Source organism: Thamnophis elegans, chromosome 4, assembly GCF_009769535.1.
Source record: "Thamnophis elegans isolate rThaEle1 chromosome 4, rThaEle1.pri, whole genome shotgun sequence".
In the NCBI taxonomy this organism is placed as follows: domain Eukaryota; kingdom Metazoa; phylum Chordata; class Lepidosauria; order Squamata; family Colubridae; genus Thamnophis; species Thamnophis elegans.
Window position 1 is genome coordinate 135,556,964 of NC_045544.1, and position 142,844 is coordinate 135,699,807.

Below are 142,844 nucleotides of genomic sequence, written 5' to 3' on the forward strand. Positions count from 1 at the left end.
GCAGGATCCAATCTGGGTCAGTCACCGGAACCAGGGGCAGGTTGGATCCTGCAACATTATCCTGGAACTTATATATTCGCCTTCATCTATTAACTTATTTTCATTTTTACAAATAAATTTTACAAAATAAAATGAAGAATCAAATCTATTTATTCATTAATTCGGGTCAATTGTAACAAGGCTGTTAGCGTTACCCCAACGGAGAAAGCATTTATTTTTTCCAGATTTTGTTTTTTAATTGTAGCATGAAGAGAAAACCTAGGAAGTTGTATTGACCCTGAGCAAAATGGTTTATTAGAAATAATTAACAACACCTCCTTCAATTTAAGATAATTTATCCATTATTGTAGACCTTGAGCTGGCTTAATAAAAGCATTATCCTAACACCAAATTTTGAACCTCATTTTAAAAATAATCTTAAAATCAATCCATCAGCTAAATTAGAACACCTACAAAAATTACTCCTTTTGCATGACATTGCATGAAACAAGAAAATCAGAAATGATTAGTAGTAACTTGCAACTAAATTTGCAAGCTATCCAGAGTCATCGAGAGTGGGTTGGGTGGCTGTATACATTTTCTTAAATAAATGAAGAAATGTAGATTTAATTTAAATAAAAGGAAATAAAAGGGGGGGGATCCCTAGTGAAAGATTTACACAACAGTGGAATAGTTTACCTACCCACAGTTGTGAATTCTCCATTCTTAGATCTCAGGTTTTTAAAAAGGGGCTTCGTAACCCTCATTCAGTGATGATTTTCCCATCCATAGCAGAGAATTAGATAAAATTAGATAGGGAATTACGGTGTCTTCCATCCTTCTCAGTTCTGGTAGACCTTCTGTCTCCTGGGCTCTTCCTTGCTTCATGTTTTTTGTTGTTAGTTGCAAAGTTGTGTCCAACAAATCACAACCCCATGAACAACATTCCTCCAGGTCTTCCTGTCCTCTACCATCCTCTGAAGCCCATTTAAGCTCATGCCAACTGCTTCAGTGACTCCATCCAGCCACCTCCCTCTCTGCCGTCCCCTTCTTCTTTCGCCCTCCATCTTTCCCAGCATGAGGCTCTTTTCCAGGGAGTCCTTCCTTCTCATTAGGTGGCCAAAATATTTGAATTTCATCTTCAGGATCTGGTCTTCTAAAGAACAGTCAGGGTTGATCTCCTCTAGGACTGAACGGTTGGATGGCCTTGCAGTCCAAGGGACTCGCAGGAGTCTTCTCCAGCACCAGAGTTCAAAGGCCTCCATTCTTTGGAACTCAGCCTTCCTTATGGTCCAACTTCTTCATGTGGGAAGACCCAAAAACATATCTAGATGTTACTGATTTTCACACAGGCAGCAAGATCTTGCTCCTGTGTCAAATTTTGGTTAAGATGTCTTGGGAAGCAGCTGAAGGTATCCAGCTAAAAGAAGAAACAGTCATTTTGAGGTTGTATTATGCCAAAGTAGACTTTTGTCTGGTTCCAGAACGCGGACTTCTCCAGCCTCACCTGGAGAAGCTGAGGTGTGAACCACAGCTCTTGCGGGTGAAGTTATGTGCCATCTACCCATGGATCTGTCTACCATTTTCTTACCTGGAAATGCTGCAGCCTGGACCTTAGAGTTTCTTCTATAATGGAAAGAAAATCCCAAATTTTTTTCGGTGTACGCTTATGACAGCACTCGCTTCTCCAGAAGTATGCCCGAATGCCGGAGAGGAAGCTGAGATTAGAGACATTCTTTTTGTCTACGTTTAGAATTGATTTACGGTTCCCAGACTGCAAGGAAGAGATCCTATATGTACCCTGCGGGCTTTCGGGGAAAATGGTTTTTCCAGATTTGGGATTTTCGCTTTCATTGCCTTTCCAGATGTTAGGATTAGGCAAGCTGCATTTGCAAACGCAAACATACAAATCCCTCCATGTATTTTATTTCCTTGGCCAGACATAAAAATGTACTTTGCTGCGCTCCCCTGCCACTGTTTTCTTTTGAAATACAAATTTGAGCGTTTTCAGCACCATTGAAAATTAAACATCACCACATTGCAGATTTGAATACACTTCAGCTGCCCCCTCCTCCACCCCAAACCTTGATTAAATCAAAACTTTTACAAACTTAACTTTAACTTCACAAAATTTTACTTGAATGGCATGATTTTTTTATTCAATTTTTCAAAAAGCTAAGCTGATATAATCAAGAATGCCTTGATTATATCATCTTGGCTTTCAATTATACAGAATGGTGCGGTGGTTTGTTTTTAAAGTCAAGATATAATCAACAAATACTTCTTTCTTTGACATTTTTTTATTTTTTTTTCCAAGGCAAGGTTAAAATACAAAACTTTCCCCCTCCCCCTCAAAATCCCAAAAACACAAAACAATCAAAAGCATTAAAAAGGTACATAAAAAACACATTGCACAAATGTTATCCCCTCTAGTTGAGTATTGATTAACATTTTAGTTCATAGATAGAAGATTTAAAACGGTAGAGCGTTAACTGGATTTGTCTTACTTACTCACTCAGCTAGTATAACAAAAAAATATCCTTTAAAATATTTGACAGTGTGGTTCCCAAGCCTTTTCCTCTCTTAGTCAGTCAACCATCTCTTCCCACAGAGTAAATCAGAGACCAGTGGAATTATATGTTTTTGAGTCTTGTGCCTGGAAAGGTAATTCAGCAAGTGGAAAGAGAAAGTTTGATTTTTTTTAAAAAGAAAAGAGAGATAGAGAAGAAACATAAATGTGAAAGACGCTCTAATGAACTGTTTTTTTAAGCAGACCACAACTGCATAATAATGAGGGACTTTGGGGGATGAGGTCAAAGAGAGAAATTTCACCCACAAGGATTTGAACCAACTTTTGAATTGTCAACTACCAAGCACATGTGGGCACTGGGAAGCAGGAAAGCAAAAACCTTCTTTATAACCAAGTTAAAAGAGACCGGCAAATTTTATTGTGGGGGCCTTGGTGCTCTCTGAGCTTGGTGGTTTCCTTCCAGACGTTTCATTACCAAACTAGGTAACATCATCAGTGCAGACCAGCCAATTTTTTTTTTTTTTTTTTGCAATAAATTATTTTTATTTTTGTGACAAAAACCTTTGTGTTTTTGGAATGGTTTATCTCAAGTGAGAGGTAACTAACAGAATAACAGAGTTGGAAGGGACCTTGGAGGTCTTCTAGTCCAACCCCTGCTCAAGGCAGAAACCTTTTTAGACAAATGGTTGTCCAAATCTCTTCTTAAAAACCTCCAGTGATGGAGCACCCACAACTTCTGGAGGCAAGTTGTTCCACTGATTAATTTTTCTACCGTCTTTCCCCAAAAATAAGATATATTTCTTTTGACCCCCAAAATAAGTGCTTGGCCTTGTTTCAGGGAGGTCTTATTATTTTTGAGGCGCAGGAGGAGGCGAGCGTGGTCACCTCATGGCGGCTGCTGCTGTGTCGCAATATTTTCAGGGAGGGTTTATTTTAGCGCATGCACTCAAAAGCCCGATTGAGCTTATTATCCGGGGAGGGCTTATTTTCAGGGGAAAAGGGTAACTGTCAGGAAATTTTTTCCTTGTTTCTAGGTTGCTTCTCTCCTTGATTAGTTTCCATCTGTTGCTTCTTGTCCTGCCTTCAGGAGCTTTGGAAAATAGCTTGACTCCCCCTTCTTTGTGGCAGCCCCTCAAATATTGAAAAACTGCTATCGTCAAGGACCAACCTTGGCTGGGAATGAGATGGGCAAATACAGGAAGCGCCAAAAATGTTAATTCCTTCTATTTTGAAAAGCGAGAACGGAAAGCGCTTTTTCTTTGATTCGGAAAATCAGCCTCTTGGGTTTTGTAGTTGTTTTTTCTGCATTATTCAGAATTTGGGTCCCACCAAAAACCTATTCCAGCTGATTCTGGATTTGTTCCGAATCACCTTGTAGATGTTATTTTTGTTGTTGTTGTTCTCACCTGTAATTGATTGCAAGTTGAGAAAGGGTGATTTTTCTTCAATAGTGGGAGAATTGTGGTGTGTTTTTTTTTTTTATCACTACAGGAAGCGACAGCTCATTCCAAGAAACACACCGGCCGTTATTGCTGCCCGCGTGACAGCCTGGAGGGTGTGTGAAAAAAACAGGGGGTGGGGGAAGGCACAGTTTCAAGGTTGGGCTGAGCCAGGTGGAAGGGTGTGTCACCGGATATGTGGGTGATAAGGAGAAAGCAAGAGGAGGATGTTTGAGGAAGAACAGTGATGCTTTTAATTCAGTGTTTCTCAACCTTGGGGATGTTAAGGTGGATGGACTTCAACTCCCAGAATTCTCCAGCCAGTGCTGCTGGCTGGAGAATTCTGGGAATTGAAGTCCACCCATCTTAAAGTTCCTACAGGTGAGAATCATTGAGTTAAGTATTTCTGCTTTTCCCTGCTTCCTTGAGAAGTCTTTTTCTTAGGCCAGGGGTTGGCAACCCTAAACACCGAAAGAGCCACAAAGGTCCTAACCGGAAGCCCCCCCCCATTCAATTCTGAAGCCGACCAGAAGTCTGGTTCCCCTACCATAGAGTCTCCTCCTAGCATGGCGTTCTTTTTCCTCTTCCTGTCCTAACCAAAAGCCAAATTGTGGAGCCAACCGGTGACAGGGAGCTGCAGCAGAGAGATGAAAGAGCCACATGCGGCTCCAGAGCCACAGTTTGCTGACCCCTGAGTGTCCCTCAGGCCTAGCAATGTTCTGGTCTTCTAGTTGTGTTCAGTCTTGTTTAAATTGAGATTATCCCAGAGCCCATTCATGTCCATTGTCATTCTTACATGCCATTCCATACATGACATGGCTTGGTACCAAGTTATTTGAAGACCTGTCTTTTCCCAGTACATCTACCCACCCACCCGAGTGGAGACACAGGGATGTTACGGGTCCTCTTTCCTAAGGGAGTACATTTACTGGGACCAAGAAGAAGAGCCTTTTCTGTGGTGGCTCCCTCCCTGTGGAACATCATCCCTGCAGAGATAAGGTGGGTCTCCATTTTGAACTTTTTGTCAAGGCCCTGACAAAGGCCCTGACCCCAGGGTGATAAGAATCCCATCAAATTGTTGGTCTTATCGTTGTCACCAGGGGGGTGGAGGTTTATTGATTTTGGTACTGAGAGAGACAGAGGTAGAGGGGTGGATGGATGATTGGATAGATGATTTGATGGATGTATAAGAGAGAGATGAGAGGGATGGATGGATGATTGGACGGATGGATGATTGGATGGATGGATGGATGGATATGTATAAGAGAGAGATGAGAGAGGGATGGATGATTGGATGGATGATTGTATAAGAGAGAGATGGATGATTGGATGGACGGATGGATGGATGATTGGATGTATAAGAGAGAGATGAGAGAGGGATGGATGATTGGATGGATGTGTAAGAGAGAGATGAGAGGGATGGAGGGATGATTGGATGGAGGGATAGATGAGATGGATAGATATATAAGAGAGAGATGAGAGAGGGGTGGATGATTGGATGGTTGGATGATTGTATTGATGGATGTATCAGAGAGAGTTGAGAGAGAGGGAATGGATGGATGGATATATAAGAGAGAGGTGAAAGAGGGATGGATGAATGAGAGAGGGAGGGATAGATACATGGATGGATGGATGATGTATAAGAGAGAGAGAGATGAGAGAGGGATTGATAGATTGATAGATTGATAGATTCATTCCTTGTAAGAGTCTAGTTTGGTGAAACGATTGTTTGATTTGTCAACCACCAAAATGTTAGGAAGTCCAAGGACGGTCTCTTTGCAAGAATGATCTCTCTGCTATTCCCCACACCACCCTCTTCTAAAATAGGGCTCCCCCCCCCATACCTGAGCTGCAAAGGCCGACCGGATTGCCTCCAGGAGACCCCAATATCTTTATTTTATTTTATATTTTTAGACAACCGTGCCCGTTCTCCTCTTCTGTGCGTTTTCTTCTGGTCTAAACTCGAGGCCGAGGCTCTAGGATCGTACGGGTGCATTGAGAGAGGGTGAAAGCTGTGACTCAGCCTGAAATCACCCATAAAGACATGCCTTTTTGGAAAGCCCGATTGTAAACTTTGCATAACATCCTCTGAGCCGAGGGCTCGGCGGCAATTCTCCTCCGCTACGTTTCTTCCTTCGAGGCAACCTGTTTCAATGAAGTGCTTGTCTGAATCTCCGGGGAGGTGGATGAGTGGAGACTTGACTCATGTAGTTATCAAAGAACACAGCTTCAGGGTTGTGAGGTCAGCTCTCATGTGCTCCTACACCCCCACATCCCCCCCCAAAAAAACCCCAGAAAACCCCCTAGCCCTGAGGGTGGGCAACGTGCAACCGGCTCAATGGCTTGCCAGAGTCAAGCTGAAAACTGTGGGCGAAAAAAAAGGATGGGCGGAGTTGGCTAGCAAAGGCGAACGCACAACTGAGTCGTCTTGTTGGGTCCGATGGGCACTTCCGACCCAACAGCAATTCTTGGTCTGCTTCCAGGATGCTCAATGCAAGACATGATGGCCCCTTCGCTTGAGAATAAGTCAGAAAATCATTTTTTGTGTGCACTTTTGGAGTATTTTTTTTGGGGGGGGAAATGATTAGACCCAGTCCTTCCTTTCTTTTATTCTTTTTCTTTTTCCCTTCCTATAATTCCTTTCTCCCTCCCACCCTTCCCTTTCTTTCTTTTCTTCCTTTTCTTTCCTCTCTCCCTTCTTCCTTCCCTCCCTTTTTTAATTCCTTTCTCTCTCCTTCCCTTTCTTTCCTGTCCCCTTCCTTTTTTCCTTCCTTCCTTGCCTGCCTTTCAATTCTCCCTCCTTTCCTTCCTTCCCTCTCTTTCCTTTCCTGTCTCATTTCTTCCAGTTCCTTCCTGTCTCCTTCCTTCCCTTTAATTCCTTTTTCTCTTTCTCTCCCACCCTTCTCTTTTCTTTCCTTTCTTTCCTTCCTTTCTTTCCTGTCTTCCTCCTTTTTTCCTTCTTCCTTTACTTTTTAAAATTCCTTTCTCCCTCCTTCCCTTTTTCCCTTTCTTTCCTGGCCCATTCCTTCCCTTTCTTTCCTTCCTTTCTTTCCTGTCTTCTTCCTTTTTTCCTTCCTTCCTTGCCTGCCTTTCAATTCTCCTTTCCTCCTTTCTTTCCTTCCTTTCCCTTTTTCCTGTCCCCTCCCTCCCTCCCTCCCTCCCTCCCTCCCTTCCTTCCTAATTTTTATCCCATCTTTATTACTTCATAAATAACACAAGGAAAGAAACATACCAGATATTCCCCACTACTCCTATTTTCCACAGAGCAACCACCCTGTGAGGTAAATTTGGACCAAGAGAGTGTCGCCCCAAAGTCACCCAGCAGGATTTCATGCCCTTAGATGGGACTAGAATTCACCGTCTCCTAGTGATTGGCCCAAAATCATCCAGCTGGCTTTCATGCCTTAGGCCAGTGATGCCTTACCCTTTTTGGAGCACGTGCCAAAAGTGGGGGGAGCACGGGGGGGGCGTGTGTGGGCTTGCCCATACCCATAATGCAACACCCCCACACACGTGCGTGCACAACCAGCGCCTTCCCCCCCTTTTTTGGCGTGCATTTTTTTCCTTCCCCGGGCGCCAGAGGATTTCTAGGAGCCAGGTGGGGGTGAAAACAGCCTCCCCCCGCCAGAGACCCTCTGGCAAAAAACAGTCCTACGGGCAAACCACAAGTCACCATTCCCGAGCTTCCGGGTTGCCCATAGACCCGAAAAAGAAGGCGTAAGTCAGCTGGCCAGCAGCCGTATGCGCGCTGGAGCTGACATGGCAACGCCTGGCGTGCCCTAACAAATGGCTCCGTGTGCCACCTGTAGCACGCGTGCCACAGGTTCGCCATCACGGCCTTCGGAAGTACTAGAATTCACTGTCTCCTGGTTTCTAGGCCTACACCAATTAACTCCCTGAGGAGAAATTTCTGTGTGATCACATTTGCCTGCTTTCTCTATCGCAATACTTTCATTTCTTTTTGCCTTGACAAAAAACTCCCTATAGGTGGGGAAACCCCCACCCCCAAATTGCAATAAGATAGGGGCTGTTTCAAATCAGTCACGCTGGGTCACAACATCGGCCTTCTGGTGCCTCTATGGCTCAGCTCTTGCCAGGGATCCTTATAGGCACATTTAAAATTCTTTGGAAAGAGAGCTAAATGCATTCAGTCTCTCTTCCGGTTCCTGAGGGGGGATAAAAATGCCCCATAGCAAACCGTGGATGCGCTTAACAACTCCAGCATTCACTTAATGGCGACTGCAAAAAAAAAAATAAGTTTGTAAAATCAGGGGCGGCCACATGGGGATCTGCTTGTGACCTTCAGAACTTACAACCAAAAGTGTGGGCTTAATTACTACTGTAAGTCTGAGGACTATATCTGTGCCTCTTATTTCTTCTGTCCAGAATATGGAGATAATGTATTCCTTCAATGTTTTTCTTTAAATGCTTCCATATTTATAGGTAAGGGGGGCTCCTCAGCCCTGACTTGAAATGGGGAGATGGAACAGCGGAAAGGTGGAGGAAGTTTAAAAAGAAAGGCTGGGGGGGCGGGGAGATGTTCAAAAGGAAGGAAGATAGACAGACAGACAGACATAGAGGTAGGTTGCTAATTTTTTTATAATGGTTCGGGCACGCTCTCCGCTTCTGCGCATGCGCAGAAGCATCTGGGCGGGTGAGCAGAGCTTCCCGCCACCACTACTACCGGTTCGGCTGAACTGGCAGCAACCCACCGATGGATGGATGGATGGATGGATAGATGGATAGATGATAGATAGATAGATAGATAGATAGATAGATAGATAGATAGATAGATAGATAGATGATAGATAGATAGATAGATGATAGATAGATAGATAGATAGATAGATAGATAGATAGATAGATGATAGATAGATAGATAGATAGATAGATAGATAGATAGATAGATAGATAGATAGATAGATAGATAGATAGATAGATAGATAGAAAGATGATAGATAGATATTCCAAAGGTGTTTTTTCAGGAGGCAACTGGACTTTCTTTTTTTTCATTTTGAAGATGTTTCACTTCCTATCCAAGAAGCTTCTTCAGCTCTGACGGGATAGTGGGGAATGAGAAAGAGAGAGAGAGAGAGAAGAGAATGTATGGATGGAGAGAGAGATTGGTACATGATAGATAGATTAGAAAAATAAATAGATTAGATTAATGGTAGATAGGTAGGTAACATGTGAATGGAAAGAGATGCTAAAAGAGGAAGGAAAAGTGACGTGACCTGAGAGAAGAAATACCTGGATAGGGCATCCCCACTCTGTCCTTATGTTTGGCATCCTCATGAGGACTAGTAATACCCTCTTTTAAATTTGGCACCTCGAATCTGTAGATTAAGCTAGACTTCATGACTGCACCCCAGACCTCCTGCTTGAGCGAGTTGATCAAGCCTCCCAGCACATCATGCATTGCAAGGGAAGCAGAATAAGACGAGAATTTGTCAGCCGATCAGGGTGCGTTCCCGAGAGGGCAGAGAGCCGCCCGCTTGCAAATAGGCTTAACTGTTCTCGGGGGTTTTAAAGCTGTGCTGTTAAACAACTTGGAGTTCACCTCTGACTAAGACAAGGAGATCGGCCGATCGTTAACCCTGTGTGGTGTTATCCTCAAAACCAATCCAGATGCTTAATAGAGAAGCATTCAGGGTTGGGAGTCTTAGCCCAAACACTGCAAATCACACATTGGCACAAACTTAGATTCGGGATGGCGAACCCAAGGCACGCATCCTACAAGTGGCACACAGAGCCCTCTTTGCAGGCAGGCAAGCTGTCTATCCCAGGTCAGTTTTACCACATATGCACGCGGGCCTCCCGCCAGCTGATTTTCGGGGTGCACGCGGGAGACACGCAGGCATGCGCAGAGGCGGCAGGGGGTCGCACAGGCTTGCAGAGGGAATGGGGGGAGTGCGGGGTGGGGTGCCCCCCCCAGCAGCCCATTTTCGGTCCCAGGAGGCTGCAGGGAGTCCTACTAGGCGCAAAATGGGCCATTGGGGGGGGATGTCGCATGCGCATTTGCGGGGGGAGTTGGTGCATGCATGCACAGGGCGGCCTGCGCATTGCATTATGGGTGCAGGCAGGCGCTTTTGGCACGCGACATCGCAAAAAGGTTAGCCATCGCTGTCCTAGACCAAACCTCACGTGGAATTATGGAATTTTTTTTTAATTTGAGTTCTGTGGAGGTTCTTACCTGGTGTTTTTTTTTTGGTGGCGTGAAAATTTGAGGGCTCCTGAGACAACTGGCGCTGGGATCACCGAAAGGCAGTGGACGTAGTGCAAACATCATTTAGCATGCCTTTGTGTCCCAATGTTTAATAACCTTTTAAATAACCATCCAAGCAAAGAATACATGGAAGACAATGGCTTGTTGGTGGAAGGTGGAGTAAAAAGGAAGGTTGTATTCTTGTTCGCGGAGATGAATAACAATTCAAACAGGGGCCACACCATGAAATTGGTTTTTTTCTCCGTAGCTACCTCGCTGGTATGTTGTCGTGGGAAAAATAAGACGAGAAAGGAGTATGTTTTCCACCTTGAATTATATATATATATATAAGCAGGATTTATTTTTATTTTTGAGAAAAAAGTTGGATAGGAAATGCAGAGCCTTGAGCTTGAATGAATAACAGCAACTAATCGATATGGACACGGTGGCTCAGCAGCTAAGACACTGAGCTTGTCAATCAGAAAGGTTGGCAGTTCGGCGGTTTGAATCCCTAGCGCCGATAATGGAGTGCACTCCCGTTACTTGTCCCAGCTTCTGCCAGCCTAGCAGTTCGAAAGCACATAAAAAATGCAAGTAGAAAAGTAGGAACCACCTTTGGTGGGAAGGTAACAGCTTTCTGTGCGCCCTCAGCACTGAGTCATGCCGGCCACATGACCACGGAGACGCCTTCTGACAGCGCTGGCTCTCCGGCTTTACCTTTTTAACTGACACGATAATGATTTATAACATTTGCTTTCTGTAGTGAAATGTGTACATACAACAGTCAGTATAGAACAGGTTGGCTGTTGGCTTGAGCACAGTTTTCCTTTTGAAAGGGTTGTGTCCTTGGTGAAAGTGAAACGGGCGTTTCTTTCCAAAGGTTAGAAAGTGTCCCTCGCAACTTTTCAACTGTAGATTCTTAAAAGCCTTTTTTGCGTGCAAAGTTAGAACGAGGTGTGGAGAGTCAAAAAATGCAGAGTGAAAAAGTATGTGGCAACATTCTGCGTTCATCCCAGTGACGAAGCTTTGTGATGGAAAACAAAGCATTTAGGAGAGTGTCGAAGTCATTTTTTTATTATGATTTGCGTTTTTGAAAACCGGTTTTTAATTGGAGCGTCGATTTAATCGCCATTTGAACTCTTAAGAGTTCAAAAGTACAATTTTAAAAGAACGTTCCTTTGCCCCGTGTTCATTTTTAAACTAGAATTTTACTAGTCCTTAAAGCACAAATGTTCTAGAAGTACAAAAAAGGGGGGGGACAAACGCACTTTTATTTATATGCCCGTCCATACAATTAGAGTCATCGTCAAAGAATGTTTTAAAATTATTACATTTCTAAAAAATTACAATCCAAAGGATTTAAGTGGGCTGTTTTGATTTTAGTGACTTGTGCATCTGAAACCTGGGGTTGCATTTATAGCCCCTAAGTTATACATCAAGAAAGGATCAGAAAATAAAATCCAGTGTTGTATCTGCAATACGGGTGCTAAGGATTGTGATTTGGTATAATTATACCTCCCTTCTATAGAATTAAATCCCATTTCTTGCTATTAAGAATATTATAGAGAGCTGAAAGTGTAAAAAAATTTCCCCTGAACTGTTGAATCACAGTCGTGCTTTTTCTTAGAACTGCAGATTTGAGGACACAATTTTATCTATGCTTTTGCTTTGTCTAAGAATAAGTCCTTGAATAAATAAAACTTATTGTTCAGTTGAGTACAGGTATTGTTTCCTTCAATTCCCCTGAACTGCTTATCCTCAACAGCAAAGAGATATCCTAATACCTGAACTTTATTTTCTATGTACAAATATTTTAATCAAAAATATCTGTGGGAATATTTATGCCACCAATGCCAATTTTCTTCTCTTATTTATATTTCATACTTCTTAATTGCTTTCTTTTGAAATTGGAAAGAAATTTGGAAGACTGTTAAGAAATCACATAATTTTTGCCTCTTCAGCTATGTCTAAACGATAGATATGCATTTAATTCTTTAACTGGGCTCTGCATAATTAAAGGAAGTGTATAAGTTCAGAAAAAAAAAAGGGGGGGGGACTTACTAGCACTTCTAAGGTTTTTAACAAAAATGCCCCAAGGACCAAAAGCCAAGATATAAGATTGCAAAAACGAATAATTTCAATAAGATGCAGAAAAGAATTCTCAAGTAGCTTTTTTTTGACCGTGTATCTGTAAAATCAGATTACAAAGGATTTGTAATTCACATCCCCTGAATCCTCATTTCTAGAAAAGCATCTTAAAAGGGAAAATTAGCAAAAGTTGAGAATCATTTGCCCCGGGTAGGTGGCTGATCGCTTCAGAAATGAAGTCAAAAACCATATTGCCGTTTGGTTAAAACTACATTCCAAAAATTGGTCCCCCCCACCCATGTTTTTATATATCTAATTTTGAAAAGCCACTAGAAAACTGGAACTTCCTTTTTAAATAAGAACACACATCAGCACAAGTTGATGTTCAGTTCTTGGTGGTTAAAAATGGTTAATTAAAATTAATTAAGCATTTGTTTAAAAATGGTTAATTAATAGAGAATCATGACTGAAGGACTGCTACTTTTAGACAATCTCCTATGATCTACAAAAAATATTGTCTTTCCCAGCTGTAGCACTATATAAATTAAATTAATGCACAGTCCTTTTAAAATATTATTTTTCCTCTTCGGTAGCTATCCTTTCAAGGGAACCCAGCATTAATAAATTCCGTTTTCTGCCTTTGTAAAACTTTCATTTTCAAGATCAGAAATGTGTGGGTTTTTTTTTTAATTTTCCTTTCACTGCATAAGAGAAACACATTTATCTATCATACATGTTTTCTTGTTCTGAAACATCATTCCAGATCTGAGAAGCAGGTATCTAAAGCTTTTCCCCTTAATTAATCATCCACAATTAGCGCCAGAGGCCGGAGATCAAAACCACGCAATTGAGAAGAAAAGAGAAAATGACAACGATTTTAACATTATTTAAAGCTGCTTTTATTTTTCCCCTCTGGGTGTTAAAAATAGCAAACTTTCAGTAGTTAGCAGTGTTGTATAAATACATAAACTTCCTCCAAGGTCTACAGCATAACCTATTAAAAACCTGTACCGTTCGGCTGATTTCAAAGAAGATTATTTTATGGCATGTTTGATTACCGGAAAGAGAGTTATAAAAGAGAAAAAATAAATTTTAAAAAAGTGAATGGTTGATGCATAAGAAACAAGCCTTACCCCGATCTTGAATGTTGGTTGGACTTTATTCTGCAGTTAAATTTCAATAATAAGCAAGTGGGTTTAAGCCTTTACAGAGATGAATAGTATTCAGCTACTCATTTAATACTCATAGTCTGGGCATTTCTTATCTAAGATCTGCTGACTCTCTTTGAAAGTTTTGAAGAGTTTTCTCTGGTCCGGCTTCTGTGTCATCTTTACTGAAATGCAGATTGGTCGGTAAAAGGTGACTCAGTTTGCCAGGCAAAGCATGGGGAAGACTCATACCAGAAGGATGATGAGTTCTTAATTTTTAGGGAAGGAAGGATGTCTGTAAGGTGAGAGATTTTCTTAATAAGATTATCCAGCCGGTTCGCACCGGTTTGGGCAAACAATTAGTGGAGACCTGCGGGTGGGTCCACCTACCCGCCCCGGCGCTATGCCATCCTATTTAACGTGCAAGCTATGCCCGCAAGCAAAGTGCATTCATGGAGGACTGCACTCACACGCTCACAGTTTCAGTGCGCGGCGAAGTGGTGGTAAAATTATGTGAAACCCACCATGTTTGAAATGGTTGTGTTGGAGAAAACCTTGCTGTAAAATATTTGGGGACGGGTCTCTAATTTTTTCACTGAGGATCACTTTTAAAAAATAAACTGTATGCTACATTATCACATTTTATTTTTCCAGGGATAGGGATTTTCAAGGATTGAGGAAGTGTTTCCAGGATAAATTGGAGATTTCCAGGATAAATTGGAGATTTCCAGGATAAATTGGAGATTTCCAGGATAAATTGGAGATTTCCAGGATAAATTGGAGATACATACCATGTTAGGACACGCTCGTGGTCTTAAAACTGTAAAAGAACTGAATTTATGGAAGCCACAGAGGTCCTTTTTAACCTGCGTACCTTGTTAAAAGAGTGAGGATATCATATATATTGAAAAGAACAAAACCAATTTCTTCCCCATCCCCAAATCTAAATCTCAAAGAAAGCATAACCTTGTTTATTAAAAAAAAAAAACAGTAGTCCTTAACTTACAAGCACAGTTCAATCCAAAATTTCTGCTGTTAAAGCGAGATATTTGTTAAGTGAATTCTGTCCATTTTTCTTGCCAATGTTGTTAAGTGAATCACTGCAATTGTTATGTTAGTAACACGGACGTTAAGTGAATCCGGCGTTGACTTTGCTTGTCAGAAGGTCACAAAAGGGGATCGGGCGACACAGGGACATTGTAACAGCCGTGTGAAAAACAGTTCAAAAGTCACTTTTCTCAGTGCCGTTGTAACTTTGAACAGTCTCTAAATGAACTGTTGTAAATTGAGGACTACTTGTAGAAGAAATAATTGCAATGTTGTTCAGGCTTGTTGAGGCTTTGTTTTTCTGTTGATTTTGTGATTGCATGCACATGCGCTGTTCAGACCTCGACGTGCATTGGACAAGAGAACGTTGTGAATATATTTATTTATTGAATTGATATGCTGCAGATCTTAGTGTCCAGAGCGAATCACAAAGGAAGCCATAATCTAATTTTATTGAGAACGTTTTTTTTTTATTCTTTGTCCACTTGTGAGAAGACGAGTGGTTGGAAATTGTTTCCCTGCCCCCAAAATCCCCCTTTTAGGCTTCTGGCAATTTCCCCCCCCCCCCCAAAAAAAAAAGAATAAAGCTTTGTTTGGGGGAAAGGGATCCAGTCGGGGACCCCTGTGAGATTCAGGAGATCGGGTTGGAGTCAGCCATGCCTTCCAGAGTACAATTGTTGTGTCTAAGCAAGGAATCAGATTTCCGAGATTCCAATTTTGGGTTTTACTGGTGTTATTGCCTCTTCCAAATGTGTTGGATGACATTCTTTCTTTCTTTCCTTCCTTCTTTCCTTCCTTTTTTCCTTCCTTTGTTTGCCTCTTTTTCTTTCTTTTTTTCTTCCTTCCTTTGTTTCTTTCCTTCCTTCCTTCCTTCCTTATTTCCTTTGTTTCTGTCTTTATCTCTCATCTCTCTTTCTTTTTCTCCTTCTTTCTTCCTTTCTATCTCTTACATTCTTTCTTTTTCTCCCCATTTCTCTTTCTTTCTCTTATGTTCTTTCTCTTTCTTTCTTTCTCTCTCTCTCTTTTCTCACTTTTTCCCTTTCTTCATCCCCAGCCAGTCCACAAAAGACCATCATTGGTGGCTTCCTCTATCCCTGACGCGCACACCCATTTTTCTCCAGCACCTTAAAGGGCACATTGTCCATGCTGCTGGAGAGACCCCCTTCTTTGCTTTACGGGAGGGGGGAACAGACCCAGAATGAAACCTGCTTTGGCCTGATCCTGGCTTGGGTGTGGCAGGCAGCTGAATACGCTAGTAGAGAAAAACACTCCCCAGCCTCTACCCCACACACAATCCTTCCAGAGGGTGTCAGGGATCACTTTTGGGGGTGGGGGTGGGGGGCTTCCAGTTTGGATCCAAGCTTTTCCTTAGTGCCAGAAAGAAGGCAGCTCTCAGCCTGACTTCTCCCCCAAGCCCACCCCTCTCATTTGTGCCAAACCAGCATTTCTTTCTATCTTAAGGAAATGTGGTCATAGCACCCAGTTTCGCTGCAGCATTAGCCTTCCAGGAACACTGCAGCACAATTCAGAAGCCAAGATTCTTTGTTAATCAATCACCTTTCTTTCTTCCTTCCTTCCTTCCCTTTTCTTTCTCTTTCTATGTCTCTTTCTCTCTTTCCCTTTCTTTCTCTCTCTTTCTTTTATTCTTCCTTCATTTCTCCATCTCTGTCTCTTTCTCTTTTTCTTTTATTCTTCCTCTCTATCACTGTCTCTTGCTTATTCGCTCTTTTATTCTTCCTTCCTTCCTTTCTTTCTATCTCTCTGTGTCTTTCTTTCTCTCTTTTTATTCTTCCTTTCTTTCTCTCTTTTTCTCTTTCTCCCTTTCTTTCTATCTCTGGCTCTTTCTTTCTTTCTTTTTCCTTTCTCTTTTTTTCTCACTTTCTCTCTCTGCCTCTTTTTCTTTCTCTTTCTCTTATTCTTTCTCTTTCTCTCTTTTCCTTTCTCATTTTTTTTTCTCGCTTTCTTCCTCCTCCTCCTCTTCTTTTTTTTTTTCCCATTGCCTGACTTTTGATGGGAGGGTACCTTTCTTGCAGCTGGGGAATGCATTCTTTTCGGGATAAGGCCCTGGGGGTGTCGGAGGTGGGGGTGGGGGCGCTGGGGAAGGATGACGCAGGAGTTGTCCTAATAAGGACTTGGTTCGGGCCGGGCCCGCCTCTTTTGAACAGGTCACCCGAGGGAGGCGGGCAGTTCCTTTTTTAAACGGGGCGACTGACACCAGCCAAGTCATTTCCTTGCTGATCGGTTCAAACCAGTTCATTCAGGAACCCTGGGTGATAAACGGTGGGGGACTTTCCTGAAGTCACCCCATGCCAACCAGCACCAGCCTGACCCAGGGGGCTGCCCCACATCAGGAAGCTCCAGTCTACAGCTTCAAGCTTTTGCTTCTTGAGCCCGGCTGGGTTTTTTTTAGCTGAACTTGCCAAAGTCATTTTTTTTTCCTCCCATCTTTTTGACTTTCTTTTCTTTTCTTGGCTGGTTTAACTTTAGCCCCCTTAATTTTTTTATTTTTTTTTACACCCGCCGGAGGAGCCCCCCCGTGCTCTTTTCTGGTTTTTTAGCTTTCATTGGGTAAGTTTCCCCGCCAATCATGTTTCTTGTGCTCTCTCTTTTTCCCTCCTCCCCCTTCTCTTCCCCCGTCTCCCCCTTCCCCAAATGCCTGGCCTCGCTCGCAAATTGCCCCCCCCTTCCCTAACTCACCCATAGCTCCGTGCCCAGCATCGGGGCATCACTACAAAAGCCTTTTCAAGAACACTTGGAAGCTCAGAGGATCAAGCTGCACAGCAGAGCCAACAATACCCCCCAGGTAAGAAATCTCATCTTTTCTCCTTTCCTTAAATGTCTTTTGGGTGCCACTTTTCTCCCATCCCCCCCTTTTTTTGCTAGCATTAAGGAAAATAGCAAAACTCCCTGAATCGGAGTTAAGGCAGGTTACGAAATTGAGAATAATAAGAACCTTGAGAATATCGTGACTAGGCAGTAAATAAAAATTGAGACACCTCTAGATAAAATATCCATATTTTCAATCTCGGAAAGATTCTTTTTTTGTTGCAGAGTCTTTCCATATGTCTTCCTTCCTGGCCCGTCCCACCTTAATTCATCTCCGAAAGTTGGGCCTTTTAAGAGGAAAAGTGAGCCAGTCTTAAGAGAACTATAGAAAAGTGGGGTTTTCATTCTTACTTTTCAGTTCGCTGCTCACCGCTGCCCTCCCGCGTCTCGAAGGAAAAAGCTCGGAGTTGATAAAGACTTCCTCCCAAATCTGTCCCATTATTATTCCCCCTTTTGGACGACTGATGCTAACTTTTTAATTGGAGTCCAATTTTATTAAGTTGATGCCCGAGGGGAGGGAGCGCAACGGCAGGCTGTCCGCAGACGGGTACTTTCACCCAAGAGCGAGTAAGAAAACGATGTCAGTTTTCAGCCGGAATAGCATAACAGAGTTGGGAGGGAGTTAATTTTCTTAGATGCAGAGAAAAATCTTTAACTGGGATTTCCTGTTCAAGGTTTTGGATAATGAGAATTCTGTGGAGACTTTATAAAATGGGTAGAATATAGAATAAAAGAGTTGGAAGGGACCTTGGAGGTCTTCTAATCCAACCCCAGCTCAAACAGGAAACCCTACACCACTTCAGACAAAGGGTTATCCAACATCATCTTAAAAACTTCCCAGTGTTGGAGCATTCACAGCTTCTGGAGGCAACTTCTGTTCCACTGATTAATTGTTCTGACTTTCAGGAAATTCCTCCTCAGTTCTAAGTTGCTTCTCTCCTGGATTAGTTTCCACCCATTGCTTCTTGTCCTGCCTTCAGGTGCTTTGGAGAATAGTTTGACTCCCTCTTCTTTGTGGCAACCCCTGAGATATTGAAAGACTGCTATCATGTAGTCCTTCTTATGCAGACTTTCTCATTGATCAATTCTAGAAGCAGGTTTACAGACTCTTTCTCCGCTTAAAAGCCTGTCAGCTGCCAGCTTAAACTGTCGGGACAAATTATTCAGCCTTGGGTGTGAGAGACGCTTTCTGATAACTCCCACGTTATTCTTGAGAAACGGAGTAGGCCAAAGCAACTTCCTGGAAGGATGCTGACCCGCATATTACTCATCTTCCCACGAAGGGCCACTTCATTCTTTCCAGTAATAGAATCGGTCACCGGTCAGCTGCCTCCCGCGTTGCCTGTTGTTGCTAAAAAGTTCTTCCACCCGACCAGGCCTGGAAACGGGAGTTTCCATTGAACCCGGGACCTTCTCCGTGGCTCCGGGAGGAATCATGGACTCAGCCGTCCCAAAGGGCTTAGCAACCTCGCTTTGCTTGCCCAACAAACTTAGGTTAGGAAGCGGTAGAAGCCGTCTACCTCCCGTCAGCCTACATCTCAGATGGTCCTTGATTTATAACAGCTCATTTAGTGGCCATTCAAAGCTGTCACGGCACTGAAAGGAGTGACTTAGGACTATTTCTCACCCTTACGCCCGCTGATGCACACACCCCGCGTGTGCAAAATTCAGACGCTGGGCAACTGACTCATATTTATGACGGTTGCAGTGTCCCCGGGTCACGCGATCCCCTTGGGCGACCTTCTGACAAGCAAAGTCAAATGGGGGAGCCGGATTCGCTTAACGACCGTGCCACTTGTTTCACCACTGCAGCGACTCACTTAACAGCCGTGGCAAGAAAGTTGGCGGGGAAGCCAAATTCACTTAACAGCCGTGCCACTTATTTCACCACTGCAGTGATTCACTTAATAGCCGTGGCAAGACAGTTCATAAAATGGGGCAAAATTTAGTCCATAACCATCTCGCATAGCGACAGAAGTTTGGGGCTCCATTGTGGTCATAAGTCAAGGACGACTCATATTTTTATAGCACGCATGACCCTAATATTCTTTTCTTTCTCTCTCTCTCTCCTTCCCTCCCTCCCTCTCTCTCTCTCTCTTCCTTCCTCTTGTCCTCTTTTTCTGCAGGGTGAAAACTGGCTCTCCTGGACGTTTGAGAAATTGGTTATAATTATGGTGTGCTATTTTGTCTTGTCCATTATTAACTCCATGGCCCAAAGTTACGACAAGCGTCTCCAGCAACGCACAAACTCCGAGAGGAAAGCTCAGTGAGCTGGATCAGCAAAGGGAGGGATGGATCCTCCAACTTCCACTGGAATAACCAGCCTTGCATTTAATCATCATCATCATCATTTGCAAAAGGGAGGGACGGGGTTATGAAGGGGAGCGGGGTGGGGGGGGCGGGTAAGGGTGGACTCTCTGGTTTAAGTAACTCTGCCATTCGTCACGGTTCCCGTGGGCCACCGTCTCCACGTTAAAGGTAACAGATGCACCCTTGTTTCAATGTAAATTAATTTGTTTTAACATATGTGCTTTCTCCCCCCCCCCTTCCTAAATTCACTACATAGCTGGAGCTAGGGTTTGGGGTGGAGTTTTTTCCACCTCCCCCCTTCCCCCCCCTCATTTTTAAAGAAAAGTTTCCCGGCCTTCCAGAACGTTTAGGGCGCCTGTCCATCCATGACGTTTAAAAGTTCAGCCTCTTCCCCGATGGGGTGCAAACCACCTTCCTCTTAACCTGACTGATCTTAAGATTTACCAGCAGCGGGCGGGGCCCTTCTGACACAACATCTGGAAATTCCCCCATGTCGTGTTCACTGGAAGGGTGGGGAAACCACTTCTTCGTTGTTTTTTTTTCCTTTTCCTTGGGCCTGTTTCGAAGGGCATTAAATCAACACCCTCTCAGAATCATTCCAGACTTCCCTGTTTGGGTTCTTTTAATTTTAAAACTATCCCCAGTTCTTCCCCTTTGTGTGTGTGTGTGTATGTGCCGGTTAAATCCTCCCCTCCCCATTTTTTTTTTCTTTTTAGTTCCTTTCCCCAATCTTTCAACACCCCACCCCCGTTGTGGACGAATGCTTGGCTTTTCCCAAAAACTCTTTGCTCAGATCAGGGTGGGGTTATTATTTTTTGACACTATTCAGTTATCTTTATTTATTTAACTGACCCGGGAAGCCCCGATAACCTGGAGTATCCTTTGCCTTCGGATCTTATCAAAATGGTTAAACTCTCGCACTGTTTCCAGAGCGACTGTTTAGGAAATGCAACAGGAAGTTGGTTTGTAAGGTTGCAGGGAAGGTGAACTGGAAATAAACAACATTCAAAGATGCCTCTTCACGGTGCTTCTTTTTGTTTAAAAGTGGGGGGGGAGGAAAGACTGTGGTTATACTGCATCCAGTTTTGGTCGCCACGATGTAAAAAGGAGGTTGAGACTCAGAGAAGAGCAACCAAGATGATTAGGGGACTGGAAGCTAAAAGATATGAAGAACGGTTGCAGGAACTGAGCATGTCTAGTTTAATGAAAAGAAGGACTAGGGTAGCAGTCTTCCGATATCTCAGGGGCTGTCACAAGGAAGAGGGAGTCTCCAAAGTTCCCGAGGGCAGGACAAGAAGCAATGAAAGGAAATTAATCAAGGAGAGAAGCAACCTAGAACTGAGGAGAAATTTCCTGACAGTGAGAACAATTAATCAGTGGAACAGAAGTTGCCTCCAGAAGTTGTGAATGCTCCAACACTGGAAGTCTTTTAAGAAGATGTTGGATATTTTTAAGAAGATGTTGTCTGAAGTGATGTAGGGTTTCCTGCCTAAGCAGGGAGTTGGACTAGAAGACCTTCAAGGTCCCTTCCAATTCTGTTGTTCTATATTCTATAAAACAGTTCCTTTGCTTCATTTTGAGCTCTTACATCTCAGAACACTTTGGAAGGTTGACCTGCATCTAAAGCACCACCAATAGGCAGATTCAAGGGAGGACAATTCCTATCTTCCTGGAAAGAAGATGGTCCTCATTTCCACAGCATGGATTGGAGGTCGTAGCTTGTAGCTCATAGATGGCTGGTGCCTGTTTGGGCATCTGATGCACGGAGAAAGCTTCTCCTTCCTGGCCCGGTGACATGGGGCGACGTCTCCTTTTTGTCGGCGTCGTAACTTTCCCGTCCGGTCTTTAAGACAAGTCACCTGCTCTGTCCCAACGTGTAGAAGAACATCTGAAGAACTTCTTAATAGCTGAAGAACATCTTCAGAAGTTTGGCGGGACAGAATTGGACCTGACAGTAGTGCCTGGTAGAAATTCCATTTTTCTTTCCAAAGGTGTTCTTAGCTTTGGCTAATCAAAAAGTCAGTTGATTTTAGCGGATGCTTGGTCTCGCCCAATTCTATTTTATGTTGCCTTTCGCGTGATCATGCGTGACCAGTTGGGTTTCTGCCAGATTGTCCTCTGTTTTGGTCAAGCAAGTGGTACGTCTCCCATCTTCCCCCACTTGTGTGCCCCTCTCTTCCCCCCCCCCACCTGCCTTCCTGTCCAGCATTGTGACACCTCCTTGGCGTGTACCTTTCTGTCGGATAGCTTATCAGACTGATGTTGACTGTTCGATGTCATGGCAACAACAGTCGGTAGGCTGTCTGACATTTTGGTATGTTTCATCTTGACTGTGTCCATCCATCCATCCATCCATCCGTCGTCTCCAACCTGTTTGTTCAACCTGCAAGGGGGCTGCTGCCTTGACATTTGAATTTTTTTAAAAAAAGAAGTGGACATCCTTGGACATCCCAAACCCTCGTGCCCTTCGCGTTGGCCATCTTGAGATACATTGGGAGCCGTGTCACTCGAGGTCTTTCGGCAGGTATGTTTCCAGAGGGTGAGAAGACGGTGGGTGGAATGAGATGTCCTCCAGACATGGTTGAGCAGGGAGGAAAAAGGACGCCCATTAGTATTTAGTAAATGAAATCCATATTCCTCCAAACTTCTCTCAGCTATGCAAAATGGTGCTTCGGACCTACTCATGTCCTCTACGCTTTGCAGGATCTTCTGAGTCATGTAGGGGAGTGATGGTGAACCTTTTCGGCACCGTGAACAAAGTGGAACACGCGTGCATGGTCTGGCTTTTTTTGGCCGTTTTGGGAGCTGGTTTTGGGGTGTTTTCCGGTGCTCCGGCACCCACAAAGACCAGCTGAGCAACCAGAAGATCAGCTGGCAACGGCGTGCGTGCCCACAGAGAGAGCTCTTCGTGCCACGTATGACATGCGTGCTATAGATTCGCCATCCCGGATGTAGGGTCTTCCAGATGAAACAATAGAAAAGATATGGCATTTCGTGGTCGTCCATGACAGTATAAGTACATGCCATAGTCCCCAAATTTAAAACTTCTTCCATTCTCAAGTTTGCTCACTTTTTCTTTATTCTGCCTGGATTGCCTTGAACTGTCAGTTCCTGACATGTAAGATATTTTCATTTTTGTTAAATGCTGAAGTATCTGTAGCCCATAAAAGATTTTTCATTAACGGCCTCTAAGACGCTGAGCTTGTCGATCAGAAAGTTCGGCAGTTCGAATCCCTAGCGCCGCGTAACGGAGTGAGCTCCCGTGACTTGTCCCAGCTTCTGCCAACTTAGCAGTTCGAAAGCACGTAAAAAATGCAAGTAGAAAAATAGGAACCACCTTTGGTGGGAAGGGAACAGCCTTCCGTGCGCCTTCGGTGTTGAATCATGCCGGCCACATGACCACGGAGACGTCTTCGGACAGCGCTGGGTCTTCGGCTTTGAAACAGAAATGAGCACCGCCCCCTAGAGTCGGGAACGACTAGCACATATGTGCGAAGGGAACCTTATCTTTACTTTTAACAGAATACTTAGCAGAATAGATACTGGGACTTCTGAATGGTTTGCATTTTCTTCCAGACTGCTGGAAGTCAGTGTTTAGCACCTTGGCTTATGGTCCTACAAATGCCTTGCTGGCTGTGGATGATGGATGGGAGAAAAGGAAGAGGACTAGCTAATAATTTTTATTATTAGCTATCAATCTTCATTTTTCCAATTTTATCAACGCCCCCCCCCCCCCTTATACTTTAAAAAGTACAGAAGTGATGATTTAGAGTATAGCCACCTTTAGAAAATGATTCACTTAATCAACCTTGGAACAATTAGAAGTTTGTGGATAGCTAAAATTTGTATGTATAGAGATAGTTTTCCCTGTGAGTGTTGTGTTTTACTGCTTTTCTATGCCGGTCGATGTGCCTCTTTCCAATGAAATGCCAGAATACATGGGAAGAAGAAGAAGGAGGAGGAGGCTTCTGGGTTACTCTGCAAAAATGTAAGAGGATATGTACAACTTTATAATCATGCAAATAAAAATGCCTTTGCTGGTGGATCAAATAAAACAAAATAAATTGCACATTTGTTGTAACGAAGTACTTATTTCCAAAGTATTCTGATTCTGTCTTAAGGCAAGAGACCTTCGACCAACCCAGTCCGAAGGTTGTCCCGTCTTACGTTTCAAAAAGCTCCAGTGATGGAGCACCCACAACTTCTGGAGGGAAACTTTTCCACTGATTAATCGTCCCCACTATTGCAAAATTGTTTTCACTGTCAGGAATTTTCTTCTTCGTTCTGGGTTGGTTCTCACTTTGATAAGCTTCCAGCCGTTGCTTCTTCCTTGTCCTGCCCTCTGATGCTTTGGGGAATAAGAGCCGAGGTGGCGCAGTGGTTAGAGTGCAGTACTGCAGGCTACTTCAGCTGACTGCTAGCTGCAGTTCGGCAGTTCAAATCTCATCAGGCTCAAGGTTGACTCGGCCTTCCCTCCTTCCAAGGTGGGTAAAATGAGGACCCAGATTGTTGGGGGCAATATGCTGACTCTAAACCATTTAGGGAGGGCTGTAAAGCACTGTAAAATGATATATATGTCTAAGTGCTATTGCTATTGCAGTCTAACTCTGCCCACTGCCAGGAGTTCGATCCTGACCGGCTCAAGGTTTCCATCTTCCGAGGTGGCTAAATGAGGACCCAGATTGCTGGGGACCATATGCTGACTCTGTAAACCGCTTAGAGAGGGCTGTGAAGCGGCATATAAGTTTGTTCTAAGTGCTATAAGTCAACCTCCCACTCTTCTCTGTGGCAGCCCCTCAAATACCAGTAGAACCAGGGACCCTAAAAAGGGCTAAATTATACTTCTCTGGAAGTCTCCCAGCAGAGAGCGAGTGGACCCTGCATTTGGCGTTTGTGCACTGAACAGGGTTAGTCTTGAGGACCTCAAGGCCTCTTCCAACTTGAGAACTCGGTTACTCGAGTTAGAAACGAACCGGTTCTCGGTGTACAAAGCGCCTTTTGCAATCTCAGTCCCGACTCAGTCCAGGGAGCCAAGGAAAAGAAATAGCGATGCGAAACTGGAGAAAGGCAGTTGCTTACGAAGAGACCCAAAAAGGTTTCATTTTAACGTGTTTTGAAACTCTCCCAGCGCACATCAGCAGCCTCTTCTTCCATTTTCAGATTTTCCCTTTACGCAACCAACCAACTTTCATACTCGGACCAGAGGTAGCTGACCCCTGGGCTCAATGGTTAGAGACTTGTGGGAAACCTGAATTTATTTCTCTGCTGACTTGAGAATGAAATTTTAAAAGCTGCCTAAGGGGGGAACGGAGAGACGTTTCGGTCCATTGACGGGGGCACCATGCTAGAAACTAGGAGACCATGAGTTTTAGTCCTGGATTAGGATTGAAAGCAGGTTGGGTGACCTTGGGCCAATCATCAAGAGATTCTGAGTTCTAATCCCACTTTAGGATGAATGTTGATTGGGTAACCTTGGGCCAATCACCAGGAGATTCCGAGTTATAATCCCACTTTAGAAATGAAAGCTGATTGGGTGACCTTGGGCCAATCACCAGGAGATTCCAAGTTATAATCCCACTTTAGGAATGAAAGCTGATTGGGTGACCTTGGGCCAATCATCAGGAGATTCTGAGTTCTAATCCCACTTTAGGAATGAAAGCTGAGTGGGTATTGTATTAGTATTAGGTATGTTCACCACCTTAAGTTTTTAATAAAAATAGTAAAAGGGGGAAGGAGTTAAAAAAAACCCTGAATATTGATGCCGACTCGGCAAACATTCAGAGCTTCCTGCTTGGCATTGCGCCCCATGGTTTCCACAGAAAGGTGATTAGCACCTTGCGATAACACCCGCTTGTCAGGTTGGTGGGAGCAGAAGAAAGGAAAGGAGGAAATTGCTGCAAATAATCCTCAAGAACAATAAAGGCAGGACTGGGAAAACCATCGAAGGAGGTAAAGTCCAACCTGGCTGAGTTTTATTACTTCCTTGCACGTAGGCAGGAATCTTCCATCCTTCCCAATTTTTCCAGATTGTCAAATCGCACTTCGTTGTGAGCCCCGTTCTGGGTGCTCCCTTCAAAAATAAGATCCTTGTTACAACAATTTGTTCAGGGGGCGAAGTTACCACGGCACCGGGGGGAAAAAGGGATGGATGACCATTGTTCACACTTACGACCGATGCAGCCTCCCCATGGTCATGTGTTCAAAATTCAGACTCACGTCAACTCCTATTTATGACAGTTGCAGTGTCCCAAGTTCATGTGATCCCCTTTTGCTGGACCTTCTGACCAGAAATGGGGAAGTCAATCACTTAACCACCGAAGTAACCGTGCTGCTAACTTCACAACTGCGCTGATTCATTTAGCAACTCTGGGAAGAAAAGCTGTAACGTGGGGCCAACTGGTAACGGTGTCGGCGGGTGGACGGAGACGCTTCTGCGCATGCAAGAGCGCGCCCGAACTGGTGGTAAAAAAAAACAAAAATTGGAAACCCACCACTGCTCGCAACCTTTCACAAATGGCTTAAGTGCCAGAGGACTTAAACCCTAAAGCAGAAGGTGTCCAAACTTGGGAACTTTTAAGACTTGTGAACTTTGACTCCCCGAATTCCTGGCTGGGGAATTCTGGGAGTTGAAGTCCACAAGTCTTAAAAGTTCCCAAGTTTGGACAGCCCTGCCTTAAAGGAACAAGGAGAGGGAGAAAGGGAGTTTAGAAAAGAGAAAGGCTCAGCGCAATCTAAACAAATGTGTAAGCCTTGAGTTGACACATGGTTAGGCCGGCTTTTGTGTTCTCGCTTATCTTACACGCAACTGAAGGACCTTTGCCCTGTTAGATGACTTGCTTTCAAAGTGCCTTTCGGTGGTGTTAGCTCTGAAAGATCAACAGCTTCCTGAGCATGTCTCTGCACGGATGTCCTCCCGAAGTTTTCCCTCCTCGGTTTCTCCCCGTCATGCCTTGCCTGGTGCTTAAAGTGATCTCAAAGACGAAGCTGTCCAGCAACTAAAAGTCCATTGAGATTCTCAGTCATCCAGGTTGTGGTTCTCCCAAAGGGGCTTTTTCAGGAGGCAACTGGATTTTCTTGTGTTTTTTTTTTCTTTGAAGACGTTTCCCTTCTCCTCCAAGAAGCTTCTTCAGCTCTGACTGGAGGGTGGAGAATGGAAGGACTTATGCTTATAGCTTGTCATTTGCATCCTTTTAAAGCAGGAGCATGAAACTCAAGGCCCACGGTCCGGATCCGGCCCACGGGGTACTTACCATATTTTTCAGAGTATAAGACGCACCAGAGTATAAGACGCACCAGAGTATAAGACGCACCAGAGTATAAGACGCACCAAGGTTTTGAAGAGGCAGTTTTTGCACTCTGCAAACCTCCCGAAAATGGGCCCGTTTTTCCCCCCCCAAAAAAGGCATGAATAGCCTTTAGGGGACTTGCAGAGTGCCCCTAGGGGGGTGCTCCCCCCCTCAGAAATGAGCAAAAAATGCCCCCTTTTTCATGAAAACTGGCCCATTTTTTGTCAAAAAAAATTAATGCATAGCCTTTAGGAGGCTTATAGAGTGCTCCTGGGGTGGGGGGTTCAAATTGAGCAAAAAATTTCGCTGGCAGAGGGTTGCAGGAAGCCGGTGCAGCCAAAACGGAGCTTGGGGAGCCCGTTCGCTGGTAGAGTGCTCGGGCCACCACTTCTTGTTTCTTTGAAATTGTTTCACTCCTCATCCAAGGAGCTTCTTCAGTTCTAACTGACTGGAAGGGAACGGGAAGGATTTATAATCTTTGCAAATCATCTAGTCGGCCCTTCAGGTCACTTGGGGGTTTAACCCTATTGAATCAGAGCGCAAAAGGGTGTGGGGCCTTCTTGGAACTGCCCAAAGGACTGAGTTGTAAACAGCAGATAGGTGGTGTCCTATCTCTCCCCCTCTGTTGAGGGAGGGGGGATGTTCAGTTATAGAAAAGAATAGAATGATAGAGTTGGAAGGGACCTTGGAGGTCTTCTAGTCCAACCCCCTGCTTAGGCAGGAAACCCTGCAAATGGTTAACTAATCTCTTTTTAAAAACTTCCAGTGTTGGAGCATTCACAACTTCTGGAGGCAAGTTGTTCCACTGATTAATTGTTCTCACTGTCAGGGAATTTCTCCTTAGTTCTAAGTTACTTCTCTTGATTAGTTTCTACCCATTGCTTCTTGTCCTGCCTTCAGGTGCTTTGGAAAATAGTTTGACTCCAGAGATGAAATCCAGCAGGTTCTGGAGAACCGGTAGCGGAAATTTTGAGTAGTTCAGAGAACTGGCGAATGCCACCGCTGGCTGGCTCCGGAGTGGGGTGGGAATGGACATTTTGCAGTATCCTTCCCCTGCCACGCCCACCAAGCCACAACACACCACATCTGCCAAGCCACACCCACAAAATTGAATTTCACTACTGCTTGACTCCCTCTTCTTTGGGGCAGCCCCTGAGATATCGGAAGACTGCTATCATGTCTCCCCTGGTCCTTCTCTTCACTAGACTAGCCATGCCCAGTTCCTGCAACCGTTCGTCATACGTTTTAGCCTCCAGTCCCCAAATCCTCTTTGTTCTCTGCACTCTTCGTAGAGTCTCATCATCTTCTTTACATCGTGGCGACCAAAACTGAAGACATATATGGCCTCTTTGACCCATCTTTCAAACCAGTGGCCCTCTCTGTCCAGAATGTGGGGGCAGAGGGGAATGTAGGATTGTCAGATCTGAAGGAACGTTGACTCTTTCCCAAGAGGATGTCCACCTGGAACCCAATCTCAGGAAGAAAGCCTCTCTTCACTCGGAGACATGAGGTCTCCAAGTTCAGGAACAAGCCAGGTTTTCTGGCCTGAAAGTCAAGTTTGAATAATTGGCATTGCGAAAGAGGTGGCAATCTCATTGAAACCAACTATCGCTCCATCTTCCGTTCTCAGGAAACCATCTGTAGACCTTGTATGCAAAACCTGGCACCTTTCAAATGCAAAGCAGAGGCTGTGTCATTAAGTGATGAGACGGTTTCTCATTACCAGTTAACAATTAACTCACCTCATTTGTTAATAACAGGTCGTGGTGAGTTTGCTGGTCACGCCACTAAAAGGGTTTTTTGGGGCAGGAAATCTGGATTCAGCACGAACAATGATGCGATAGTTTTAATTCGGGATTCGCATATTTATTTATTCGAATTTTTTTTTAGCGGTCTATCTCAACCCATGACCCAGGGTGGCTTATTATTAAATAGACATATACTTCAATTTAAAAAAAAACATTTTAAAACAATAAAAACATTTTAAATCATTAGAAACAATAAATACACCTAGCAGTCAAAATACTTGGCCAGTTAACCATATAAGTAGTTCCACAATTTACGGACACAATTCGGGCCCAAAATCCTGTTGCTATGCAACACAGCTGTTAAGTGAGTTCTTGTCCCACTTTATAATCTTCCTTGCCAAAGTTGTTGGCAAGATGAATCACTGCCGCTGTCCGTTTGCTTGTCAGAAAGTCGCAAAAGATGCTTGCGTGATCCTGGAACACGGCAACCATGGGAAATGCACGCCAGTTGCCAAGTATCTGGCATCATGTGACCATCTGCATGCTTCAATGGTCATAACTCTGAGAAACGGCCATAAGTGGCTGTTTAGTGCCGTTGTAACTTTGAACGGTTACTAAATGAAAAGTTGTAATAGGACGGGGCCTTCAGCCAGCCACTATCATTTGTAAGATCTATTGATGGTTTAATACAGGTGAACCCAGCTAATTTAGCTTAGTTTACTTTATAATCATTGCACATCATACAACGAAATTAAATGCCACCTTCAGTGTACATTATAACTATAAAAATAAAAACACAAACACACATCCTTTACATGATGTATAATTGAAATTGAAAACCCCTGATATTGCATTAAGATTGCACTATATGATGATGGCGAGCGTATGCACGCGAGCCATTTGCAAGGCGTTGCCCTGTCAGTTCCAGCGCACATGCGCGCACTTGCCAGCTGACTTTGGCCATCTTTTAAGGCCATTTTTCACCTTCCGGAAGGCAAAAAAAAAAAAAAAAAACAGCCCTACGAGCAAACCGGAAGTTCGGAAACAGTGACTTCCGATTTGTCTGTAGGGCCATTTTTTGCCCTCCGGAGCCTTCAGGGAAGCTCCTGAAGCCTACGGACGGCCTCCAGTGGGGCAGGGGAGGCTGTTTTCGCCCTCCCCAGGTTCCTAAAAAGCTTCTGGAGCTTGGGGGAGGGCAAAAAAAGTGTGCCAAAAGCTGGTCACGCACGCATGCATGTGGGGCAGGGAGGGGTCATGTGCATATGTGCAGGGGGGTTATGCGCATAGCATTATGGGTGTCGGCATGCCTGTGCATGACCCCCCTGCGCTCCGCCCCCCACTTTTGGCACGCGATCCAAAAAAGGTTAACCATCACTGGACTATACCATAGAATTCAATATAGTTACTACTCTGGGATAGAAGCTGTTTTTCAGCCTATTTGTCCTTGTTTTTTATTGCCCTGTACTGTCTGCCAGATGGTAATAGTTCAAAAAAAAAAAAGGATGAGATGGATCTTTAAGAATGTTTCAAACTTTCTTAAGGCAGCGGGAGCTATCAAGCTCTTCTAAGGAGGGCAGAGGGCAACCCACAATCCTCTAGGCAATGACGTTGACCCTCTGGAGCACTGTCCTATCTGCCACCATGCAATTGGCAAACCAGACACAGGTGCAGCAGGTTGAAATACACTCTATGTTGCAACGGTAGAAGGTCACCAGCAGTTTCCCATTCAGTTGTAGTTTCCTGAAAAGTCTCAGGTCGTATAATCTCTGCTGGGCCCTTTTGACCAGGGCTGCAATGTGAGCACCCAGGCCAGGTCCTCTTTGAGGACAACACCCAGAAACTTAAAACTGTCCACTTGCTCCACTCGGCCTTCATTGATAAGCAAGGGCTGGATGTCTGATCTATTCCTTCTGTAGTCCACTATAATCTCCTTGGACTTCTTATTGATGTTAAGGACCAAGTTATTGTCTCCGTACCACGAAAGCAACCGAATCTGGGTTTATTGGACAAACCACAATAACGCTGACCCTGATTTGGTGCAAAGGATGAAGCTGCATCGCTGCGGTCAAATCTAGCTGAGAATTTTCACGTAAAATTACAAGCACAGACCGTGTTTATTTGAGTCTGGTTGAGGGATTCTCTATTCCATCCCTGGCTGTTTGCATAAAAAACCTGCCTTTTAAAAAATTTCCTTTCCTTCCTGTTCCTTCACCCCAGGCAGAATTTGCTTTCTTGGGCAATTTCTCCCCACCCCACTCTTCTAGGAAGGGGAAAAAAAATTAAAGGCGGGTGGGAGGAAGTTGTGTAAGAGAAAGGGAGAGGTTGTAAGAGGGAGTGAGTAACAGGAAGAGAGGGTAGGAGGCGAGAACCGGAGGTTTTTATGCAAAGGATCCGGAGCGATAAATAAGAATTAAGAGCACAGGGCAGACGAGTGTTATCTGAAGCCTGTTATGAGTCACCGAAAAGATGAAGGACAACTTGCAGGCAGTTGAAGGTGGTAGCAAGAGGGGGTGGGGGAAGGAGGCCTTTAATGAGGACTAGAAGCATGGGTGAATATCAACTTTTGGTCTGACTTCATGATAATATTGCAATACCCATTTCCCTTCTCCAAAGGGACTTTCCCTTCATCCTTCTTAACCTTTCCTTCTACCTGGTTTTTTTTTGGGGGGGAGGATTTTTTTGGGGTATCCAAACTCGCATGAGCCAACCGTGTGCAGCAGCTGCCCAAAAAGCCAACACCATCCTAGGCTGCCTAAACAGAGGGAGAGAATCAAGATCATGTGAAGGGTTAATACCACTTTATAAGGCCTTGGTAAGGCCACACTTGGAATACAGCATCCAGTTTTGGTCGCCACGATGTAGAAAAGATGTGGAGACTCTAGAAAGAGTGCAGAGAAGAGCAACAAAGAGGATTAGGGGACTGGAGGCTAAAACATATGAAGAACGGTTGCAGGAACTGGGTATGTCTAGTTTAATAGAAAGAAGGACTAGGGGAGACATGATAGCAGTATTCCAATATCTCAGGGGTTGCCACAAAGAAGAGGGAGTCAAACTATTCTCCAAGGCACCTGAGTGTAGAACAAGAAGCAACGGATGGAAACTAATCAAGGAGAGAAGCAACCTAGAACTAAGGATAAATTTCCCGACAGTTAGAACAATTAATCAGTGGAACAACTTGCCTCCAGAAGTTGTAAAAGCTCCAACGCTGGAAGTTTTTAAAAAGAGATTACCATTTGTCTGAAATGGTGTAGGATTTCCTGCCTAAGCAGGGGGTTGGACTAGAAGACCTCCAAGGTCCCCTCCAACTGTTATTCTGTATCCTTGGTTCTCAGGGGAAACTATTTTGTTTTGGCTAGAAAAAACTCAGCTCTCTCTATTCTGCCCCCCTCCCTATCCTTCAGCATCATTGTGACAATGCCGAAACCTTCAAGATGGCCTCGGTCAGGCCAGCTTCAGAGTTGGGTTTGGTTCAACTGCTTCTGACTTTTTAGAGAGAATCATCTGCAACTAACACAGAGGGTTGAGCGTCACAAAAGCTGAATTTTTGACATGTTTTTCTAGCCCTTTTTCGTCTCCTGTGCCGATCAGGGTCAATGGGAATTATAGTCCAGTGTGATTGAAGGGCACCTAGTGGGAGCCATGGAAATACACTGAAGATGATTCCCCATTTATAAAAATGGGGAATCAGAAGATTACTAGAGCATCTTCCTTAGCAGAAGTAGATGTCCCAAATACAAAAAAATAGGAGGAAGTAAGGTTGATAGTGAGGAACCCAGAACAGGAAGCGGTCAAAAAAACCCATGAAGATGGCGGCTGGAATGCATGACGGATCTTTTGGATGGAAAAACAGGCAGATCAAGAAAAACTTTATCTTTCCTTCACCGTCATCTAGTCCAACTCCAACCCCTTCCCCAAGCAGGAGATCCTAAACAGATAGTCCTCAACCTTGGACCACAATTTCCGTTGCTATGCAAAACAGTTCTTAAGTGAGTTTGGCCCCAGTCTTAAGTCAAGTTAAGTCAATCACTGAAGCTGTTAAGATAGTAAACACGGTTGCTTCTCTCCTCAATTAGTTCCCACCCATTGCTTCTTGTTCTGCCTTCAGGTGCCTTGGAGAATAGCTTGACTCCCTCTTCTTTGGGGCAGCCCCTGAGATATTGGAAGGCTGCTATCTAGTTCATCTCTTTGTTAGACATGTAGAGTTCCTAAGTTTTAGCCTCCAGCCCCCTAATCATCTAAGTTGCTCTTCTCTGCACTCTTTCTGAGCAGGGGTGTCAAACTGGATTTCTTCAAGGGCTGGATCAGCATTGTAGTTGTCCTCCGCAGGCCGGCCAAGGTGGGGCGATGGGACAGACGGCAGATGGGATGGGTGTCTCCTGCCACACTCTGCCAGCCAAAACGGGGCATAGGGAGTCTATGCGTGTCCCCCCACGCACCCTTTAGCAAAGGCAATGGGGACCAGTCCTTTGCTATTTTCAGACCAGCCCTGCAGACCAGATCTAAGCACCCCACACACCAGATCCAACCGGCGGGCCTTGAGTTTGACACCCCTGGTCAGGGGTTGGGAACCTTAAACACTCAAAGAGTCACAAAGGTCCCGAATGGAAGCCTCCCCCCATTCAATTCTGGAGTCTACCGAAAGTCCAGTCCCCCCACCATAGAGTCTCCTCCTAGTGCGTCGTCCTTTTTCCTCTGCTGACCGGAGATCCAGTTCCCTCACCATAGAGTCTCCTCCTAGTGTGGCATCCTTTTTCCTCTGCTGACCGGAGGTTGAGTTCCTCCACCATAGAGTCTCCTCCTAGTGCATCATCCCTTTTTCCTCTGCTGACTGGAGGTCCACTTCCCCCACCATAGAGTCTCCTCCTAGTGCGTCGTCCTTTTTCCTCTGCTGACCGGAGATCCAGTTCCCTCACCATAGAGTCTCCTCCTAGTGCGTCGTCCTTTTTCCTCTGCTGACCGGAGATCCAGTTCCCTCACCATAGAGTCTCCTCCTAGTGTGGCATCCTTTTTCCTCTGCTGACCGGAGATCCAGTTCCCTCACCATAGAGTCTCCTCCTAGTGTGGCATCCTTTTTCCTCTGCTGACCGGAGGTTGAGTTCCTCCACCATAGAGTCTCCTCCTAGTGCATCATCCCTTTTTCCTCTGCTGACTGGAGGTCCACTTCCCCCACCATAGAGTCTCCTCCTAGTGCGTCGTCCTTTTTCCTCTGCTGACCGGAGATCCAGTTCCCTCACCATAGAGTCTCCTCCTAGTGCGTCGTCCTTTTTCCTCTGCTGACCGGAGATCCAGTTCCCTCACCATAGAGTCTCCTCCTAGTGTGGCATCCTTTTTCCTCTGCTGACCGGAGGTTGAGTTCCTCCACCATAGAGTCTCCTCCTAGTGCATCATCCCTTTTTCCTCTGCTGACTGGAGGTCCACTTCCCCCACCATAGAGTCTCCTCCTAGTGCGTCGTCCCTTTTTCCTCTGCTGACTGGAGGTCCACTTCCCCCACCATAGAGTCTCCTCCTAGTGCGTCGTCCTTTTTCCTCTGCTGACCGGAGATCCAGTTCCCTCACCATAGAGTCTCCTCCTAGTGTGGCATCCTTTTTCCTCTGCTGACCGGAGGTCTAGTTCCTCCACCATAGAGTCTCCTCCTAGTGCATCATCCCTTTTTCCTCTGCTGACTGGAGAGCCAGTTCCCCCACCATAGAGTCTCCTCCTAGTGGGGGTGTCCTTTTTCCTCTGCTGACCGGAGGTCCAGTTCCCTCACCATAGAGTCTCCTCCTAATGCGGCGTCCTTTTTCCTCTGCTGACTGGAGATCCAGTTCCCCACCATAGAGTCTCCTCCTAGTGTGGCCTCCTTTTTCCTTTGCTGACCGGAGGTCCAGTTCCCCCACCATAGAGTCTCCTCCTAGTGCGGCATCCTTTTTCCTCTGCTGACCAGAGGTCCAGTTCCCCCACCATAGAGTCTCCTCCTAGTGCGGCATCCTTTTTCCTCTGCTGACTGGAGGTCCACTTCCCCCACCATAGAGTCTCCTCCTAGTGCGGCGTCCTTTTTCCTCTACCTGCCCTAACCGAAAACTCTATCAATTGTGCTGCCGACCGGCGACAGGGAGGTGCAGCAGAGGCATGAAAAAGCCACATGCGGCTCGATAACCACGGGTTGCTGACCCCTAGAGTCTCAACACCCTTTTTCTATTTCTTTTTGTAATTAACTTTTAATGTACAAGGCTAATTCACAGTACTTCTCCTAAGCCAAGTCTCCTCCATCCTACCTTTTCCTGTGAGGAAATTTTGGGGCCAAACAAAATGCTTTCCCACTCTTTGGATACAGGAGAACAAAATCTATTCCCTGCTTTTGCCATGTTTGCAGAAAAAGCTGGATGTCTCAACCCAAAAAAGTTGGACATGAAATTGTTGGAAGAAATATCCATCTGGGTTCAGTTCCAAGTGGGGAGAAAGACGTTGGAAACATGGAGGCTGCTTGGAAGGATGGTTTAATGGTGAATTAGAACCACCAAGCATGTGTGATACTGGGTAGCTGACCACATGGAGGAGAGAGAGAGATTTATATGCATCCTTGGGCTTGGAACTTGAGCTTCCTGTTCCTGTGGCAAGGGAAAGTGTCCTATTGGTTGCAGACCATGTGCAGTTTTGGAAAGAAATGTCTTTCTGGGTTCAGTTGAAAGTGGGGGGGAAAAGACATTGGAAACATGGAGGCTGCTTGGAAAGATGGTTTAATGGTGGACAGGATCACATGGCTTGAGCTCCTGAACAGAAAAGGGAGATCACATGCTTCCAGATGTTGGATGAAGAAGAAGAAAAAAGACAGAGATCCTGAAAGCCCCTGGTTTTATGCCCTCTCTGGCCTTTGATCTTGAGCTTGTGTTCTGATTGGTTGTCAGACTCCCATGGGGCCATGCAGGGGCAACTCTAGGCTGTTTTTTGAGCCCAGGTTTGGTTGAGCATTGCTCCTTCCCAGGTGCCCAGTGTTGAGATGGGTAAAGGGCTAATGCTATCATGCCTTAATCCCATCACCCTGGAGCTGAATGGGGGATATCTTTGTTATGTAGAATAGACTGTCTCAGGCCCTTTAATGGCCCATTGACAAAGGTAGGGGGCTATTAAGAGTCAGCCTGTTTCCTGCCCAAAACCATGTTCCTCCATTTCTGATCCAGGGAAATATAATCTTCTGCCTTTTCAATATTTCCCAGGATATTTCATTATTCTAGGATACGGGGTGGGTGCTAACTTTCTAGAGTCGTGCTTGTCTGAATCAAGTTTGAACCTTGCTGGGTGATGCAATGAAGAGGCCTTGGTTGTGCCATGGGGTGACCTCCGCTGACAGATAATCCTATTATGTCCTGGAGGGGTCGTGTCTTAATCCCACCACCCTGGAGCTGGAGACCTTTTCTCTTGTAGATAGGCTGGCCTCAATGGGCACCCAATATCTGCTGGGGGGGGGGGGAGTTGCAGGGAGCTGCTCCTTGTCCTTATGGTGGAGGGGTAGCTGTTCCTTGTCTTTAAAAACACGTTTCTCCTTTTCTCATCCGGGAAATATAATATTCTGCCTTTTTTAAATATTCCTCAAAATATATTATTCTTCCAGGAAAAGAGGGTAGTGCTAACTTTCCTTCAGAATCAACCTGTCCTGTACGGTCCTTTCATTCCCCACCCCACCTTTAAAGTGATTCCCCCCCCCCATGTATGCACCCATTCATTAGCTTTCTTCTTCATGCTTCCCCACCGCATCTGAGGTTTCAAAAACAGGCCCGGCTGCATTTCCGACAGACAGACGTCAATCTCCAAACTGCTTTCCTCTTCCAGCAACATTAAGTTCGTCACCGAGAATTGTGACTCAGCAGGAATTCAGATTCACTCCCACCATCCTCCTTCCTTTTCTTACCCGAAGAGTAAACAGCTACTCCTAGGTGTAGTTTTGAGGTTGCAAGATCGGCTCCAGGTAGAACTCAAGAGTAGACCAGCCGATCCCTCCCCGTTGCATTATACATGTGGTCCTCGACTTACGACCACAGTTGAGCTCAAAATTTCCTTTGCTAAGCCGGACAATTTTTTAAAGGGAATTTTGCCCCATTTTACGACCTTTCTTGCCACAGCTGTTAAGTGAATTGCTGCCGGTTTATAACACAGTTATTAAGGGAACCTGGCTTCTCCCCTTGCTTGTCAGGAGGACGCAAATGGTGGGTCGCATAACCCTAGGACGCTACAGCCGTCATAAATATGAAGCAGTTGCCAAAGCCTTCAAATTTTTGACTCTGAGGCGGCTGCAATGGTTGTTAAGTGTGAAAAACGGTCATCACTCACTTTTTTCAGTGCCGTTGTAGCTTTGAACGGTCACTAAATGGTCCTCGACTTACAACCCTTCATTTGGCGACAGTCTCAAGTGGCAACAAACGTTGAAAAAAGTGACTTACAAGTTGTTGATCAGAATAGGGCTATCAACACATTGTTCATATAAATATTAAGTTTGTTTTCTTCTAACGTAATTTCAAGAAAATGTACAGTTATATTTGAAAGAGACAGCACCTGGAAAATACTCTGTACTTCGTAAGGAAATGGAAATTTATATACAAAAAAAAAAAAAGATGGAAGGAAAGAGAAGTGGAGAGATGAAGGGAGAGAGAGAAGTGGAGTGGAGGAGAGGAGGGGAGGCAGGCCGAGGGAAGAGGAGAAGGAAGGAAACAGAAGAAGAGGGAAGCAGAGAGGGGACAGGAGAGAGGGAAGCAGAGGAGAGGGGAAGGAGAGAGGGGAGGGAAGTGGAGAAAAGGAGAGGGGAGAGGAGGAGAGGAAAAGGGAGGAGAGGGGAGAGAGGGGAGAGGAGAAAGAGAGGGAAGGAGAGGGAAGCGGAGGGGAGGGAAAGGAAAGACGAGGGAAGCGGAGGGGGGAAAGGAGAGAAGGAAGTGGAGAAGTAGAGAGAGGAGGGGAGGAGGGGAAAAAGGAGGAGAGGAAAGTAGAAAGGTGAGAGGAGAAAGAGAGGGAGAGGGAAGCGGAGGGGAGGGGAGGAAAAGGAAAGAGGGAAGCGGAGGGGGGAAAGGAGAGAGGGAAGTGGAGAAGAGGAGAGGGGAGAGGAGGAGAGGAAAAAGGAGTAGAGGGAAGGAGAAAGGTAAAAGGATAAAGAGAGGGAAGGAGAGGGAAATGGAGGGGAGGGGAGGAGAAGGCAAGAGGGAAGCAGAGGGGAGATGGGAAGGAAGGAAAAGAGAAGGAAAGAGATGGACTGTCATTGTAAAACTGAAAATGTGATGTACTATAAAGGAAAATGTATAATAAAAACATTTTAAAAACCAAGAATGGAGCTGGAAGGGACCTTGCAGATCTTCTACTGAAGGCCTGGAAAACACTCCCCCAGGGCTTCCAAACCTTTGGCTATTACCTCTCTCACCACACCCAATTTAATGATTACGTTTTCCTTAACCGATTATATTATTTGGAAAGGACGTCAGCCAGGGGAAAATCTGGCTCCCCAGTGTCCCCTAGCCAAGCCAGGTGTGACAATGAGTTGATAGACGGTGTTATTTCTCTTAGCACTCTCGGTTTTCGGTTGTCTAATGAACAATGTCAACCGAAATCCCTTTTCCTGTTGCAGGCCAACAAACACCACAGCACCTGCTCTTCAGGTGAAAAAGCCAATAGGACACAAACAGGATGATGGGATGGTCTAACCCTCCTCCTCTACCACCACCAGCCATGGAGGCAGCAGATCTGTCTGAGAAAGACAATGCAAACTGTAGGCAGTCCTCAACTTACAACCACTTAGTGATCGGACTGGGGAAAAAATGACTTGTAACTGGTGAGACAACATAATAGCAGAGTTGGAAGGGACCTTGGAGGTCTTCTAGTCCAACCCCCTGCCTAGGCAGGAAACCCTATACCGTTTCAGACAAATGGCTATCCAACATCTTCTTAAAGACTTCCAGGGTTGGGGCATTCACAACTTCTGGAGGAAAACTTCTGTTCCTCTGGTTAATTGTTCAGGAAACTTCTCCTTAGTTCTAAGTTGCTTCTCTCCTTGATTAGTTTCCGCCCATTGCTTCTTGTTCTACACTCAAGTGCCTTGGAGAATAGTTTGACTCCCTCTTCTTTGTGGCAACCCCTGAGATATTGGAAGACTGCTATCATGTCTCCCCTGGTCCTTCTTTTCATTAAACTAGACCTACCCAGTTCCTGCAACCGTTCTTCATATGTTTCAGCCTCCAGTCCCCTAATCCTCTTTGTTGCTCTTCTCTGCACTCTTTCTAGAGTCTCCACATCTTTTCTACATCGTGGCGACCAAAACTGAATGCAGTCTTCCAAGTGTGGCCTTACCAAGGCCTTATAAAGTGGCATTAACACTTCACGTGATCTTGAGGCAAGGAAAATTCCAGGCAAGGAAAATTGCCCAACTTTGATACAATTCGTGCTCGACTTACACTTCATTTAGTAACCGTCCAAAGTTACAACAGCACTGAAAAAGTGACTTACGACTGTTTTTCACCCTTATGACCATTGCAGCATCCCCGTGGTCACGTGATCACAATCTGCATGCTTGGTAACTGCTTCATACTTATGACGGTTTCATGCGATCCCCTTTTGCAACCTTCCGACAAGCAAAATCGACGGGGAAGTCAGATTCACTTAACAAACGTGTTACTAACTTAACAGCTGCAGGGATTCACTTAACAACCGCGTCAAGAAAGGTCGTGAAATGGGGCAACATTCACAATGTCTCACTTAACAGAAATTTTGGGCTCAATTGCGGTCATAAATTGAGGACTGCCTGTATTTTCACTCCACGTTTCTTGATTTGAGCAAGAAGTGGAGATGATTATAAATAATCCCTCTAACATACAGATGTGGTTTATATTGGTCTTCCTTTTGTTGACCTGGTGCTTTCCTGGTGGATTGAGAATCTGGGGTGATTGTGTCCAATTTAGGGCAGCTGGTTGGGGAAATCCTTCCCCTGCAAGGTTAAATAAACCTTGGTCTGGATCGGAAGTCAGTCAAACTGCACTTAACCTGAAGCTGTTTATTGCCGCTGGAAGGGGATCTACCATAAATAAAACCCACTTGCTCTCCGACAAATGGAATGTGTGCGCCATCTTGTGTCCTATCTGCATACAGGGCGCAAGAACAGAAAGCGAAATAAGATTTCAAAAAAACAAATTGTGTGAGGGCTTCTTCAGTGGGTCTGTAGCTGAGATGAAAGTAACATGTCATAAAGTTGGGGAGAAACCAGGAACCGTTTCAAGGCTTTTAAATATCATGTTCTGGGTCTTCTCTCCAACCCCAGGGTGCTCAGTTTCTCTTTGTCCATCTTTCTAAATTTGACCTTGATTCTATCAAATCTCAAGACTTAAAATGGACACCTAACATCAAAAACGTCATCAAAACAGCACAACAAAGAATGTTTTTTTTTCTGTGCCAACTGAGGAAGCTCAAACTGTCCAAAGAGCTGCTGATTCAGTTCTACAGAGGAATCATTGAGTCTGTCATCTGCTCCTCTGTAACTGCCTGGTTTGGCTCTGCAACCCAACAAGACAGACGCAGACTTCAACAGATAATCAGAACTGCAGAAAAAACAATGGCTGCCAACCTGCCTTCCATTGAGGACCCGTACACTGCAGGAGTCAAGAAGAGGGCTGTGAAAATATCTAGGGATCCCTCGCATCCTGGGCATAAATTGTTTCGACTCCTACCCTCAAAACGATGCTCTAGAGCACTGCAAACCAAGACAACTAGACACAAGGACAGTTTTCTCCCCAATGCCGTCACTCTGCTAAATAAATAATTCCCTCACCACTGTCAAACTATTCACTAAGGTTGCATTACTATTACTATTAGTCTTCTCATCGTTCCTACCACCCATCTCCTCCCACTTATGAGTGCAGGACTGTAACTTTGTGACTTGTATCCTTACGATTTATATAGTATGATTTGATTGCTTATTTGTACCCTCTGACTATCATTAAGTGTTGTACCTTATGATTCTTGATGAATGTATCTTGTCTTTTTATGTACTCTGAGAGTATCTGCACCAAAGACAAATTCCTTGTGTGTCCAATCACACTTGGCCAATAAAGAATTCAATTCAATTCAATGGAGTAAATGTTTTTCAACTTTGGCAACTTTTAAGATGCGTGGATTTCAACTCCCAGAATTCCCCAGCCGGTATGTTATCATAGGGGAACTGTGCTAATACAGGGAATGCTCCAAATTTCTGTTAAGTGAGACGTTTCTTAAGTGAGTTTTGCCCCATTTTATGACCTTTCTTCCCAACGTAAAGTGAATCACCGCAGTTGAGAAGTTAGTAATCTGGTTGTTAAGTGAATATTGACTTCCCCGTTGACTTTGCTTGTCAGACGGTCGCAAAGGGGAATCACATGACCTTGGGGCAGTGAAACCGTCATAAATGTGAGTCAGTTGCCAAGCGTTTGAATTTTGATCACATGACCTTAGGGATGCTGCATTGTTCATAAATGTGAAAAACGTTCAGAAGCCACTTTTTTTCAATACCGGTCATTAAACGAACCGTTGTAAGTTGAGAACTACCTGTACACAGCAGCCAGAAACCAATGAGTTGTAGTTTATAAAGCTTTATATCTTTTAATAAAATAAAATTTGTAAGACTGAAAATGTGCTGTTATATAGCTACGGTCTTTTTTGTCCGGTTTATTGTGTAGAAACAACACACTAAGACTTGGTTAACTGACACTGTTGTGTTTCCAAATATAGGCCGGTTGCCAAGTGCCACAATTTTTGATCCTATTTATGACCATGGGGGTGCTGCGATGATCCTAAAAGTGAGAATCGATCATAAGTTACTTTTTCCAGTATTGTAACTTCCAAGGGTCACTAAATGTATGATTGTAAATCAAGGACTGCCTATGTTCCATGTTTCAGACAACTGGTTGTCCAATCTCTTCTTTAAAAGTTCCAGTGGCAAGCTGTTCCACTGATTAATTGTTCTGACTGTCAGGAAATTTCTCCTTAGTTCTAGGTGGCTTCTCTCCTTGATTAGTTTCCACCCATTGCTTCTTCTCCTGCCTTCTGGTGCTTTGGAAAATAAGCTGACCTCCTCCCCAATCTTTATGGAAGCCCTATTGTAAGACTGCTATCATGTCTCCCCTGGTCCTTCTTTCTATTAAACTAGACATACCCAGTTCCTGCAACCGTTCTTCATATGTTTTAGTCTCCAGTCCCCTAATCCTCTTTGTTGCTCTTCTCTGTACATTTGCTAGAGTCTCCACATCTTTTCTACAACATGGCGACCAAAACTGAATGCCGTATTCCAAGTGTGGCCTCACCAAGGCCTTATAAAGTGGTATTAACCCTTCACGTGATCTTGATTCTCTCCCTCTGTTTATGCAGCCTAGAACTGTGTTGGCTTTTTTGGCAGCTGCTGCACACGGCTGGCTCATATTTAAATGGTTGTCCACTCGGACTCCAAGATCCCTTTCACAGTTACTACTGTTGAGCAAGGTACTACCTATACTGTACCTGTGCATTTCCTTTTTCTTGCACAAAGCTAGACCCTTACTCTTTTCACCATTGAATGTCATTTTGTTAGCTAGTGCCCAATGTTCAAGTCTGTCAAGATCCTTCTGCATCTTCTGGCATGTTGGGCAATGCTAGTTTGGTGTCATCTGCAAATTTGATGAGTTCCCTGTCTATCCCAATCTATGTTGCTGCTGTAGGAAGAAAAATGAGTATCCACACAGGCAGGTGTCATAAATTAATGGCTACGTTTAGTACAAAACACATAAAACCAGGAATGTAGAAAATATGGATGCTCGCGGCTGAAAAAAGGCCTCTCTCCAATCGTCGAGGCTGCCTGATATGATTCAAAGTTGAGCTCATCGTCCCCTTGTCATTAAACGTTTTCCTCTGTCGAAAATGTGCAGCTTCTAAGAGAGACCTCCATAGGTATGGAAGCTGTGGCATTTGTAATGCGTTGTGTCCTTCGTTGGGATGGGTGCATGGAAAATCGACCTCATCGGAAGTCTTGGTCCTCTTGGAAAAGGCACGGAGTCCTTATGTGCTTTGGGAAATCAGAGGCTGCCGTAGCTGGCAATCACTTGTTCCAAGGTGGTGAAACAGCCCAGAAAGTCATCTTCTTCAATCCCAAATTTTGAATACTGGTGAATGTAAGCCCTGTGTGGAATGAACAAGAGGTTTTGGTGAGCGAGAGTGCCTGTCCCAGTTCAAATTATCCACAGCTCCTTGAAGGGAAAGTCATTATATATAGCTCATCTAATGGGACAGCAAGTGTCTTGGGGTGGAGAGGAAGTCGCGGATCTCCCAGTCGCGCAGCACCAAGGGCCGGAAGAAACACCCACGAGATCCAGCAAGAGATGAAGCTTCGCTTCCGCTCTGGAATAGGAGCGAATCTCCATCCCCTGCCCTTCCCTTCTCAGGCCAGGCAAGGAGTGAGTGGGAGGGGAGGGCTAGGGCCGGGCCAGCCAGTCGTGGGTTTAGCCGACAGGAAGCCACAGCAGGGGGACAAAAGAGCCACGGATTGCCGAGACCCCTTGCTTCGGCTCACCTGCCCCCCCTTCCGCAACAGCACCTTTATCTTGTTCCCGCCGGCGAGGGCTGTGCTACTCCTTGCACGTTGCACTTCCTGCAAAGTTGCAAGTTGCACATACCTCCCTCTGTGGCGGAGATTTCCATCCCCACCACAGCTGCCTGGCCGGCCCCACATTTGAGAGCTCTTTTTTTTGCAGACCACTAGTGGTCTGTTTTTGTGGCCCAGCAGGAGCTGTTGGAGCTGCCACCAGACTCCGACAGCAAGGGGGCCCTATGAGTCGGCTTTGGAGGATGTGGAGGACCCTGAACAGGGTTCCGACTCCGAGCAGGGCGCAGAGAGGCTGGTTGGCCACCAGGAGCCTTAGACCAGTGGGGAGGAGACAAGGGCGTGTGATCCGGACGTCAGCAGTGGGGAGGAGCCAAGGGAGTTGTTCCTAGATGCCCAGCACCGGAGAGCTAATAGGCATAAGGAACAATTACACAGTTACAGGAGGTAATTGCACTCAGCTGGTGGTAATTAGGCTCCTCTCCAGACTATAAAAGAACTGCTTGTGCACACGCCCCTTTTGCAGAAGTCAATGTGTTAACTAATGTTGGAGAACAGTATTGTGAGTTTGGCAGGCTGGATTGCTGCCAAGGCTTGTCTGTGCCGGTTTGCTGCCAAGGACCTGTCTGTCTATTAATAAATTCCGCAAAGTATCTTTGGCTTGGAGTGCTTTGGTGTGGAACGAGGGGGGTCAGAACAATCTGTGGACCACCGGTTGGTGACCTCTAGACGAGATGACCTACAAGGTCCCTTCCACCTTCCACTCTGCTAATCTGCATCTGTATAACTAGATATAGTCCCGAAATGGAAAGGGGATTTAATTCATTCAACTCACTTGGAAGCGAACATTTTCCAAGCCTTCCCTACGAGGCTGTTGAGTGGATGGAGCAGAAATTGGCTGTTGCTGACCAGGGAGGCTGACTTCTCATACTTGTTGAAGGCTCTGGGTGAGCTCCAGATACTCAAAGCCTGCGGAGGGTCCAGCCAGGGAGTGTACAAGGCTGGATCCTGGAAACCCCCTGCAAGGGAGAAGAAGGTGACGCGTTAGATCTGAAGATTACAGGTAGTCCTCACTTAGCGACCACAATGGGGACTAGCAACGTGGTTGCTCACTGAGCAGGAAATGGTGGGACTGCGAGTGGGGTTAGGACGGCGATGGCGAGCCTTTTTGGCACCGGGTGCTGAAAAGGGAATGTGCGTGACGCACTGAGGGCCAAAAAGGGAGCCTGTGTGCATGCCTGGGCCGCAAGCAGGAGGAGGAGCTGCCCAGGGGGTATGCACGTGCCAGAAAATGAACTTCTGGTTATTGCCGCGCATGCGCAGATCAGCTGGCTGCCGCATACGCTCACGCTGGGAAAGGGAAGATCAGCGTTTCCAGTTTCCACCACTGCCGCATGCACAAAGGCTAGCTGACCACCGTGTGCACAGGGGTGCCAAAGATCCAGAAGAGGAACGGGCAATGCTGCGCGTACCAGGCGATATGGCTCCGTGTGGCATTTCGGGCATGCGTGCCATAGGTTTGCCATCACAGGCATAGGACCTTATTTCCCCGTCAGTTGCAATTTTCACCACTTGCGATTTTCCCAGCCCACCTCCAACCAGCAAAGTCAATGGGGAAAACTAGATCTGCTTAATGACCATGTGATTCACTTAACGACAGCAACGCTGAATAACCGTGGCCAATCCCCCCCCCATTTCAACGCTGGCACAACTCCCTTCATCAACGCCTTGCTTTAGCCATCAAAATCCTGCTCCCAATTGTAGTCACAAGTCAGGGGAACTGCGTGTACCCCCAATTTGGTCTCCGTTCATTATTTGTAGAAGGAGCCAGGTGGGACAGTGAGCCAGGAGGAAAGGTTGGTTGGCAGCCGCAGAGGAAAAGCCACACCAGTTGTCTCTGCTTCTCGCAACGGCAGGCGCTTACCTAGATCTGCACTCTCTACGTCCTTCCCTCGCAGAGTGACCAAATTGGCAATCGAAGTGTTGAAATTAACCGTCCGGTTTGAAGAGGGCTTCTCAGCTGCAGGAGCTCTGCTGGTTGGAGGCCGCACCTGCCAGTCAATACCTGTGAAGGTAATGTGAACAGGAAAGTCAATGTTGTGGCTTGCTGGCCACCGGCCATTCCAGCAGCCGAATCAAAGGAGGAGGAGGAGGCGTGGGAGTCAGGGTCAGCGTCAGGGCAACCTGAGAGCTCCGAGGGGGAAAGAGGGAATGGCACAGAGAGAGAGAGGGAGGGAGAAAGAGAGGGAGGGGGAGAGAGGGAGAGAGAGAGGGAGGGAGGGAGGGGGAGGGAGGGAGAAAGAGAGGGAGAGAGCGTGAGAGGGAGGGAGAGAGAGGGGGAGGGAGGGAGAGAGAGGAGGAGGAGCCTGGGCCGTCCGTCAGCCCTCAGATGGAGAGTCAACAGCCCCCAGGTCTGCAGGTGGCTGATGAGGAAGAGGAGGAACAGCTGGGTCTAGTGCCTGACGCGTGGATGCACAGAAGGCAGAGGAGAGGAGAGCAGTGGAAATCTGTGGGCCGGTCCTTGGGATGGAAGAGCCACCGTGGCTAGCCAGACTTGTTTGCCGACGTTGAGAGAGAAACTTTTTGCCAGGGGTAAAGGAATCTTTAGAGTTGACTTCAGAGGCTTTGACGTGGTTGGAGAGCTGGGTCAGAACAGTCAAGTCAAGTGGCTCAAGGGTTCCCTGTATGGCGTCTTCAACATCTGGAAACAAGGCAGAGCTTTGATCTCACCTTCCTCCATTTTGGCGTTGGCAATGAGCATCTGCCGGAGGTGCTTCAGGAGCCCAGGCCAAGCAAAAGTGGTGTAGGCCAGGGAGTTCTCGGACATTTGAGGGATATTCCGGAGACCCAGCATCTTAAATTCCGGATGGGGAACTAAAGCTTCCATCAGATCCCCTGGAAAAAGAGGAAACGAAGATTAACAGTGTGCTTTGAACACTTCAGCCCTATGAAGAATTTAGCTTTAAATAGAAAGGTGACTCACATGCACGTAGTCCTCGGCTTACAACCACAATGGAGCCCAAAATTTCAGTTGCAAAGTGAGACAGCGGTTAAGTGAAAGTTTGACCCGTTTCACGACTTTTCTTGCCACGGCCGTTAAGTGAATCACTGCAAGTGTTACATTAGTTAAGCAAATCTGGTTTCCCCATTGACTCGGCTTGTCAGGAGGCGACCAAAGGGAACCACATCACGGGAACACTGCAACGGTTATAAATTGAGGCAGTTGCCAAGGGTCCGAATTTTGATCACGTGACCATGGGGATGTTGCAACAGTCCTAAGTGTGAAAAACGGTCATAAGACACCTTTTTCAGTGCCATTGTAACTTTGAACTAAATGGACTTTTAGACCTCGACTTATGACCACAATCGAGATCAAAATGTCCAATGATCTGTGTTAGGAATATAATCTAACGGTTGGGTTGGCAATATATAAATCATGTAACAATGCTGTTCCTGTTTCTTTAAATCATACTGTAAAATGTGATTGGTTGCTGTTTCCTCAATCGGCCATAAGAGGGAGCCAGAACGACTGTTAGCTCTCTGTTAGATGCTGGGCTGATCTGATCTGAGTGTTTTGGAAGCTGGCTGTCAGAAAGTGTTAGAAAGTGCCAAGAGCTATTGTAAGTTTTGCAACTGTTAGCAAACTTTGAGTACTGTATATGATACTGGACTATATTATTTGGATGATTCCTTAACTGAAAGACATCGATGACTGACTGAATTATTCGTGTATGACTTGGACTGTTTGATACCTCTATTTCCACAAAAGTAAAAGCCTATTTAAACTGCAGTGTCTCTGTATGCTGGTTTATGTGTTCTCCAAAACAACTCTCCCAACGCTTCGCTGAACGTACTTGCTCTCCCAACGGGGAGCTTACCTAACAATCTGCAAGCAACAACTCTTAAGACTTATATACCGCTTCACAGTAATTTATAGAGTACAGTGGGTCCTCATTTTACCGACCTCGGAAGGATGGAAGGCAGAGTCAACCTTGAGCCACTGAGGATCGAACTCGTGGCAGTGGGCAGAGATTGATTGCAATAGCAATAGCACTTAGCCTTATATACTGCTTCACAGTGTTTTCCAGCCCTCTCTAAGTCAGCATTCCCCCTCCCAACAATATGGGTCCTCAGTTTACTGACCTCGGAAAGATGGAAGGCTGAGTCAACTTTGAGCTGGTGAGCATCGAACTCCCGGCATTGGGCAGAGTTTGGCTGGAATACTGCATTCTAACCACTATGCCAAGCAAGACAGTTAGTTGTTAAGTGAGTTTTGCCTCATTTTAAGGCCTTTCCTCGCCACAGTTGTTAGGCGATTCACTGCAGTTAACGTAGTCACACAGTTGTTAAGTGAATCTGGTTTCGTCATTGACTCTGTCAGAAAGTCGCAAAAGGGGATCACGTGACCCCAGGATACTGCAACCGTCATAAATACCTGGCAGTTGCTAAGCGGTCAAATATTAATCATTTGAGCACAGGGATGTTGCATTTAATGGTTGTTAAGTGAATCACTGCAGTTGATAAATTAGTCACCCGGCTGTTAAGTGAAGCTGGCTTCCCCATTGATTCTGCTTGTCCGAAGGTCGCCAAACAGGATCCCAAGACCTTGGGACACTGCAACAGTCGTAAGTATGAACCAGCTGCCAAGCATCTGAATTTTGGTCACATAATCCTAGGATGCTGAAAAGGTCGTAACTGCGAAAAATGGTCATAAGTCACTTTTTAAACCACCCACATAACTTTGAACAGTCACCAAATAAATGGTTGTAACCTGTAGACTAATAACTTGTACTTTGCCAATACCGATAGTCCTCGACTTACAATAGTTCATTTCGTGACCGTTCAATGTTACAACGGCGGTGAAAAAAGTGACTTATGCCCGTTTTTCACAATTACGACCTTTGCAGCAATCCGAGGATTATGTAATTAAAATTCACATGCTTGGCAACTGCTTGGTTCATACTTACGACCATTGCAGTGTCCCAAGGACATGGGATCCCCTTCTGCGACCTTCTGACAAGCAGAATCAATGGGGAAGCCAGATTCACTTAACAGCCGGGTGACTAACTTATCAACTGAGGTGATTCATTTAACAACCGTGAGAAGAAAATGGGGCAAAACTCACTTAACAAATGTCTCACTAAACAGCAGGAATGTTGGGCTCAATTACGGTCACAAATCAAGGACTACCTGAAATTTACACTAAGAAGAGGAAAGTATCAGGGTTCTAAGTAAAAAGTAGAGACCTCCCCCTGCCAACAAAAGTGAGTATAGTCAAGGCTGTGGTTTTCCCAGTTGCAATGGGTGGCTGTGAATGTTGGACCATAAGGAAGGCTGAGCGCCAAAGAATGGAGGCCTTTGAACTCTGGTGCCGGAGAAGACTCCTGCATTGAGTCCCTTGGACTGCAAGGCCATCCAACCGGTCAATCCTAGAGGAGATCCACCCTGACTGCTCTTTAGAAGGCCAGATCCTGAAGAGGAAACTCAAAGGCTTTGGCCACCTAAGGAGAAGGAAGAAGGACTCCCTGGAGAAGAGCCTCATGCTGGGAACGATGGAGGGCAAAAGAAGAAGGGGACGACAGAGAATGAGGAGGCTGGATGGAGTCACCGAAGCAGCCAGCGTGAACTTCAATGGACTCCAGAGGATGGTAGAGGACAGGAAGGCCTGGAGGAACGTTGTCCATGGGGTCGCGATGGATCGGACACGGCTTCGCAACTAACAACGACAAAAGATGATTTTGAGGGAAAGTAGGACAAAACCAGCCTTTCTCAATTTTGACAACTTGAAGAGGTGCGGACTTCGACTCCCAGAATTCCCCAGCCAAGCTGTGCTGGCTGGGGAATTCTGGGAGATGAAGTCCGCACCTCTTCAAGTGGCCATGGTTGAGAAACGCTGGGCTAGACCCTTTTCAGAAAGAGCAACTAAATACCTAGAGGTGACCTGCTGTAATGAGCTGGCTCTTTGGAAGAGTACGCTGGCTGGAAGACGCTTCCCAGCTGATGTGCGATCGCTCGGTTGACATCCTGGAAGGAAACCTGCTTGATCTTCATCAGCTGCAGGCAGATGTTATGGACGGCGTCGTTCTCGTGTACCAGAAGGGCGTCCGAGGTTTGGTATAAGTGGGACAGCGTCAAGATGGAATTGTAATTTTGGACAATCACCTTGAAAAGAGGGGAAGAGAATGGAAGCGGCTTTAGATATAGGCAGTCCTTGTCTTACGACGGCCATCGAGCCCAAAATTCCCACTGCTCAGGGAGGAAGTTGTTAAATGAGTCGTGCCTTGTTTTATGACAGGCTTTTCAGAATTGTTAAGTGAATCAGTTACAGTTGCAAAGCAAATCTGGCTTCCCCCATTGGCTTTGCTTGTCGGAAGCTGGCTGGGAAGGTTAGCAGATAAGAGAATAACAGAGTTGGAAGGGACCTTGTAGGTCATCTAGTCCAACCCCACACTCAGGTAGGAGACAATACACCCTTTCAGACAAATGACTGTCCAGTCTCTTCTTAAACACCTGCAGTGTTGAAGCACCCACGTCTGGTGGCAAGCTGTTCCACTGGTTAATTGTCCTCACTGTTAGGAAGTTTCTCCTTAGTTCCAGGTTGCTTATCTCCTCAATTAGTTTCCATCCGTTCTTTCTTCTCTTGCCTTCTGGTGCTTTGGGAAATAACTTGAGCCACTCAAATACTGGAAGACTGCTAGCATGTACCCCCTTGTCCTTTTCTATAAACTGGTCGTACTCAATTCCTGCAACCATTCTTCATATGTTGTAGTTTTCAGGCCTAATCATCTTAAATTGCTCTTCTTGCATTTTTTCCAAAACCTCAACAACTTTTCTATAGTGTGGTGACCAAAACTGGATGCAGGATTCCAGGTGTGGCCTTACTAAGGCTTTATAAAGCGGCACTAATACAACCAAGGATTGTATTAGCCTTTTTGGCTGCCGACGCAAACTGCTGGCTCCCAAGGTCATTCCCCCATGTCATGCAAGTCCTCGACTTACAACCATTCTTTAGTGACCAAAATTACAACGGCACTGAAAAAAGTGACTTACAATCAGTCCTCACATGTACGACCATCACAGCATTCCCACAGACACGTGATCAAAATCCGGGCGCTTGGCAACTGCTACGTATTTAAGAACAGTTACAGCATCCCAGAATCACAGGATCCCCATTTATGATCTTGCCAGGTAGCTCCTAACAAGCAGAATGTTGGATTCACTTAACGACTTTGCGTTTCACTTAACAATTGATTTGCTTCACAACTGTAGCAAAAAGATTGTATTAAAGGTTGCAACTCCTGTAAAATCACCACCTTGCTTAGCAACATAAATGCTCCTCCCAATTGTGGTCGCAAGGATCTCCTATGTGTATTACTTGTCCCCAAATCCCAGGGAAGTCTCCTCCCCCCCCATTTTCCTGGTCTGCCCACTTTGCATCACTTCCTGTCTTAGGTTTCTTTGCACCCATAAGCAAGAAAATCTGGCACCCTGCTGTTGTGGACCGCCAGCAGCAAACAAAGCTGGCAGTAGATTCGGAGAGTGTGGAGGTTGGGGAGGAATATGGGCCACTCCTGGAGTCTGGGAAGGCTCTGTGTCGGAGACAGAGAGGGGACCAGGGCCGTCTGGCAGTTATCAGCTGCTTTCGGAGTCAGACATCAGTGAGGCAGACGAACAGCTGGAGCCTGTTTCCAGTGTGCGCATGTGCAGAGTTGCCAGAGTTAGGGAAGAGCTAAAGAACAGGGGTCGACTTGGGAGTAAGGCCACAGGTGGATGAATGGCCCCTCCCAGAGGAAATAAAAGGGGAGCGAAAGAGGAGTGGAGTTTGCAGGAGAGAAGTAGTTCCCTTAATTGGTTTGTGACTCTCTGAGTCTCCTTGCTAAGTTTTGCAGCTATCGGCCTGGCAGCTCTCCAAGCCAGATAAGGTCTGTGACTATAAATCCTCCCTTGAAAGACTTGGCTGGATGTGAATGAGAGGAATTCACAGTAACTTAGGGGAAGCCTAAAACAGAACACCTACAACGAAGAAGACCTGGGATACTCACCTCCCCGGTTCCGTATGGCCAGATAACGTGGTTGAGCAGGAAGGAATTTGGATAGGCGTCTCTTAGGGCTGCCGTCACAAACGCCCCCAGGCCCGACCCCGTCCCACCAGCCATGCTCATCATCATCAAGAAGCCACTTAGCCGGTCACACTTCTCCACTTCCTTCTGAATGAGATTCATGATCGCATCTTCATGTTTTGGGCCATGGACGCAGTACCTGACCAGAATTCAGGAAAGAAAGAGGATATTCTGACCCAACTCCCTGAACACAACAAACAGTTTGTAGTTAAATAAATGTTCCCTTTATTAGAAGCGCCAGCAGCCCTGGCAAAAAGTTTCTCTCACACCGCAGGCTAACAAGTCTGTCCGGCAGGGAGATGAATAGTTGTCTGCCACATTTATTCATCTCCGCCCCCTGCCTTTTATCCCCAGGGCTAGGGTGGGGCTTCATTAGCAGTGGTGGCTCTTCTGTCCCAAGGGCCAGCCCATAGATTTCCACTGCTCTCCTCTCCTCTGCTTTCTGTAACATCGTGCGTCAGTCACTGGTCGCAGCTGCTCCTCCTCTTCCTCATCAGCCACATCCAGACCTGGGGGCTGTTGACTCTCCATCTGAGGGCTGACGGACGGCCCAGGCTCTGCCTCTTGTCTCTCCCTCTCTGCAGCTCCATTCCCTCTTCCCCCTCGGAGCTCTCAAGTTGCCTTGAGGCTGACCCTCATTCCCACGCCTCCTCCTCCTCTGATTTGGCTGCTGGAGAGCTCGGCGGCCGACAGGCCACAACATAGGATATGGGACATTGTGCTAGAAACAAACTGCCTAGTTATAGGTAGTCCTTGACTTACATTCATACATGAGCCCAAACGCTCTGTTGCCGATCGAAACAGTGGTCATTTGGCCCCATTTTGGCAACCTTTCTTGCCATGGTTGTTAAGTGAATCGCTGAAATTGCTAAGTTAGTAACCTGGTCGTTAAGCGGATCTCGTTTCCCCATCGATTTTGCTTGTCGGAAGGTTGCAAAAGGGGATGCGTAATCCCAGGACACTGTGACCGTCATAAGTACGTACCAGATGCCAAGTGACCAAATTTTGATCGTGTGACCCCGGGGAGGCTGCAAAGGACGTACGTGTGAAAAAATGGTCATCAGTTACTTTTTTCAGTGCTGTTGTAACTTTGAATGGTCACTAAATGAATGATTGTAAGTCGAGGACTACCTGCATACAAATCAGGGGAGGTCTCCAGAAGTCACAAGAAAGCAGAATCAGAATTTATCGAGGCAGCATAGCTGGCAGACTGAATGGCTACAGGTAGCTCTCAAACTTAACAATCATAAGGGAGCCTGGAATTTGTGTCTTAAGTCATGATGGTCGTAAGTCAAGGCACCTGTGTAACTGGACCCAATTCTACAGCTATATTTTCCAGCAATTGTTAAGGGAACGCTATGGTCATTGAGTGAATATTGTTGAATGGTATAGGAAGGTATAGGGTTTCCTGCCTGAGCAGGGGGTAGGATTGGAAGAGGGGTCTGCAACCTTAAACACTCAAAGAGCCATTTGGACCCATTTCCCACAGGAAAGTAAACACAGGGAGCTACAAAACCTGGGTGGCCAACTCGATATCACTCACTCCCACCCAGTTGAACCCAGCAGGTGGTGGGTTCCTGCCAGTTCTAACCTCTTCTATAGAAGTGGTTCCACAAATCTACAGTCCCGTTTAGAAGCGATTCCAGTTCCCTCCCCCCGCCCGTCTGCACATCATCAAGATGAAGAGCGAGAGGAGGAATCCTGGGAGTTGAAGTCCACAAGTCTTAAAGCTGTCAAGTTTGAACACCCCTGGGGTTTTTTTTTCCTAAAGGGTTAGGGGTGCAAGGGTCTTGTAACTTGACAGCTTTAAGACTTGTGTGCTTCAAATGCCAGTTTCTGAGCCATTTTGGTTGCTAAGCAAGAGCGTTGTTAAGGGAGTTTCACATTTTACACGTTGGCCACGCCCACCCAGTTACATGGCTGGCAAGCCACTCCCACAAAGCAGGCCACACCTACAGAAGAGGTTCTAAAAACCCACCACTGCTACCCAGGTTTTCTGGCTCCCGGTGTTTTCTTTTCTGTGGAAAACAGGTATCTCTCTCTCTGTCTCTCTCTGTTCTCTCCTGCCCAGCTTCACATGTTGAGTGACTGGGGGGAGAGGGCGAGGCCAGCCAATGATGGAATCACCCGACAGGGAGCCACAGCAGAGAGATGAAATAGCCGTATGTGGATCCAGAACCACAGGTTACCGACACCTGGACTAGAAGACCTCCAAGGTCACTTCCAACTCTATTGTTCTGTTGTCTGACCAGGTAGAAGTCATTTTTTCCCCCGTCCGGTTATTTGTTATATGTTATTCTGCTGTTGTTCAGTTAGTCTTTGCTTAATTGCAAAACAGCAGGATTCTCTCTGCAGCTGTGCTTTGAAGAACCAACTGGAGAAATAAATAAAGAGGGTTGTGTTAGTTCGGAAGGCAATCCCACATACCCGTGTGCCCAATTGTTTCCTGATCCTTGCTTCTGACAGAAGGCAGACTGGGGGCCGTATCTCCAATTCCCAGTTCTGGAGGCGAAGGATAACGTCTGGTTGATCACTTTCGGTTCCATGTCGACCAGAACAGACCGCGCAACCATACCTAAGTAGGAAAAAAAGAGAAAAAAACCCTTTTTACAAAATTGCATTGAAAAAACTAGATAGATAGGAAACACGGGGAGTCCTCCACTTACCACCACAATTGAGCCCAAAATTCCTGTTGTTAAGTGGGCTTTGCCTCATTTTACAACCTTCTTTGCTGCAGTTCTTAAGCAAATCACTGCAGTTGTTGAGTCAGTTAACACGGTTGTTAAGTGAATCTGGCTTCTCCACTGATTTTGCTTCTCAGATCACATGACCCCGGGACACTGCAACGGTCATAACTATGAGCCATTTGCCAAGCGTCTGAATTTTGATCACAGGGCTATGGGGATGCTGCACAGGTCGTAACTTTGAAAAATGGTCGCAAGTCACATTTTCCAGCACCGTTATAACTTTGAACAGTCACTAAACGAACTGTTGTAGGTCGAGGACTACCTGTCGTTTTATGGACTGATTTTATGACCATATTTTTTGTTGTGGTTGTTAAGTGAACACAGCAACTGTTAAGCAAGCCAATGGTTTGCTAAGGGGATGGTTTTGCCAAAAACGAGAAATAAATGGCAATTTTCCTGCAAAATGGTTTTAAAACATGGTCATGTGACTACGGGACACTGCCAAGCATGCCCAGGCTGCTGATCATGTGCCCAGTTTTGGTCATGTGACTGCGAGGGGAGAGGCCTGACCGTTAGAACTTTGAATCTGGATTGAATCTCGCTTCCTCCATTGATTTTGCTTGTCAGAAGCTGGCTAGGAAAATCGCAAATTGCGAGACATGGCAACCATTATATTATAAATATCAGTGGCCAAGTGCCCAAATTTTGATTAGTCGATCATAAGGAAGTTGTGACGGTCTTAATAGCAATGGCACTTAGACTTACTTATATGCCGCCGTACAGTGCTTTACAGCCCTCTCTAAGCAGTTTTACAGAGTCAGCCTCTTGCCCCCAACAATCTGGGTCATCATTTTACCCACCTCGGAAGGATGGAAGGCCGAGTCAGCCTTGAGTCTGCTGAGATTCGAACTGCCAAACTGGTGATAGCTGGCAGTCAGCAGAAGTAGCCTACAGTACTGCATTCTAATACCTGCGCCACCAGGCAAGGATCAGTTGTAAGTCACTTTTGTCAGTGCTGTTGTAATTTCAAATGGTTACTAATTAAGTAGAGGGCTACCTATATAGGGAATGTCCCATGCTCCATCAGTCCCGTGAAGTATTAGTACTGCTTTATAAAGCCTTAGTAAGGCCACACCTGGAATACTACATCCAGTTTTGGTCACCAGAATATAAAAAAGATGTGGAGACTCTAGAAAGAGTGCAGAGAAGAGCAACCAGGATGATTAGGGGACTGGAGGCTAAAACATATGATGAACGGTTGCAGGAACTGGGCCTGCCTAGTCTAGTGAAGAGAAGGACCAGGGGAGATATGTTAGCAGTCTTCCAATACTTGAGGGGCTGCTACTGAGAGGAGGGGGTCAGGCTATTTTCCAAAGCACCTGAAGGCCAGACAAGGAAGAATGGATGGAAACTGACCAAGGAGAGATTCAACCTGGAAATAAGGAGAAACTTCCTGACAGTGAGAACCATCAACCCATGGAACAGAAGTTGCCTTCGGAAGTTGTGGGAGCTTCATCACTAGAGGATTTCAAGAAGGATCTTGATTAAGGATTTCCTGACAATGAGAACAATTAATCATGACTTGCCTCCAGAGGTGCCCTAACAGCGAAGATTTTTAAGAAGAGAATCCATGATGGCGAACCTATGGCACACGTGCCAGAGGTGGCATGCAGTGCCCTCTCTGTGGGCATGCGAGCTGTCGCTCCAGTTCAGCACGTGCCTCCTGCTGGCCGGCTGGTCTTCGGGTGTCTGCTGCGCATGTGCAGGGCATTGCATTTTGGGGGTATTCGCACGAGCATGCACGCGCCTTGGGCACTCAGTCGAGAAAAGATTAGCCATCACTGGTATGGGGGGTCTCCTGCTTGAGCAGGGAGTTGGACTAGAAGACCTCCAAGGTCCCTTCCAACTCTGTTATTCTGTACTCTTCTCCAGCCTGGTTTTCTAGAGGTTATACAAAGGTTATGGAGAGACATGCGCAGCAAACTGCCATAACTTAGTAACTGATTACCTCAACTCTCTATGAGCTCACCTAATTAGTAGAGCCAGGAAATACCAGGAACTGTTGTGTTATGTGAGATTCTACCCTGGCTGGGATGGTCTTAAGAGACTGACAAGGAGAATGTACCAATAAGATGCTGTTGCTACCTATGCTCTTGCTTTGCTTGTTGAAACTGTATAAAAGCCAAATAAACTCCGCAGAGGCAGACAGACATTTTGGACACCACCTGCTGTGATGGATTTCTGAGACAAACAGTCACGGTCTCAATTCTCCCTGTTGTTGTTGTTGTTGGTTTTTGTTTTGCCCCAACAACCCTTTCAAGAGGCCAATGACGTTGATGATTTCTTACCTCCATCTTTTTCCTCAAAGAAACGTTCTTTACAAGCTGCCTGGTAAGAGTCATTCTCCTTCTTGGAGCAGAGCCCCTGGGAGCTGTGGAGGTCTCTGCAGATGGTATCAAACACCTCGCGCCCAATCTGGTTGCCGCACTGACCCAGCTGAATGGTTACGATGGACATGCTCAGCCGCCTTTCCCTAAAGAAGAGGGACCCAAGTTTTAATCGCCGCCTTAAACCTGGAATCTGGCAGCAGCAACTTTACTAGCTGATAACCCGGCATTGCCCGGGTATTTATTTATCCTAATACATACATTTGTCCTCAAAAATAATCCCGAACCAAACATAATTTCTAATGTTGGAGTTTTGCCCTGACCAGAGGGAACCCCCTTGTGGAGTACTATGAAGCTGTTACCATGGCAACTGCACTGCGTTGTACAGTAGAAGCCATTTTACGGCAGTACAGTAGAATCCATTTTAAGGCACAACAGGCTGTATCTTAACAGAACACACACCCTGAAGGGTGTTGGGGGTGTCTTACCCCAACAGTGTTTGTTTCCAGAAAGTAAGTCATCTGTGTACCAAGTTGGGTTGAAATTGCTCAAGGTGTTCCAGAGTTATGCTGGAACACACACACACACAGCCATTTTTATATATGTAGAAGGAGATAGATAGATAGAAGATAGATTTATTCACAGACCAATGTGTGCAAAACAAATTCTTAAGAGGAGCATGTCAGCAAACTAGAAATGTAGAAGGAATTTGTGCTAATTGAGGCAACCTTGGAATACAGGTAGTCCTCAGCTTATGACCACTTTTGAGTCCAAAGTTTATGTTGTTAAGTGAGGCATTTAAGTGAGTTTTGCTCCATTTTTTGCCCTAATTGTTAAATGAATCACCACAGTTGTTGAGTTAGTAATCTGTTTGTTAAGCGAACAAGCCAAGCATAAACTTGGTTTGTCAGAAGGTCACAAAAGGGGAACACATGACCTCGGAACACAGCAATGGTCATAAATATGAACCAGTTACCAAGCATCTGAATTTTGATCATAAGGTCATGGGGATACTGCAAATGTCGCAACTGTGAAAAACGGTCGTAAGTCACATTTTTTCCATGCCGCTGTAACTTTCGACGGTCACCAAATAAAGTCGAGGACTACCTGTAAATAGCATAGTGAGTGTTGATTATTTGTTGGGGGTCCTGTGTTGATTCCACACAAACACACACATAAATTATTATATTACAGATAGCCCTCAACTTCCAACTATTCATTTAGTGACCATTTGAAGTTACAAAGGCACTGGAAAAAGTGATTTATGACTGTTTTTCACATTTACGACCACTGCAGCAATCCACCATGGTCACATGATCAAAATTCAGAAGCTTGGCGACTGACATGTATTTATGACAGTTGGGCTGTCCCAAGATCTCACATGATCCCCTTTTGCAACTCCTTGGCAAGCAAAGTTAATGGGGAAGCCAGATTCACTTCACAAGAGTGCTACCATACTAACTCAATTGCAACGATTCACTTAACAACTGTGGCAAGAAGTCAGGCTGTAAAATGAGGCAAAATTTACTTAACGACTGTCCTGCTTAAATTGGCTCAACTATAGTAAATCAAGCAGAGTTGGAAGGGACCTTGGAGGTCTTCTAGTCCAACCCCCTGTTTAGGCAGGAAGCCCTATACCGTTTCAGACAAATGGCTATCCAACATCTTCTTAAAGACTTCCAGTGTTGGGGCATTCATAACTTCTGGAGGCAACTTCTGTTCCACTGATTAATTGTTCTCACTGTCAGGGAATTTCTCCTCAGTTCTAAGTTGCTTCTCTCCTTGATTAGTTTCCACCCATTGCTTCTTGTTCTGCCCTCAGGTGCCTTGGAGAATAGCTTGAATCGCTCTTCTTTGTGGCAACCCCTGAGATATTGGAAGACTGCTATCCTGTCTCCCCTGGTCCTTCTTTTCATTAAACTAGACATTCCCAGTTCCTGCAACCGTTCTTCATATGTTTCAGCCTCCAGTCCCCTAATCCTCTTTGTTGCTCTTCTCTGCACTCTTTCTAGAGTCCCCACATCTTTTCTACATCGTGGCGACCAAAAATGGATGCCGTATTCCAAGTATGGCCTCACTAAGGCATTATAAAGTGGCATTAACACTTCACGTGATCTTGATTCTCTCCCTCTGTTTATGTAGCCTTGTTGTGTTATGTACACTTGCTAATTACAATGCTTTATTTTATGGATATGATCATTGTAATATGGATATGTATATCCAGATAGATAGATAGATAGATAGATAGATAGATAGATAGATAGATAGACAGACAGACATATATAAAATATTGTTAATATAAAACAGTACATGTATGGGAATCTGTATTCCATACAGCCATAATGGCAAACCGGTGGTACGCAGAGCTATCTCTGCAGACACGCAAACCGTCGGCCCAGCTCAGCTCCACCGCGCATGCGTGCCTCCCACCGGCCAGCTGGTTCTTGGGTCTCTGCCGTACATGCATTGGGGGGGGGGCATGCAGGGCAGCCCGCAGGGGTTACACAAGTATGCCCAGGGGGTCATGCATGAACAGGGGCACATGTCCCTGCGTGGGGCATATGGGGGGGCGGGGTGTGCGTGCACGGGTGTGTGCAAGCATGCTCATGGTCACACATGCATTGCATCATGGGTACACACACATGCGTGTGCTGTCGGCACGCAACAACAAAAAGGTTAGCCCTCACTGCCATACAGTATAATTATTATAATTGCCCAAAGATGCATATAAATTTAGCATATCAATTTAATTAATTATTATATAATTAAGGGATAGTCGGACATATACCAAACTTTACACCTAGCACACAATAACGGACAATAGCCAAATGTTTTGTCTTCCTATTCTTTTAAGTCAAATTCTTACAGACTAGCATAGGGCTACTACAGCATACTAAATATATTAAACCAAATGTGTATGTGGTACTTCACTGAGGGAAAGAAATCAACCTCCTGCTGATTGTTACAGAGAAAGTCTATAAATTATAAGCTATTAGCAAAATAGGTTTATGAGTTCAATTTTAATTTTATTTCGTCAATCATGTATAACAGATCTAAGTATAAACAGGATTATGAATTATAATATATATATGCTAGTCTTGTTGTATTCGGGTCTTTTCCCGTGTAAGATATATATATATATATGTAATTAGAAAACCACACCGCGTAAATTCTTGGCTATATTATGAACAGCTGACATAGTTAGCCACATATACCCTTATATATATAATATGTACCCACGTTCTACATATATACCGTATATAAAAATATAAATTATACCACAGCTCCCTTTACCCGCCTTCCTTCTTCCTCCCACAGCGCATGCGCCTAGGTTCTCACGCCTCCTTCCACGCTTCCTTCTTTGCGTATCTCCAAGCAACAGCCACGGCTCAGTCTGCGCATGCGCCCACCAAGCCCGTCGGCGCCGAGGCGGGAAAATCAGTCTCGGGGGAAAAAAAAAGTTATCCGAGAAAGGGCAAGGTGGGCTTGCCTCAGTCGCGAGCTCGACGCATGCGCCCTATCGACGCCGGCGCACTCGAGCGCTGTTTTTTTTTTTTTAAAGAAACACGCCTTCCAGTCGTCGAAGCAACCGCCGGGCTAGGCTGCGCGCGCGCGCGTGGAGAGTCAAGAGCGATTCCCATCCATTGCGCTTGCGCGGATGGAGGCGGACTCGTCCTCCAGGCGACGTCGGGCAGCCTTTTGAGCGGGGAAAGCTCGGCTTGGCGCTCTCGCTCTCTTTCGCGCGCGCGCGCTCCCTCAGGCTGCTCATTCCGGCGCATGCGCGTTGGCTCCGGCGAGCTTGAGGAGGCAGGGCCTGGCTTAGCCCGGGCGATGGCGGCCGTCATGGCGGCGCTGTGGGTGGGTGCCGCGGGCCCATGAGGCTCCCTCAGCCTTCACCCGGACGACGCTCCCGGCTCTTGGCAGCGAAGGCGGCTGTCCCGCACGCGCCGTCCCCGGGGCCATGGCGGGCGTCTTCGACATCGACCTCGACCAGCCCGAAGAGGCGGCCTCGGACGAGGAGCTGGAGGAAGGGGTGAGAGCGCGGCGTGGCCAGGCCGAGGGCGGCGTGGGGGAGGCCGGGACCTCAGGAGGCGACACGAGGCGAGGGCCGGGGCCCGCCGAGGTTGAGAGACTCCTCGGGTCCTGCGTCTCCGTCTTCCCGCCACTAAACGAGGGACGTTAAGCCAGGAGCAATTCGGGGGAATCCCCTGAGCGGCCTCGGAGAACCAAACGGGAGCAGGAGACCACCAGGAGATCTTGTCCCGGGTGGGGCGGGGAGGGTTACATGGGAAGAAGCCTCTCGGAAGAAGATCGTGGCCGTCGGGGGTGTCAGGCGATGGTCCGGCACCGGGGAGACCCGGGTTCAAGTCCCTCTTCTTCTTCCCAGGGAAATACAGTATCTCCCAGAAGTGAGTACACCCCCCCTCATATTTTGTAAATATTTTAAGTATATCTTGCCAGAAGTTTAGACATGAATGTCTGTGCGTTGCGTTACTTTGAGCGGACAGCACATTTACACTGTTATGCAAGGTGTATTATTCACTACTTTACATTGTAGCCAAGTGTCATTTCTTTAGTGTTGTCACATGGAAAGGTATCCTTAAATATTTACAAAATGTGAAGGGGGGGTGTACTCATTTCTGTGATATACTGTATATTAGGCCGCTTTCCTCTTCCATACCTAGCCTACCTTGCAGGGAGGTAGTTTACGGGAGCCAAAAAACGGTCCTGGGCCTTCATCCTGGATTGCAATGCAAGACTTGGTCATCTGCAAATGAAAGAAATGCTGAATGAATTGGAATCAGGATAGAGTTGGAAAGGGACCTTGGAGGTCATCTAGTCCAGCCCTCTGCTCAAGCAGGAGAACCTATACTATTTCAGATAAGTGGCTGTCCAGTCTCTTCTTAAACACCTCCAGTGATGAAGCACCCACAACCTCTGGTGGCAAGTTGTTGCACTGGTTAATTGTCCTCACTGTTAGGAAGTTTCCCCTTAATTCCAGGTTGCTTCTCTCTGTGATTAGTTTCCATCCATTGTTTTGTCTTCTGGTGCTTTGGAAAATAAGTTGAGCCCCTCTTCTTTGTGGCAGCCCCTCAAAATACTGGAATACTGCTATCGTGTGTGTCCCCCCCCCAGTCCTTTTTTTCTCTAGACTGGGCAAACCCCAAATCCTGCAACCGTTCTTCATATGTTTTTGTCTCCAGGCCTTTAATTGTCTTAGTTGCTCTTCTTTGCACTTTTTCCAAGATCTCAGCATCCTTTTTAATAATGGGGTGACCAAAACTGGATGCAGGATTCCAGATGTGGCCTTACTAAGGCTTTATAAAGCTTCACTAATACTTCAGGTGCTTTTGATTCTATGCCTTGGTTTATATAACCAAAGGATTGTATTAGCTGTTTTGGCTGCTGCCGCATAATGCTGGCTCATATTCAATCTCACAGTTACTGTTTTTGAGCCACAGCATTCATCCTGGCCTTGCCAACTCAGAATAACTCTCCTAACTTGAATGAGACTTAGAGCTATGCTTATTTATTAAAATTATATGCCAGCATCTCTTACCTATCTCCCAAGGTCAGTTCCACATATCATTACAGTGATTTAGTCTCCAGGCCTTTAATCATCTTGGTTGCTCTTCTCTGCACTTTGGAAAAAGTGGACCTAAACTATGACTCAAAGGGGATTTCAAAGAAAAGAAGAGCCCTATTAATTTGAAGAAGAGATTAATTAATTCAATTAATTACATTAATTACAAGAGGGCCTTCTCATGAGATGCTGAAGGGAAGAGCCCAGCTAGGACCCTGAGGGCATCTCCTGCCTCTTACTCATCTCTTTTGCATCTGAAGTCCTCTGTCTGTATAGTTTCTGATGGACTTTTTTCCTCCTTGAATTTATCCAGTCCCTCTTTAAAGATGCCCCCAAACTTTGGCATATAAAAGGACCCAGGCTTTTGAACCAAAGTTAACATGACGCCCAAAACCATAGCATTCAAAAGGGCCCAGGCTTTTGAACATGGTGACTTTAAAAAAAAGTGTCACATTGGCAGATTTATTGCCAATGGTCTGTGGGGCCAGAGCCCGGCGTGTCAGTTGATCATTGCCAGGAGTGTTGACCTCCGTCTGCTGCACTGGGATGAAATGGGCTCTCGTCCATGGAAACTGATGCTGCAATAAATTTGGGGCAGCCCAAGCTTGGGCATCTTTTCAGTCAGGCTTACTCTTGAGTAGGTAGAGAGTCCTGTTGTTTTCCTCTACAGGTCCTCATGTAGGACCTCCCCCTTGGAATGCAATTCTCCCTAATAACACCGCTGTAATAAGTGAACCATTGGTGACTATTCAAGCTGCTTTAGTAATGTTGCTTCACAGTGGGTAAGGTCAGCTACTCCTTATGTAGCGTATTACTCATATGGGGAAGCAACTTATGCAAACAAACTGTTTGCCTTTAGGCATTCACCTTGGAGGAGGCAGTGTCAGTAATCCCACTGAACATCACAGACCTTATTATAAAAAACAACAACCAGACAGCCTTGTAGCTTATGATAGAAAAAGATGTTGCCCTTCATAACTCGAATTAGCCTTCTCTAGGCTAAACTTGTATACTGTCTTTCAGGGATGTGTTTGGATAGAAACAGGACTATCAAGGGAGATGTTGGAGAACCATTTTTGACACAGTTACAGTAATGTAGGGAGGAATTTGAAGAGGATAAGAATGGAAAGGGAAATTGAAGGGTATCTTTGGACAGGTGAAAATTTATGCTCGACTTTTTTAGAATAATGTAGGCAATTGGTATAATATCCCATTATACAAGTAGTCCTCCACTTATGACCACAATTGAACCCAAATTTTCTGTTGCTAAGCAAGACAGTTAAGCGAGTTTTGCCTTATTTTACAAGCTTTCTTGCCACAGTTAAGTGAATCACTGTAGTTGTTCAGTTAATAACATGGTTGTTAAGTGGCTTCCCTCCCAATGACTTCGCAAAAGGTGATTACATGACTCCAGATCATAAATACATGCCAGTTGTCAAGCGTCCAAATTTTGATCACATGATCATCAGAATGCTAACGGTCATAAGTCTCTCTTTTTCAGTGCCATTGGAGCTTTGATAACTAAATGGCTGTAAATCGAGGACTACCTCAACATTTTGCTTGAAATAGGATCGTTAGTTTTAGGAGATTGTGGAAAGGAAACTAGATATTTACATTTTTTGTGCCAAATATCTGTAAAGGCAAATCTTTAATTACATATACTTAGATTTCTGATAAGGGCTTGGGTTTAGAGCATTTATCTGTAAAGGGACAAAGATGAGCAATTACTTAATTGTGCTACCACAGCATGACAGGCAACTTTTGAAAAGCTGCACTGTTCTTTTTTTAAAGAACATTTTCTGGTAACTAAGACTGCAATTGTAGGGCCATTGCATGTTAATGTCATGTAAATGGATTGATATTTATGGTTTGCGGGCAGAATACTTTGAAAGTTGTTTTACTTTAATGATACCCAGACTGCTTATGTTCCCTGTTCTTCTTTGGAAACACAGTGGAAAACTTTGCCTCAGAGATTTTGTAGTTTCTGGCAAATTGCAGTGGTATGTTTTGTAGAAATTTGAGGCGGCTGTCTGCAGGTTGGAGGTTGCTGACTTTGACACTACAGATTCAACATGTTATTAAAGGCCTCTAAACCCAGCGGTCCCCAATCTTTACACCTTGGTGGCACAGCAGGGAAGGAGAGAAGGGAACCAGTCTGCACAAATGCTGACCCACCACTCACTCGTGGACATACACACCAGCTCACTGCTTACGCAAGTTGAACTGCTCACGCAACTGTGCGCCAGCCCACCACTTATCCAAGTTGAGCTGCGTGCGCCAGCCCGCCACTTGTGTGGCCTGGTTCCAAACAGGCCATGGCCCAGGGATAGGGGACCTCTGCTCTAAAGACTTGCACTTAAGAGTTGGCTCTTGATCATGGCCTAATTGCAAAAAGGCTTTATGCTCTTTACCAGTGGCATGCAAAAGCAATGGTAGAATTGACTTTTCTCTGCACTGTAGCGTAATTTTTCACCTTTGAAAATTTTTCACAGATGAAGGCAAATGTATATGTCCCGGGATAATGTTGCAGGATCCAGTCAGGGTATGTCACCGGGACCAATGGTTTATTCTTCTGAACTTTCGTCTTCATGCTGGAGCTCATCCTCAGGGAACTTCTCTTTAGCAGAGTGAAAAATTGTCCCACTTGGCCATCATAATCTTTTGCTCATGTCAGGGTTGTATATTTTTTTTAAACTCTTGATCTTGCAGACATAAATGCTTAGTTATCCAATATTGTTGTAGGCATTGTAGTTTCTACCTTGAGTGAATGTGTAATCTTAGAGTCATCTAGATGTAAATACAAACCCGGAACACAAATATTTGTGCTGAACTTCAGTGTCTCCCCATTCTCCCTAGGATAGGGTGAGAGATCTGTATCCTGCCTCTTTTTTTTTTAACACATGTGGATTCCCAGCTTTGTGATTTTGATTTATTTTTAGGAATTATTAGATTTTTGCATTCCTGCTAATAGTTTTATTACTGGAATGTATAGAAATGTTGTGGTGCTAGTAGTCACACAGTAGAATGAACCAAAGTGAAATATTTCTTATATTGAATGAAATCTTAAGAATGTGGTTGGGGAAAATATTATATACCTCCCTTTCTGGTTTCTGTGTCTCTAATGAAAAAGTTGCCTAATTTGACTTTTCATGGTACTTGTATTATTTACTAACTATATGCTGTGGTGGACTATGAACCCAGTTCTGTAGTCCCATCTATAGAGTATGCTAATGAATTTACAACTGTTGTCGATTTTACTCACACCTTCTGTATGGTGGGCTGTGGTTTTCACAGATTGCAGAAAGGATGATCAACTTTTGGGGACTATTTCCAGTACAGTAGCAAAAACAGCATATTTCTTATGGCCCAAAAACTACCCCATATAACCATATACTTGCATTGAGGAGTTGATTAATTAAACAAATTTCCTTTTATACAGGTAGTTCTTGACTTATAACCGCAATTGGGAGCAAAATTTCCACTAAATTGTTAAGCAAGGCAGTCACTAAGTGAATCACCCCTGATTTTACGATCTTTTTGCCACAGTTGTTAAATGAATCACTGCAGTTGTACACGTTGTTAAGCAAATCCAGCTCTCCCTATTGACCCTGCTTGTCGGAAGCTGTCTGGGAAGGTCACAAATGGTGATCATGTGACACTCTGGGACATTCCAATTGTCCAAAAGTACATCAATTCTTGATCACCTGATTATGAGGAAATAAATGAAAAGACTGGTTATACATCACTCTTTTTCCTGTTACTGTAACTTTGGTCACTAAGCAAATGGTTTTAAGTCAAGAACAACTTTTATTTCCACACAGTTATCACGGTCTATGATACAGAAAAAAGTTTTTCTGGGGAGGGATGGATATGAGAGTTTCACTCTATGGATGAATTGCACAAACCTAAGCTTAAATATTTTATGGTAGCGGACATTCTTCTTGCAATCTTTCATTTATATTCCCTCCAGTGTGTTGATAATATTTTTTCTCAAACTCTTTTTTCCAACTATTTATAGGATTTGCACACAGCTGAGTAATAGGACAGTTGCTTGAAAACTGCTGAATCTGTGCAGTCAATCCCCAGGTTTTGGTGCTTCTCTCCAGTGTGGTTGCCATATCTTTCTGCTGACAAGGCTTATTATGTAAATTCAGTCTGCAAGCTTGTGGTGCTATCCGCGTTTAAAACTCGAGTTAATGTATAAGCAAATCTTACTGCGCTTTCTAAATAATTCTTGTTTGCAATGTTGTAGTGACTTTTCTTTTACCCTTTTGTTTTAGGGTCACTTAAGTGAAAGTATGGATCATGGAGGAGTCGGCCCATATGACCTGTAAGTCCTGTTCTGACCTAGGCTTCCCAACAGCATGAAGCAAACTCCTAGTCCTGACAAAAACCCCTTTTATTAATTTACTTAATTCTGCACATTCACATCCAGCAAAATCTTTCAAGGGAGGATTTACAGTCACAGACCTTATCTAGCTTGGAGAGCTGCCAGGCCAATATCTGCAAAACATGGCAAGGAGTCTTGGAGAGTCAATTAATCAAACTAATTGTCCCCCTCCAAACTCCACTCCCCTTTCGCTTCTTTTATTTCCTCTGGGAGGGGCCATTTAGCATCCAGTAATATACAATGAAAAAGTTGGATGGAGGGCAAGCAAGAAGCACGGGGGGGAGGTGGGGTCAGCTAGTTACCCCAGTAGCCACCTCCAGTGTGGTACTTCCCTATTGGGTCGAGGTTAACTGGCAGAGCCAAAACTTCATATCCTTGCGGAAACAACAGCACTTAGACTTATATACCACTTTGTAGTGCTTTACACTAAGCGGTTTACAGAGTCAACTTCACAGCGCAATCTAAAGCGGTTTACAGAGTCAGCTTCTTGCCTCCAACATCCTGGGTCCTCATTTTACCGACCTCAGAAGGATGGAAGGCTGAGTCAACCTTGAGCCGGTCAGGATCAAACTCCTGGCAGTGGGCAGTGAGTTTACCTGCTATACCGCGTTCCAACCACTGCGCCCCCACGGCTCTTGGTGGAGAACAAGAGAGTGGGGTAGAAAGGCTGTTCCCAAGGGCTGCCCATACAGCAGAGAGAGCCCTTCTTGATCCTGTCAGTCGGATGTAGGGTTGCCTTGCTAGCCGCCTTTTAAAAAAAGAAAATTGTTGGTTCTCTTTCAGCGGAATGGAGCATTGTGAGAAATTTGAGATTTCGGAAACGAGCGTAAACCGAGGTCCTGAGAAGATCCGCCCAGAGTGCTTTGAGCTGCTCCGTGTTCTTGGCAAAGGGGGCTATGGAAAGGTAAGGCACCTTCTGGTGAGCTGGAGAATCTCTCCTCTTTTCCTGATAACCAGTGGGCCCAGCACGTCTTTTCCTCCTGAATATTTGTTTATTAATTTATCACTAAACTCACAATTCAAATATAAATCACCGCGTGTAGGTTGTGGGGGCTGTATAAATTGGTTTAATAAATAAACCCCCAAATTTGGGCTGGAATGAAGGGAATGGGAACCAGGGAGTGGTCCCACCTGGTGCAGTGAGCAAAATGGCCCCATATTTCAGTTGTTTCATCAGAGCATAAGGACTGGAACTTTTATTTGCCAGGCGGGGATTATAGCTCAGGGGTCAATCATAGCCTGTATATGCAGGAAAACAAAGATTCAATACTGAGAATAGAGTGGATAATTTTTTTTAAATTTAAATCAGATTTTTTTTTTAAAAAAAATCCAAATTTGTTTTAATAAAATGCTTTTGGAATAAAAATCTATCTAAAGATGATTGTCTAAGATACATTTAGTTTATTCAGCATGAAATGGAGCTTAGTTATGTAGCATGAGGCTACATATTGGGACTGTCGGTGAGTCAACAGCAGGTCGGAGGAGCCACTGTGGGACAGATGACAGTTGCTCTTTAAAAAAATTAAGATTTAAATCAACTTAATTTAAATCAAGCCTTTTTACTAGTGATTAAAATCATGATTTAAATTGGCTTGATTTAAATCAAATCCACCCTGACTGAGAATTTCAAAATAGGGCCTGAAAGGTTCCGTGTTTAACTGTGTGGTTCACTGTTTCTGAACCGTGGACTTCAATACCCAGACTGAGCTGCACCGATAGGTTTTCTATAAATGAGCTGTAGTTTATGGCCCAGCATCTTGTAGCAATCTCTTCTGTATTTTTTTCTGCCTTGTTTATACACTGCTTTATGGCAAAGGTTCCTTGGGTAACTTAGAAGATAAAAACAAAAACACAGTTGAACTCGGAGCAGGGGTTAGGAGGGTGACTTTTGGCCTGTTGATTTCATAATATGTGCTTGATTGATGGCCTCTGTGTATGCTTATCCTCACCTTCCTGTTTTCATTATGTTTTCAAAAGTTAGAAGTGGTTTCTTTATATCAACTAATATTTGCCATTAGTTGCCCTGAGCCTTGTTATCAAAAGACTATTTATAAATTGACCGCATCTATATTTCATTACATCAGAGCGATAGCTGGTACTTGTAAGTTGCTGAATGGTGCAAACCCGGGCTTAGAGGAAAACTGGCTTGTGCCACCATGTTTTTCTGAAAATAAGACAGGGTCTTATTTTCTTTTGACCCCTGAAATAAGTGCTTGGCCTTATTTTCGGGGAGATCTTATTATTTTTGAAGTGCAGGAGGCGGCGTATGTAGTCACCTCATGGCTGCTGCTGTATTGCACTGTTGCAGCAGCGCAACACAGCCGTTCGTCAGCTGTTTGCCCCTGAGGCCATGCACGCGCTTCCCAGGACTTTGTACCATGCTGTTGGCCCGGCCACGTCACTAGAAATGCTTTACGAATTGACAGACTGGATGTCCCATCGCCACTGTTGCCTCCTCCCTGTTCTTCACTAATGGCTTTTGCGGCGGCCATTAGCATGACAGAAGGGGGGCGGTGGCTAGGGTTGTGGGAGCAGCCGTTAGGTAAGGGCATGTCGGGTGCGTGGGGCATGTTCCCCCCTCCCTTCCCTCTCCAGCCTTACCTTCTCACGTCGTGTTGTTTGCGTGGCAAAGCAACCAGAGTAAATGGCGGTGACTGGCTGCGCATGCATTTAAATAGTTTTGGGGAGGGCTCATTTTCGGGGGAGGGCTTATTTTAGTGCATGCGCTTAAAAGCCTGATTGGACTTATTATCCAGAGGAGGGCTTATTTTTGGGGAAACAGAGTATCTGGCTTGCTTAGTGTCATTCAGGTGTGGAACCCTGATCATTTGTTATTCACTGATTAAAGGAAGCATCAAAAATGTCAGATATTGCAGTCACTGTGAACCTTTTTTTGGTATTTGGCGGGGGGAAAGTAATATTGCTTCTTTTTAAAATGTGTTGGCAGGTTTTCCAAGTTCGCAAAGTAACGGGAGCAAACACGAGCAAAATCTTTGCCATGAAGGTGCTGAAAAAGGTGAGATGGCTTTGATTACCCAACTGCAGAAGGACAGAAGACTTTATGTGGGGTGAATGTAGAACAAGGTTTTGTTCACTGCAGATCTTCAATCAGCTCCCTTAAGAGGATCTTGCTGAGACTCCAGAAAATCATTGCTAGGAGAATGTAAATTTACTAAGACATACAGGGAGTCCTCAACTTACAGCCATTTGTTTAGTGGCCGTTCAAAATTACAACTGCCCTTGAAAACTGACTTACAACAGTTTCTCACACTTATCTCCCTTGCAGCGTGCTTGTGGTCATGTGATCAAAATTGCCCCATTGGGCAACTGGCATGTGTTTATGACAGTTGCAGTTTCCTAGGGTCAGGTGATCACCTTTTGTGACCTTTGCTTGTGACTAGCGAAGTCAATGAGAAGTCAGATTCCCTTAACAACTGATTGCCTTAATACTTGAGGTAGAAATAATTGCCTTGGGTAACAACATAAATTTTGGGTTCAGTTATGGTCATAGGTTGAGGACTGTCATCCTAACTGAAATAAAGAAGTTTTATACAACCAGCCCCGTGTTTCTGTCTAGTGACTTCAGATAGTAGCAGTAACTGGAGAATTGATTTTTACTTACTTGTAGAGTTTTTTCATCTGCTGTTGCGTACTTAAAATTCTTGAACTTTTGCTTAGTTGGTTCACTTATTATACAGATATTTTTAACAGGCGTTGCTGTTGTTGCTCCTTGTAAGATAGTAGAACAGCTAGCAGCAGTGCCTGTGCTTCTCATTTTGAAATGTCATCTGGTCCATTGAAACCTAAATGACTCTGAATATCTTATAGGTGACCATACATTTAACAAAGGGTTAAATTATATCATTCTGCGATCTATAATCTCTTTTGAAAAAAGGAAGAAGAATGAAATAAGGAAGAGAAGGCTTGAGAAACTAGGCTTGGTTCAGGGGTGTTTGGTTGTTTGAAGTCTATTGAATTGCATGAAACTGACTCTTACATCATGTGTGAACAGACCATCATTACAAGCCATTGGATGGTTTATACTTGATGACTTTGGACACTGAAGTTGAGTGGGCTGTGAAAACCAACCCAAATAAATTAAAGAGGCTATTTAGAGTTTATAACGTCTAATAATCTCCTCTTTAAATCAAGAATCCAATTAAAAGTACAAGAATCCTTGTCAGCAACTTATATGTGGACTTCAACTCCCAGAAGTCCCCAGGCAGCATGTTTTATCCTTTTTCTACTCTTAACTACAGCTGCACCTTGCAATCGGACTACTGCGCCACCTTCTGCTTGCGGCTGCTATTGAAATCTGTTCAGAAACTTCAATTGGTACAATATGCAGCCACTTTACACACTCCAGTCCCTTCCTTGTTCACAGCAAACTATACTTGACCTCTAAATTGAATAAACCCTGGCTTACACAAAATAGCATTAGAACGCTCACTTCAAATCGTGGTTGGCTGTTTTACAAACACACACAATATTTACATTTACCTGGGTTTACAGGTTTTGAGGCAAGCATAGCTTTACCTTCCTCAAAATTAGGAAATGTAGCAGACAAGGAAGAAAACACAGTTTGGCTTTTGGGGATGAATTAGTCCACGGCGTCTAATGTGTTTTGCGAACTTTGATAGTGTGGTAGCGCAGTGATTAAAATGCAGTACTGCAGGCTACTTCTGCTGACTGGCGGCTTCCTGCAATTTGGCAGTTCAAATCTCACCAGGCTCAAGGTTGACTCAGCCTTCCGTCCTTCCGAGGTCGGTAAAATGAGGACCCAGATTGTTGGGGGTAATATGCTGAGGGTAAAGGTTAGTTCTCGGAGCTTGTGGGTTGGTTTCTGAATGTTTTGTTAGCAGGCTAGGTAACATCTTCAGCGGAGTTTATATGCTGACTCTGTAAACCGCTTAGAGACGACTGTAATGCACTGTGAAGCGGTATATAGGTCTAAGTGCTATTCCTCTCAGTGGCTCCAGTTTGGGGGATGGTCACATATGTAGCAGACTTTTGATATAATTACCATATTTTCTGGAGTATAAGACGTACCGGAGTATAAGACACATCTTAGTTTTTGGGAAGGAAAATAAGGAGAAAAAAATTCTGCCTACCAGGTATTCATCTTTATCCCCATAGCACCGGAAAAGCAAGCAAACACAATAGTATAATAACACTTTTTGCCACTTTTTTTCTTTCCCCAGCAGCAGGGAAAAGCTTAATAAGCTTAATTAGATGTCTGGGCATTCAGTCAAAAGCAAGTCACACCTCCTAAAATGTAACAAAGCTGAATCAACAAACCAGCCCAGCCAGCCCAGTGCTTGCCTGAAGGAAACCATTGAGAAAACTCAGATAGCCAATGGGAAAAATCCCTGCCTTGCCCTTAAAAGGATTATCATCAAAATAATAGAAACCACGTAGCCACAGGAACTCTCTGCCTTGCCCTTGAGAGGATTATCTCACCAAAATAGAAACTGGACAAAAGAAGTACCTCTTAAGGCAGTCTTCAAATCCTCATTGTCTTCTCCCAACTGGAAGGAATTGGGAAATCTTTCCAACAGTATGCTGCAGTAAAAATATTAGAACCTTTTTTTCAGCCATCGTTAGCACCTCATTAGGGCTGAAAAAAAGGTTCCAAAAAGCAACATTCGGAGTATAAGATGCATCCAAATTTCTGCCCTCTTTTGAGGGGGGGGGGAATGTGCGTCTTATACTCCGGAAAATACAGTATACTATATATTTGTCAGGAAAGATCAGGTCCACATGTGAAAATTGATTTAAATTAATTTATTGCTAAACGCCTATGCACAAGAATCTTCTCAACTAATGGTGCTTGGAGTTAAGGTGGAATTCAAGGGAGGTTCGACTTAGTCTACTTGTAGCTACGTAGGGATTCTAGGTTGATCCCTCTTTTAACCCCGTCCCCCCAGATTCTACCATTCCCTCTATCTATTTTTTAGAAAGCAAATACTATTATTGTTTTGTCTTTTTTAGGCGATGATTGTGAGGAATGCAAAAGACACTGCTCACACCAAAGCCGAGCGGAATATCTTGGAGGAGGTCAAGCATCCGTTTATCGTCGACTTGATTTATGCCTTTCAGACTGGTGGAAAACTCTACCTCATCCTCGAGTATCTCAGCGGTAAGCGTGAGCGGAGAATCACAATGTGGATTTTGAGTTCACCAACCATGGGGGATCCATTTCATTGCTTTCCTTTCTCTCAGAAAACTTATAAGAAAGGTCGTAAAATGAGGCCAAACTCACTGAACAAATGTCTCGCTTAACAACAGAAATTTTGGGCTCAATTGTGGTCATAGGTCGAGGACAACCTATACTATATGTAGCTGTCCAGTGGACCCAATGTCCATTCGTGGCATGTGTCCAGGCTACTTGAAGGACTGTCTCATCCCACTGGGATTACCCTCCTTACCCATGCTGGCAAAGGAGGCATGGCACAGGCCCTGTTGGCCTGAGTATTCTGGCTGATGGCGTTTAGGAGAAGGACCTTCTCTGCCATTGCCCCTGTCCTTCGGAACATCTTGCCTTCCAGAGCAGGGATCTCCAACCTTGTCAACTTTTAAGACTCGTGGACTTCAACACCCAGAATTCAGGGAGTTCAAGTCCACAAGTCTTAAAATTGACAAGGTTGGAGACCCCTTCTCCAGAAAGAGGTCAGCTCCAACCGTCCAGACTTTCTATAAAAGCCTAAAGACCTGGCTCTGCCGATTAGCCATCTTTGAATTAGGCTGCAATGTTTAGAATAGAATAGCAGAGTTGGAAGGGACCTTGGAGGTCTTCTAGTCCAACCCCCTGCTCAGGCAGAAAACTTTATAGGTTTTATAACTATACCATTTTAGACAAATGGTTATCTAACCTCTTCTTAAAAACTTGCAGTGTTGGAGCACCCACAACTTCTGGAGGCAAATCACTCCACTGGTTAATTGTTCTCACTGTCAGGGAATTTCTCCTTAGTTCAAGGTTGCTTCTCTCCTTGATTAGTTTCCACCCACTGCTGCTTGTCCTGCCTTCAAGTGCTTTGGAGAATAGCCTGACTCCCTCTTCTTTGGGGCAGCCCCTAAGATATTGGAACACTGCTATAATTTGGCTTTGTATAGTATCTTATTTACGGTGGGTTTTTTAAATAGCTTTGTACAGTTTTTATCATTTATGATTGAAAGCCAGAGTTATCCTGAGATAAGATGGGCGGCCAATAAATTTTGCAAATAAATAAACAAATAAATTACAAGGCAGTTTGTGAATCTTAACCTGAGTGTGGTCAGTTCTCTAAACCAGAGGACAAGTTATCTAGAATGCCCCCATGGACTTGGAAATAGGGCAAACTAACCTTCTGCCACGCATCCATCTGCATCCCTCTTGTCTGGTGGCATCTGTCTCATGCTGAATGTTGAATGAATGTTGAATGTTGATTTTATTTATATGCCGCCCTTTTCCCCTGAAGGGGACTCAGGGCGGCTCACAACTCAACCAGGGAAGGGGGATACAAACAAAAAATTAAGAAACAACACAAAACAATGCATAATTAAAAACACACAGCAGTCATACCAATTCGAGACGGGGGCAACAGTTCTTTAGCCCCAGGCCTGTTGGAACAGCCAGGTTTTAAGGGCTTTGCGTAAGGCCTGGAGGGTGGTGAGGGTTCGAATCTCCACGGGGAGTTCGTTCCAGAGGGTCGGAGCAGCCACAGAGAAGGCTCTCCTCCGGGTAGTTGCCAGTCGATACTGGCCGGCAGATGGAATTCGGAGGAGGCCTCATCTGTGGGATGCTACTTTCCTAGTGATGAAGCCGAAATTTTACTGGGCTTTTCTCACACTTTTATTTTAGGAGGAGAACTCTTCATGCAGTTGGAACGAGAGGGGATATTTATGGAAGACACCGCTTGGTAAGTGACAGAAAAGATTCTTCAGCTCCAGCAGGGTAGACTTAAGGCAAGAGCTGAGTGAAGAACATATGAAGCTAGTTGTGGGGCAGAGTTGGCGTGGTATATCACACCCACACTTCCTGCTGAGCTGCATTTTCATTTCCCATGCTTCAAAGAGAAGGCCATTTGGGGAGCTGGATAATTGAGCTATGCCTGGGTGTGCCTGAAGGCTGATCTTACGATATGTCACAATACCAACGTAAATGTAGATCCTGTGTTTCATTTAAATAGTTATATAAATACCACTAAATATAGCCATGAAGCCACAGTGCGCCTAAAATAGTTCCTGTTGAAACAAACCTCTGTACAGAAGTTTGCTAAAGGCAGATGTGGACAGATTTTTTTTGACCAATATGTAAAGGCCGCATATATTAACCTAGAATTAAATATGATGTTTCATTCCAGCAGCTTTCATTCAGTTTTGTGCTAAAAACAATTTTGGGAGAGGGAGGGCGGGTTAACATTTCATCCGTCTGGTGATCTTGTGGTTTTCACCATGGGGAAAAAAAACCGGATATAGCTGAAGTCTGTCCTTTGGGCTGTCCCAGTGTTTGATCAATGATTAACAGGTTGGAATCATGAAACGTTTCTATAGAAGGAATAATGTGATTTTGGGGCTGTGGGTCAGAAGCCACCCATGGATTTCTCTGGCTCCTTAGCAGAAGGAAATGCCATTTAAAGAACACATGACTCCCATCTCATTGCTACAATTAACAACATCTATTGTTGATTGGCACTCTTGGCCAGTTAAAATGGCTCTCATCCTCTGTCACATTAAGAGCTGAGCCGAAGGAGGAAAGAAGTCCTGGGCGACAGGTAGTCCTCGACTTACGACTGGCTGCTTAGCAGCCATTCAAAGTTATGATGCACTTATAATCCAGAGTTCTGACGGTCACCTCACCCACTCTGTGCAGCCACATGACTGCCTTTTGGGTGCTTAGCAACGGATCAAATTTAAGGCTTTTTTTTTGGCAGCATCCTGCAAACACATGGCCCAAATTAATGCCATTTTTTTTGTCACAAACTGCTTTTTAATTCTGGTGAAAAATGCTTGTAGTCTACAAAGGGATCACTTAATGACTGAACCGTTGACTTAAACTGCTGCAAAAAAGTTCACAAGATTGAACATGTCACAAAATCCGCGCTTAATGACCACAATTTATTACAATTGTAAGTCGAGTACTACCTATAGCATCATCATTATTATCATTGTTTAATGACTCCACAATCCATTGTCGGGTGGAGTCTGGGCAACTGAATGGAGCTAGCAGAGTGCTTACTGGCTGGATGCCCTTCCCTGTTGCCAATGAGGAGTTTTGTTCAGCAGATACATTCTCATTGTGCCGAGAGAGAGAAACATCTGCCTCTACCCAGGATCAAACTCAATTTCAACGACCTTTGCAGCCAACTTTCCACAAGCAGAGTCAACGAGGGAAGTCGGATTTGTTTAATGACTGCATGATTCCCTTCACTCTAAGCGATTCGCTTAACAACCGTGCCAAATACAGAACGGCATGATTTGCTTAAAAAAAACCCACCTCACTTAACGGAAATTCCGGTCCCATTTGTGGTTGTAAGTTGAGGACCACCTCTGGCTTGAAATGGAATTATGGATTGTGATTTATCCATGTAGCTTCACAACTAAAATTATGGTTACCCTATTTTTCGGAGTATTAAGATGCACTGGAGTATAAGATGCACCAAGATTTTGAAGAGGCAAATTTAAAAAAAAAGTTTTTGCACTCTGCAGACTTCCTGAAAACGGGCCCATTTTTTTGTCAAAAAAAGGGCATGCATAGCCTTTAGGAGGTTTGTAGAGTGCTCCTGCCCCCCCCCCAAAAACAAGCAAAACATGGCCCGCTTTTTGCAAAAATGGACCCTTTTTTGTCAAAAAAACGGCTTTAGGAAGCTTATAGAGTGCTCCTGGGATGGGGGGCAAAAATGGCCCATTTTACACTCATTTCTGCCCTCCCCAGCCCCCAGGAAAACTCTGGAAGCCTCCTAAAGGCTATGCATGGCTATTTTTGCAAAGAGGGGGGTGGGGTTGGGAGACTAAAAATGCTGTATTCAGTGTATAAGACGCACCCAGATTTTCACCTTCTTTTTTGGGGGGGGGAGGTGCCTCTTATACTCCGAAAAATACGGTACTCTTTGTCCTTTAGAACTATTGCCCCCAAAACAGGGATGGGGAAACCCAGCCTCTCTAGGAGCTGAATAGTGAGTGAGGGTAAAACTAAGCCAAACAAATAACTATAAAACTTGGAAGTGGAGTCCTCTCGTCGTGCCACATCTGAGGTTTTGCGCAGCTTTGTTCCCCCCCCCAATTTATTTCTTAATCTAATTTATATGATTGAGAATGATTGACATATTAAAGCCATACGTGACGCATAGTCACCTGGGTTTCTTTCCTTATTTATTTATTTTTTGCTTTGCATTGCAGTTTCTACTTGGCTGAAATTTCGATGGCTTTGGGACACCTGCATCAGAAAGGAATCATTTACCGTGACTTAAAGCCAGAAAACATCATGCTGAATCACCAAGGTTAGAAAGGCAGTGGCCAAGCCCTTTTAACTTTTTTTTTCCAACCGTTTTCTCAGAATTATTGGAATCTGGGTTTGGTTCAGTAGAATAAATTTTCCCTGCCTCAGAGCCAACACATGGGTTGGGATTGCAGTTTTCAGCCTTTCCAAATGGTGTAAGGCAGGGATCTCCAGCGATGGCAGAGAGAAAGAAAAATTATACTGTTTGTACATGTTAAAAAAACTAGAAATTGGAAAATATGAGAAGAAAAGTAATCTGGCTATAATTGGAAACAATGGAAATATAATGTAAAATGAATTATGGGGATTTTTTGGGTGGGAATATTAAAGGGGGTATTCGGATAACACTGTTCACAAAAGAAGTTTTATTATGTAACAAAAATAAATAAAAAACTTTTAAAAAAAAGACTTGTGGACTTCAACTCCCAGAATTCCCCAGCCAGTCAGCTGGCTGACTGTGGAATTCTGGGAGTTGAAGTTCACAAAGCTTAAAGTCGCCAAGATTGGAGATCTCTTGTGTAAGGACAACGGTCCCAACCATCTGAGTGGACACTTAGATTACTGCCTGAATGCACAGTTCGGTTTTGAATCCTTGTGAACATGTGTAGTAAATTTAGAGCATGAATTTTACTAGGGGAAGTCTGAAAGCTTTCATGGTCTTTTCTCAGTCTTGGCACCCATGAGATGAGATGCTGACATCTCCCGTTATTGTAATTTTTGACTTAAACTATTTGTCCAGTGAGCATTCAAAATTACAATGGCCCTGAATGAATGACTTAGAATCCCTGCCTGTAGTTATGACCACTGCGGCACCCCCAATCACATGAACAGAATTTCGGTGCTTGGCAATCTCCACCCTAACAACTGATTCCCCCCCCCCCCCCCCCAATTCTCCCACTCCTGCACTGCTGGATCCCCCAGGCCTTGCTCTTGTTTTCTCACTCCATTAGGTCCCAACAGGCCTTGGGTCTGCTTCCCACGTAGCTTGTTTGAGCCCCCTCCTCCTCACCCTCCCCACTAGGTTTCCCAGGTCCTCCCCTCCTCTGAGCTACTGTGCTATGCTTATTGACCATTGGACGACCTTAATAGGGGTGTTCTCCCTATTATGGTTGTTAAAACATTAAGTTTAACGTTTAAATTTAAACGGATTAGGGTGTTTATCCAAGGTGATTTTGATTTGGATTGGATTGGATTTCTATAGCCGTCCATCTCAGCAAATAACTCTGGGCAGCTCACAATTCAAAACATATATTACAATTAAAATGTATTTTTTTAAAAATTAAAAATATAAGTATTAAAAGCAGTAAAAAAAAACATTAAACATTGATCATGTGGGCACTTCGCTTAACAAACACCATGTGCAAACTCCATTACGGTTGTAAGTCAAGAACTACCTGCATTTTAACTGCCTAAAAGAAGCAGCAAGTGAAAGAAGACCCAGAGCTTGGCCTTCTAGTAGCAGGTCTTTTCAGGTGTGGCCCCCTATTTTGTGGAATATTTGTCCTCTAGATACCTGCTAGGCTACACTCCTGTCTGGGTTTAGAAAGCCAAGCAATTTCCCGGTCATAGGCATAGGTGTTACTGTCTGTGTGTCAAAAATGTATTTTAACTATATATTAGCTTTCTGTGGTTCTCTTCTTTATTTTTCTTCTTCATTATTTCTTTCCCCTCCTCCCCCCCCCACCCCAGGTCATGTTAAACTGACTGATTTTGGACTGTGTAAAGAATCTATTCATGATGGAACAGTCACCCATACGTTCTGTGGAACAATAGAATACATGTGAGTCCAGCTGATAATGATAGAAAAATGGTGCTCAAGGAGAAGTATTGATCCTCAACTTATAACTGGCAACTTCGCGAGCGTTCACTTACGGTTTATCTGGTGAAAGGGACTAACAACCCAGATCAGAAATTCCAATGATTGTGTCCCGGTTCTCACCACCCCCACCACCCCCACCATGGTCACATGTCCATTTTGGATGCTCAGCAACACAGCTGCATTTGTGGTGGTTTGCAGCGTCCTGCAGTCATGTGACCACACGTTACGATGACTTTGCCAAAAGCCAGGAATTGCTTCCGGTGTTCAGCCAAACTCTTCCACATTAAAAACTGGGCTTGTTTTGTGACCGCTGTGCTTGCGTATTGCCATTAAAAAAAACAAAATACTGTCAGCTCACCTTATTGGCCTGATTTATGGCCATCAGGACTGTTAGGGTCATAGGTCAAGGCTTCCTGTCTCTGCGAAGCAAGATGCCAATTTTATTTGGTAGGTGATTATGCAATGCCATGAAACTGATCCTCCCTATGAAAACACATACATCGTCTCACATTATAAGCACGTGGCGCGCCTCTGGTGACTCTACTCATTTGAAAAATCATCTTCCTGAGGAGTTGTTGATGTCTTTGAGATGACCTTTGCTGCACAACAGTTTGCTGCACAACATGTTGAATAAAGGTCATAGTATCATAGGGCTGCAAGGGATCTCAAGAGGTCTTCTAGCCCAATCCCCCTGTCTAAGGCAGAGACCTTATTTATTCCATTCTGGATAGATGAAAACCACCAGTGATGGAAGCACCCACAGCTCAGGGAGGCAACTTCTGTTCCATTGATTAATTGTCAGGAAATTCCTCCTTCATTTCCAGATTGCATCTCCCTCTGGCAAACCTCCACCCATTGCTTCTTGTTCTAGCCTCAGGTGCTTTGGACAATGAGTCAATCCCCTCTTCCCTGTGACAGACAGCACCTTAAGTAGTGGGTTTTAACCTTACCTTTTACACTGTCACCAGCTCAGCTTGATGCTATACAACAGAAGTGAGTTGGAACCATGGCCCCTTTATGACTTGTGGACTTCAACTCCCAGAATTCCTGAGCCAGCCATGGCCATAGCTGGCTCAGGAATTCTGGGAGTCGAAGTCCACAAGTCGTAAAGGGGCCATGTTTCCCCACCCTTATTTTACAAGAAGCTGATGCTACCCATGAGTCTGCGGATAACGAGTTGGCAAATCTAATCACCCTAGAAGTAATAGTGAATCCTCCACAGGTGAGCAGCTGTCACCAAAACTACTCGACTGATTTATGACTGTCGCAACCGGTTGTGACTGCTGTGTTGATCCTTGCTATTTGCTTTTGATGTCTTTTTAGGGCCCCGGAAATTCTGATGAGGAGTGGGCACAACCGTGCTGTGGACTGGTGGAGTTTGGGGGCACTAATGTATGACATGCTGACTGGAGCAGTAGGTGCACACTTACAACTTGCATGTTTTGTTTGTTGTTTTGGAGCACGCGCCCTGCCTTTAAAGAATCTGCCGTGCGGTTTTTCCGTTATCTGCCTTATTGCTAAGCCTGCGCGGTTAGATTTCCTGATTTTGAAAGAAATCTCATTTATAGTCTGGTTTATTCAGAAAACAATGGCGAACCTGCCTGTACAGGTGGTCCGTGACTTACAACCACAGTGGAGCCTAGAATATCGATTGTACGTTGTCATGTCATAAGTCGAGGCACTATGGGATCCAAGTTCTATTTTAAGACTAACTTTACGATGGTTAGTAAAGCAAGTCACTGCGACCAGTAAGCAAATCACATGGTCCTTTCCTCCAAATGGCCACAGGTTGTTGTTGTTTTGCCAAAAACTGGCAAAACACATAATGGTCACAGACCCTGGGATGCTCCAACCAGTTATAAATGTGAGTTGGTTCCCCGACCCCTAAAATGCAATCATGCCAGAATGTGTGTGTGTGTGTGTGTGAGAGAGAGAGAGAGAGAGAGAGAGTTGTAACTTTGAGGACAGATCAGAGTTAGCTGTTTTTGAAGTCCATCTTAAGTTTGAATGGCGGTTAAATAACCAACCTTAAGTCAAAGACTGCCTGCATTTCACTCTGCTTCTTGGAAATGCTACGTATGTCCATGATGGCAAACCTATGGCATGCGAAGCCATGTCGCCTGGCATGCGCAGCCTTGCCTATTTGTCTTCTGGGCTTCTAGCGTGCATGTGTGCACAATGATCAGCTGTCCTTCGTGCATGTGGCAGTGCTGAAAACTGGTGTGCACGTGCGCACTGGCAAGCTGACTGTTGGGTGCGCATGCATGCCGGAACCCGAAAGTTTGGTTTTTCTGGAGCACGATCCCTTTGCGCTTGCAGCAGTGCCGAAAACCGGCCTGCGCATGGGCGCCGGCTAGCTGATTGTTGGATGCGCATGCGCGTTAGAACTCAGACCTTCAGCTTTCCTAGGGCACAGCCCCAGTGGGAGCACACTCCCCCGCCCCCACCTGTGAAGTTTCTGTGCAACCTTTCTGGCACCCTGTGCCAAAAAGGTTTCCCATCACTGTGCTGTGTCATTCCATTTGTGTTAATTTGCAACACTTACTGATGCCCACAGCATTTTTGTTGCGAGGGGAATTTCCTTCCATTGGCTGGGCTGAATAAACCTGAATCGTGAACTTTGAGGTTGCAGCAAGCTTGAAAACAGAACCCCTAAATTTGGTGCTTTTCCCGTTGGGTTTGCAGTCCAGGAATGGTACTGATTCCTTATGCGCTTACTGCTGATGTTGTAGTCGGAGCGTCCAGTCCAGTGTGAGTGTCTCAAAAGGTCCAGTTAATGGTTGTGACTGTGTGATCAAATCTCTGCCATTTCTCATGTGATTGCGCGCATCCATGTCTTTGGAGATCCTCAGCCATCTAAGTCGTGGTTGTCCCAAAGGCGCTTTCTCAAAAGGCAGCCGGACTTTCTTTCCTTTGTTTTTCCTTGAAGACATTTTGCTTCTCATGCAAGAAGTTTCATTGGTTCTTAGAAGGACAGTGGGAGGGATGGAAGTGTGGGCAGAACTAAGCCTTCCATCTCCCTCCCCCCCTCCCCCATCCTGCCAGAACTGATAAAGCTTCTTGGATGAGAAGTGAAACTTCTTCAAGGAAAAATAAAGTCCAGTTGCCTTTTGAAAAAGCACCTTTGAGACACTCGCCCGTGCTATCTTGGTTTCTTAAGACAGCCCTGGTTGTATGTAGATCAAACCCACTTTATAATAGCCAGGTTTTTACAGGCCTGCTTAAAAGCCAGGAAGCACAAGCAGAATTTTGTTTTGCTAGCGGACATTAAATGGTGACGTGCATTTTACTCACAGCTTCTCTTTCCTCCTCTCTTTTTCAGCCCCCTTTTACTGGGGAGAATCGAAAGAAAACGATTGACAAGATTCTCAAGTGTAAACTCAATTTGCCTCCCTACCTCACACAAGAAGCCAGGGACCTGCTTAAAAAGGTGAGACTCTTACAGGGAAATCCCACAGGTTGGCTCAAGTATAAATTCATAACAATTTTTCAAATGTCCTACTACTTCCCTGTAGCTTCTGTGCTCAGTTACAGGTAGTCCTCGACTTACGACCACAATGAAGCCCATATTTTCTGAAGTTAAGCAATATGGCTGTCAAATGAGTATCGCCCGATTTTAAGGCCTCTTTTGCCTTGATTAAGTAAATCATGCAGTCGTTAAGCGAATCTGGCTTCCCCCATTGACTTTGCTTGTCAGAAGCTGCCTGGGAGGTTTGGTTTGGTTGTTTTTTTTTTTGAAAAGTTTTATTATTTTAATTAAACAAAAACACAAAAAAGAATCATCCTTCGTTACATCTTGTAGAAAGCGTGTCGATTGGTTACAAATACATTTTGTGCGTTTCTTCCACAATCATTACATATAATTCATTCAAATTGAATTGTACATTTTAAATCAAAAATTTTTAATGTAATTTACTATTACTGTACCACAAATCTCATTTAATTACAATTATTTAAACGTGCTTTTATCGGAAAACATTTGTATTTAAAGACACAACCACCTATTGGCATTCATTCGCAATTTCAATAAACCTCCAATGACATTACACCTTTATAACATATTCTGAAACAAAATCAGTTAATAAGATATCTAAGCATTCCCCCCCCCCCTTTTTCCCCCAATTCACAATTTAAAGCTTATATCCAATTTGCTTTTACTAATACAACACACACACATATATATATCATTAAACATTATCCATTAACATTTCCTTGTTATTGTAGTTAACTAAAAATTATTTACTATTTATAAAAAAGATTAAATATGAAATCCAATAACCTTCAATTGACAATTTAAAATCAAATGTAGAATTAAATTAAAATTAACAATTAAAGTTAATAATTTATTTTATTCTATTCAGGCCAGGCCGGCTTGCTGAAAAAGCCAACTTTTTAGGGCGCGCCAGACGGACCGGAGGTTGGGGATTATGTGAAGGAAAGTTAGAAATGAGGATCACAGGACTATAGATATGCTGCAAAAGTCATAAGTGCCATTGCAACTTTGAATGGCCACTAAATGAGTTTAGAGTGAACCAAAAGTTATTTCGTCTGAATCGTTCTTTGAACTGAATTGCAAGCTTGTGTTTTCCCAATTAATAACTACTAAAATTTTCATTGAGCCTTTTAAAAATATAAAATGTCTCCAACATCTGTTTGTACACAGATGGTGAATCAGTACTGGCAATCCTCAACCTACATCCATCCATTTGGCAACCAAAGATATAACGGCACTAAAAAAAGTGACTTACAACTGTTTCTTGTGCTTACGACCATTGCATTATCCCTGTGATCAAATGATCCAAAATTCAGGTGCTTGGTGACATGCATTTACAGAGGTTGCCGCATCCCAGCTTCATGTGATCACCATTTGTGACATTCCCCAGGTAGTTTCCAGCAAGCAAAGTCAATGGGGGAAGCCAGGTTTGCTTAACAACCGCATGATTCACTTAACAATTGGTATGATTCACTTAACAACTGTGATTTCAAAAGTCATAAAATTGTGGGTGACTCACAAGCTTAGTAACAGAAAATCTGGTCTCAATTGTGGTTGCAACTCGAGGACAATCTCTATAATTCCCATATCACCCAATGAATTTAAAGTTGGAGACACATTTACCAGTTTTATCGTTAACAATAAGGCTATTGTCAGAACTACCGTCTCACGCATGTGCCTTGTATTCACTAGCAGCCAGTCTGCTGTGCACTTTGGGGGGAGGGAGCTGGTTGGGAGGAGGGAAAGCTACCGACTAATCATACCTTCTAGAGCAGGGGTGTCAAACTCTATTTCATTGATGGCAGCATCAGGATGGTGTTTGACCTCGGGGAGGACAGAGCTCAATGTTATTCATGTCCAGGGCATCTACGGTGGCCTGTGCACTCTGCCAGCGAAAATGGGCTCCCAAGTTCCATTTTCAGCTGCGATGGCCTCCTGCAACCCTCTGCCAGCGAAAACGGAGCTCGGGAGGGCCTTGCACAGCCCTCCTGAACTCCGTTTTCAGTGGCAGAGGCACCGTGGGCTGGTCCTTCAGGTTTCCCGGTCGGCCCCATGGGCCAGATCTAACCACCTTCCAGATCTAAGCAGCCTTGAGTTTGACACCCATGTTCTAGAGAAACAAGTTCAAGGTCAGACAACTGGGGAAAGCATATAAATCCGCACCACCCATTGTACAGTTGAAAAGACCGTTCCCAAACCATTCTATTCGAATATGATTGGACAATGAACCACCAACGGTGGGAAGGGACTAAGGGGGACAAGTTAACCCGGAAAGTTTGGCACGCGAACCTGAGTTCTGGTTTTGCTACATTGTAATCGACTGGCCTTCAGTAAAATATAGTATTAGTATTAGTATTTGGTTTATTTGTATGCTGCCCTTCTCCAGGGGGGACTCAGGGCGGCGAACAACTCAAAGGGGAAAGGGAACATAAACAACAGTACACATAATTAAAATACACGAAAATCACATAGCCATACCAGTCGAGAGGGGAGGGGAACTCATCAACCCCAGGCCTGCTGGCACAGCCAGGTTTTGACGGCTTTCCGGAAGGCCTGGAGAGAGTCCGGATCTCCGCGGGGAGTTCATTCCAAAGGGCTGGAGCTGCTACAGAGAAGGCCCTCCCCCGGGTAGTAGCCAGATGGCATTGGCTGGTGGACGGAACCCGGAGGAGGCCGACCCTGTGAGATCTGGCGGGTCTTTGGGAGGTAATTGGCAGCAGGCGGTCTCTCAAGTACCCAGGTCCAATACCATGAAGGGCTTTATAAGTTACGACTAGCACTTTGAAGCGTATCCGGAGACCGATCGGTAGCCAGTGCAGCTCGCGGAGGATAGGTGTAACGTGGGTGAACCGAGGTGCACCCACAATCGCTCGCGCGGCTGCATTCTGGACGAGTTGAAGTCTCCGAATACTCTTCAAAGGCTGCCCCATGTAGAGCGCATATACCTTTCAGAACAGATGGAACTGAGGATCTTCCTTGCTTAAAGGACCAAGCTGGGTCAGGTCTGACAGCTATAAAATAACTTTTTCTAAAAGAAAGTCCATTTGGTTTTAAACTATCCATTTCCTCTCTCCAGCTGCTAAAGAGAAATGCTGCCTCTCGCCTAGGAGCTGGTCCTGGAGACGCTGGAGAAGTTCAGGTACACAATTTTGTGATTTTGCTGGAAAATGCCCTCCCTTCTCTTCCGGCCAGTAAAATAATTTTCAAAAGGGATTGCTTCGTGACCTAGAATGTCTTGGATGTAAGCAAGGGTTTGGGTATACTTTCGGAGATGTGTCAAGCCGTAAACTCAAGCTGATATAAGACGAACAACTGGAGCCTGTTCCCAGTGTGGGCATGCGCAGAGTTGCCAGACGAAGGGAACAGCTAAAGAACAGGGGTCGACTTGGGAGTAAGATCACAGGTGGACCATGAATGGCCCTTCCCAGAGGGAATAAAAGAGGAGCAAAGGGGGAGTGGAGTTTGCAGGAGACAATTCGTTTGCTTAATTGGTTCAGGACTCTTTGAGACGCTTTGCCGAGTTTTGCAGATATCGGCCTGGCAGCTCTCCAAGCGAGATAAGCTCTGTGACTGTAAATCCTCCCTTGAAAGACTTGGCTGGATGTGAATGAGAGGAATTCACAGCAAATTAATAAAAGGGGTTTTTGTCAGGATAAGGACTTTGCTTCAGGCTCTCAGGAAGCCTCGGTCAGAACAGATTTAAGTATGGCTGGCTGGGGAATTCTGTGAATTGAAGTCCACGCTGGCTGGTTTGAAACACAGCCTTAGTTCCTTTTATAGAACAGCTACCGCTTTGCCCAGTTTTTATTTGATTTGATACAATCTCTCTTCCAGTTCCTATTCTGAATGAGGACAGGTAGACCTACCTGTGTGCTTCAGTTTGCATTCTGGTCAAAACGAAGGGCCTTTCATTTGGCCAGTTCTGCTGTCTTTGACTGGACACCGACTGATAATCCCTGTATTTTTTTTTAGGGTCATCCCTTCTTCAGACACATCATTTGGGAAGAACTGCTAGCTCGGAAGGTGGAGCCACCTTTTAAACCCTTATTGGTATGTAATTTGGATACATGCTTGTGATCTTCAGGCACAACCCAGCCAGATAAGCCAAATTTTGGAATTAGGGCACGCAATTCCCAAGTCAGATGGGGTTTTGGCCCTATTTTTCCAAAGTTGTCTGAATCAATACCTTGTTTCCCCCAAAATAAGACCTCCCCAGATAATCAGCCCACTCGGGCTTTTGAGCGCATGCACTAAAATAAGCCCTCCCTGAAAATATTGGCACACAGCAGCAGCCATGAGGTGACTATGCTTGATGCCTCCTGCACCTCTAAAATAATCAGACCTCCCCGAAAATAAGGCCAAGCGGTTATTTTGGGGGTCAAAAGAAAATATGACCCTCTCTTATTTTCAGGGAAACACGGTACTCATAGCTGCATCTCACTTCCCCCACAAGGGACTTTCCTCTGATTGTTTTAAATTCAGTTTCAATTTTAAATTTTGGGCTGAAATGCACCTCCCAATTTTAACGTGGTTCTTGCATTTCGGAGAAAGGCAGAAGATTGGCGCTGCTAGCAAAATCTGGGCTTCCCCTAAACGGTTGTGTTGCAAAATGGATAATTTGTTGATCCATTTCCATAAATTGGAGCTCAGAGATACATCTGGTTGTTATAGGTAGTCCTTGCCTTAGAACCATTTGTTTAGTGACAAGTTAAACGGCCCTGAAAAAAATTACCGAGGAAGGTTTTTCACACTTACGATCGTTGCAGCATCCCCATGGTCATGTGATCAAAATTTGGACGCTGGTTCATATTTATGACACTTGCAGTGTCCTGATGTCATGTCAACCCCTTTTGCGACCTCCTGACAAGCAAAGTCCATGGGGAAGCCAGATTCCCTTAACAACTGGGGCGAGAAACATAAAATGGGGTTAAACTCACTTAACTGTCTCACTTAGCAACAGAAATTTTGGGCTCAATTGTGGTCATAAGTCAAGGATTACCTGTTCAGCCTTCTTCATCTTGGTATCTTCCTGAAGCATTGGGATTGCAATGAATTCTTCAGTCCTATTGGCTAGGAATTCTGAAGTTGCAGACACATTCAGCTCAAAGGATTCAGAATTGGGGAGGCTGGTGAATGGTATCAAAAACAGATAGTCTTCGACTTAACAACCATTCACTTAGGACAGTCAGTGCATCCCCATGATCCCATGTTCAAAATTTGGGTGCTAGGCAACCTGCAAGTATTTACAATAATGGCAGCATCCCTGGGTCAGCTGATCGTCATTCACAACTTCCCGGCCAGCTTTCAATAAGCAGAATCAATGGGAGAAGATTCCCTTAATGAGCACATGACTTTTCAGTAGCCGCAGTGATTTGCTTAACCGCCATGGCCAGAAAGGTCATAAATTAGGCGTGGCTCACTTAACAACTGCCTTGCTTAGCAAGAACTGAACTGTCGAGTCACTAATTTTGAGTCACAAGTTGAGGATTACCTGTACCTACTTTATACTAATGGCAGTAATTCAGATTTCATAGAGCTCTGGTGTCCAACTAATGGTGGTGCTTGGGAGGGGAGGTCTCCTTGATATCTTGGCCTTGAAGGCATCTCTTCTCAATCCTCCTTTTCTTTGATCCGTGACTCCCTTCCCCCTTCCCCTTGCCTTCGTTTCTCAGCCCAGTTGTCCAAAAAAGAGGCCCTCCAGTGGCGGCGGCAGGACTCCAGCAGGACTTCCAAGGTGGTACATCTACAGAACGCTTCCTCCGTCCAGAAGCTTTTGTCTTCCACTAAGGCTGTTGTGCTTGTCTGTTAAACTATTAAAAAAAACCAAACAACCCTTCCTCAACTTTTGTTTTTTGCAAAGCAATCCGAAGAAGACGTGAGCCAATTTGATGCAAAATTTACACGTCAGACTCCTGTCGACAGCCCGGATGACTCGACCCTCAGCGAAAGTGCCAACCAAGTTTTCTTGGTAAGTTAAGTTTGAGGATGAATATCTGTGGAGATTCTCAATCATCCAGGTCAAAGGTGCTTTTCCCACAAGGCAACTAGATTTCCTTGGAGTTTTTTAACCCCTTGAAAATGTTTCGCTTTTCATCCAAGAAGCTGCTTCTTCAAACTGGATGAGAAGCAAAACGTTTTCAAGAGAGAGAAAAAAAACCCAGGAAAGTCTTTGGAAAAAGCATCTTTGGAACATTTGAGGATGAATCCTGACCCGTCCAAAGCAATCAGGTCCGTTTGATCTCTGGCTCAGATTCTCAAAAGGTAGAAAAATAATCTCGAAAGCGAGATTATTCACCTACCACGAGTCCAGAGGTGGCTATCATGTTTTGCTACCACCGGTTCACCCTCCGTGCGCCCAGCCTTCCGCGCATGCGCTTTGCTTGTGTGCCTTCTGCGTGTACGCCCGGCCTCAAAAACGTGCCTAATAGTACGGCGAAGAGCTGGGGCATGTGGCGGGCCAACCTGCGGTTTCCGCTACCAGTTCAGGTTGAACCGATCCGAACCGGCTGAATACCCCTTTGTTTGAGTTCCTCTTTATTTCCTTCCTCCTTGCCGCTGGCAATGTATATAAATAACAAACTTCCTCTGTTTTTTAATTTTTCCCCCCTGATCTTGTCAGGAGTCAATAGAGCTTCTCCGTCATCCAGGTCATGGTTGTCCCAAAGGTGCTTTTTTCAAAAGGCAACTGGACTTCCTCTATTTTTCCTTGAAGAAGTTTTGCTTCTCATCCAAGAGGCTTCTTCAGTTCTGACTGGATGGTGGGGAATGGAAGTGTGGCTTATACTCCAAAAAAAATACGGTATATCTTTTAAATACTGTTTTTTTTCAGAGTATAAGACGCACCATCCCCCCCCCCCCCCCCCAAACAGGGTGAAAATTTGGGTATGTTTTATACACCAAATGTATCCCAACCCACCCCCACCAGAGGCCAGAACCATGAGGCATGGAGGCGGCGATGGTCTGTGGTAATCCCTGCTGCCTGAACAGCTGATTGGGGGTATTCTGGCAGTCGATCCACCCACCAATCATCTGTGCTGAATCAGGCTGCAATAAGTGCTGAAGCTGACCTGGCTGATCAGAGTTTGCAGCAGCCATCGCGTTCAGAAAGCACAGTATTTGATTAAGCAGGATTCAAAATAATCAATACATTACCAAAACAGGTTTTCCAAAGTAGCCGTAAATACAAGCAAAACACAAGCAGTTTCACTTTCAGTTCTCGGCTAAGCCAGGCTCCTTCGGGTCTCCTTGCTCACCCAGCAAATTTCAGAGTCCCAATAGCCCTCATTGGCTGACTTAGTTGTTCTGCCTATTCATTGGCTGACCTTGTTACCATGTGTCAGCTGAATACCATGGATGCTGGTAGGCAGAGGCAGAATTTTTCTTCTTTTCCTCCCCCAAAACTAAGGTGCATCTTATACTCTGAAAAATAGGGTATATTTTTCTGTAATGTTGCTTGGTATAAGGATAGCCCGAAGGCAACTGGCAGGGAAGGAACTTTCCCTCCAGAGCTGGCCCAACAGATCAGCCTGAGTTTGGCAATCTTGGTTGCTCCTACCTGTATGTTGGTTCTCCTTGGTTCTTCATGTCCTCTTTTGGTTTCGTCACAATGCTGTACCCTCACTTGAGTTCTTTTTTGGTGGGGATGGCCACCCTTGTTCCCCTCCCCCCTTGCAGGGCTTCACATATGTGGCTCCCTCCGTACTTGAAAGCGTAAAAGAGAAGTTTTCCTTTGAACCAAAAATCCGGTCACCGCGCAGATTCATTGGCAGCCCTCGGACCCCCATCAGGTATTTGTCTCTTCCCTTTGCTGGGTGTTTTGCGAGTGGCAGCATGTGTCTGGTCTTCATGAAAGCTTGAGAATGGTCGGTTTTTCATCCAATGATTTGCAAACAAGGATTCCATACAATCCTGTTGGTGCCATAAAATGTCAATAAGCCAGTAGGTAGAAAGGTCTTCTTTGTAGTTTGATGGCCCTGCCATGACCTCCAGGTTGGAAAACGGGTTCCTGTAAACCCAGAAGGTCTGAATCGTTAGCCTCACCATTAAGTTACACTGAGTAGGCCCATTTTGGCTTAAGTTGCATTGTAGACACAACTAATGGGCTTAGGTACAAAATGGTTTGACCTTTTGCCTCTAAAATATTTGGCTTAGCACAGGAGTCTCCAACCTTGGCAACTTGAAGGCTTGTGGACCTCAACTCCCAGAATTCCCCATCCAACATGGCTGGCTGAGGAATTCTGGGAGATACACATATATATATACACACACACACATTTACAGTCACAACCCCTGGTATGGCCAAATATGGGAGGAAGATCACTACTTCCATTCTCTGTCCTTCAGCTCGTCACAAGAGACCATCCAGACAGAAACCCAATATTTTTTACTGTTGCCTTTTTGTTACATTTGTTATATTTGTGCTCTCCCTTTATTTATTTATCAGCACAAATATAATATAACATATATATAGTATGGGGCATGCCAGGGGTTGTGACACTATATATAGAGATAGATAGATAGATAGATAGATAGATAGATAGATAGATAGATAGATAGATAGATAGATAGATAGATAGATAGATAGATAGATAGATAGATAGATAGATAGATGATAGATACGAGAGAGAGAGAAATGATGGATAGATAGATGAATGGATATATATATATATAGAGAGAGAGAGGGGGGTGGGAGAGAGATGGAGGGAGGGAGATAAATGATGGATAGATGAATGGATATAGATATAATATCTATCTCTAGATAGATAGATACTAGAGAGAAAAAGAGAGAGAAATGATGGATAGATAGATGAATGGATATAGATAAAATATCTATCTCTAGATAGAAATGATGGATAGATGAATGAATATAGATATAATATCTATCTCTAGATAGATACTAGAGAGAAAGAGAGAAATGATGGATAGATAGATGAATGGATATAGATAAAATATCTATCTCTAGATAGATAGATACTAGAGAGAGAGAGAGAGAGGACGTGGTGGCTCAGTGGCTAAGATGCTGAGCTTGTTGATCAGAAAGGTCGGCAGTTCAGCAGTTTGAATCCCTAGCACCACGTAATGGAATGAGCTCCCATTACTTGTCCCAGCCTCTGCCAATCTAGCAGTTCGAAAGCAGGTAAAAAATGCAAGTAGAAATATAGGAACTACCTTTGGTGGGAAGGTAACAGTGTTCTGTGCGCCTTTGGCATTTAGTCTTGCCGGCCACATGACCACGGTGACGTCTTTGGACAGCGCTGGTTCTTCAGCTTTGAAATGGGGATGAGCACCACGCCCTAGAGTCAGGAACGACTAGCACATACATGTGTGTGGGGGGGGAACCTCTACCTTTATTATAGAAATAAATATATATGTTTTGATGAAAACTTTTTAATGGCCGCTGCTTCTTTTCTTCCAAAGCCCCGTCAAGTTCTCTCCGGGCGACATCTGGGGACGAGGCGGTTCCTCCGGCATGGCCAATCCTCAGCCGCCCGTGGACTACCCGATGGAGATGGGTGGGATCGAACAGATGGATGTAACCGTCTGCGGAGAAGCCTCGGCTCCGCTTCCGATCCGGCAGCCCAACACCGGCCCGTACAAAAAACAGGCTTTCCCCATCATTTCCAAACGACCAGAGCACTTGCGCATGAACCTATGACCTCATCGGCCGCAGCCCCCCCTTTCCCCCGAAACCCGGCTTGAGCGACAGCAGAAGAGAAGGACAGCTCTCTGCCAGGGCAGCCGTGCCTCACCGCCGCCCTCCTGCCAAAAGACGAGACCTCTCGTGGCTTTTTTTTCCTTCTTCCCCCTCTCAGTGATGGTATCAAGTTAGTCATTGCACAGAATAACGGAAAAGAAGGACGAGAAAAAAAATTGGATTCCCCTTCCCTCCCTCCCCCCTCCTTTCTCTTTCTCCCCACCTCCTTATTCCCTCCTTTTGAATCAATGGTGCATAAAGACAGGACGTGAGCAAAAAATATATATATGGTATTACACAACTTAGGCACAGCATCTAATGGATACGCAGCGTGGTATCTTTTCCTCTCTATCAAAGATTTTTGTTTGTTTGTTTTCAAGTCAGTCACTTGAAGCTAACGGGATGGAGAGTAGACTCTGGCTCTCTTGCATGGTTGTTCCCCCAGAGAAGTCCATGCCCGCTGGGCAAATGTGCAGAATGCCAGCCTGGCCCTTTTCTACCTGAGGATTTAACCCCACCAAGTCCCTTCAGGTGGCTTCCTGCAATTTTAAGAAATTATTGGAGGTCCGATGCTTAACTCCAACCCTTAGGATTGCCACGTACAAAAAAAAAATCTAAATGAATCTTTTTTTTAAAAAAAGAAAATTATATATATATATATATACATACATATATATATAAATCTATATTTTTCAACTAGTTTTCTTTCCTTCCCCTTTTAGAAGGGGCACGTTATGAAAAAGTCTCCCACAGTTGGAACATTACGGAATTATTGATTTCCCGCAAGAAAGAGAGAGAGAGCAAGCTAGCAAGACTTAACATTTCTTATTCTATTTGAAATAATGGTTTTGTAAAAATAATAATAATAATAAATCACTGTTAATTATGTTGCCAAGATTGGTAGGGTATAAGAGTTCTTCATCTTTAAATGCTTTTTTGTTGATCTTTAATTTTTTTTATTTTTTTGGTCTTGTTTCGTTTTTAAAAGGATCCCCATCGGGCCGTTGGCTGTGCTAAAATCTTGGCTAGTGTGCGGACGTCCCCTGTTTTAATCTGAGGTCTTTGTGACGTTTTCCCCGCCCCACCCAAGCTCACGTTTTGCCCTGCTGGTCTGGAGTTTTGTGGCTGTGTTGAATTTCAGGGTATCTTGTCCTATATTCTCATCATTCTGAACAAAAATCTGGCTATCGGGAACTTCATCTCTCTTTTTATGCTGGCGATGTAGTTTGCTCAAGACGCCGGCACACGCCAAGGAGGGCTTAAACCTATTGCAAAAAGGGGCACAAGCTTTAGCAGACGGCTTATCTTTTTTTAAAAATAAAAATAAAAACCTGCACATGTCTATTGCTGTTGCAGCCGATTGGTCATGCTCCGAAGAGATGGTTTTGCCCCGTAATTGTGTTCCATTGCTCATCGGTGACGGACGACCGTATCGCTTCTCTGCTGGAGCAAGCCACCCGTTGATTGTATTGAGGGGAATAAAAGGAAAAGGAAAAAGAAACACAAGTATTACGATGGCCTTTGACGAATGTCTTCCAGAGAACTTTTTTTGCAATTTAATTTTAGGAAATGTTCAGAAGATTTGCTAATTTATGTTTCTGCAAGTGTTATTGAAAGAAAAGAAAAAGAAAACCTGTACACAAAATGACTCTACCGTCACAGGTAACAAAGAATTAAATAAAGGTAACTTTACCTTAACTTAAATACTTCCTGCCTTAAAGAAAGCATTTCCATGGCCACAGCTGGTGAAAAGGTGAATTTTGGTCCAGAGAGCTTTACTCTAGTGTAGAGTGTGGGTGAGTGTGAATTGTTGGGACAGGGTGGGCATCCTTTTGCTTGATTTCTCCCCCTCCTCCCTCCCTCCCTCCCGCTTGTTACACCTGGTCGGTCTTCAACTGTGGCTACTTAGAGGGTTTTTTTGTGATGTTTTGTTGTGCTTCTTTCCTTGAGCCATAGGATCTGAGCCATAGCTATATTTTTATTTGAATCTAGCCAGAATCTCCTCCATGGATTATTCTCCCCAGCTTCACACCTCGGATCCAAGCTGTTCCAGAAGTCAGGGGCTGTGTGTTGAGGGGACATGGGGGCTGGGATTGTTGAGCATGGCTTCACCTCTGTTGAGTGTAGAGCAGTATGTCTACCTTGGCTTGGATCAAAATTAAAGACACAATCCTAGAAACGAAAGACCCACCCAAAAGGAACAGTGATTCTCCTTTAGGTAGCTCTGGAATCCGTTCTAGAACCCATTTAGGTTCTAGAGCAAAGGATCTCCAGACTTGGCTACTTTTAAGACTTGGGGACTTCACCTCCCAGAATTCCCAGTCATCATTACCTCACTGGTGAATTCTGGGACTTGAAGTGAGTCTCCATGGCATGCAGGAATGGCTGAGGAATTTTGGGAGTTGAAGTTCACAAGTCTTAAAAGTGGCCAAGTCTGGAGGAGGGACCCCCCCCCACCCCAAATCTTAAAAACATGCCAGTTGGGGGATTCTGGGAATTGAAGTCCACAAGTCTTTAAAGTGACCAAATTTGGGGACCTCCTGTTCTAGAACAAGAGATTTAATTCCTGTGGACCAGCAATCTCCTAAATTTTGCATGGGCTACTCCAAAAGGAGTCCCTTTCCCATGCGCCCCAGCATCAAGCAATGTCATGTGAATAGTGAGACATTTCTGGATGAGGATCTGGGTGTGAGCTAAATCAGGGGGTCTCCCACTGTTGTTCTACCACAGGCACCTGCTTCGGATTTCGTGCATGGCGTCTTGTCAACTAATCACAGCCTTGTTTCCTTTTGCAGACAAATGATAGCCCAATTGGGGAAGAGCCTGAAAGTGGAGAGGAGGGGAGGGAAAGTCCGGCTTGTGGTCCTTCAGTCACACGAAGACCGCCATTGCCTGGATGAGGGTCTTGGCAGGCCCAGGAAAGAGGCTCACTTGCTTTCTCCTCTGTCATTTGGAAAACCCAGCCCTATTAGCTCTAGAACAGGCTCTCCTTTCCAGGTGTGTGAACTTCAACTCCCAGAATTCCACAGCCAGCCTGATGACCTTTGAGAAGAATTCTCGGGGTGGGAGTTCACATGTACCTGGAAATAGCCGGACCTTGGAAAAGATGGCTCTGGAGTCCTCCAGTGGGACAGGTAGAACTTTTTCCTTCTCTGAACCATGGAAAAGGTAGTCCTTCCTATGGAGGCAACCCCCCCTCCCCCACCCCAGCCCCGTGAAAATGGGATTCAGAGCAGTGTAAGATGCTCACATTTCGGGGTTTGGCGGTTCCGTCTCTTGTGGCTGGCTACAATCCTCTTGCGTGTGTTGTGTGCTGTTGTTTAAGCGGACCTCTCTTAGCTGAGGGATTAGCAGAGAAAATCTAGCAGAGTGTTTGATGGAATCTGTGTCATTGGCTATCCATCCTTGGCAACTTTTTAAAGACTTGTGGACTTCAATTCCCAGAATTCTCCAGCCCGCCGTGCATGGCGGGCTGGGGAATTCTGGGAATTGAAGTCCACAAGTCTTAAAAAGTTGCCAGAGTTGGACACCCCCAAGGTTAGATATTTCACGTGCCCCTCTCGGTTCTTTTAAACTGTGAAAAAAAACTTTGGAATTGCTATTTGGGACAGTTAAGCGCGCACACTATGCAATTTGAGTGGTCTTGTATTTATTTGTATAAAGAATCAATTTCCCCGACCCGGATTCCTTGCCCTTCTTGTAGATAATAGCTATTGTGTCCACTTCAGAGAGTGTGTAATTCCCTCGTGCGACGCAACAAACCCGCAACCATCTATGGAAATGTCTATTGGAGAAATTAAGTGCTTTCTTTAACAATGTCTTAAGAAAAAAATAATAATAATAAAGGTTTCCATGGGGGAGGGGGTTACAGTAATTAAGATTTATTTTATACAATCTCTGCTTTTTTAATTATAATCTTGGGGTTTTTTGCTATCGTTTTGATTTTTTTATAGATTTTTGTATCCTTATATAAAGAAGAAATAACTGAGGTTAATACCTGCTGAAGCTAACAACATACATATATATATATGTATATGTATAAAGTATTAAATCTTGATGACTTGAACCATGTTTTTGTTCGGCCAAGAATCAATGCTGATGGTATGCTAGAGTTTGCTTTGAGGAAATAGTGAGAAATTATTCGAATGCCTTGGCAGAGCAGGACAAGCAAGGCATTGGATCGCTTGGTGGTCCCTCTGTGGGCACGGGCGCTTCTGGCGTGGCAAGCTTTGTTTTGGTGCCATCAGCAACATGTTGCCTTCCTCCAGGCATTGTGGGTTAGAGTTTCCCTTGTGTTCTAACCAAGCTCAGACGAACGTGTTCAAGTCTATCGTGTTAATCTTGTTCCTACGATCCCGAAAGTACCCACGTGTTAGAGCAGGGCTCCCCACCCCCACCCCCCGGGCCTTGGCCTGGTACTGGGTCGCGGCCTGTTCGGAATGGGCTGCACAAGCGGCAGGCCCTGGCCCGCAAGTGCCAGCTCTTATAGAACCCTTTCCTCTCCTGCCAGTCTGCAAAGCTGGTGAGGTTGGAGACCACTGTGTTAGCGGAATGGTCGGCGTCCCTAGAAACTCTGTAGAGGGCAATCTTGAGGGAGGCAAGAGGTGGGATCTCCTTCCCCAGCCTGAGGCCAACCTGAGGCCAACCTGCTGCTCCGTCTGGTTTAGCCGGGAAGAGCTCGCAGAAGGCTGTCCTTGTGATCAAGGGACAGGGTGTCACAGGACTGGCCCCTCAAGCGGCCAGGAGTGGATTAGTGCGGGGCTACTCCTTTCCCCTACCATCTTGGCCCAAGGCGTCTTTACCTGCTATTGGGCTGTAGGAGAAAAAGGGAGAACGTAGGTAGGTGTTGAATTATAATCTAGGGCCGTGATGGCGAACCAATGGCGCGTGTGCCAGAAGTGGCACGCAGAGCCTCTCAGTGGGTATGTGTGCCCTTGTCAGCTGCTTTTCTGGTTTCCAGCCAGCTGGTCTTGTGGACGCTGGAAAACAGCCCCCAAGACAGGCCATTTTTTGGGCTGTTTTTCAACTGTTTTTGAGGCAGCTTTGGGGGCCGTTTTCGCGCACTGGCCAGCTGGTCTTGGCAGGCGCCAGAGCTTCGGAAAACAGCCAAAAACCAGACCATTTTTCAGGCCAGAAAAACGGCCTGAAAAATAATCCAAAAACCAGGAAGGGGTTTCTGGTGTTTGGCAAAACCGATCCAGTTTGGGCACTTGATGCCGAAAAGGTTGCCATCCCTGATCTAGGGGACTGTTGAGGTCCTTGGTGCTTCTTTGAGCTTGGTGGTTTTCTTGCAAACGTTTCATGACCAAACTAGGTAACATCATCAGTGCAAAACCCCACTCCCTTCTAGCGCTGATGATGTTACCATAGCGGGGTCCATGGAATGTCTGCAAGGAAACCGCCGAGCTCCGGGTGCAACCAAGGGACCCCACAGGTCCAACCCTGAGCTACAAATATTTCTTCCCCCGGTAAACGAGGACTGCTGAGCATGCAGTTCGGAAGGGCAGCCAGTTGGTGTGTGAAACTGTAGTTCAGATTGATGTTTCCCGTGTCCTTCCCAGCTGTCAGGCGCAAATTCGTCTAGCAACACAGCCGTCTGGAAGGAAGAGTCGAGGCTTGTTAACCCCCTGTTGAAATAGCAGCTGTGTATCGGGGTGTGTTTGATGACCTGCCAGTGCGCCTTTCGTTGTCTTAAGCCAGGATGTCTCTTTTAAGCTTCCGGAAGAATGAAACGATGCAGGGTTCCTTTTAGCTTCTCTTACCCGTGTGTCTTCAGTAGTTCAAATGTCTCCACCCTGGTACTTTTAAGGGAGGGAGGGAGCTGGGAAGAGCTCAAGCAAAGTGATGCCACCAATGACAAGCTTTCACCTGTACCCTTTTTAAAAAAAAAAAAACAAAACAAAACCATGTTCTTTCTTGCAAACACTTTAGCTGGCTGTGTTAAACCATCCATTACGAATCCGAGCTACAGCTTGCCTTACAAGGATGGTATGAGGGTTCTTACCTCATTCTGTACTATTTTACTGTAATAAAATATACTTGATTTCAAAACAGATGGTGAATAGCAATTAAATGCAACTTTGGACAAATGACTGAATAGTGATTTCTTATTTCTTGCTCTCGAAGGGGAGCAACGTGGGTTTCCAAGCCAATCTGAGCGGCTAGACGCCAACAGGTGAAACGTTAGAGCCTCTGAAGGTAATTGTGCCCTGTGCAGCTAAATAGGGGAAGATAGGTGTTACCTTGTAAGAGATTCTGGCCAAATACTCCAAAGAAATACACCCGTTATTGATTCTCAATAAGGGAAGCACCGCATTAAGGGACGCGGGAGCTCAGTGGCTAAGAAACTGAGCTTGTCGATCAGAAAGATAGGCAGTTGGGTGGTTCAAATCCTAGCGCCGTGTAATGGAGTGAGCTCCCGTTCCTTGTCCCACCTGCCAACCTAGCAGTTCGAAAGCACGTAAAAATGCAAGTAGAAAAATAGGAACCACTTTTGGTGGGAAGGGAACATGCCTTTGGTGTTTAGGGTCGTGCCGGCCACATGACCACGGAGACGTCTTCGGACAGCGCTGGCTCTTGGCTTTGAAACGGAGATGAGCACCGCCCCCTAGAGTCAGGAACGAACTGGCACATATGTGCGAGGCAACCTTTACCTTAAGGAAGCATGCTTTGATAAGTTGGTTTAATTCGGCTGCCAGTGGTTAAATGCAAGCACTGCAGGCTGACTGCTAGATCAGCAGTTCAGCGGTTCAAATACTCACCGGCTCAGGGTTGACTCAGCCTTCCATCCTTCCGAGGGTGGTCAAATGAGGACCCGGATGTGTGTTGGGGGCAATATGCTGACTCTGTAAACCGCTAGAGAGGGCTGAAAGCCCTATGAAGCGGTATATAAGTCTACTGTTATTGCTATTATTGTTATTCCCGGATTTTGATTGAAGTATTAAGCTAAGGAACCCGTCAACGATGAGTTGTTAGCAAGTATACCACAATACAATCCATCCATTCAGAATCTGGTCGTATACAGCTGATCAGAATCACCGTGTAGAGTACGGATCCCCCGCCCCACCTGGTGCCTCCTGTTTGTGCAAATGGAGCTTTGTGTGCTTGGCCACTCGCACGAAACTATCCCCCCTCAATTTATCAATTTCAGAAGGATGGAAAGCTGAGTCAACCTTGAGCCAGTCAGGACAAACTCCTGACAGCGGAGAGAATTAGCCTCAGGGTGGATTTGGATAGAATAGAAGAGTTGGAAGGGACCTTGGAGGTCTTCTAGTCCACCCCATGCCCAGGCAGGAAAACCTATACCGTTTCAGACAATGGCTATCAGGCATCTTCTTAAAGACTTCCAGTGTTGGGGCATTCATAATTTCTGGAGGCAACTTCTGTTCCACTGATTAATTGTTCTCACTGCCAGGAAGTTTCCTCCTCAGTTCTAAGTTGCTTTCTCTCCTGATTAGTTTTCCACCCATTGCTTCTTGTCCTGCCTTCAGGTGCTTTGGAGAATAGATTGACTCCCTCTTCTGTGGGGCAACTCCTGAGATATTGGAAGACTGCTTATCATGTCTCCCCTAGTCCTTCTTTTCATTAAGCTATCACAATTTAAGTCATGATTAAATCACTGTAGAAAGGCTCGATTTAAATCAACTCGATTTAAAACAATTTTTACGGAGCAACTGATATCGCTATCCCACAGCGGCAGACTCGCCAAAAGTTTCCAATAGTGCACAATATACCCGCCTCATGCTAAATAACTAAGCTCCATTCATGCTGAATGGAGATAATTATTAATGTTATAAAACTATCTTTAGATAGATTTATACTCCAAAAGGATTTTATTAAAATTTAAAAACTATTTAAATAAATCCAATTTAAAATTTTAAAATCCTTTTATTTAAAAAAGTCATCATTTTTATCCACCCTGATTAGCCTGCAATACTTGCACTCTAATCACTGCACCACCATATATTAGATTTAATATGCTCACCTTATCCTCGGTCACAAGTAAATTCATGTCATACATATAAGTGCTGGGAAAAAAATGAGTTGTAAACATGTCAAAAGGTTTAACACAAAAAAATTGCAGGGCTGACCGATTCAAACTGCATTTATTTTCACCAACCATAGGCTACATTTTTTTAAAAGTATCGCTAAAATAACAGCTTTCCTCTTTAGTAAAATCTAGCTGCTTATGACAAAATAGAGGCCAAAACTTTTGTTCTTTTAAAATTCGGACTTAGAAAATGTAAAAAACGTCCATCCAGATTTGCATAATTGAAAATTGAGATTTACGTTCATGGAAGCCGAAACTGATTCCATGAGTCTCGCCACGCGACGGCCAGGTACAATGGTTAGAAGCATCCTGACAACGGCAAATCCTACGAGGTGGATTTTGTACCTAAAAATCTTACAAGTTTTGCACACGCCAGATGTTAACACTGGAAGCAGTAAAAAGGTCTCCCATTGCTGAGTTTGGTAGACTAGTGATTGTAAAAAAATACTCAGAAATTTGGGGATTTCCAGAAGCAGCCTTGAAACGGGGGTTAATTCCGTGTGGAAAATTAAGGAGGATATGGGGCTGTGATAATCTGAACGCATTCCACACAGTCGAGTGGAGAGGACAAGGCATTATTCCTTCTGCCTCCCTCTTTCCTTCCAGCCATTGTCCTCTACAACAACACGACGCCTGACGTTCAAATGAGTCCATACTGTGAAGCACAAGGCCACTTTTATTTTTAGCTTGCTTTAATAGAGTTGCAATCGGGCAGAGGTTGCGCCGTCGTACCACTGTTGACGTGAGTGGAGAGACTGTTTCGACACGGGGGACAGGTCTTCTCCCGGTCAGCCACGAGCGATGCAGTCGTCACAAAAGACGTGCTGGGAAGAGAAGGGATTGCTTTAGTTAGAGGAGCATGCAAAGTCAGGAGAATATGACGCAAAGGTGCCTTTTTTCCCCCAAGATGCAACTGGGACTTTCTGGGTTTTTTTTTCCTTTGAAGATGTTTGCTTCTCATCAAAATGCTTCTTCAACTCTGACAGAACAATTAACGGTGGAACTACTTGCCTCTAGAAACTGGGTGCTCCATCACTGGAGGGTTTTCAAAGATGTTGGATAACCATTTGTTCTTAAAGTGCTCCAGAGTTCCTGCCTAAGCAGGGGGTTGGACTAGAAGACCTCCAAGGTCCCTTCCAACTGTGTTATTCTATTCTATTTTATTCTATTCTATTCTGTCCAAGAGATTTGTCAAAGAGATCAGACAACCATTTGCCTGAAATGGTGTAGGTTTCCTGCTTCAGCAAGGGGTTGGACTAGAAGACCTCCAAGGTCCCTTCCAACTCTTCTATTCTGTCAAAGAGATCGGACCACCATTTGTCTGAAATGGTGTAGAGCCGGATGGTGAACCTATGGCGATGCGTTGCCTTTGTCAGCTGGCCAGCGCAAATGCGCGTGCTGGCCAGCTGAGTTCAGCTTTTTTTTAAGTCATTTTTTGCCCTCCCCAGGCTCCAGAGGCTTTATAGGAGCCTGGGGAGGGCAAAAAGAGCCCCCTCCCCGAGGCCATCCGGAGGCTTCAGAAGCTTCCCTGAAGCCCCCGGAGCGCAAAAAAATGGCCCTAAGGGCGAACTGGAAGTTCGGGAATGGACTTCCAGTTTGCTCGTGGGGCCGGTTAAAGCCCTCCAGAGGCTTCAGGGACCTTCATGAGGCTTCCCTGAAGCCTCCGGAGGACTAAAAATGACCCTACTTCCGGTTTGCTCGTAGGGTCCTTTTTTGCCCACTGGAGGCTTCAGGGAAAAAGGGTCCCTAAAGCCTCTGGAGGGGGGGGGGAGGCTGTTTTCACTCTCCCCAAGCTCCTATAAAGCCTCTGGAGCCTGGGGGGCGAAAAAACATGCAAAAAATGGGGGGAAGAGCCTCTCATGCGCGCATGCGCACTGGGGGTTGTCGGGCGTTGCATTATGGGTGCAGCACACCCACGCACGACCCCCCCCCCTGCGCTCCCCCCCTTATGGCACACGAGCCAAAAAAAGATTCGCCATCGCTGGTTAGGGGTTCCTGCTTGAGCAGGGGTTGGACTAGAAGACCTCCAAGATCCCTCCCAACTCTGTTGTTTCTGTTGTGTCGAAAACCATCCTGGGTCACAAAGTCTCTCTGCCATTATTCTGAACTTCCTATGACCAGTCACTTAGCAACAGTTGGAAGGTACGGCAGATTCCCCCGAAAGGTGCTTACGACCAAACTCCGAAGTTACAACAGCTGGTCTCTCCCCCCACCCCCTGCAGTGACATGACCACATTTCAGGCATGGTTTGCAGTGTCCCACAGTCGCGACCATGATTTATGTTTTTGGGCAACATCAGTGTTTACTTCTGTTTTGGGGCAAAAACATCCCATGCCAAACAATCACACAGCACCCACTGAACAACCATGGTGATTCACTTAACAGCCGTCTTTAAAAAAAGGGTGGTGTAAAATCAGCATGGTCAGGTGACGGGCCACTTTACAACCGTCACGACTTCTAACCATAACAACAGACTCCATTAGGGTTGCAAGTCGAGAGTTACCTTTAACGGGACCCAAAAAATCTTTCAGATTCTTCTACTTTGTCTTAAAACTTAGTTTCAGATCTGGTAATGCTTATGCACCAGTTAGAATACTTTTAAGGTCAAACATGCAGACTTGAGAGAATCTCCCAATATTTGCAGGATGGATTAAATAACCCAGTGGATGATGTCCCAAAGGTGCTTTTTTTCAAGAGGCAACCGGACTTTCTCTGTTTTTCTTTGAAGACGTTTCGCTGAAGCTTCTTCAGCTCTGATTGGATGGTGGGGAAAAGAAGGATTTATATTCTTTGCAGACAGCTGGTCATTTGCATCCCTTTAGAGAGTCATTGAGGCCACTTGAAGCTTCATCTGCTCTGACTGGATGATGGGGAATGGAAGGATTTATGTTCCTTGCAGACAGAACTGGTTCATTTGCATTCCTTTAGAGCATTGTTGAGCCCACTTGGACATTTGTCTATGTCCTTGGGGGCACCTGAGTAGAGCAAATGAATGCGGAACCTTTTTGGAACTGCTAAAAGGACTGTGCTGTAGACTGGAGATGCTCCTTGCAGACAGCTGGTTATTTGCATTCTTTGGAGAGTCGTTGAGGCCACTTGGAGGTTTGTGTCCTCAGAGTCTGGTTTGAAAGAGAAGTCGAAGAGGCCATCTATGTCCAAATTGAAGAGCCCTGCCTCAACAGAGGGGGAGGGATATGACATCATCTATCTCCAGCCCACAACACCTTTCAGCAGTTCCAAGAAGGCTCCACACCCATTTGCACCACTCAGGTGACCCTGAGGACAGAGATAAACCTCCAAGTGGCCTCAACGACTCTCTCAAAAGGATGCAAATGACCCAGCTGTCTGCAAGGAGTACAAATCCTTCCCTTCCCCACCATCCAGTCAGAGCTGGAGAAGCTTTCTTGGAGGAGAAGGGAAACATCTTCCAGGAAAAACCAGAAAGTCCAGTTTCCTCTTGAAAAAGCACCTTTGGGACAGTCGTGACTTGGATATGACAGAGGATATCCACAGACATTAAGGAGCTGAAGATCTCATTTGTTACGGAAGTGCGGTTACAATGAAAACGGTGCACGCAAACTTCAGTGCAGGGTGTGGCTTGCAAGGATTTGACAGGTGAGTGTTACCTGGCAGAGGAGGACAACTGGCTTCTGAAACTCAGCTTGACAAATGGCACAAAGATCGTCTGCTTCGGCACGCTGCCTCTTGCTGGCCACCACGCCGTAGCTCTGCAAAGCGAGGAGGAGGAGGAAGAGGGTGAAATTATGTCAGAGGCGCTGGAGAATAGAGAGAGTATTTAGGGGTCCTTGGTGCTTTTTGAGCCTGGTTGTTTTCTTCCAGATGTTTCACTACCAAACTAGGTTAACATCATCAGTGCAAAACCCCACTCCCTTCTAGCACTGATGATGTTACCTAGTTTGGGTAATGAGACGTCTGCAAGAAAACCACCAAGCTCTGAGATCACCAAGGTGCCCTCATTTCAACCTTCAGCTACAGATATTCTCCTTTAGAGGTTTTTAGTTTGCAGTTCTGACCCAGAGACATCCTGCTCGTCTGTTCACCGTAAGCCCAGATTTATTTTTGGATTGTTTTGCAGCGTTTATTTTTTAAAAAAATGCAGAGCGGATCTTCCTGGACAAAGATCAGAAAAGGCTCCAAGGATTTGGCTCGTAGATATTTGGACTTTTCCAAAGCAACAGATGGATATGATTAATTTTATACATATAAAAAGGTAAGACTTTCAGTCGCCAACTACTAGCACTGATGATGTTAGCTAGTTTGGTAATGAAACGTCTGCAAGAAAACCACCAAACTCAGAGAGCACCAAGATTCCACATCCTTCCTCTTCCTCACGTTCCACTCCTTTCTAGCACTGATGATGTTAGCTGGTTTGGTAATGAAACGTCTGCAAGAAAACCACCAAGCTCAGAGAGAATTTCACCTTCAGCAAAACTATCAGGTCAAGCTATTCTAAACAAACCCCAAACCCCGCACTCCCTTGCACTGATGAGGTTACCTAGTTTGGTAATGAAACGTCTGCAAGAAAACCACCAAGCTCAGAGAGCCACGAGAACGCCACAAGAACTGGCGTTAATTCTGTCCCAATGGTTGCGGTTCTTTGTGCCATGTTTTATAGGATTATAAATACTAATGTAATAGTTGGTATCTATTATTTTTGAGACAGAACTTTTGATTTTTTAAAATCATGGTTATAGATAATGTATGTGTCAGGCCTGCAGTCATATTCCTTTGAGGATCTTTGGCCTGCCACACTCTCATTAGGGTGGGGGATTTAACAAGGGGTAGAATGTGTTGTTTTCAAAATAAAAAATTCCTTCCTAGAAGCTCAAAGTCATCTTTTGTCTCCCAAACCTTTGCACCGGATCGGAAGCAGTTGGGCGTAGGTCCTAGTGTGGAAGAAGAAGATTGGACCATGTGATGGACTGTGGGTGTGGGGACAAGATCATGAACTTTTAACTGGGTGGGATCCTGATGTAACTTCTAGAATTGGGATTCCATAGCATGATGCCAACATGGCCTGCCTTATTAAATTGGAACTTTAAGCATAGTTTTGCCTTTGACTCCGATTTAATTCTGCATGATATTTGGAACGCTGACACACACTCTTTCTTTACTATGCTGTTTCATTAGTGGGGAATTGGGAGGGGGAATAGTAAGTAGACGACTGTGTTGTTGTCAAAATAAAAAATTCCTTTCTAGAAGCCCAAGGTCATCCTTTGTCTCTGCATTTCTGGACCTGACCAGAACTGGATGGGTGGAACTGCCAGTGTGACAATAGAAGATTGGACCATGTGATGAACTTGTGGGTGTGGGGGCAAGATCATGAACTTTCAACTGGGTGGGAAACCCAGGAAGCTTTCAGATTCGGGTTTTCCACAGATGTGCCAACATGTCTCTCTTAATAAATTGGAACTTAGAGCAATACTTTGCCTTGGACTCTGATTTAATTTTGGATGATATTTGGAACGCTGACATTATGTCTGTTGCTCAAAATGTACTTAGAGGGTGATGTTTAAAGAGGCGTGAAAGCAGTTGTTGGAAGGACTTGCTCCATCTGAACTTTGCTGTATAGCTTTTTCGATTGATTGATTTACTCATTGCATTGATACAGCCACCCATCCCGCAGAAGCTAACTATAATAGCAAACAATTAAAATTCTGAGTATTGCACAGAGACACATGCTGTGTTTCAGCTCTCTCCTGCGACCAGAGTCCTGGTTAAGAAAGAAGCTGGCAACTATTGGGATCCTTTGTTTTCTCCTTGGTGATTCCATGCTTAGGTTTGTCTGGCATTAATCCCTGCTTATCTGAACATTGCCTGGAGGGATGTTCCAATCCTTTGGGTTTTTTTCCCCCTAGGTTTTGTCTTTTGAATGGTGTGTAAATGTGGGTTACCTCTACATGTTTGTTGATGACCGATACCTTCTTCTGCCAGCTCTAGTGTTATTCTGTAGCTACCCCACTTATTCAGACTAGGGACTCAGTTTATCAAAGATGTTTATTGGGTTAAGGTGATATTCTAAGGTCAGACATCTCACTCTCCGCCCCAGGGAAAAAGAAATCCCCCCTTTTTTCGGGTCTCCTGAATGTCTGCCCAGCGATGCCTTCCAAACAGAGAAACAATGTAATATGAATGACTCACTGAATTAACTCTTTAATCTGTTATTGAAATAAACAGATTCATTTCTGAATTCCTATTAAGCTTGAGACTCATTCTTTTGCAGATCATACAGGTTGTCCACAACTTACAACTATTTGTTTAGTCATCATTGTTACAACAGCACTGAAAAAAGTGACTGATGATGCCGTTTTTCACACTTATGACAGCATGGTCATGTGAGCAAAATTCAGATATTTGACATGTATTTATGATGATATTTTGCAACCTTCTGACAAGCAGTCAGTGGGGAAAGCAGATTCACTTAACAACCATGTTACTAACTTTAAGAACCACCGTGATTCACTTAACAACTGTGGCAAGAAATGGTTGTAAAATGGAGCAAAGCTCACTTCACAGCTGTCTTAGCAAAGAAAGAAAGAAAGAAAGAAAGAAAGAAAGAAAGAAAAAAAGAAAGAAGAAAGAAAAAAGAAAGAAAGAAAGAAATTGGACTCAGTGGTGGTCGTAAGTCAGGATTATCTGTAATTCTCCTTGGAGCATACAAATACTCACCGGCCGTGTAAAAATATCCGTAAGACCCTTCTGAAGTTTTTTAGCTGTGTAAAAAACTCAAAAGCTGAAAAACAAATGAGAAAAAAAATTATGGTTTGTCCTGTAATAATAGAGTAAGGTTCTACATATAGGCAAGAAAACGAAATGCACAGGTACAGTATAGGTGGTACCTTGCTCAACAGTAGTAACTGTGAGAGGGATCTTGGAGTCCTAGTGGGCAACCATTCAAATGGGAGCCAGCCGCATGCAGCAGCTGTCAAAAAAGCCAACACAGTTCTAGGCTGCATCAACAGAGGGATGGAATCAAGATCACATGAAGGGTTAATGCCACTTTATAAGGCCTTGGTAAGGCCACACTTGGAATACGGCATCCAGTTTTGGTTGCCACAATTTAAAAAGGATGTGGAGACTCTAGAAAGAGTGCAGAGAAGAGCAACAAAAATGATTAGGGAACTGGAGGCTAAAACATATGAGGAACGGTTGCAGGAACTGGGTATGCCTAGTTTAATGAAAGAAGGACTACGGGAGACATGATAGCAGTCTTCCAATATCTCAGGAGCTGCCACAAAGAGGGAGTCAAACTTCTCCAAAGCACCTAAAGGCAGGACAAGAAGCAATGGGTGGAAACTAATGAAGGAGAAAGCAACTCAGAACTGAGGAGAAATTTCCTGACAATTAATTAAGTGGAACAGAAGTTGCCTCCAGAGGTTGTGAATGCCCCAACACTGGAAGTCTTTAAGAAGATGTTGGATAGCCCTTTGTCTGAAACGGTATAGGGTTCCCTGCCTAGGCAGGGAGTTGGACTAGAAGACCTCCAAGGTCACTTCCAAATCTGATATTGTATTGTATTATTGTATTCTAATAGTTCACTTGGTTTTTCAGACTTAAAGGATTTTTTGGAAGAACTGAAGCTCTTAACTATGAAGCTACCGTGTTTCCCCAAAAATACAACAATTCTTATTTTCTTTTCACCCCAAAATATGGCCTTGGCCTTATTATTGGGGGGAGGGCTTATTGTTTTGGGGTTACAAAATAGCGCAACACAGCAGCCATGAGGTGACCATGCTCATGAGCAGCTGCCCGGCAACCCTCCTCTCCAGCCAGGCAGAACGGCACTCCCAGCGGTATGCAGAAGGCGCCAAGCCGCAGGAGTCGGGGGGGGGAGGTGCTCGCACGGCTTGCCGCCTTCGGGATACCGCTGGGTTGGTGAGTGCCGCTCTGCCCAGCTGGAGGGAGTTGCGCGAGCACCTGTTCCACCTCCCACTCGCGCACTTCCCAGCCTCACCACGGCCTGGGCCAGCTCTCCCTGCAGGGCCAGGCCGGCCGGTGCTGCCACCATCCCAGCACTGTGGCTTCTAAAGCACCAAGTCTGTCACTGGGGCAGAGAGTCTTCTGGCAGCCAGCCACAACCACAGAGCAGGAAATGCACTCCCAGAGTGGCCACTGCCAGAAGACTCTCTGCCCCAGCTCTGGAAGATTTCAAGGGTTTGGAAGCCGCAGAAGAAGCCAATATCCCTCTTCTTTGTGGCAGCCCCTGAGATATAGGAAGACGGCTATCATTTCTCCCCTAGTCCTTCTTTTCATTAAACTGGACCTGCCCAGTTCCTGCAACTGTTCTTCATATGCTTTAGCCTCCAGTCCCCTAATCATCTTTATTGCTCTTCACTGCACTCTTTCTAGAGTCTCCGCATCTTTTCTACATCGTGGTGACCAAAAACTGAATGCAGGATTCCAAGTGTGGCCTTACCAAGGCCTTATAAAGTGGTATTAACAATTCACATGATCTTGATTCTATCCCTCTGTTTATGCAGCCTAGAACTGTGTTGGCTTCTTTCTTTCCTTGATTAGTTTCCACCCATTGCTTCTTGTTCTACCCGCAGGTGCCTTGGAGAATAGTTTGACTCCCTCTTCTTTGTGGCAAACCCTGAGATATTGGAATATACTGCTATCCTGTCTCCCCTGGTCCTTCTTTTCATTAAACAAGACATACCCAGTTCCTGCAACCGTTCCTTTTAGTCTCCAGTCCCCTAATCCTCTTTCTTGTTCTTCTCTGCCCTCTTTCTAGAGTCTCCACATCTTTTCTACATCGTGGCGACCAAAACTGAACGCAGTTTTCCAAGTGTGGCCTTACCAAGGCCTTATAAAGTGGTATTAACCCTTCACGTGATCTTGATTCTATCCCTCTGTTTATGCGGCCTAGAACTGTGTTGGCTTTTTTGGCAGCTGCTGCACACGGCTGGCTCCTGTTTAAATGGTTGTCCACTAGGACTCCAAGATCCCCCTCAAGGACTACCTGCAAACTGCTCCCACTGTGACTCCATTCTTTTGAGGGTAAGACACTCGGAAGGCAACCAATGTTTACCTTTAGGATAAGATACAGCAGAGCCAGCAAGATGCCAAAACTCCACCCGATGCTACCGTCCGATTCCCTTAAGCCAACCAGATATCGAAACCACACAGGGGGAACCACTTTAGAATAGCTCTGGCAAAGCTCTTCCAACAGCATATACCAGTAACCCTGTAGAAAACAAGGGAAACAGAACAAAGACGAACATTAGAATTCATGCAATGCAGTTAGTCCTCGACTTACAACGGTTCATTTAGTGACCATTCAAAGTTACGACGGCACTTTAAAAAGGGACTTAGAACCGTTCTCCGCACTGACAACCAGTGTGACTACTGGGGTAACCCAGGAGCAAATACAGTAAACAGAGGTTTGTATTTAAATAGTGGTTTTATCTACAAAGATATATACATACATGTACTTTAGTCAGACCTCAAACAAACAGCAATCAGCAAATTACAGCACAGAAGCACAGATGGAGAGAGATACGCCACAACAGGGCCTCTTCTTATTACAGGCTCTTAAAGTGACATCAGCCCAAAAACCTTGCTGACTCATTCCCAGCATTACATCACCGTAGGAACTGGTCAGCTCTTAAACACAACCATCCCAGTACCCCATGGTCACACGATCAAAATTCCAGCACTTGGCAACTGACTCATACTTATGACAGCTGCCGTGTCCCGGGGTCATAGGATCACCATGTGCAACCTTCCCAGGTGGCTTTTGATAAGAAACTCAATGGGCGAAGCCAGATTCGCTTAACAACCCTATGATTCACTTAACAGCTGCAGTGATTGGCTTAACGAATGCGGCAAAGGAGGGCATAAAACGGGGCAAACTTCACAGCCATCTTAGCAAGGGAAATTTGGGGCTCAATCGTGTCCTCCTGTTTTATAGCAGGTTGCTAAGTATTTTCAAGACACAAAAAGAAGAGTGTCAAAGCAGTGATTTTTTTGAAATCAGAATTTAAGTCACCAATGGGGGGATTAGGGGGATAAATCCCCCCCCCTTTCCAGTACAAAGTTACAATAGCACTGAAAAGAAGTATGACCATTTTTCAGAGTTACGACTGTTGCAGTATTCCAAAAGTTGTGTGATCAAAATTCAGAAGCTGGGCAACTGGCTCGTATTTATGATGTTGCACTGTCCTGTGTGTGTGTGTGTGTGTGTGTGTGTGTGTGTGTGTGTTGATCGACTTTTGTGACCTTTTGGTGAGCAGCGGAGAAGCCAAATTCACTTCACAACCATAACAAATGCATGATCCACTTAACAACTCTGGCAAGAAAAGTCACAAAACGGGCCAAAGCTTCCTTAAAAATGTTCTCACTTAGCAACAGACATTTTGGACTCAATAGTGGTTGTAAGTCAAGGATTCACCTGCATGGCCCCTTTCAAATGCACCCCTCAGTTCCAAGGCAATATCTGCATTCTTGGCAATGAGTTAAGGCAGCAAAACCTGGTCTCGCTAAAAGCAGCACAACTGTTGTGGCCTGCCAGCAGAGCTGGTGGCAGATTCAGACAGTGAGGAAGTTGGGGAGGAAGATGGGCCAGTCCTGGAGTCTGGGGAAGGCTCTGAGGAGGGCTCTGTGCCAGAGGCAGAGAGGGGGCCAGGGCCATCTGACCAGTTATCAGCTGCCTTCAGAGTCGGATATCAATGGGGCAGAAGAACAGCTGGAGCCTGTTCCCAGTGTGCGCATGCGCAGAGTTGCCAGGTGAAGGGAACAGCTAAAGAAGGGGTCGACTTGGGTAAGGCCACAGGTGGACGATGAAGGCCCCTCCATAGGAAATAAAAGAGGAGCGAAAGGGAAGTGGACTTTGCAGGAGACAATTAGTTCCCTTAATTAGTTCGTGACTCTCCGAGGCTCCTTGCTAAGTTTTGCAGATATCGGCCTGGCAGCTCTCCAAGCCAGATAAGGTCTGTGACTGTCAATCCTCCCTTGAAAGACTTTGCTGGATGTCAATGAGCAGAATTCACAGTCAATTAATCAAAAGGGTTTTTTTGTCGGGACAAGAAATCTGCTTCGTGGTTTGGGGAAGCCTCGCTCAGAACAAGGACAGCTAAATTAAAATCAAATTAAAAGAGTGCGTTTTACCTTGGATTTAAGAGACATGATAAAACAAGGCAGCAGGAGAACGGCGCATTTCAGGCTCATGAAGACAAACTTCAAAACGAAATCTGTGACGCCCACAATCCAGAGCACCTCCCAGAAGTTCAGAAAATCCACCGTCGGAGTTAAGAGGATCAAGCTTTGAAGAGAAACCATAAAAACAGCGGAGGATTAGGGTAACTGGGATACAAAACCCAGCCTGGAAAGAGGTTAAACCCCCGTGTCAGCCTCTATTTTGCTTGCTTGCTATTGGCTGCCATAGAAACGGGGAGGGTGGGTATTTGGGATGGGAAAGTTATGGTGCTGGAGGAGTTATCAGAGGGGAAGTTGGGTCTCACCAACTGAATGAGAAGTTTTGAAGATGCAACTCACATGACACCTTAGGGGGTTGCAGATTGGTTATTGGATTGGGTGACGGGGGGGGAGGGTGCTGGATAAAAGTTTGATATGTACTTGTTTGTGCCTTTTGGCTCAGATCTTGCTTTTCGTTCTGCTATCCCTTCATGACCAGGATAAGTATCTTTAATTCCACATACAATGGAGTTTTCTTTCTTCATTATTGATGGAGGCACACCTGACACACAGATTCATGCACTTTTGGATTTTGTTGGCTTCGTCATATACAGGCAGTCCTCAACTTACAACAGTTCATTTAGTGATATGCGAAGTTACACCACCACTGAAACCAGTGACTTATGACCAGTGGTGAAATTCATTTCTTTTTTCACTACTGGTTCTGTGGGCGTGGCTTGGGGTGTGGCAGGGGAAGGATACTGCAAAATCCCCATTCTCTCCTGATCAGCTGAGACTCAGGAGGCAGAGAATAGATGGGGGCGGGGCCAGCCACAGGTGGCATTTGCCGGTTCTCCAAACTACTCAAAATTTCTGCTACCGGTTCTCCAGAACCGTCAGAACCTGCTGAACTTCACCCCTGCTTATGACCATTTGTCACAATTAAGACCTTGGCAACATCCCTGATCACGTGATCAAAATTCAGACGCTTGGCAACTGACTCGTACTTATGACGGTGGCAGAGTCCCGGGGTCACGTGATTTCCCCCTTTTGCGACCTTCAGATAAGCAAAGTCCAGGGGAAGCCAGATTTACTTCACAACCATGTGACTAGGGCCCCTCGCTGTCGGAATCTGGTGGCAGCTCCAATGGCTCCTGCTGGGCCACAACATTAATGTAACTCTTGTCCCGCAGAAGTTGTCCGTGGCAAATGAGCTGGGGCCAACTCTCATAGTGTGAGCCCGGATGCCATTTTGGGAGCATCTTCAAGGCTGCCACAGCAAAGCCGGGTGGAGCTGGGAATGTGAGGTTTGTGTGTGTGTGGGCTGGGGAGGGTAGAGATAGCTGGGGGATGTGTAGCAGTGGTGGGATTCAAAAATGTTTACAACTGCTTCTGTGGGCATGGCAGGGAAGGATACTGCAAAATCCCCATTCCCTCCCGATCAGCTGGGACTCGGGAGGCAGAGAATAGGTGGGGGCGGGGCCAGCCAGAGGTGGTATTTACCTGTTCTCTGAACTACTCAAAATTTCCGCTACCGGTTCTCCCAGAACTGGTCAGAACCTACTGAATACCACCTCTGATGTATAGCCAAAAGCAAGGATGCTCTACCAGTGTTGGAAGGGCGTGGACAAAAGCCAGTTGGGACTGCAACCTGATTGGATCATTGACAGACCTGTGACCTGGGAGGCAAGTACTTTGGGTTTTGATTTGGGTGGGGAAAACTCCGGGTCCTTCAAAGTCAGGTTTTCACCAGCTGTGCCAATATGATACCCCAAATAAAATTATGCTTTGAGGAACGCTAGGCCTCAGAGTTTTGATTGCTTTGGGTTGTTACCATATTTTTCAGACTATAAGATGCACCGGAGTATAAGACACACCAAGATTATGAAGAGGTAAATTTAAAAACACAAGCTTTGCCTTCCAAAACCCCTGGAGCACTCTGTGGGCCTCCCAAACCCTCTGCACGCCCCGTTTTTTTGTGAAAAAGAAGCATGCAGGGAGTTTGGGAGGCCTGCAGAGTGCTCCTGGGGGGCTTGGGAGGGCAAAAAACACCCCATTTTTTGTGAAAAACGGGCCCATTTTCTCTTGTTTTTGCCCTCCCTGGCCCCCGGAGCAATTTGCAGGCCTCCCAAACCCGTTGCATGCCTCGTTTTTTGCAAAAAACACGATTCGCTGGGTGGGGTTTTGGGAGGCCAAAAATGGCCGTATTCGGTGTATAAGACGCACCAACATTTCCACCCTGTTTTAGAGGGGATGGAGTGCATCTTATACTCTGAAAAATACGGTACTTGGAACCTGACACATAGATCCCCGTACATTGGGGGGGGGGAGTCCATCATAAGTCGAGGACTTCCTGTACCAATACAGGGAATCGAACCTGTGTTGTGTTACCTGTAATGAAGCGACTGAGAGTAGAAGGTGTAATAGATGAAAACAGATGATCCCGTCAGGAAAATAGCAGCCACATACATCGTAGCCTGGAGCACCTTTCCTGCAAGAGAACATTTAGAAAATGTAGGTCAATCGGTAGCCTCACGGGGCTAAACCAAGATGCAAAGGGAGTCACGTGATTCCATTGGACCGGGATGGTATAAGGAACCCTGCCTTGAGCAGGGGTTGGACTAGAAGACCTCCAAAGTCCCTTCCAATTCTGTTATTCTGTTATAGTCTTCCAAAACAAACCATTTCAATAAAATTCTGAGCTCCACAACAACAAATATTGATCTGAAACCTGAATTATTATTTTTTTGGGGGGGAGGAGACTTTACCAGAAACGTACAGTAAAGAAAATGTATATTTGATAATTCACTTAATAATTGCAGCTGGGATTGTATTTGCACAAAATTGGACAAATGAAGCGATCCCTCTGGAGAAGGTGATGAGGAAAATATTAGAATGGGCAGAAATGAATAGGTTAACGCTTGAAATTAAAGAGAAGGAACAATCTGATTATTATGACATATGGGAAATATGGGTAGAGAAAATATGAAAATGGAAAAAAGCAGAGGAGCGAAACAGAGAAAATGTTTTAACCGAGTTAAAGAAGAAGAGGATTGTTATAGTATTAGGTATGGTATGTATTAGGATTAGTATTAAGTTAAGATAGATAAAATATTAGATATGGCTGTACATTGTAATTGTTATTGTATAAATCAGTTTTCCCAACCTTGGTGACTTTAAGTCCTGTGGACTTAAAAGTCACCAAGGTTGAGAAACACTGGTATAAACTATTTGCACAAAATGTTTGTACCCAGACGACACACTGTTTAATGGAAGATGTGGTTTCAATCAAAATTAAAAAATTAAAATTAAAAACAACAAAAGTCCTTGGAATTTTTACTTCACAATATACAGGTGGTCTCGATCACAATTGAGCCCCGAATGTCTGCAGTCCAGCAAGGCAGTTTATAAGGGAGTTTTGCCCCATTTTCGTCCGTGGTTATTAAGTGATTCATTACACCTATTAAATGAATCGCTGCGGTTGCTAAGCAAAGCGGATTGCCTTTGCTTGTCGGGGGCCAGCTGGAAAGTTTACAAGTGGTGAACACGTGGCCCAAGAACAATGCAACGGTCATAAGTGCAAGCCAGTTTCCAAGCATCTGAATTTTGATCACATGACCATGGGGATGCTGCGATGGTTGTAAGAGTGAAAAACCAGCCGTAAGTCGCTTTTTTTTCCGTGCTGGTACAATATCCCCTTTTGCAATCTTTGGACCAACAAAGTCAACGGGGAAATCAGATGAACTTAACAACCGTTTTATTAATTTAACAACTGTAGTGATGCACTTAACAACTGTGCCAAGAAAGATGCCACCAGATACGTGGGTCGTATGGTGGACATGTGCAGAAGCAAAAAAAATATTGGACAAAAATACAAATGTGGCTGGAAAAGATGATAAAGCAGCACAATGACTTAAAACCAGAAATATTTTTGCTGGAGATTTTGCCTGAAACTTAGGGAAAAGGGAATGCATATTTAATTATAACGTATTAACCGCAGCTAGAATTGTATTTGCACCAAACTAGAAAAGTTGAGAGATCCCTACTGATGAGAATGTGATTGGGAAAATATTAGAATGTGCAGAAATGAATAGACTAACACTTGCCATAAAGGAAAAGAACAAGTAAATATCGTATTTTTCGGAGTATAAGACGCACCAATAAGACCCGTTACCTTCGGGTACCGTCGACCGGGCAATGCCGGTTGGCGACTACTCGGGGAGGTCTTTCTCTGTAGCTGCTCCGGCCCTGTGGAATGATCTCCCCGCAGAGATTCGGACCCTTCCCACTCTCTCAGCTTTCCGTAAGGCCACTAAAACCTGGCTGTTCTGGCAGCCTGGGGCTATTGACAATATAGTGCATGGTGTGTTTTAAGTCTATCTTTTCTTTTTCTCTATGCCTTTTTTGATTTATTTGTATTGTAGGCCGCCCGAGTCCTACGGGATTGGGCGGCATACAAGTGTTATTAAACTTTGAAACTTTGAAACCAAGGTTTTGAAGAGGCAAATTTAAAAACAAATTTTTTTGCACTCTGCAGACCTCCCAAAAACAGCCCAGTTTTTTTTTAAAAAAGGGGGGGCATGAATAGCCTTTAGGAGGCTTGTATAGTGCTCCTACGGGATGGAGGGGCAAAAATGAGCAAAAAATGGTCTGTTTTTTGCTCATTTCTGCCCTCCCCAGCCCCCAGGAGCACTCTGAAAGCCTCCTAAAAGCTATAACAGCCATTTCGGTGAAGGGGGCAGGGTTTCAGGAGGCCAAAAAAAAATGCTGTATTCAGTGTATAAGACGCACCCAGATTTTCAGCCTCTTTTTTGAGGGAAAAGGTGCGTCTTATACTCCGAAAAATATATAACATGGGAGCTATTTTATAAATGGTTGGAAAATAAAAACAGAAGTCAGAAATAAATAGAGATCAGTGAACCATAGAAAACATGTTGAGATAGAGACGTAGACAATATGATTCTCACCAATATGACTATTAAGATTATTATATTTAATATTATTATTATATTCTTATTAGAAGATACGTTAAGAAGGAGAAATGAATAGATTTATGATGCTTATTACTATTGTAAGGTTAGAGAATCAATATCAGTGTAATTAATACTGTTGAAAATTCTAATTGTTACTACGGAGATATTTGTACCCAGATGACACTCTGTTTAATGGAAGATGGAATGTTTAGTTAAAAAATAAAATAAATAACGTTTTAAAAAATGGTGGCAAGAAAGGTCATAAAAACAGGAGAAAATTCACTTAAACCACTGTCTTGTTTAGCAACGCAAATGTTGGACTGAAATTGTGGCCTTAAATCGATGACCACCAGTGTTAGGTATTTACACTGATACTGACACACACACACAAATGCACACACACGCACACATTAACGGAAAGATATAACAGCTTAAAGTATTTTAAAAAGTTACAGATGATGCCATTAGGATGCTTTGACTATTTCTCTGATATTAATTGTATTTATTGATTTTTTTTCTGCCCTATGCCACACAGAATGTCAAAACAGCATAAACAGGTTCAACTGGCATTTAAGTGCTTTCCTCACCGACTAGTGTTCCTTAAAATAAGTAACGTGTTCAGATACATCTAAATCTCCTACTCGGTAAATAATAACGGAAGACCAATTTTAATAATAGTTCCTGTCATATTTATAGGCCATGCTATGCTCTATAGATCAGTGGTGGGTTCCGGATCCCGTCGCAACCGGTACGCTGCGATGGGGCTGGGTGTCCAGCACGGGCATGCGGGCTGCACATGCATGCACATTCACTGCTGTGCGATGCTTGACTGCTTGCCGGAGGGGTTGTGCAGGCGCTGTACGCTGCACGCATATGCACAAATGGCCCAGCTTAGAAACAGGTAAGGAACGAAGGCGGCGGGCGGGGCCCTCCAAAGCACTGTTCCGGTACAGTGGCTGCTGCTCACAGCAGCAACCGGTACACCCGTACCGGGGCATACTGCCCGGAACCCACCACTGCTGTAGATGTGCCAGAAGCTGCTGGCTTGTCAGAATGCTCTGAAATTTGTATCCCATGTTTATTCTTTTTACAAATTATCTCAAGGCACCAAGCATATCCTAAACACCGGCCTCCTCTGATATTCCCCACAAAGGTAATCTTGTGAGGTGGGTTGGACTGAGAGAGAGTGACTGAACCCAACTTCACCCCAGGTGGCTTTCACGCCTAAGGCAGGACTAGAACTCATGGCCTCCCGCTTTCTAGCCTGTTACCTTAACCATTAGAACAATCTGACACTCTCTCTCTCTCTCCGCTCTCTCTCTCTCTCTCTCTCTATATATATATATATATCTATATATATATATATATATATAGATATATATATATATGCATGCATGCATACATACATACATATATATATATATATATATTTCATATATCAAATTAGTTTATTGAAATAAAGGTAATCCTGAGTTACGACCACAACTGAGCCCAAAATTTATGTTGCTAAACAAGACAGTTGTTAAGTGAGTGTTCCCACCATTTTACCGACCTTCCTTGCCACCATTAACACGAATCATTGAAGTTGAGTGACACAATTGTGAAGTGAATTTGGCTCCTCCATTGTCAGAAGGTCACAAAAGCGAATTACGTGACCCCGGAGCACTGCAACCGTCATAAATGTGAGACTGTTGCCAAGCGTCTGAATTTCGATCCTCTGACCGTGTGGGATGCTGCAACGGTCGTAAAAGTGAAACAGTCATAAGTCACTTTGTCAAGTGCCGTTGCAACTTTGAACTGTCAATAAAATAAATGGTTGTAAGTTGACTACCTATAATCCAGTGGTCTGCATGCATTAAGTTTAAATTTCTCAATGTGTTCATCTAAAATGTCCCAGGTAAGTATTTCCTTAAAGGTAAAGGTTCCCTCCATATGTGCTAGTCGGTCCTGACTCTAGGGGGCAGTGCTCATCTCTGTTCCAAAGCCGAAGAGCCAGCGCTGTCCAAAGACGTCTCCGTGGTCATGTGCCACCATGACTCAACGCCGAAGGCGCACGGAACGCTGTTATCTTCCCACGAAAGGTGGTTCCTATGTTTCTACTTGCATTTTTACGTCCTTTCGAACTGCTAGGGTTGGTAAAGCTGGGATAAGTAACGGGAATTCCACTCCATTACGCGGCGCTAGGGATTTGAACCGCCAAACGGCTGACCTTTCTGATTGACAAGCGCACGCCTTAGCCACTGAGCCACCGCGTCCCTCTTGTCCTTAAAAGGAAGCCTGAAAAATGAATAAATCTATGCTATTTTATAGCCTGGTAGAACACAAGTCAACACCAACCTTCTATATTTCTGTCCAGAATTTGTATCCGTCTCCGGAGTAAAAAGGAAGCTTTAAAAATACTTACAACCTTGCTGGAGGAATCGATACTTACTCTTAGGAAAACCTGGTTTACAATGGCTTGTTTGCATACATAAAGTTGTGAGCAGCCCAATTCCCAGAGATATGCCTGTTAGGAAAAAAGGGTCAATTATATAAACAAAAAAAGGAAAAAGGAAGAAAGGAAGAAAAAGAACAAAAGAGGAAAACAAAAAACAAAAAGAAGGCAACGATCCCAGGTTTCTTTCAAACAAATGGCAAAATTAAGCAAGAACTACACAATGCTCTATTAAAGAAGGAGACAAATACAGCAGATCTTTTATATACACAGGGGCACTGCAACCCTAAAGTCCAATAACATCCTTCACAAATAAATTTATTTGTGAGAATCCCAATGATGAATTAATAAAGAGCATTTTGTAGCTCTCACAACAAAATGGGGGAGACCGATAAAAAGATAATATTTGTAGCTCAGGGTTGAAATGAGGGGTGTTGTGGCCTGCCAGCGGAGTTGGCCGCAGATTCGGACAGTGAGGAGGTTGGGGAGGAACGTGGGCCAGTCCTGGAGTCTGGGGCAGACTCTGAGGAGGGCTCTGTGTCGGAGGCAGAGAGGGGGCCAGGGCCGTCTGACAGTTATCAGCTGCCTTCGGAGTCAGACATCAGTGAGGCAGACAAACAGCTGGAGCCTGTTCCCAGTGTGCGCATGTGCAGAGTTGCCAGACGAAGGGAACAGCTAACGAACAGGGGGTGACGTGGGAGTAAGGCCACAGGTGGACTGTGAATGGCCCCTCCCATAGGGAATAAAGGAGGAGCAAAAGGGGAGGGGTGCAGAGATGGTATTCAGCAGGTTCTGACCAGTTTCTGGCAAACCGGCAGCGGAACTTTTGAGTAGTTCGGAGAACCGGTAAATACCACCTCAGGCTGGCCCTGCCCCATCTATTCTCTGCCTCCCAAGTCTCAGCTGATTGGGAGAAAATAGGGATTTTACAGCATCCTTCCCCTGCCACACCCACCAAGCCACACCCACCAAGCCACACCACACCCACTCAGCCACGCCCACAGAACCGCTAGTAAAAAATGAATTGAATCCCACCACTGGAGTGGAGTTTGCAGGAGAACAATTAGTCCATTACTGCATTGCGGCGTCTGAAAGATATGGGCCTGGCTACTCTCCAAGCCTGATAAAGGTCGGTAGTTTGTGAACTGACTTGAAAGACGGTGGGAGAGGAAAGATTTTGCTGGAGAGGAATTCACTGTCAATTAAATAAAAGGGCATTATCGGACAAGGACTCGGCTTCATGCTGCCTGTTGTTACTTCCAGACATTTTATTACCAAACTAGGTAACATTATCAGTCCTAGAGGGAGAGGCGGAGGAGGAGGGCTGTGGGGTTCTTGATTATCTCTGTGCTTGGCTGTTTTCTTGCATTGGATTTCTTTACCCAACTAGGTAACATCATCAGTGCTACAGGGGAGTGGGGTCTGCAGAGATGAGGAGGAGGAGGAGGAAGAGGAGGAGGACTGTGGGGTCCTTAGTGCTCCCTGTGCTTGATTGTTTTCTTGCAGATGTTTCTTTTCCCAACTAGGTAAATTCATCAGTGATGTAATGAGTGGGGTTTGTTCTCGGGATGCCATAAAATGAGAGCAAACTCCTTTCTCTATTAGCACTGATGATGTTACCTAGTTGGGCAATGAAATGTCTGCAAGAAAACAAGCTCAGAAAGCACCAAGGATTCCTCAGAATGGGATGAATCCAACTTTTGGGAAAAATACTTGGGAAAGACTGGCTTGGAGATGCCGTGTTTTGACTGCGGTTTCCTATCTAATTAGTTCTCCATCTTCTTCCTCCTGTCCCCTGGAGCGATTATGCAATTAAACCGTAGTACAAAATGTAGGAGACGGGAAGAAACTCACATGAGGTTGACTCAGCTTTTCAAAGGTTGACATTCTTCTGAGGTGGGTAAAATGAGGACTGTTGGGGGGCAATAGGCTGATTCTAATAAACCACTTAGAGGTGGGAGCGAAATCCCTATGAGGCGGTACATAAGTCTAAGTACCATTGCTTGCAAAGGAAGGGAGGGAGGGAAGGAAGGAGGAATCTGTGGTGCACAATGGTTAGAATGCAGTATTGCAGGCTAACTCTGTCCACAGCCAGGAAGTTTGATCCTGACCGGCTCAAGGTTGACTCAGCCTTCCGTCCTTCCGAGTGGGTAAAATGAGGACCCAGATTATTGGGGGCAGAGGCTGACTCTGTAAACCGCCAAGAGAGGGCTGTAAAGCACTGAGAAGCTGTATGTAAGTGCTATTGCTTGCAAAGGGAGGGAGGGAGGGAGGAAGATGTGGTGGCGCAGTGATTAGAATGCCGTACTGCAGGCTATTTCTGCTGACTGCTGGCTGCATGCAATTCAGCAGTTCGATCCTGACGGGCTGAAGGTTGACTCAGCCTCCCATCCTTCCGAGGATGGGTAAAATGAGGACCCAGATTGGTTGGGGGCAATAGGCTGACTCTATAAAACTGCTTAGAGGAGGGCTATAAAGCGGTATATAAGTCTAAGTGCTACAGCTATTAGAACAGGCTGTACTCCAAAAATCAAAGCAGTATAATTAGAGCAAATGGCATCGTATCCGTGAAAGGATTTTCCTACAGTTTAAATAAGATAGTGGCATTCATTGGTGACAGCATGACCTCAAATCTTTCCTATGCAGCTTCACATAGCTTATAAAAAAAAAAGATTTGGGTATTTATTTGCCCACCTTGGGTGTTTATTTGAAACAAAATCACTCTCCACATTTGGTGTAGCATCGCAGGTGCCAGAAAGGAATATTTTATAGCAGTGGCATTCTGCTGTTAAGCAGTGGTGGGATTCAAATAATTTATCAACCAGTTATCTGCCCTAATGACAGGCTGGCTAGGTGTGGCCAGGGTGGGTGGTCATGTGACTGGGTGGGCGTGGCCAACTCAACATCACTCATCGCAAACCAGCCCCGCCTCTTGGCCACTCACCTCAACGGCCTCAACAAGGAAAAATTTCCCTCTCTATTTACTTATTGAATGAACATCCAAAATGCCCCCCAAAACAGCCCCCCAAAATGGCCTGAAAGCATCCCAAAAAACGGACAAAAACAGCTAAAAAGCCAGCCCTAAAATGGCCCAATAAATGTCTCAAAAAATGGTCAAAAATGCCCTGGAAAATGGGCAGGGTGGGGGCCAGCCAGTTTGCCCATGTTAACAACCAGTTCGCTTGAAACCGGTCAGAACCGGCTGAATTCCTCTCTCTGCTGAGAGGTTGTGGTGGAGCTTCAACCCCAAGAATTCTCCAGTCAGCAAGCAATCTACACTACAGGTGTCAAACTCACGCCTGCGGCCCATGGGGTGCTTAAATCCGTCCTGCAGGGCCGGCCTGGAAATATCAAGGGGACTGGCCCGCGGTGCCTCTGCCAGTCAAAACGGGTTAGGGGCAGGCCCCACGTGGGCCATTTTCGGCCTCCCTGGCCTCCAGCAAGCACTGCCAGCCAAAAATGGGCTACGCGGGGGGCTGCAGGAGGCATCTGCGTGGCCTGTTTTTGGCCAGCACAGTACTGCAGGAGGAGTCCGTCCCGTCTTCCCCACCTCCCCTGCTCCCCCCCCCACCGCCCGTGGAGGAGAATTACAATGCTGATTCGTCCCTCGAAGAAATCCAGTTCAACATCCCCGATCCACACCCTAATTTTGAGCTGAGAGCCCCTGTGTATACGGCAACAAAGGACAAATTTAAAAAATAATTCCTAGATGCTCATTAGCAATTTTTTTCCACTGGAGGCACAGAACATAAAACAGAAGGGAAAAGGGCAGAATAGCATTAAAAAAGATGGATCCCTGTCCCCTTTAAAATGGGGAAACTGGACTTCAAGATGAAGCTAAGTACCAAAAATCCAAATATCGGAAGCTATGCCCCAAACAGGGACCCGGAAGCTTTCTGCTCCTCCTTTTACTGGGGGAACTGAAAATAGAAATATGGGTAGTCCTCAACTTGTGACCACGATTGAGCCCAAATTATGTTGCTAGTTGAGAAATCTGTCCAGTGAGTTTGCTCCATTTGGCGACTTTTTCTCTCCATATTTGTTAAGTGACACACTGTAAGTTCCTAAATTAGTATACGGTTGTTAAGTGAATCTTAAGTGAATTTACGATCTTGCTTGCCACGGTCGTTAAGTGAATCACAGCAGTGGATAAATTAGTAACCGGGTTGTTTTAGTGAATCTGACTTTGCTTGTCAGACCCAAAAGGGAACCGCAATGACCTCTGGACACTGCAACCGTCATACATGTGAATCAGCTGCCAAGGATCCGGATTTTGATCACATGACCATGGCGATGCCGCAACGGTCATAAATGTGAAGAATGGTCATAAGTCCCCTTTTTTCAGTGCCCTTGCAACTTTGAACAGTCATTAAGTGAACTGTTGTAAGTCGAGGGATTATCTTTACATAAAAAATGAAAAGTAATTGTGTTTCTTACTACAGGCAGTCCCAACTTACAAACATTGTTTAATGACCGTTCAAAGGTCAAAGTTACATGGCAATGAACAAAGTGACTTCTGACGATGTCACATTACAACCCGTTGTACTATCCTCAAAGTCATGTGATCAAAATTCAGACGCTTGGAAACTGGCATCTACCCAGACGGGAACTCATCAAATCTGCAGACGACACCAAGCTGGCAGGAATAGCCAAAACTCCGGAAGACAACGCTGAGATACAGAAGGATCTTGACAGAACAGAGGGCACTATCTAACAAAATGAAATTCAATGGTGAAAAGAGTGCATTTAGGCAAGAAAAACGAAATGCACAGGTACAGTATAGGTGGTACCTTGCTCAATAGTAGTAACTTGAAGGGGATCTTGGAGTCCTAGTGGAAAACCGTTTAAATAGGAGCCAGCTGTGTGCAGCAGCTGCCAAAAAAGCCAACCGGTTCTAGGCTGCATAAACAGAGGGAGAGAATCAAGATCACGTGAAGGGTTAATGCCACTTTATAAGGCCTTGGTAGGCCACACTTGGAATACGGCATTCAGTTTGGGCACCACGATGTAGAAAAGATGGGGAGACTCTAGAAAGAGGGCAGAGAAGAGCAACAAAGAGGATTAGGGGATTGGAGGCTAAAACATATGAAGAATGGTTGCAGGAACTGGATATGTCTACTTTAATGAAAAGGAGGGCTAGGGGAGACATGATAGCAGTCTTCCAATATCTAAGGGGTTGCCACAAAGAAGAGGGAGTCTCCAAAGCACCTGTGAGGGCAGAACAAGAAGCAATGGGTGGAAACTAATCAAGGAGAGAAGCAACTTAGAACTGAAGAGAATTTCCTGACAGTGAGAACAATTAATCAGTGGAACAACTTCCCTACAGAAGTTGTGAATGCTCCAAAAGTGGAGGTTTTGCCTGAGTGTCACTTAACAGCTGCAGTGATTCACTTAACAATTGTGGCAAAACAAGTCACAAAATGAGGCGCAATTGACTTGGCAACTGCCTTGCTTAGCAACAGAAATGTTGTGCTCAATTGTGGTTCTAAGTCTAGGACTACTTATAAATCCCATCCGTCCCAACGTAAGGAAAATACATTGACTGGACAAAGGCAGTTCAGATGACTCGTATTATGGTTTAATCAGAAATAGGTTTAGTGGTATCAGTATGATAATTCAGGTTAAAGGTAGAGGTTTCCCTTGCACATATACGCTAGTCATTCCCGACTCTAGGGGGCGGTGCTCATCTCCGTTTCAAAGCCGAAGAGCCAGCACTGTCCGATGATGCCTCCGTGGCCATGTGGCCGGCATGATTAAACACCGAAGGCGCACGGAACGCTGTTACCTTCCCACCAAAGGTGGTTCCTATTTTCTACTTGCATTTTTTAACGTGCTTTCGAACTGCTAGGTTGGCAGAAGCCGGGACAAGGACGGAGCTCACTCCGTTACGCGGCGCTAGGGATTCGAACTGCTGAACTGCCAACCTTTCTGATCAACAAGCTCAGCCCTTAGCCCTTCGAATTCAGGTTTATGCTTCATAATTGCAACTGACTTATTGTATGAATTTTTTAAAAGACATTGTTAATACAGGTAGTCCTCAACTTACAACAGTTCATTTAGTGGCCATTCAAAGTTGCAGCAGCACTGAAAAAAGTGACTTAGGACTATTGTTCACACTTATGACCGTTGCTGCATTCCCATGGTCACGCGATCAAATTTGGATGCTTGGCAACAGACTCATATTTATGACGGTTGCAATGTCCCGGGGTCATGTGATCTCCTTTTGCAACCTCTGACAAGCAAAGTCAATGGGGAAGCCTGATTCCCTTAGCGACCATGATTCACTTAACACCGGGATGCTAATTTATCCACTGCAGTGATTCACTTAAGAACAGTGGCAAGAAAGGTCATAAAATGTGGCAAAGCTCACTTGGCAAAGGTCTCACTTAACAACAGAAATGTTGGGCTCAATTGTGGTCGTAAGTCGAGGACTGCCTGTATTCTGCAATGAACTTCCAGTTACTAGTGATAAAAACAGGTAATCCTCAGCTTACAACCAGACACTTAAGCGACAGTTTGAAGTTATAACGGGCACCACAAAAGGTATTTATGGCCCGGTTCTTGAAATTTTAATGGCCACCCCACAATTTGTGATCACAATTTGAGTGCTTAGCACTGGCCAGCATTTACCGATGCTTGCAGCTTTACGGCCGTCTCACAATGCCGCACACACACACAAATAAATCACATTGGCCACTGATGACCTGGTTCACGACCATCACAACTTACAACTGTAATTGGGCAAAGCTGCGGATCAGTCAGGGGATGGCCTAAATCCTTAAAAATCTCCTTGAAGGAGGTGGGTGGTGTGGAAATATCATAATAAATAAATAAATAGAAGAAGATTGTGGTTTTTGTTTCCAGCGCTCCTGAAGGAGACATATAACAAAAACATTATACAGCAGGACAAAATGTTCTAATTTTCAACCCTTTGGAGGCTTGGGGCATTGATGGCAAATCTGTGGCACGCAGAGCCCTCTCTGTGGGCACGTGCACCATTGCCAGCTGCTCTCCTGTTTCCGCCGCACTAGTTGGTCTTCCGCACACGCCAGAGCTCTGGAAACCCCAAGGCCAACTGGTTGGTGCACGCATGAGCGCCGTCCAGCTGATCTTCGGGTTTCTGGCACTATGGCATGCGTGTGTTTCTGACTTGGGCACTTGGTGCTGAAAAGATTTGCCATCCCTGCCTTAAGGCTTTCCCCTGGTTTTGGTTAGTCTTCTGTTGAAGCAGAGCAGGAGAAACTATTTGTCTCTAGCTAAAAACAAAATCACTTTTGGGTACCACAATTCAAGAGTGTTGTGGCCCCCAGCGGCCACAGAGCTGGAAATAGAGTCGGACAGTGAGGAGGTTGGGGCCAGTCCTGGAGTCTGGGGAAGGCTCTGATGAGGGCTCTGTGTCGGAGGCAGAGAGGGGGGCCAGGGCCGTCTGACAGATATCAGCTGCCTTCGGAGTCGGACATCAGTGAGGCAGACGAACAGCTGGAGCCTGTTCCCAGTGGGCGCATGCGCAGAATTGCCAGATGAAGGGAACAGCTAAAGAACAGGAGTCCGACTTGGGAGTAAGGCCACAGTTGGATGGTGAATGGCCCCTCCCAGAGGGAATAAAAGAGGAGCAAAAGGGGAGTGGAGTTTGCAGGAGGCAATTATTCATTCCTGCATTCTTGCCAACTATTATGGCGTCTGAAAGATAACGGCCTGGCTACCCTCCAAGCCTGATAAAGGTCGGTAATTGTGAACTATCTTGAAGGATGGTGGGGGAGGAAAGACTTTGCTGGACAGGAATTCACTGTCAATTAAATAAAAGGGTTTTAATCGGGACGAGGGTTCGGCTTCGTGTCAGAACAGAATAAGATCTTTAAAAAGGCACTTATTCAAAGGGACTGCAAGAGAGTTTTCCAGATCCTGGTTTATAAATCAAGAAACACCCCAGAAAAGGAATTATCTTCTCTATGGCGGACAGAAGCAAAGGGTTTACGTCATTAAATGAGTTTTAACCCCATTTACAACCTTTCTTGCCACAATTAAGTGGATCAGGGCTGTTGTTATGGTAGTTAACGTGCTCATTAAGTACATCTGGATTCCCCATGGGATTTTGCTTGTTAGACAGTCACAAAAGGGGATCACAGTACCCCTGGACACTGCAGCCGTCATAAATATGAGTCAGTGGCCAAGCGTCTGAATTTTGATCCTGTGACTATGGAAGGCTGCTATGGTTGAAAGTGTGTAAAAGGATAAGTACCTTTGTTAGGGTTGTGGTAACTTTGAACAGAGACTAAACTGTTGGGACTCCCATAGGTTGCATTAGGCCTAAAGCCCACAGTACTATCGGTAGTCCTCGACGTACGTCCCAATTGAGCCCAAATTTCTATTGTTAAGTGAGAGATTTGTTTTTTGGCCCTACTTTACAACCTCTCTTGGCCACTGTTGTTCAGTGAGACACTGCAGCTGTTAAGGGAATCTGTCTCCCCCATTGACTTTGCTTGTCAGAAGGTCGCAAAAGGGGATCGCATGACTCCAGGACACTGCAACAGTCATAAATATGAATCAGTTGTCAAGCATCCAAATGTCAATCACCCTCCTAGGGATGCTGCCACTTCATAACAGAGGTGGGTTCTACCAGTTCGGGCGAACTGGTAGTGGTAATTTGGCCTGGGTCACAGAACAGGCAGTGACCCAGCTGGCCACGCCCCCAAGCCAGTTCTCTGGTCTCCACTGGCGTTGCCGACATGTTTTTTATTAGCTTTTCATGATCTTCACGCATGCACAGAACAATTTACAGTGACGACCCATGCGCGAGCAAGATACGTTTAGTGCACACGCAAGCGTGGTGAACCAGTACCAATGCGTTAGGAATCCACCCCTGCTTCACAAGTGTGGAAAATGGTCATTAGTCACTTTTTTCAGTACCTTTTTCAGCTTCAAACAGTCCCTAAAAAGCTGTTGTAAGTTGAGTACTGTATAAAGTAATATTCAGGAAGTTGACTTACAACCCATTGAATCTGGAATTATGCTCATAAATTGCGCCCATCCTTATATAGTCGCCGTTTCCCCACCCCTGATTTTATTTTTATTTTTTCATGGTGATGGTTAAGCAAACCCGGTTTTTGGCAGGAAGAGTCAATTGTGGTCACCTGACTGCAGGACCCTGCGAATGAGGCATGGGTGTCAAACACCCAAAATGCAACCAAACAAAAGCCTGTGAATCTGAGGAGGTCCATCGTAACTTCAAACAGTCACTAAGCAGTCGGTTATAAAGTCAGGACTACCTAGAATGAGGATTGTTTAAAGGTTTTTTAAAAAGTGTTTACTGTATTTTTCGGAGTATAAGATGCAACGGAGTATAAGACGCACCAAGATTTTGAAGAGGTAAATTTTTAAAAAAGGTTTTGCACTCTGCAGGCCTCCCAAACCCTCTGCATGCCTCGTTTTTTGTGAAAAAACAGGGCATACAAAGAGTTTGAGAAGCTTGTAAAGTGCTCCTGTGAATTGGGGGGGGGGGGGCGGCGCGAGGAGGGGGCAAAAATGAGCAAAAAAATGACCATTTTCATTCATTTTTGCCCTCCTCAGCACCCAGAGCACTTGCAGGCCTCCCAAAGCCGATCCACGTCCATTTTTGCAAAGGGGGCGGCGGGGTTTTGGGAGGCCAAAAATGTTGTATTCAGTGTATAAGGCGCACCCAGATTTTCAACCTCTTTTTTTGGGGGGGGGGGGAGATGCGTCTTATACTTCAAAAAATACGGTAAATCCATGTCTAATTTTTAAAGCAAGTTACTGGGCCTTTGGGTTGAAACAACAGGATTTGAAGCATTAGAGAGGTCTCAAAATCCCCAAATCATATATCCAAATTATGAAAATCAAAGGGGGGGAGGAGATGGAAATTGAATTGGTGTGCTTCTTTTATACAGGACAATCAATTAGCTGAGCTTCCTACCGGATTTTATTTTTTTAGGGTCAAAAACCTCCGGTCTTGAAGTCCAGACGGATCCACACCCAATTCATTCATCACTTTCAAATAACACTTAAAACAAACAAACACATGTTTCCTAAAACACCAGTCGGTGGGATTACGCTACCAATGATATGTTGCACGAGAATTTTGGATGGACAAAATCAAGATGTACGGGATGCTCTTGTGCAGCCAATGAAGGAGGTATTTGAGTTCCGAGAGAGAACTGTCTCTTTGTTCTTCCGCGGATGAACCCCCCGAGTTACCGCTTCTGTTCTGGTTCGCCGGGCGTCTGGGCCGTGTGGCCAACTCTGAGTCCCCAACCGCGAATGTTGCCGGCAGCCAGCATTGGCCTCTGGCTCCCCAACTGCCGAGGTCATTTGGATGTGAAACGTCCCCTCCATGCTGGCAATGTTCCTCTCCTGGAGACCGCGTGGCGTGAGGGCCCTGGCAGGGGGGGCTGTGACTATGGCCGTTGTTAAGTCCACTGTGCCGAATGTTCGAATTGGACTGCATGGTACGGAACGGGTGGTGACCTGCTTCCACGTGTTGTTTGGCGGTGTGATGATCCTAACAAGAAGAAAGAAACAAACAGTCAGGCTCCGTTTTCAGCTGCGATGAAGAACCAATAGCAGAAATTTTGAGAGAGACCGGCAAATAGGCTGGCCCCGCCCCTGCGCCGTCCCAGCTGATCTTCTTTTATTGCTCTGAACAGGAGAATGGAGGCTGGAAAGCAGGTTAGTGGGGTGGGGAGGGAATGGGGATTTTGCAGTATCCTTGCCACGCCACGCCACGCCCACAAAGCCACGCCGAAAGAACCGGTAGTAATTCTTTTGAATCCCATCACTGTTTCAGATGCCAGCAACCCAGTTAATATTTATGACCTTTGCTGTGTCCCTGGATCATGTGATCCCCTTTTAAGACCTTCTGACAAGTAACGTCAATGGGGAAGCCAGATTCACTTACAACCATGTTCTTACTTTTAACAACAGCAGTGATTCACTTCACAACCGTGGCAAGAAAAGTCGTAAAATGGGCAAAACCCACTTAACAAAGATCTCGCTTAACAACTGAAAATGGACACAATTGTGGTCATAAGTCAAGGACTGCTTGTGTGAAAACTATCGCTTGAAAAGTGGCAGGTGGGAGCCTATTAACCAAGAGAATTCTTGCAATTCTCTAATCTGGGTTTTCATATGGGACTTTAATTCTTATGGTTCATCATCATGAAAACAACTTTTGCCAGCTGGGACCCCGGCTTTTAATGTGGAGATAAAACTCGGGAAATTGCTTGAAGCCCGTTTTGGCGTTTACCACTGTTAGGAATATAATTCTAACGGTTGGGTTGGCAATATATAAACCATGTAACAATGTTGTACCTGTTTCTTTAAATCATACTGTAAAAATGTGATTGGTTGCTGTTTCCTCAATCAACATAAGAGGGAGCCAGAACGACTGTTAGCTCTCTGTTTCGTTAGATGCGGATCTGATCTGATCTGAGTGAGTGTTTTGGAAGCTGGAAGTGCCGTGAGCTATTGTAAGTTTGCAACTGTTAGCAAACTTTGAATACCGGACTGATTATATGATACTGGACTATGTTATTTGGATTATCCTTAACTGAAAGACATTGATGACTGACTGACTTATCCGTGTAGGACTTGGACTGTTTGATGGACTCTGATACCTCTATTTCCACGAAAGTAAAAGCCTATTAAACTGCAGTGTCTCTGTATGCTGGTTTGTGTGTTCTCCACACAACTCTCACAACGCTTCTCTGAACGCACTCGCACTCCCAACGGGGAGCTTACCTAACAACCACCTTTAATTAGGATCTGTTTTATCTACAGAAATTGATATGCTGTGAAGCAAAGATTCTGGACAGCAGCCAAAGTTAGTGAGAACGCAAGTTCACCCCCTTAATTGGCTGTAAAGGACATTAAGTGACAATTCCCCATTGGCTGGTCCTCTCTCACAGTTATTCAGCGCCGAAAAGGAGGGGAGACGAATTCCTTGGAAGAAAGGCATAAAAGTAAAGATAAATATGTAAATAAGCAAACAATTGCCAACAAGTTAATGCTGTGATGGGGAACCTATGGCTGGCATGTTGGAAGTGGCACGCAGAGCCAGCTCTCTGGGTACGCAAACCATTGCCCATTGCTCTTCCAGGTTTTGGCATGCCGGCCAGCTGGTCTTCACGCATGCGGGAGCGCCGGAAACCGGAAGATCAGCCGCACGGTGTGCATATGTGTGCCAGGTAAATGATTTTCCGGTTTCCGGAGTGCCAGCTGGTCTTTGTGCATGCATACGCGCCAGAAACTGGAAGAACATCTCCTGGAGCGCGCATGCACTCTGGGCGGCTGCTCTTCTGGTTTCTGGCACCCGCTGGTGCCACTCCCATTTCGCCACTCAGTGCCAAAAAGGTTTGCCAACACTGGGCTAGTGTTTGTTTTTGTAAATCTAAGATTTCCTGGGAAAAGTGGGGAAAGACAAACTAGAACTCATGAGAGCAAAATCATAGAATCACACGGCTGGAAGGGACCTTGGAGTCTTCTAGCCCAGGTCAAGCAGGAGAACCTATATCATTTTAGATAAATGAATGTCTAGACACTTCTTAAAAACATCCGTGATATTTTTATCCGGCCCACAATTTCTGGTGGCAAGCTGTTCCACTGGTTAATTGTCCTCACTGTTAGGAAGTTTCTCCTTATTCCAGGTTGCTTCTCTCCTTGATTAGTTTCCAACTATTATTTCTTGTCTGGCCTTCTGGTGCTTTGGAAAATAAATTGACCCCCTCTTCTTTATAGCAGCCCCTGAAAGACTGCAATCATGTAACCCCTAATTCTTCTTTTCTCTAGACTAGCCAAACCCAAATCCTGCAGATGTTCTTCAGATGTTTAATCCTCCAGGCCTTTGATCACCTTAGCTGCTCTTCTCTGAACTTTTCCAAAGGCTCAACATTTTCTTTCTAGTATGGTGACCAAAATTGGGTGCAGTATTCCAGGTGTGGTCTTTGTTGTTGTTAGTTGCGAAGTCTTGTCCGACCCATTGCAACCCTTTGGACACGTTCCTCCAAGCCATCCTCTGGAGACCATTTAAGCTCACGCTGACTGGTTCGGTGACTCCATCCAGCCACCTCATTCTCTGTCGTCCCCTTCTTCTTTTGCCCTCCGTCTTCAAAGCATGAGCCTCTTCTCCAGGGAGTCCTTCCTTCTCATGAGGTGGCCAAAGCCTTTGAGTTTCCTCTTCAGGATCTGGCCTTCTAAAGAGCAGTCAGGGTGGATCTCCTCTAGGACTGACCGGTTGGATGGCCTTGCAGTCCAAGGGACTCGCAGGAGTCTTCTCCAGCACCAGAGTTCAAAGGCCTCCATTCTTTGGCGCTCAGCCTTCCTTATGGTCCAACGTTCACAGCCATCCATTGCAACTTGGAATGTATGGCTGTGAAAATTGGACCATAAGAACGGTATGTCTTACTTGGGTTTTAAAAAGCGGTAGTGATATTTCTTGTGATCTTGATTCACCTCACGATTGTATTAACTTTTTGGGCTGCTGCTAGACACTACCAGTTCTCATTGTATCCTGGACAAATTGGGGGGGGGGGGGGTGTTGATATTTTTCTGAATGATCCTGTTCACACTATAAGCCAAACTATGTGATGTGGCTTTAATTGGGATTCATTTAATTAGCCACAACTGGGTGAATTCACACAGCACACCAAGATGTCAATTAATGTGTTTATAAACCACAATCAGCAAGCCCTGACATGTTGGGAAGGGGGAACAAGCCAACATGGTAAAACCAAGATCAAACAAATTCCTGGCGAATAAAATGAACAAAATCAAGTTTTCAGGCTCTGCATGCAGAGTGTAGACAATTTAGAGCTATCCAGATGTTTTGGGCTACAACTCACATGATTTCAAGACAAATGGGAAAGGACTTTCCCCAAATCTACATTTTAAAATGCCAGGATTACTGAAAAAAAAATGGCATTTTGTAGGTTGGGAGGTGGCCAGCCACCTCCCCACCAAATTAGGGGTTGAAGACATTGGTCTTATTTTAGGAAGGCAGCTGGAACAGTCCTCAACTTATGACCACAAGTGAGCCGAAAATTTCCCTCACTAAGCAAGACAGTTATGTGAATTTTGCCTCATTTTACGACACGTTTATTTGTATTCATTTCTTTCGTTCATGCCCATGTTTATATTTATACCTGCCATCTTATACATCTTTGACAAACTAATAAATACAAATAAATACACACAAAAATCGCATTGCAAAGCATACTTTCCTTCTGTTTGAGCAGGGGGTTGGATTAGAAGACAACAAAGGTCCCTTCCGATTCTATTACTCTGTTAGTTGTTAAGTGAATCCCTGCAGTTGTTCAGTTAGTAACATGGATGTTACGTGAATCTGGCTTCCCCATTGAGTTTGCTTGGCAGAAAGGTCACCAAAAAGTGATCCCATGACTCCAGGATACTGCAACCATCATGAGTACACGGCAGTCGCCAACCGTCTGAATTTAATCACACGACAACAGGGAGAAAGCAACAATCGTAATTGTGATAAACAGTCATTAGTCTCCCAAAAGTGCTTTTTTTTCAAGAGGCAACTGGAGGCTTTTGGTTTTTCTTGGAAGATTAGTTACCTGCTAACACAGATAAACCTCCAAGTGGCCTTAATGACTCTTTAAAAAGGATGCAAATGACCAGCTGTCTGCAAGGAGTATAAATCCTTCCATTCCTGTTCTGACCCGCCTTCTCCGTCCAGGAACGAAAGCCACAAGCAAACATAATAAGAATACTTTTAATCAGTCCAGACTCTCATTGGCTGCAAGCCCAAAATAAAAAAAGAGATAAGCACTCTGGCAGTAAGTCTTACAAACCTAGGCAATGCAAACAACTCTCACAGCAAACCACTTCTCCAAGTTGGTTTCTCTGAATCGTGGACATTGACTCCTGCAAACAGGGCGTGGCACAAACAGTCTCTTTTATAATCAGGAGAGGATCTTAATCAGCATCAGCTATGTGCAATCATCTCCTACAATTACGCAGTTGTTCCTTCCGAGTAGCCCTTCGATGGCGTGCATCCTGAACAACTCACGTGTTTTCCTGAACACTCCCTCTGATCCAAGGCTCCGCCGCCACCTGGTGGCCAACCAGTCTCTCCTCGCCCTGCTCGGAGTCGGCACCCTGTCCAGGGTCGTCCACCTCCTCCAGGCCGACTGATAAGACCCCACGCTGTCGGAGTCTGGCGGCAGCTCCAACGGCTCCTGCCGGGCCACAACACATTTCCTACCATCAGCCAGAGCTGAAGAAGCTTCTTGGGTAAAAAGTAAACATCTTCAAGGAAAAAAAACAGAATGTCCAATTGTCTCTTGAAAAAAAAGCACCTTTGGGACTCGAAGGGGCCTCAACGACTCTAAAAAGAACCCAAATGACCAGCTGTCTGCAAGGAGGATAAATCCTTCCATTCCCCACCATCCAGTCAGAATTGAAGAAGCTTCTCGGATGAGAAGCGAAACCTCTTCAAAGAAAAACCAGAATGTCCGGTTGCCTCTTGAAAAAAAAACAACTTTGGGACAACCGTGACCTGGATGAACTGAGAATCTCATAGACAGTCCATAAATCACTTTTTTCAGTCTCGTCGTAGTTTCGAACATTCACTAAACAAATGGTTGCAAGTCGAGGACTTTGTGTACTCAGCCCAGTTTTACACAACCAACAATGCATTGCAGGAGAAGGAAATTAAACTAAATCCTTTTTGGAGAAAAGGGATTAATGACTGCTCTCATTGTGACGAATAGAACACATAATAGTAATTCTCTGTATCCCCTTCAGGAAGAGGACTCAGTCCCCAATCCTGTTTGAAAAGGCAGGGCATGACTGGTGCAACTAGAGTGGCAGGAACTACAGTACCCCTAAGCATGGGCAGAGCCCAGGTAGGTCCTGGCCACAAAATTCCTCTTCCCCAAAACACCATGTTGGGCCGATGCTTCTCTTCCAGGCCTTGGAAGCAAGTTAATGAATTGGAATATACCAAGTCAAATAAAAAGCCAGGCCACTTCCTGGTAATTTCAAGGACACATTAACAGGTGGTTAGTGGGTGGCTGAAGACTTCCATGAGGCCTAGGGGATTTCCCAGTTTAGACCAGTGTTTCCCAGGCTTGGCCTCCTTAAGAAAAGTGAAGTTCAACTCCCAGGATCTCCTAGCAGCAAGCTTTAAGATGGGAGGACTTCAACTCTCAGAAATTCACGGCCGGCATACTTTAAGATGGGTGACTACAACTCCCACAATTCCCCAGCCAGCGTGCTTTGAGCTGGATGGACTACAACTCCCACAATTCCTCAGCCATCAAGCTTTAAGATTGGTAGACTACAACTCCCACAATTCCCCAGCCAGCAAAAGCTTTAAGATTGGTGGACTACAACTCCCACAGTTCCCCAGCCAGCAAGCTTTAGGATGGATGGACTACAACTCCCACAATACCTCAGCCAGCAAGCTTTAAGATTGGTGGACTACAACTCCCACAATTCCCCAGCCAGCAAGCTTTAAGATGGGTGGACTACAACTCCCACAATTCCCCAGCCAGCGCCCTTTGAGCTGGATGGACTACAACTCCCACAATTCCCCAGCCAGCAAGCTTTAAGATTGGTAGACTATGACTCCCACAATTCCCCAGCCAGCAAAAGCTTTAAGATTGGTGGACTACAACTCCCACAATTCCTAGCCAGCAAAAGCTTAAGATTGGTAGACTACAACTCCCACAATTCCCCAGCCAGCAAGCTTTAATATGGGTGGACTACAACTCCCACAATTCCCCATGCTTTAAGGGTGGCTGTGGAATTCTGTGAGTTGAAGTCCACCCGTTTTAAAAGAGCCAAGAGGGGAAAACCCAGGTTTAGATTACAGTGGGATTACCTGGTGGCCTCCCATCCGTCCGCTCTTTCCTAGCTTCCGTGATAGCCGCCTAGTCTCAGCTCTTCCCCCCACCCCTTCTCGCCTAGGCGATGATAGGAGTTGTAGTCTCCTAGCGGCCGGGATGGGGGACGCGGGGGTGGCAGCTGAGGCCTCGGACTCTTAGAGATCGCTGCTTTCCCGCCGGCGGCCCTCCCTGTCACCCACCTCTCATAGCGGGCCGGAGTTTCATGGCGAGGCCTGTCCGGGACGCCCGGGCCTCGCCTCCACCGCCATGGCAGCCGCGAGGGCGAGCGACCAAGCGCCAGTCTCCGACGGAGCCACCGACCAAGCGAGCGACGATCAGCTGCCTCCGACTACCGGCTCCGGGGAGGAAGAGGAGTGGCCACGCCGGCTGGAGGAGGAGGAGGAGGAGGAGGAAAGCAGGCCTTAGAAAAGTGGTCGCCACGGCAACAGGGGCGTCGCTGCGGACGGGGCGGGGCTTGAGGCGTCGCCGCGGGGCGGAGCTAGGGACGTCCTGCGGAAGGGGGGGGCCTGGGGAAGTATTGCATTTGGGGCCGTAGCCATAAACGTCATCGCGGCGGGCGGAGCTATGGACGTCACCGTAGTGAGAGCGGGGATGGGGACGTCACCGCGAAAGGGCGGCGCTGGGGGGGGAGGCGTTGCCGCGGGGGGCGGAGCTAGGGGTGTCCCAGCGGGGCGGGGTTATGGACTTCGCCGCAAAAAGGCCGCGGTGGGGGAGGTGTTGCGCGGGGGGCGGAGCTAGGAACGTCACCGCGGGGGGCGGAGTTAAGGAAGTCGCCGCGGAGGGGCGGGGCTTGTCCTGCTGTACTGTGGCTGTTTGCGCCTCGTTGGGGAAAAGTTAACGACTTACTTAATCATAAAGTAATTATGATCCCCAGAGACCTTATAAGTTCATCAGTACAGGTCGTACAACCGTTCGTTAGTGACTGTTCAAATATAGCATTACTGGAAAAAAAAGTGACCATAAATAATACAATCATGTCCCATCAAGGGGTGACCCACTTAAGGACTGTCGCGATTTATGACCATAATTCCAGGCTTAATTGTCATAAATCAAGGACTACCTGGATCTCGGCAGCTAGATTAGTGATGGCTAAATATTGGGGGTGAAATTGGGATCTTCAAAGAAATGAGTGGTACAATGACATCTGGAGTATGGCAACAAACGATAAATTAACACAAACTAAAATTTAAAAAAAAGGATGATTAAAGTAAATAATTATAATAGGGGGGATTTTGCAAAAAAAACTGTTGGTGAAGGCAAAGGGAATAAACCTACTCAAGAATAGATGCTGTTTTGGAGGGCATAGGGCACAATTGTATTTATAAGGGCACAATTAGTTGTGATAGAAGAAGAAATATAAGGGAAAATTGATCTGGGGGGTGTTTCCCCTTTTTTGTATTTAGATGTATATGTACTATGTTTGTATTATTTGTATTTAAAATAAAAAATATTTAAAAAGAAAGAACTACCTGAATCTTATTCTATAGTATGGTGGGCTTCAGTGACCATTCAAAATTACAACAGCATTTTTTAAAAGCGATTTGTGACCATTTTCACACTTATGACCATTGCAGGATCCCCAGGGTCATGTGATCAAAATTCTGGCGCTTGGCTACTGACTCATATTTATGACGGCTGCAGGGCCCATGCAATCCCCTTTTGCAACCTTCTGACAAGCAAAGTCAATGGGAAGCCCGAATCCCTTAGCGACCAAGTTACTAACTGAACAAATGCAAGCGATTCACTTAACGACTATGGCAAGGAAGGTCATAAAACGGGGCGAAACTTACTTAACAACTGTCTGGCTTAGAATGGAAACATTGGGCTGAATTGTGGTTGTACGTCAAGGATCACCTGTTATTTCCTATTGCTATTTTTCCCCACCAGTAACGCAGGTTTTCACTGAGACAGATAAAGCAGGTGGATCTACTGGATTATGGATCCTTTGGCCCATCTCTGATATTTGTTGTGGTTGTTAGTTGCGAAGTTGTGTCCGACCCATCACAACTCCATGGACCACCTTCCTCCAGGCCTTCCTGTCCTCTACCATCCTCCGGAGTCCATTTAAGCTCACGCTGGCTGCTTCAATGACTCCATCCAGCCATCTCCTTCTCTGTCGTCCCCTTCTTCTTTTCCCCTCCATCTTTCCCAGCATGAGGCTCTTCTCCAGGGAGTCCTTCCTTCTCATTAGGTGGCCAAAGCCTTTGAGTTTCCTCTTCAGGATCTGGCCTTCTAAAGAGCAGTCAGGGTGGATCTCCTCTAGGACTGACCGGTTGGATCGCCTTGCAGTCCAAGGGACTCAATGCAGGAGTCTTCTCCAGCACCAGAGTTCAAAGGCCTCCATTCTTTGGCGCTCAGCCCTTCTTATGGTCCAACCTTCACAGCCATCCATTGCAACTGGGAAAACCAGAGCCTTGACTAGACACACTTTTGTTGGCAGGGGGATGTCTCTGCTTTTTAGTAGGCGGTCTAGATTTGCCGCAGCTTTCCTCCACAGGATATTACAGTTGTTTTTAAGAATGATGGATAGAAATCTGCAAGACTTGCCACTTCCTTGCCATATGTGTTCTGCAATAATTAAAATTTGCATTTGGGGCCTGTCCTGCTGTTTTCAAATTGACTCAGTGTTATGGGAAAATCTGAAAAATGATGTTCCGTGAAGTTCTGCTGGAGATGGGAAACAAAAAAATTAAAGTATTAGCAGGCTTTGTCTTTTAACTGCCACCCAAACAGAATACTTTGCCTGTGGGGGAAAAAAAACATTTATTTTTTATTTCATTTTAATACAGATCGTCCTCAGCTTACGACCACAATTGAGCTGGAAATTTATGTTGCTAAGCGAGACATTTGTTAAGTGACTTTTGCCCCATTTCTTGCCACTCTTGTTAAGTGAATCACTTCAATGGTTAAGTTAGACACACAGTGAATCTGGTTTCCCCATTGACGTTGCTTATCAGTCATAAAAGGGGATTACGTGACCCCCTCCCCGAGTCAGTGCGACCGTCATAAATATGAGCCACTTGCCAAACTTTTGAATTGTGATCAAGTGGCTACAGGGTTACTGCAATGGTCATCGGTGTAAAAAAGGTTCATAAGTCACTTCAGTCAATAAATGAACTGTTGTAAGTCGAGGACTACCTGTAATATCAGTGGGCCAGAGCAAGTAGAAGGGAGATGCAGGAATTGCCCCCCCCCCCAAAAAAAAAGTAAAAGTAAAAATATCAGTCTGCATTCCTTTCGCACCAACCCATTCAATACAATACAATAGCAGAGTTGGAAGGGACCTTGGAGGTCTTCTAGTCTAACCCCCTGCCTAGGCAGGAAACCCTATACCGTTTCAGACAAATGGCTATCCAACATCTTCTTAAAGACTTCCAGTGTTGGGACATTCACAACTTCTGGAGGCACTTCTGTTCCACTGATTAATTGTTCTCACTGTCAGGAAATTTCTCCTCAGTTCTAGGTTGCTTCTCTCCTTGATTAGTTTCCACCCATTGCTTCTTGTTCTACCCTCAGGTGCCTTGGAGAATAGTTTGACTCTCTCTTCTTTGTGGCAACCCCTGAGATATTGCAACACTGCTATCATGTCCAATTGTCTGAGATTGGACAACCATTTGTCTGAAATGGTAGACGGTTTCTTGCTTGAGCAGGGGGCTGGACTAGAAGACCTTCCAACTCTATTACATTCCAGTCCAGTCCAGTCCAGTCCAGTCTATTCACATTCCATTATCCTATCCTTTTCTTCTCTATTCTATTCACATTCTTCTCTTCCCATCTCTTCCCATCCCATCCCATTCTGAATGGTATAGGGTTTCCCTCCTGAGCATGGGGTTGGACTAGAAAACCTCTAAGATCCCTTCCAACTCTTTCTAGATTGATCTCACCCTAAATCGCAAGTGAAAGCATTGACAAGAATTCAACGGTTTGTGGCTGCAAAGTATTATTTTATTTTTATTTTAGAGCATTCTACACCATAGAATTAGGGACCGCAACATCTTAAGTGTGGTGTGAGTGTCTCTTAATTCCTGTGGCATATGTAGCATTTTTCCGAAATTCAATTTGGCTGGTTTGTGTTGCAGTCATTCTTCTCAAACTTGGGAGCTCTTTGCCTCCGAGGCGTTGTAAATATTTTGAACAGGAAGACAAAGATTTCCGTTCTGGAGTAAACACAGATTGTAAGGAAACTGGTTGATGGGAGAAGAAACAAGTGAAAGACCAAAAAATCCACAGAAGAAACGGAGGAGAAGTGGAAGATATCCAGGGAAATTAGCATACGGAGGGTTAAAACAAACAACGTGCTTAAAAAACGAGTAAAACAATTTAGTAAAGAAAATAAAAACCAAGACATAGAATATAATATGCCTTTATAGAACAGACAGTCCTCAACGTACAACCACAACTGAGCCCCAAATTTATGCCCTTAAGTGAGGCAAGTGAATTTTACCCCAGTTTAAGACCTTTCTTGCCACTGTTATTAAGTGAATCACTATAGTTGTTAAATTAGTGACACAGTTGTTAAGTAAATCTGGCTTCCCCCTTGTCAGAAATTTGCAAAAGGGAATCATGTGACCCTGGGATGCTGCACCCATCATAAGTACATGCCGGTTGCCATGTTTTTGATTTTTGATCACATGACCTTGGGGATACTGTGTCAGGGTAGTGATTTAAGAGTGACTAGCTGATGCAATTATGCAATGATGTAATGATGGGAATGAGTCAGCAAGGTTTTAGGCTGTTATTCCTTTAAGAGCCTGTATAATAAGAAGAGGCCCTGTTAGGGCATTTCTCTCGCTCACGGTGTGTTCTTCTTTGCTGTAATTGCTGCTTGTTTGACCTTTGCCTATAGTATGTGTATGTATAGTATATAGCAGTGACGTGCAGGCAGGGGAGGCAGAGCCTCACCACTGTCATCATGAAAAGAAAAAAAATGTAAAAGAAAAAAGGCTGAGGTAGTTGCTGCCAGGGTCACAGTGGATGATTCTGCTTAGTGCTTAACTGTTTAAAAAAGCCTCTGAAAAAGTGCCCTCTACAGGAGGAGGCGGGAGAACCACGTGCCTCATTTAGTCTGACTTTATGATCACTCGAGCAGAGTTAAACAAGGGTTAAAAGCTGAAAAATTCCTTATGTAGATGAGGCACTTGGTTCTCTTGCCTCCTCCTCTAGAGAGCGTATTTTTAGAGGCTTTTTTAAACAGTTAAGCAGAGTCATCCATTGGGGACTCTGGCAGCAGCTATCCCAGCCTGACCTCAGCAGCTCTTGCCTTTTTCCTTTTACATTTTTACATTTTCATGATGGCAGACAAGAGCAGAGTTGAAATCCTCTGTGAAACAGCTGGAAAAGGTATGTGGGTCGGAGGGAGGGGGAGGAATTCAAAATTAATGTAATTTGTAAGTAATTGTAAGTAATTTGTGTGTGTGTGTCTGTGTCTGTGTGCGTGTGTTTGTTTCTTCACTCAAACAAACTCTCTCTCAATTTGAGAGAGAGTTTGTTTGAGAGTGAAGAGAGGGAAGGGGATAGGAGTCAGAGAGGCAGGGAGAGCAGCCCGCCAGCTTTCTTTCTCTGTGTCCGGGGTAGCCCGCCAGCAGAGGCGGGTCTTTTACCCGCCTCTGCTGGTGGGCTGGCGCTTTCTTTCTTTTGCCCAGAGGCGGGCAGCTCAGGCGGGCTGCCGCCTCTGGGCAAAAGAAAGAAAGCGCCAGCCCGCCACTGGCTTTCTTTTGCCCACCTCTATGTCGGACATAGTGGCGGGCTGGTGCTTTCTTTCACCCGCCTGTCAGAACTCAGGCAGGCGAAAGAAAGAAAGCGCTTTAGACAGTGGGATCTCGGGGGAGAAGATTGCCTCACCAGCCATAAACCTCACCGCACGTCACTGGTATATAGATAAAACCATTATTTATTACAAATCTCTGTTTGCTATCATAGCTCCTGGGTTGCCTCATGTAGTAAACTCTACTTTGCTCTATTCTACTATACTCAATATTCTATTCTATTCTACTCTACTCTGTTCAATATTCTGTTTCCTTGATGTTTCCCCATTTTTTTCCGAAATAGACATGCAGGAGCAGCTTATAAACACAAGGGGGAGCAACTGTACCTCAGGCTGCCACAGCCACCCTTTTGATTGATGATATGTGAATTTCAAATTTCCATTCGGAATTGCTATAAGAGAAAGGAGAAATTTGTTGTTTGTTGGTTTGTTTGTTTGTTCCCCCCGGCCTTCGCCTAAAGCCCCACACCAGGAGGTTGAAGCAGACCCCCCAGTTGAAATTTCTGCTCCCTCTGACCCACACAAAAAGACCTTGAAGGGGGAGACTCTCTGCAGCAACACAAGTGTTCATTGCACGTATCCAGCCCAGGAGCCATAGTTTGAGGATCCCTGATTTAGTGCAATATTAAAAAAACGCAAATAGTTTTTCTGCGGACCACCAAAATTTTCTCAGGGACCACCAGTTGGTGACCGCTGATCTATGGAGATACCCAGTCCTCCAGCTCATGGTGGTCCTAAAGGTGCTTTTTTCAAAAGGCGACTATGCTTTCTTTGTTTTTCCTTGAAGATGTTTCGTTTCTCCACCCAAGAAGCTTCTTCGCTTCTGAATGAATGGGGGAGAATAGAAGAAGAAGAAGAACTGAGGAAGATGCTTCTTGGATGAGAAGTGAAACATCTTCAAGGAAAAACAAAGAAAGTCCAGTTGCTTTTTTGGGGGAGGGGAGGAGGGAAAGGACTTTTCAGTATTGGTTGCCACGATGTAGAAAAGATGCTGAGACTCTAGAAAGAGTGCAGAGAAGAGCAAGAAAGAGGATTAGGGGACTGGAGGCTAAAACACGAAGAACGGTTGCAGGAACTGGGTAGGTCTAGTTTAATAGAAAGAAGGACTAGGTGGTACCTTACCCAATAGTAGTAACTGTGAGAGGGATCTTGGAGTCCTAGTGGACAACCATTTAAATAGGAGCCAGCCGTGTGCAGCAGCTGCCAAAAAAGCCAACACAGTTCTAGGCTGCATCAACAGAGGGATAGAATCAAGATCACCTGAAGGGTTAATACCACTTTATAAGGCCTTGGTAAAGCCACACTTGGAATACGGCATTCAGTTTTGGTCGCCAGGATGTAGAAAAAGATGTGGAGACTCTGGAAAGAGTGCAGAGAAGAGCAACAAAGAGGATTAGGGGACTGGAGACTAAAACATATGAAGAACAGTTGCAGGAACTGGGTAGGTCTAGTTTAATGAAATGAAGGACTGGGGGAGACATGATAGCAGTCTTCCAATATCTCAGAGGTTGCCACAAAGAAGAGGGAGTCAAACTATCCTCCAAGGCACCTGAGGGCAGGACAAGAAGCAATGGGTGGAAACTAATCAAGGAGAGAAGCAACTTAGAACTGAGGAGGAATTTCCTGACAGTTAGAACAATGAATCAGTGGAACAGAAGTTGCCTCCAGAAGTTGTGAATGCCCCAAACACTGGAAGTCTTTAAGAAGATGTTGGATAGCCATTTGTCTGAAATGGTATAGGGTTTCTTGCCTAGGCAGGGGGTTGGACTAGAAGA

At 45.0% G+C, this 142,844-nt stretch overlaps 4 protein-coding genes across 6 annotated transcripts in view; 2 read left to right on the forward strand and 2 right to left on the reverse strand.

Moving 5' to 3' along the window:
• VMP1 (vacuole membrane protein 1) overlaps positions 1 to 20,593 on the forward strand; it is a 142,649-nt gene extending 122,056 nt beyond the window's left edge. The window contains exons 11-12 of the mRNA XM_032215869.1: positions 17,139 to 17,238; positions 19,388 to 20,593. Of these exons, the coding sequence (XP_032071760.1) occupies positions 17,139 to 17,238; positions 19,388 to 19,531 (244 nt within the window). The 3' untranslated portion in view covers positions 19,532 to 20,593. The remainder of the gene's footprint in view (positions 1 to 17,138; positions 17,239 to 19,387) is intronic.
• Positions 20,594 to 42,180: 21,587 nt separating this feature from the next.
• Positions 42,181 to 60,012, reverse strand: TUBD1 (tubulin delta 1). 2 transcript variants are annotated; one of them, XM_032215063.1, is made up of 9 exons: positions 59,643 to 60,012; positions 56,310 to 56,494; positions 53,702 to 53,849; positions 51,197 to 51,413; positions 49,085 to 49,316; positions 45,885 to 46,049; positions 45,079 to 45,219; positions 43,990 to 44,173; positions 42,181 to 42,733 (listed from the first exon to the last, which is right to left on the reverse strand). In XM_032215063.1, exons 1-9 carry the CDS (start codon positions 59,669 to 59,671, stop codon positions 42,631 to 42,633), a joined length of 1,404 nt encoding a protein of 467 aa, XP_032070954.1. In that variant the 5' UTR covers positions 59,672 to 60,012; the 3' UTR covers positions 42,181 to 42,630. The 2 variants fall into 2 exon arrangements, with proteins under 2 accessions (XP_032070954.1, XP_032070955.1); XM_032215064.1 differs by having other exon boundaries at positions 42,182 to 42,733; positions 59,628 to 60,012.
• Positions 60,013 to 60,163: 151 nt separating this feature from the next.
• Positions 60,164 to 93,968, forward strand: RPS6KB1 (ribosomal protein S6 kinase B1). Of its 2 annotated transcripts, XM_032215062.1 has the most exons (15): positions 60,166 to 60,381; positions 66,213 to 66,262; positions 67,106 to 67,226; positions 69,270 to 69,338; positions 72,314 to 72,461; positions 74,163 to 74,220; positions 76,700 to 76,800; positions 78,489 to 78,579; positions 79,942 to 80,032; positions 81,941 to 82,048; positions 85,188 to 85,250; positions 86,084 to 86,161; positions 87,972 to 88,079; positions 89,786 to 89,898; positions 91,529 to 93,968. In XM_032215062.1, the coding sequence occupies exons 1-15, from the start codon at positions 60,310 to 60,312 to the stop codon at positions 91,764 to 91,766; spliced, it is 1,509 nt and encodes a 502-aa protein (XP_032070953.1). In that variant the 5' UTR covers positions 60,166 to 60,309; the 3' UTR covers positions 91,767 to 93,968. The 2 variants fall into 2 exon arrangements, 1 of the variants encoding a protein (XP_032070953.1); XR_004255158.1 differs by lacking the exons at positions 86,084 to 86,161; positions 87,972 to 88,079; positions 89,786 to 89,898; positions 91,529 to 93,968 and having other exon boundaries at positions 60,164 to 60,381; positions 79,942 to 80,036.
• A 6,680-nt stretch (positions 93,969 to 100,648) lies between these two features.
• Positions 100,649 to 120,306, reverse strand: LOC116507801 (E3 ubiquitin-protein ligase RNFT1-like). The gene is given in 9 exon segments (XM_032216132.1): positions 100,649 to 100,679; positions 103,482 to 103,583; positions 106,546 to 106,609; positions 108,908 to 109,063; positions 110,986 to 111,139; positions 113,404 to 113,467; positions 113,470 to 113,503; positions 118,417 to 118,491; positions 120,274 to 120,306. Coding segments are annotated over 7 exon segments (540 nt in total). The 3' UTR covers positions 100,649 to 100,679; positions 103,482 to 103,583; positions 106,546 to 106,585.
• Positions 120,307 to 142,844: the final 22,538 nt, after the last annotated feature.

What these genes read in the sequence shown, in the direction of transcription:
- TUBD1 (XM_032215063.1), bottom strand. Translation starts at nt 59,671, where the DNA reads ATGCGCTGTGGGAGGAAGAAGGAAGGCGG. An exon ending in CTTTGAGGAAAAAGATGGAG is followed by an intron (nt 53,850 to 56,309) that starts GTAAGAAATCAT and finishes TTTCCTACTTAG; the next exon opens with GTATGGTTGCGCGGTCTGTT. An exon ending in GGCCATACGGAACCGGGGAG is followed by an intron (nt 49,317 to 51,196) that starts GTGAGTATCCCA and finishes CCTCTTTTCAAG; the next exon opens with GTGATTGTCCAAAATTACAA.
- RPS6KB1 (XM_032215062.1), top strand. Translation starts at nt 60,310, where the DNA reads ATGGCGGGCGTCTTCGACATCGACCTCGACCAGCCCGAAGAGGCGGCC. An exon ending in TTTATGGAAGACACCGCTTG is followed by an intron (nt 74,221 to 76,699) that starts GTAAGTGACAGA and finishes TTTGCATTGCAG; the next exon opens with TTTCTACTTGGCTGAAATTT. An exon ending in CCAGGGACCTGCTTAAAAAG is followed by an intron (nt 82,049 to 85,187) that starts GTGAGACTCTTA and finishes TCCTCTCTCCAG; the next exon opens with CTGCTAAAGAGAAATGCTGC.